Source organism: Chelmon rostratus, chromosome 11, assembly GCF_017976325.1.
Source record: "Chelmon rostratus isolate fCheRos1 chromosome 11, fCheRos1.pri, whole genome shotgun sequence".
NCBI classification, from domain to species: Eukaryota; Metazoa; Chordata; class Actinopteri; order Chaetodontiformes; family Chaetodontidae; genus Chelmon; species Chelmon rostratus.
Window position 1 is genome coordinate 6,064,202 of NC_055668.1, and position 121,896 is coordinate 6,186,097.

The following is a 121,896-nucleotide window of genomic DNA, read 5'->3' on the forward strand; positions in this document are numbered from 1 at the left end:
GGTGAAAGAAGAGGCCACTCCATCAGTTCCTTGCTTTGGGATGAAACGCTTTATTTTTCTAGAAGACGGGATCAAGAGCTGTGACCTCCCACTCTACTGCTCATGGACCTGCTACTGATGATTTAAAATGCAGAGGACACAGATTATCCCGTGAGCAAAGCCAAATGATGGACGGGAGTCAAACGTTGACCTATAAAAGGTGGGTTTTAGGCCCGTGCTGTTCGTCATACTGGAATAGCTGAAGAAGCATCAAGACAGACAACCCTGTCTCTTAGAAATTATGTTTACATATATAATTACATTGTGCTGAGCAGTCATTGCTGCCTGGATTATGTTCAGAGACGACGTTTGTTTGAGTGAATTAAACTACATTTTATGTGCCATGCTGGAGGCCCTGTGAGGTGGTCCGAGTGGATGGTGCAGAGCTACAACACCAAATCCAGATTCCGGAGGACTTGTTGTTTAGTTTGGTGGTTTATCCTCGTACAGTTTGTCACCACCTGCAGAACAGAAAAACAAGAAGTGTCTGGTTTGAAACGATTCACCTTGCGTGTGACAGAAAGTGTTTCCAAGCTGTCATTTCCTCTCTGTGTCCAGTGCTGGGGCTGAATCCGAGGATCGACCGAGCTAATTTGGAGCAGGTGATGTGGGAAAGTTATAATTGTGCTTTTGTTCACACATTCACAGCTGACAATGCGCCACCTGCCACCGTGTGAAGCGTGTGCAGATAATATGCCGCCTGTAAGTGCCATGTGGTTTTCACCCAGAGCGTGTGTTACACATTACATCCTCTTCCATTATAATTCAGAGATGCTTTGCAAATAAGCTCATTAGAGATTTGGAACAGAAGCTTCTCTAATGTGCCATATTCAAAGTCACATTTAGGAATTGTTTCACATTTAAATACAGTGATGCATTACCATACCCTCAATTCAAGCAAATTATTTGACAGCTGAAATTGGAGGCTTTACTGTGAAGTAAAGTATAACGTGAAATGTGCTCTCCTCTCGGCCTATTACCGATTAGCGAGCAAACCTCTGAGCAGGTTTCAGACCCCACTCAGATGAGCATGAACTTCCCTCCTAAAGGCTGTCTGCGCAATCAGATGACCTCACATCTCTAAGTTTAACCAGCTCATTCTCACTCGCCTACGATGCCTCTCCACACGATCTCAGCGCGTGATAGGGGGGTATTTTTAGACATGCTGTTTGAAAGGGCTGAGATGCATGGCTTCCCTGTTGAACTTTTTTTTTTCAATGATAGACCTGATTGAGAGCGATTTAAGCCTGCTACATGACACAGGTCCCTGAACTTAGCACCTTGACAATAGCAATTTTGCCAAAAAGCATTTTGCTTCTCTTCTGAGAAATTCCTACACCTTTAAGAATGTTCGGTTTCTGCATTTCTAGGCTTCCAAAAAGAAAAGAGTAGAAGGCAGCTACAGCGTGACACAACTTTATCTCCCCATCCAGCTTCACCACCCAGAAAAAAAAGCTACTTCATCAACAATAAAGAGGCTGACAGGAGTGTGATATAAGCCCACGGTGAGCAAATCCGACAGGGCTACACCAAACAGCTCCTTGCTGACTTATTAGCATCCTGAAAAGTAGGTCAATCAAAGGAGGAGGGGTGAAGCGTGTTTAAAAAATGCATTTTAGTGTTGGGAATAGTACAACCAAAATAATACAGAGCTTACAAATACATATAATTGTTTTGTAGCAGTACTTCACAGATGATCCAGCTGATTTGATAGAAATAAAGTATGTGACTTAACATTAACCAGGCCTTATTGCTCAGATCTTTTTCACTACATGATGACATTTAAAGGGTTTTCATTGCAATCAGGAAAAAAAAAGCTCATGTGATATATTTACAGTGAAAGACAAGCACCAGGAATCCAATACGATTTTTCAAAGGGAAGATCATTAAAGAGAGCTAATACTGTGCATTGTCACATTGTGATAACGATGACAGTAGTGTAGCTTTTGTTTGATTTGAAGCTGGTTTGAAGTTGGAGTCTGTCGGAGGCCCGTGTAACCTTGCTGTATTAATAATGACGACGACGATGATGATGATGATATCAACTTCAACAGATAACAAATGGCACAGATGAAGAGGAAGTAGGCCGGCAGGTGGACACCAAGCCTATATATTCATGAAAAAAAGAGATGTGATTTCATGTCATGCATGGAGTGGGACTGACTTTGGTTGTACAAATACTCGTAGCAGAATGTACATGTGTGTGTGTGCATGTCCATTGTTTACATGCTCTGTAACCATTTCATTCAGAGCATCTAAATATTTCATGGCATGTAAAGGCTTCTCTCTGGATATGCTGTGTTTGCATATTTATATGCTTTTAAGGCGCCACAAACAACTGTGTTGATGGCTCACAGTGGATTCAATAAAGTCGTGATTATGGGGAAGTATGGGATTTTTGCAAATGGACTTCTTGTACATTTATCACTCATTTCACCGGGCCTATAATTCACTCCCTAGCCCATAATTTTAAAACACAAAGTACAGCACATAATGCAAATGCAAACATACAGCGGAAGTCTTTGATGGATTTGTTTTGTAATATACATGCAACATCATAATTATTCTGGCTCCTGGAAGGCCTGGATTTCCAGGGAAATGCACAGTGGCTTCATGTTGATAGCACAGCATGCAGATTGCCCCAGGTAAACTTTATTTTTTGTCTTTTGCGTCAGGTTGAAAGCTGTCTGGACTGACTTTGATCACTTCTATAATCATGACCGTGGAGGAATCACCAAACACGGTAGCTTTGTCCTGCATTCAGCGCTGCCCTCATCCCTGGAAATGAAAGCAGCAGAGTTAGGGTTGTACTTTTAGGGGGAAATGTGGGGTTTTTTTTCTACAGTTTTTGCTTTTTCTCTGACAGATCTTTGAAGTTATCTGTATCCTCAGGCAAAGCAGAAGTACTGAGTGTGATAGCTTTTTATTTGCTGTAAGATTTGGTTTTTGTTTTGCTTCTTTTCTCGACTTTTTTTTTTTTATGCAGCGTAGCATATTTTAGACACACTGATGAAGACTGAGCCTAAGGGTGTTACAGCTTGTCTGTGTACAGAGTGCACTTGTTAGGATCTCTGGGTTCCAGTGGTGGAGATCAAAAATAACGCTGTATGAACAGAGAGACACTGAAAAGCAAATGACACTCAAGTTTAAAAGCAGTTGAGGTTTAAAAATGAGACTGCAGTCATGGTATCGTGCAACTGTACTGTACAGAAATGCTTTGAGCTCACTTCAGCCCTTGAGCTTTGCCCACTTAGTTACTGTTGCTAGGTCGGACAACCTTGACAAAAAGACGGCAACATCGGTTCAGTTTTGCCCGGTGCCACAATGTGTATTAGATTAGTTCCTGAGCGTCAGGCAAAAATACGGTGGCCAAGGGCAAATGCGCTGCAGCGACCAAAAAATCTTTCCCGTTAGGAGAAACGTGCTGCAGCTTCAGAAACTGTTGCAATTCAAAATCACATCTGAAAAATCCTGCAAAAAAAAAAAAAAAAGTGCTCCAATTGAGAAAACAGGCTGCAAATTGCCAAAAAAAATAAAAATAAAAATAAAAAATACATTAACAGCAAACACGCTACAGATACAGAAACAGAAAATTGAGCCGCCCCCCCTGCAGGCCTGGAGGATTTTAGACCTTAAACCTTGTGGGTTTTGGATGTTGTATTGTTTCTGTATTTGCAGCGCGTTTGCTTTTAACGTGTGTGTTTTGGATTGTGTATGTATTTAAATTGGCATCATTTGTGAAGCTGCACGTGTCTCCTGATGGAGATATTTTGGGGATCTGCAGAGCCTTTGCCTTCATCTGCATCTATACAATAAACGACAGTATGCAATGGAAGGATATATTCACAATGTCAAGGCAAAACACAATGAACTGAGGCTGAGCCATCTCCTCATCTCATCTCATCTCCCACTAGGCATCTTCTCCCGTTGGGATGCAAGACTTCATGTATATCAAAATAAATATCTGTTCCAAATCTCTTTAAAGTTACTACAGAAATAGGGAGGAAGCAAACCTGACTGACATTGGCGATTTGACATGAACAATGAACTCCTCTTGCTGTAGCTATGCATTAGCAAGCTTGTTAGTATGTAATGTGTCCGTGAAGATTGTGACACCAGTGTGTTGAGACTTTACATTGTAGCGTAACAGGACAGGATAAGTTGACCAAGCTTACGAAATCCACTTCCCAGCGCTAAGCATGATGGATGATCTGCACTCTACGTTAAAACTGACCTCATCCTGTGCTGATGCCAGTTAAGACAGCAAGCCATTCCAGAGTGCCTGCACATCCTCGCAATCTAGATCCTTTCCAGCGGTTTGATCAGCCATTTTCTCAACCCTATAAAAACATGGCACCACACAGCTTTCTTGAAAGAGCACTTAGACTAGATGCTTTCATTCATCTCTGTGGGTTATTTGCTGCTCTGACTTCAATGCCATTTTCTCACCCATTCAGTGGACGAGTTTGCATAAAAAATTCTAAATGTACTCAGTGTGAATGCTCTCTTAATCAAGGGTAAGTGCAGGGCTGATCAGCACTCAGTGTGGGTATAGTGGGAGTGATTCTTGAATGACCTCTAGAGGTGCTATGTAATTCACTGAAACACATGTGTTACAAATGTCTGCTGGTGACCCCAGATATATGCAGAGTCTCCCAGTCCCTCTTATAACAACAAAGCATGAATGGATTACTGAAAGGACCTGCAGGGCACAGACTGAGGGCCCCAGGGGTGAAGAGGGGCCTCTGTTTGAAGTGACTGTTAATATATGTTGAAGGAAAGTCTTTAATACTGAGAATCTGCCAACCAAATACATTTTGTTTATTTCATCATATCATAGCTGCGCAGCATACTTAGGCTACAATAATGTTTAATTAGAATCTAGTCATATGAGTAAAGCAGGACACCAGAATACCTCTGCTTTAACAATATCGAACTTACATGACAGGAAGCTCCGGACAGGAGGGAGACAGCTTCTGTTCATCTCCAGTGTAAACAAAACGCTTAAGTTCAGGTGCAGCACCTGAGAATATGCTTCATCTGCAAACTATTACTGAAAGAGAAGCAAAAACACAGCAAAGAGACAACAAAACAGCTACAAAATGACACAAAATAACTACTAAGTGACCCAAGACAGCCACAAAACGACCACAGCTGGAGAGATAGGCAAAGGAACCAAAAAGAGTTGAAAAACAACTACAAAGAAAGGCAAACCAGCTGCACACAGAGCTACAAAGAGATGCAAATTGCTACTAACAGATGGGAGGAGGTGACAAAGATACACAAAACAGCTTCAGAGAGATGCAAAGTGACCAAAAAGAGATGCAAAATAACAAGAAAGAGATGCAAAGTGACCAAAAAGAGATGAAAAATAACAAGAAAGAGATGCAAAGTGACCAAAAAGAGATGCAAAATAACAAAAAAGAGATGCAAACTAACAAGAAAGAGATGCAAAATAACCAGAAAGAGATGCAAAGTTACCAAAAAGAGATGCAAAACAACTACAAAGAGACACAACCGACTGCTGAGAGTCACAAACAGCAACAAAGAAATACAAAATGACTACAAAGAAACGCATAAAGGTTAGAAAAAGATGCCAAACGACTACAAAAGCATGAAAAGCAACTGCAAAGACGCACAAACTGGCTGCAAGGAGACACTAACAACTCCAAAGAGACACAAAACTACAACTAAGACATGACAACAAACCGTGCAGACATGTCGTGTAGTCATTTTCATTAAGTAGGCCAGGGTCTGAATCACAGAGTCTGTACATTTGCACAACTTCATGAAAGCTGTCTGGAACTGTATGGCTTTTTTCTTAACACATGTCAGCTGGAAGTCTCAAGGAGTCTTATAGCTTCACGAGTTGTTTACCCACAGTTATAGTTATACAATTGTCCACAGCACATCTGTAGGGCTAAATGTCAGGGCCACAGATGTGTCACTGTTAATATTGAAGACTGCTGGCTTGATTTTACAGAGGAAAACATGCACAGAGCATATTCTGCAGGTCAAATTGTGAAAATAGTCATTCATTCTGATTTTATCTGCTTGTTGAGAAATGCAGATCTGTGCTTTGGTAAATCATATTTTAGGAGTTGATTTGTGCCCGCTGAGAATGTGGATCTCATTTCCCATGAAACTAACTCCCACAGATTACAATCTACTTGATTAGAGAGCGATTGTTCCCTCAACTACAAAACAAATCAAACCAATCTGAAGTGTGACTAAAAGTGCTGTTGACTCAGCTAAATCAACCATGTGCTTGTTACTAAAAGTAGATCAGGAAAGCTTCATCAGTCAGCTGTTGCTGTTGCTGTTGCTTCTTTACTCTTTCTCCTTGTGATCACACAGTTCTTCACTCGTATAGAAAACATAGCGTGCAGCATTAAGCATTTCGCTTAAATCCAAAAAACATCCGTACCAGTCCATACTGGACTGTAGGGGGGCAGCGGTATGTCAGTCCAGAAGGATCGAAGAGTGGCAGGTTCAAGTCCAGCATGGGCCAGTTGATACCGATACTCTTAGGCACTGCCGAGATCACTTTGACATCTCACCACAACAAATTAACTGTGTGTGTGTGAGTGTACATAATGAAGCACAAATCAGAGTGTAAAGATGAATTTCCCTCAAGGGGTATTAGTAAAGGAGTTCTTCTTCTTCTTACTCCACTTGGCTGAGTCACTGAGTTCCATAAAAATCTTGATGAAACTTAAAAATATATTTTCAGTATAACTTCCCTGAGCTTATCAGCTCATTAATTGATGGGGAACTTGTCAAAGAACAGCAGTAATAAAGTTACAGAAAATAATTAGTGCCTGCTTAAGCCTTCATTCATTTGTAGCTATTAGGATTCTTTGATTAACATGCTGTGTGGGTTGTCGTTCATCGAGCAAATGTGAAACGCAGTAAAACACGGCCAGGTGAAACCACATGAAGACAACTGACAGTCCCTTTCTTCTGCCAGTCACTGTTATTATTATTGCTAACATGCAGCCACATAAAAGCACACAGAGCAAAAAACTAATCAAAGAGGTTGTAGCAATACATGCATATTGGATGGCAGCACGTTTCAAGCTCAGTGCTCTTCTTCAGGCACCAGAGGCAATGAAAAAAGAACAACATGAAAAAAAGAGGGGAAAGTGATGTAAGTTGACTTGGGGCAGATCACATGAAAATGTAATTTATGTTAAATAATGTAAAATATAGGATCCTATTATTGCCATTATTTAGAATAGAGTAAATTAATATCTCGGATGAGGACAAACTGCCTGTGAAAGCAAAAAGTAGAGCAAAAAATAAGACAGATCAAGTTCCAATCTGGAGTCTGCCTGAAGCAAGACCTGCTTGTAGCCTCTGCTCCTAGTGGGGCTTCCATGAACGTATGGAGCACAGCCATGTTCAAGGAAGTGATTCTCAAAGGTGGGAAAAGAGTCAATGCTTGAGCAGGGCATTTTGTCAGGGTCCGCTTAGTTTCACCCTCTTTTTAGATTGCCGGGACGGGGACTGAGTCCAGTGGCATGAAAAACCCTTCTTTCCCCATGCGCACCATGGTGGATATAGAGGAAACGATCTGATTTCATGCTGCACACAGCGTGAGTAGTTTTCCACACAACAGTAGGCACAAAGTTTGGTGGTATTTTAATACAGCTTTGGGAGAGAGGACAGTAAACAGCGAGGCTGATATGGATGAGACAGAACAGTAGTAATGCTGAATTGCATGTATGCTTCGTTGCCTGTGAATTCCTCATGCTTGCGGAGGCAGTTTGAAAATTCTGCCAAAATTGGGGTTTGATTTCATGAAAATCTTTATATTTTGCTTGACAGTGTAAAATGTCCCTTTCAAAAATGCTGCTACTACTCATGTCTGAACGAATAGGAAAAGGAAGCAAATACTGCTGAACACTGCATATTTTCCAAGGTGCTCTGAAACAAAATGCTAATCCAAACAATGAGAACTCACACTGACCACAAACAAATTGATGCTACTCATGCAAACACCCACAGTCACATTCAAATGAACAGGTGCCAATAGTTCCTCGGGCTGTCTGTGGGGGTTTCAGAGTCCACCTGTGTAGAGCAGCTAGGTTGTGAACTCTCCGTGACACCAATGTGTGAATGCACCACGGCATCCATCCCTGAATAATTTGTGTGCTGCCAGCTGAACCGGGCTAAATGGTCTCCTAGCCCTTCAGAGATGCACTCCGCTCTGCAATCTCCGCCGGTCCACATTTCATGCATGTGGGGCTGCTATTGTGAAAGAAAGGCAAGGTCACAAAGTGCTGGTTGCATAAGAGATTTCTCAAACAGGTATGTGCTTAGTGACTTATATACTGTCTATGGATGTTTTCCTAGCCATTCCGCTGACTGACAGAGTGACACACGCTCCACGCATTTAAATAGTAACTCTTGTGAATATTGCAGGTATCATGGACACCTGCCAACAGACATATAATTTCCTCATGCAGCTGTGAAAAGGAGGACATATGGAGTTTACTATAAATTGTATGCATTTTAAACTCTAACAATAAACCCTTGGAACATCCTTTTGTTGCTCTTACCTGCATTGAGAATTATATTAGTGAAGAAGTTACCGATTTGTCTGTGCACAGTGCCTTCAGATGTACACTAATGCACAGTGCATGAAAAGTGAGAGACTCACATTAGAAATTTTTAAAGAAACATGCAGTGGTTTGACATAGAAATCAAAGCAAAATGTTGGCAAGCACTTTTGTTGAAGTGAGGATGGTGGATGGGTGTATTTACTGGATTGCTAGTTCAAAGCGAACAAGCTCAGTGTAGATTTTAAATTGTATTTATTCAACTGGCTTTCCCCTGTCTGAGTCAGTCAGTTGTCGTGGCTAACATGTGAGCAAGCATCTGGCTATTTCCACAACCAGAAGACTCAGAGCACGCTTAGCATTCATTTGGAGTTGTGTCTCTGGCCACAATGCGTGCCCACATATTGTAATCTGCATTTAAGACTTTGTGTTCAGCACCATTGCCACCAAGACAAATTTCAGTACATGTTTACGTTACTGCAATGGTCCCTTGAGGCACTAGCACAGCAATAATGGCATTTAGTGGCCAAGAAAAAAGAAAGAAATCAAAGGAGAAATTACTGAGGCATAAAATGAACGGTTATCAAAAGGTTTAGGTGCCAAATGAGTTATAACTCCACAGTAGACTGTAATCAGTCACTTTCATCTCCACTGAGTGTACATACCAAAGTGCTGGTCGTTTAATGCTTTGTGAATTACAACACGTTCATTCCGAGGGCTTTCTCCGCTGAGATTACTGATGCATGCTTGACCAAGTAGGAACAATGGGGATATCAATTAGAGGCTCACGCACCTCCCGAGCGGGGAAGTCTGATCGGCCTGGGCCATCTGCAGGCTAAAGCAGCCTCGCACATAGATCTTCCAATGAGCCAGAGCTAAGGTGAAAATGTTGGATTCACACCCCATTTAGCCCAATATTAACATAAATCATGTTGGTATAAACACTTGTGCTAGCACTGGAGTTCAGCAGTGTATGGTTTCCCACTTTACGACTTCCAAACGGTTTATCCATTTTTCTTTTTTAATGATGCTTTTTTTGAATTACGAGGAAACTTTTTGCTTCACGAGTAACAAGGGATCTCAAAGCTAAGCGCTTAGTTTTTCCACAAGGTTTAAGTAGAGTGCGGTATCCAGTCGAATCCCTTTTTCACTATTTTCAGGAGTGAAATACTTATTAATAAGCTAAAGCGGCTCTTAGTTCCGATCTGGTGTCGTTTAAGGTAAATTAAAATATTCCAGCTCTTCCCCCTTGGCATGTATACACAGTTGTAACTGAAGCTTGAACAGCAGTTTAATTGCCCTGAACATTGCAATCAACACGCGATGAATGCATTTGGCAAAAGTGAAAAGAGATGCTGCTCATCTTTTATTTAGCAAACAGGCATCTCATGCTGACTGTACCAGAGGCCCCAATTTACCAAACCTAACACTGTGCATGACCTCCAGGAATGTTACAGATAAACAAGTCCAGACCCACAGCGTATATGATGCATGTACTTCAGACTGTGTGATGTTACATATGGACCACAGTATAGGCCATCATACTCTGCAGACTCTACTTATACATTTACTTACCATATTTAGTGCGAGCTCATATATTCTTTTAATTTATAGATCTAATACCTATGCCTGTGAATATGTGCGTATGCTATGTTATGAAAATTTTGTCCAAGATGACTTTGTGAGTCTACCATATACTGTAGTCCCACAGTATCCTTCTCATTTTGTGAAATGCAGATATTTTATCATGTTTTTTGCAATGACAGGTACAGGAAATTATTTATTTTTTTGAAATCAGAGTGAATCCCTGAATTATTCATGTCTAGGAAGGTCTAAATGACAACGCACTCTCTAAAAGCATGTATGCATGTATTGTTTTTCCACGGAAGCAAGAATAGCCAAGGACAAATCACGTCAGGCTGAGTCGAGGGTGTGACAGTTAGAATGACACAGGGGCGGCTGCGTGACTCGTCTGCAATCACAAACTTGATTTGTATTTGAATTGTTGTGTTTGTTATAAGGTGGGAGCTGGTCTGTTTCAAAGACTGCCAGAGGAACATGTTGTTTGCAAGAAGCGGAAATAAACGTGGCTGTACAGTTTAACCTATAGGGGCTATTGAAGGCTATTGGTGGTGCCAGGACATCTTTATGTTACTCTGATTATGAGCGTTCTGCCTGAGTTGGTGGTTCAAGTGTTGCTATTTCTTCCAGCATATCGCAGAATACATAACATTTCTGGGTTATCTGTTAAATATATGTCAGTCATGTATAGACATGACAGGAGAGCAACAGTGAGAGAGAGAGAACACTGACTCAAAAATGTTACGATAAGGATGAAGAAGAAGTTTTCTCCTCTGTCTCGTGCTGCATCGCTGATGGATTTCAAAATTTATTTTGTTGACACATCCAGAATTAATGACCATCTTGAGCTCATGGGACGCTTCTCGCACTAATCCACTCAAACATTTTAGAGCCAGTTTCATGATTTAAGATGGAAAGCAAACTCTGCTGCCTGTTTCATGAAGTTTGATATGCACGAGCAGTGACTGACAGGACATTAAGTTGGAAGTCTCCTATAATTCTTTTTTTTTTTGCTCACATGCTTTATGTAAAGTGTTTTACTTGTATATTCATTTATTCATCAGTTGGCATAAATGCAGTTGGCATGAATGAGAATGAGCGCTGAGACTGAGAGTGCCGGTCAGATTGTATGAGGTTTTTTTTTAACTACCTTTGTGCCGGTTGCCCCACGATGGGAAAAATATTCTTTTCTGATCTCATCTACTTTGTGAATGGGCTCTTTTGAAGTGTTTCCTATTAGACTGATTTTATTTTCTCTTTGCATAAGGGACTGTGAATTCATTTCAGTGTCTTTATTGTTTTGGGGCATTTTTGCCTTTATTTGATAGTCGCAGTAGAGATATAGACAAGAACTAGATGCCTATATGGCTCATTAAAGCAAAGCCTACTACCACTATGCAGTAGAAATAACCTTCATCATATTATCATCAATACAAGTGACGTGGATTTATTGTTATAAAGCCGAATGACATCAAAGCTCCATTGTAAAACGACACATTTGGAGAAGACACAAGCTTCCTAATGTGAGTCAGTGTTATCATCAATCGGCAAGATGTCTGCACCCTCACTGAAACACACAAGTTGTCGAGTTCCCTGAGCTTTTCAATCTTGTGGGTCAAACACCGTGATTGTACAACATAATGGAGCTCGTCCGGCTCATCACAGGCATATTTCCTCATATCTTTTAGACCCAGCACCTGGCTCTCCACAGCTCTGTGCATCCACCTATCCTGCTCTAATAAACAAAAAGGTTGCTATGCATTTAGCTCTGCAAAAACACTTTACTTATCGCTCCGCCCCGAGAAAATCAAATCCTGCAGCTAATTTATTCACATCTTCCTATTTCTCTGTGGCCTGGCATGGAAAACAGAGGAGAGGGAGGACAGAAGAGCTTTTTTTCTCCCCTTTTGAAGGTCTTCCATTAAAAATGGATGGTCCTCTGATTCGGTGAAAAGAAGGCTGGGATTGGGATCATCTCCCAGACGGAGACAGGCAGAGAGAAGCCTTAACGGGTCCAAGTTAAATATCTACTCCTCTCCCTTTCTTTCTATTTTAGGCGTTTCTGGAAAAGAGCATATGCGCTCGGCAAGCCCTCGCTGGTTAAAGGTTTAAAAAATGTAGTTGCTTAGTGACGACTCTGGCTGAGATGTAACAGAGAAGACTACAGCAGCTTGCTTTGTGCCTCCTCTAACTTCTAATGGTAGAAATGTGCCAACAGCCAAGTCAACTTAATGCCGGTCAGATTAAAATCTCCAGTTGTGCATTTCTGTATTGTCAGTGACAAGCCAGTAGATCAGAGTCTGAGAATTGTCACAGCATTGTGCTTGATGAATTGGGCTTTGTTCTAAGAGACAAATAAAACAGTTTATACTCCTCCCAAACAGAGTTTTATCTCTGGTGCAGGGGGAAAAATGCTGAATACAGTCAAAAGAATAATCACACAGTAAAACCTCACTCTACTAGGCTTTATTTGTTCAACGGTTCAGCTTGGCGGCAGAACTTTGGTGATGTGTCACCTGGAGAAGATCAACACCGGGTAGAAATAGTGCGATATTAAAGTCTTCTGGGAGCAGGGGGGAATGGAAATAACAGCTAACTCGCTTCAAGCAGATTTTAATCAGCAAGTTTCTTTCCCACTGCTTTGGCCTTTGTCGAGTGCAGCATGAAGGAAGACCTACATTAGCTTGAAATATAGCACAAATAAAGGGCACTGGGTGAAAGATTCAGTGCGCCTGTATTTTCTTAACAACTCCTCCAAGTTAAACGGCAAAGTACGTCTTTAAACTGACAGCTTTGTTAAGGGGAGTTAAGAAAGTCAGGTAGCTTCAGAGACCACCTCCCACGCCCCACCATTTGTGTAACTTTCTGAAACCAGCAATCTGACATTCACACCCATCTGATTGGCTAGCTGTGTGGAAGTGAAAAGGCGGTCAGGGTTTGAAGTTTTCTCTCCAGCTCTCTTTTTTTTTCATTTGTTACACCAATAGTTATGTCACTTGTCATGTGACCAACAGAGTGAAACGCTGTCCATATTTACGCAATATCCCATCTTCTTGCAACACCTTTGATTTCTGATGTGGTAGCATTTCGTACAAACTAGTTCTGATCTTCTAGTCTTCATGGATGTAATAATAACCACTTGGTTGAGGTTTGGGAATGACTGTGGACGTGGTGAAAAGAAAACACCATTAACAGTTGGGTGAAAGTGGAAAACGCTTGTTTGGTTACTCTACGTTACAATTCCATTTATACGCTTTACTCAGTTTACTACATCCCCAGACATCTTTGTTTGTCTGTTGTTGTTTTTTCGGGGTCACAGCTCAGTAACACCTGCATTTTCAGTCATTCATGGCATTCTGGATAAATTACTGGTGACACTCTCTTTATTGACCTCTCAAAAGCATTTGACACAGTTGATCATAAAATCCTACCAGAAAATCTACAATGTTTAGGTCAAGATGATGACTCACTCACTTGGTTGCATGCCTACCATACAGGAAGGACTCAGACTGTTGTGGCAGATGGGTGCTGAATCAAGCTCCCTTGCCATCACACATATCTATTCTTGGTCCATTTATAGTTATAGTTATAGTTAAATCGGTCATAAATAACATTATTTTCCCTAATCAGTATTTCAGTGCTCATTTCTATGCAGATGATGCAGTTTTTATTATGCTTAAAAGAAACGAACAAAGGCTGTTTGTATTATGTCAGTCAGACACTTTGCATGTCCAAACATCCACACTGTCCTTCTTTTATGATATTATAACAACATCAGGCTTTTTCCACCTTACCGTCATTATTTGCAAGACCACAAGACTTGTCAGAAAAATGTTATGAGGTCATATTAAAAGCCCTGAAAACCTTTTTTATGTATCATCATCTTAATAGCAGTGGGATTCAACATGTGCACAAAAGTTTTTGTCATATTACACTTGAGATTTCTGTATTTGTGTTTTTCTCTTTGCTCTTTTCAGGAGTTTGAAATTGGGTGGGCTTGGTTGGAAAAACATTATGTCATATACCCGACGCCAGATTTACCAACATTTCCGTCCAAATCTGAGGATGCGAGGCAACTGTGAACCAGATGTGATCAAACTACACAAACACACTCCTGATGAATACCTGAGATTTTTAACATTAACATCTTAATGAATAAAAGAAAACTTGAACCTTGATTGCTGAATATTTACTGTTTTCCAGTGTTTATCTGGTGTAGACAGTCTGGTCTCCAGCACATCTATTCAGGTTTATGGTTTCTATGATAGAGCGTAAAAAGAAGAACACTATACATACATCCTCCTATTATTCCCCTCTGAAGCAGCCTCTATCTTTGTGAATGCATACAGTCTATATATACCATGAACATGTGTTGTCACAAATGCAGACACACACATAGATACACCTATAACGACAATGGCATGCTGCTAAGGCATATTTGTAGCTGTGAATAATTCATATATTTTGAAGATTTGTGTGCATCATAATGGATGGAGTATTCCTGGCCAGTCAAGGTCCCAAAGCCCTGGCTGCATCAGGACTGCAGCAGAATGCCTAATACAAGACTGGCGGGTTGAGGAAATCAGTGTTTTGATGAATGTGTAAGCTTGTGCATGTGTGTGTGTGAGTGCTGAGCTAAGGAGTGGTCCTAAGATCACAGGGTGAAGGCTGCAAGCAAAATGCATCTTTAATTCCAAAGTTGTTTATCTTTCCTCCTGTTAGAAGTGCAAAAGTCTGTATAATATAGAGAACCTCAGCAATAATTGCACTCAATTTCAGTTGGTGCACAAAGGAAATGGCTCTCGGTAAATCCCGAAAACAATCTTTTAACACCCTCAGAGAAGAGTGTTTATATCGAGCGGCATCAATAATTCCACGCTGAGACTAATTTCCTACAGGTTAAACTTCTGTTTGTCCCTAACAAGCTTGGTAAAGACTGGAGAAGGGAAAATCATGCAGAGAAGTATAAACTGTGCCGAAGAACTTGAGATATCAGGTCATTTTCCTCACTTATTTATTTACAGCTCTCATCCGGGGGAATTTAAACTCTGCAACAGCAGACTATGTTTTGAATGCTTGTTCATTGTCTCTACAGGCAGCAGAAAGTAGGGAGAGCAAGAGCTGAAGCTACTGTGCCAACAACTGGATTTACACTGCATCTGCATGAGCCTTTTCCACACTACATTAGGCAGAAAGTGGAGATAGACCTAATAACGTGAGCCCCTTCTTTTTACTGCAGTGATGAGCTAATTTCAGCCATTACCCTTGAGAAATCTTCTTTGTTACCTTTAGGGAGGGTTTGCTGAGCAGGCACGCTCTTTTTCACTGATGTCCTGCCACAGGATTCAAACACTGTGACTCTTGGCGGCTAAGCAGTGACAGCGCAGTGGCACAGGTTACTTCCATTGGGGAGGGTTAAATGTTTTCCTGTGATTTAAATATTGCTGTGACTTTTTCATCACTTTCTGTCTCTTTTCTTACTGTTTTTGCTTTCTCGCCACAAACTATGCTTGATTGTAAACACAGAACCGCAAATACTTTATTATGAAGATGATGTTCATGCTCATTTTCATGCTATTTCAATACTTTTGATTTAAGAGAGCAACAGTTCATCCTAAAGAGACTAAAAGCCAGGATATCTCGCCTCTGCTAGATTGATTTTGACCACTTTTTTTTAGTCTGTTTCCCATTTAACCCTCAACTCTATAGGAGCACAATAAGTTGCAATTGAACTCTACTTTGTTCATGTTTACTCTAAAAATATTTTGCCACCCATTAAGCTGCCACTTACGCATGAAAAGTAAAAAAAAAAAATAGTAGTAATAAGTGCATTTCAATAGTCCTTCATATTTGAACAAAATGCCAACACACAGGTGCACACGCACACAAAAGCACACACGCTAAACAACAAGGACCTGAAGGCATGTGGGAGATGGGAGATGGTTTTGGCAAGAATCTACAATAAATGCTGGGAACTCAATGCCTGCTATTCAACCCTGGCACAGAGGCTTCTAACACAGGTAAGGACGGACAGACGGATGCTTTTGTGTCAGAAGCTCGCGCTTTGAACCTAACTGGCTCTAAAAATCCAAGAAAGATGATCGACAGCCGCTGTACACACATGCCCCAGGACAAGTCTTTGGCAGAAAGCAGCCTAGAAATGAACCTTATTCATCACAGAGGTAGATAAGTAATCATGCGGCGGCAGTGAGTGACAGTATTTTTTACCAGGCCTCTATGTGGATCTGCAGTAGTTGTGTTTGTACACTCGTATCCCATTTTTTTCTGCACATATGATTTATGTTTCTACTGGTCACACCTGTTCTGTCTTCATCCGACGGACAGTCAACATGGAAATGAGGCTAATGTTAACGGAACCAAAATGATTAATTAATTGATTAATGAATCATTCCCTTAACAGACTTTGCTCATCATGAAATCGACAGACTAACCTAATCTAAGCCTTTGATTGAATATGTTGGAAACTAATAGGATGCAGAGATGTACTCTTCTTTATTCACTCTATACAATCTGAAGTTACTGTTTAATAATTGCATCATGACATGCCATCTGTCATTGCTAATGGCAACCAAGGGGGTTTAAATGCTTATTTGAAATCATTCACACTGTAACTACCCACTGTAACACACTATAACCTTGTAATTCCCCAGAAGCCTTCACTTGATACAGCTCTTTTCAGACAGGATTAGTCTAGCAGGTAGAGAAAGGGTGATGTAATCATTACCAGAGCGTGTCTGCAAATTTCAGTCCCATCTGAATCTGCCATGGCAGATGGGCTGCTCATGCCCGCACCAGTTAAATTTCTGTCCCCTTTTACCATCTTTATGATGTCCAGTGAAAATAACCTGAGGAAATACGAGTCCAGCTCAAACTGACATCTCTGAGGTTGTTGCCAAATATTGGGTCATTTCCTTTGGGAAAGCACTCCTTCTGTATGGTAGTGAGCCATCTGCTCAAATTGCAATTGGCAGCAGGGTTCAGCCCAAAGAGAGAGCTGACCCAGAGTCTCAGCTCTGGTCTGGCTGTGGCTTTTTCTGTGCTTGTCATCCTCTGCAAATTGGACATTTGATGTCCTGGGTTAGCAGCTATTGTCCTGCAAACTCCAAACAGGGTTTAAGTCTGTAATACCTTTAAACAGCTGCCATACTGCAGTTGCATGTGTACATCTGAGCCCATGTGATAAAGCACATAAAAGTGGAATCTTATATTTGTTTGGCCTATTATTTTTATTTTATTTTTTTCAATTTGTGCTTTTAATGGAGCCATTTACACTCGGAAGCCGACTCTCAGAAGAAATGAAATTACTTTAGGGATTTTAATGACTCTAGACAGAAATTTGATCAAGATAAATTCAAAGCAAGCACAGGACTTCTAAGAGGTTTTAAGCTATTTAATCTCACAATGCTTGCTGCGCGACGTGCCGAATGTTCAGTTATCAGAAATACCATTACGTGCCATCTTCTCGCCTTAATTTGAGCCGTCATCCCCAGGAGAGGTCTAACAAATGGCTGCAAACTGCTTAATGCCTGTCAGATTGAGAGCCGAAGATGTAATTATTTCACTTACATAGCATACTGCTGTTGTCATAATTAAAGTCGTAATAGACAATGACTGGTGGAGAGGCCTTCCTGTCACGCATTAAAATCAGGTAAATACAGGGAGAGACAGGGCTGAAGAGGCTGGTGCTGTTTATCACTACCTCCTGCAGCAGTGATCATATATATAGCTCACATTAATGAGGTTTATCAGAAGTGCATGTTGATAAGGTATACGGTTTAGATGTCTGTTGGTTGCTGTCGTCTTTGTAGAATGTATTTATTTTATTTTTGTTGTTGTTTATGAGCTTGTTTGGTGTTATGTGTGTCTCTATTATACACTCATCTGCCAAGCATTCACTGGCAATATGCATTTGAATGTAGTTTGTAGGACACAGGCTTGATTGATGATGGATAAATCACAATAATAATGAAAAGCCCATAATCCAGTGTGGCCACGCCAACCTTCATCTGACCTTCTCTTCCACACATTATTACATCTACTAAACTTAACAGCGAAACAAGAAGCAGGAAACGACCGCTTGCTCTCCGTTCTTTGTTCGTTGTTGTTTTGTCTAGAGTTTCTTGGAGTGGCAGGTGGTGAAAATGGTGTTTGGAAAAAACTTTGTCACTGTTCATTGTCCTCCAGGAAGACAATAACGAAGTCAAATCTCAGGGAGAGTGCCAGCATCCTCTGTGGGAGAGGAAGCAATGGCGTTTTTGTCAAGGCAATGTGAAAAATAACTGGAAAGAACTCATGTAAGCATTGGTCTTGTGGCAGGTGTTTAATATGAATGTCTCATATTTTATGTCCATAAAGGACTACTGTGAGACTCCTGTCCTGTTCTCTCCTGTGTGTTCTGACTTATAAGGTGGCTATTATCATACGGTGCCATATCAGTTAATGTACTCTGGACTGGGAAACTTTATTTTACAACTCATTATTTGTGCAACATAATTTGCATAATTGGTAAAATAGCAGTTTTCATTTTCTATGTTTATTAATGTAATCTAGTCTATAACCTTGGTATCTTAATGTTTACCTTTTCAACAGAAAATCAGAATCCAAATGTTACTGCCAGTCCGATGTGTTCAGAAAATATCCATCCAATTATACAATCAACTTTCCCACCAGGATTTATGTCGTTTCGTCTTTAAATCATGTGCCAAAGTCAACACAGCGCTAATGTCAGTGTCCTGCTGTGCATTGTCCCTGTGTTTGAATGTCGCAGCATGATGCCGATTTTATACATACTGAGATGAGCATCTGATGCTTTTAGCAACTGAAAATCTGCTTATTGAAACAGAGTAATTTTGTGCTGTTTCTTGGGTAATCGTTGAACACTATAGCAGAAAAGCAGGTCACACAGCAAGCTGTACAGCCTGAAAATGAGGGGCTTGCACGGGGCCAAGGAATGGGTCAGGGCACACGACACAGGGGGAGATGGGAACAGAACACAGTAGCCACGTAATTGCTTCTCATGCAAGACGAGACAAAACATGATCAGAACAGGCGTGGAACAAAGTTGCAGTCCAATCCCACCGAGCTGCTCAACTCTAAACTACACGACTGTCGTAGTTATTTTGAGCTGCCGGGGTGGTCGGATAGGTGCTTCCACAGTGTTATTCCACCTTGTGTTTTAGGGGTGGTAGATTATTATTTGATCCAGTTATGAACTGACCTTCATGTTATTAAACTTTATCGACAGTTCTCCCCGGTAATATATTTATCCACAGCAGTGTGCACACAGGGAGGAGCGGAGGCGTGGGGGTATCAGGGATAAATATTTGACTTTCTGAGTTTACACTGTTTGTTGAGGATTATGAGTTTGAGAGACCAAACACTCCGTGTGCAAGGTCTTCCTCCACCCTCCTGATCTGCCTATCCCTATTCCACCCTGCCAATCCATCACCCTGCCTCTCAGTGGGATCTCCTCTGTCATAAACACGGCCCTGTAAACACACCTCTGCATTCCTGAGTTGTCATATTCACTCTGTAAGACTGTGTGTGTGTGTGTGTTCAGGGGTGTCCATGTTTGTGGGTAAGACAGTAATGTGGGAGTGGTTTGATTAACACGTGAGCAGCAGAACTTTGTCACTCATTAGCACAGACACTGCAGCAGCATTCAGTCCCAGAGAAACTGCATATAATTTGTTTTTCACAGTGTTGAAAATAAATCTTAATAAATCTCATCTGTGTCACTTGTCTTCCCACTAAATTACTGACGTGATTATCACCACTGCTCATATCGCTAATGCTATCTGTCAGAGATCTCTCACGCCCTAACTGACAGTCAGGTCATGATGTGATGAAGTGCAAACCTGTTACAGACTGATTTACAGCGTATTCCCCTATTTTCGCCTATGAAACAATATATTTATGAATCAATATGACTTATTTAGCATCATTTTTATTTGTGTATTTGCAAAAAAGAAAAACATAATCTTCTCTGCTAAGATTTGTTTGTGCTTAGAGTAAACCACATAAATGGACAATCACTGCATTCAAGCAGTATTTCCACTAACTCCGTATTCACAGCCACAATGCAATGTAAATCTCTATTAGTAACAAGCTGCCACAATTTACCTAAGTGGCCCAAAGAGGTCAGGAGTTGCATTCATGCGTGAATATTTGACAACTCAATTAAAAAAAGAAAAAAAGAAAAATATTTCTCCTAATTACTGAGGTATTTCTTGCCTCGTTTTAATTTTATGGCCATGTTGTGAACTTGCCCTCACTGCCCATTAATTTCTGACCCGAGACATAGGTCATCAAACATCATTTATTTCATAAGAATTAAAAGCCCAGCCACTGAGCAGAATGACCTTTCCAAGGGTCAGCTCGCCATATCCAAAAACGTAGGATTAGGAAAGATAAATGAGTAAAACAAGATAATTGCAGTGGAGGGAGGACGTTCAAAAGCGCCCAAAGGATCGGCCGAAAACGTTAAAGCTGGACTCATCAATATCTATATGTTGACAGTTGGTCCTGCAACTGTGTGTAATGTAGTAAAACATACATATAAAAGCACCAGCCCCTCAAAACTCTATTTCAGTGCATGGCTTGAGTAAATGTAGCGTGTTACTCTCCACCTCTGATCAAATGTTCCCAGAACTGTGGACATCTGATAAAGGGGCAAACTAGAGCTGCAGCTCTCACAGAGTGCACAGATTACAAAGAAAGAGTGCTTTTCTCTGCAGGATGCAGTCATAAAAAAAGACCATTTTTCATTGGCTGTGGGTATTGACTGTGTAGACCTGTCTTCACACATGATCAATAGCAATGTATAATGTCTGCTCTCCTCCGCCGTTAGTAATGAGCCCCAAACACAGCCACATTCTCATTTCGTTTGGCTTCCAAAGAATAACAAGGTTGTTAACTACAAAGGTTACATTGATTAATTTTCCTTCGTGCCCATCAATGGATGAGTAATTCTTGGTAATGGAACATGCTTTGCTCAAGGAATCGATTGGGGGTTCATGGAAGTGATGAAAAATATCTGGATGATATCAGAGAAATGAATTAGAGGACAATCACAAGGGGGCAATGAGCTCCTGCCTCTTCAAGGCGTCTTAACTTGATGATGAGTAAAAACAGAGATAACAGGACAGAAAAATCACGCTTTTACAGTTGCTATTTTCTGCCAAAACTGCAGTAAATCTACACAACTAAACCCTCCGTAGAGCTTGATGTATGAAAATCTACTGTATGTGGGCAGCTTCCCACATCCTGCTTGTGGACAGATTCATAATGACTCATTTGATTTGTAGCCAGGAGTGATTATACATATGGCAGATAATGCATGCTGCACCTTCAGATAAACCAGACGTTAAATTCAGTGTGAGGCATATTTTGCCGCATTCAAACGAGAAATCACACTTTTGTGTTATTTTTAAGCGGGTAAAACCCCCCAAAAAAACCTTCTTTTTTTGGCTTCCATGGCATCCCTCTTGGAGGTGAGGGGGAGATGCCATTCTGATCATCTAATCCCCACCTCCTCCCCCTCTGCACGCCGCTCCTGCCTATCTCTGTAACTGAGGCAGACACCGGTGGAGGGCCAGATGGTGTGTGTTACACTTGTTTTGCTGTCGTGCGACTGTTATTTATACGCCACAGAGGCAGCAGCAGTAGCAGCGGCGGCAGCAGCAGCGGGCCCCCTAGACGAAAGCTTTTGTTTCGAAGCTTGAAGAGGAGAGAGGAGGCGAGGAGCGAGGAATGAGCAGGAGACAAAAACAAATGTCCCTATTAGATTATCACCTCAGCCCCTGTGGAAGAGCTCTCTCCTCCTGTATTGTGTGTGTAAGCTCTGCTGCCGTGGGTGTGTGCCCCCCTATGCCAGGAACAGAAAACAGCGGTCTGATATCTCAATATCACTGGTATTAGCCCGGGAAAGAGGCCATGGATCATTTTAATGCCACCTCGTGTACAGGAAGCCCCGAGTGGTGGATCGATGATACATGTCCCCCGGCCACCCATGACACCTACGAGCCTCACACACACATCCCTCAGCCCTGCCCTGCGTTCCTGCCTTTTTACTCTGTCACACACATACACACACACACACCCCTCCCCTACCCACTCAATAAACTGTGAGAAAAAGCAATATCTCTGTTGAAGGCAGAGGAATATGATTAAAGCTTTCGTGCTGCCGTTATCATCCCATGAGCCGTTAACAGCGAGCAAAATGAAGCAAAGTGAATTACCTCCAGCTGTCACAGTGTAGCCTGCAGACCCAGAGTCAAGGGCCTTAATGTTCAAAGCATCGTTGAAGCTTATAATGACAGATAGAAGTAAAAAAAAAACAGCAACAACACCCACACACACATTGCAAACCGTGTTATTGGTGTGAAAAGTTTCTGCTACTGTTTTCATTTTTTTCACTGAGAAAATACTATAAAAGCTGTTATTGTTACAGTACAGAGCAGGGGAGGGGGCCATCTGGCCTTCGGGGTGTGCGCGGCCAGACAGTTTGATCTGGCCAACGAGGCAATTCATAAATACTAAAAGATCCTCTCGATAGCAATTACCTTTTTTCTGTGATAAAATAAAATAAAATAGTGGACTAACACATCCTTGCGGGTGGACTCTTCCAGCTGTTTGCCTGTCTGGGACGTGATGAGGGTGAATGCCACATGCATATCTTTGACATGCATGATGGCGACCGTCAAGAAAAGTTAGGAATGTTGTGCTTCTCAAGAGAAAATGACAAATAATTATGTGCCAAAGTTAGTTCACAGTGATGACAAATCCAATCTGAAGAGTCATCGAGACTGGAAGAGCTGCAAGGACAAATGTGCTTGGATAAAGTTGTCACTCTTCGGAGGAGTTTAGGTGCCTAAAAAGCAGCTTTCAGTCCACATTCTGACAGAGACAGTGGCTGGTTGCTGCTGTGGAGCTGCCGGCACTTTACAAAGTAAAACTGTTCTGAAGTGTCAGTTTGACTCAAGGAGCCTTTGCTGAACAGATTAATGATATGGCACAAGATACTGAAAAAATACTGAGGGACAAAAAATTTCCAGTGTTGCTCTCTGGCCTGCGATGAAACAACAGACATTACAAACATCACCAACTAGCCTTTTCTGTGTACGTGACAACTGCCGAGTTTAATATGAGGGAAGAGTTGCTGTCTTTGAAAGCCATGCATGGCTCCGCCAAAGGTGAGCATTTTTTTGAGCGTGTGCAAAACTCCTTCAGGCATTTTTGTGAGACGTTTTAAGACATGAAAAGCATACAAAAGGAATTGAGCATATTTGCTACGTCGTTTAATGTGGAACCAGCTGATGTGCCTGACAACCTACAACACAAAATCGAGCTGCAAAGCCACGATGAGCTCAAAGCCACTGCTAGAGTTATATAAACTGTGTGAACGTCCGGAGGGCTTTTTGCCTTTCTGAGGGGACATGCACTGAAGGTTGATCTCTGAATGTTCCTGCTGTGAGCAAAGATTCAGTTCCCCTCAAGACTGAAAGCTAGCTGCATCATGATCACAAACTCCTGACATCAGACCCCTCGCCAGTGCGCCAGTGAGTCCCTCACCATAGCCTTCCCGAACTCTTCCCACACCCTGGTCGGAAGCCACAGCCCTTCTGGCCTCCCGCTTCCTGCCAGCTGCTTCAGGAGACCCCCGAGCCAACCAAGCCTGCAAGGCCTCCCTTTTCAGACTCTGATTCTCACCTTCTTATATTCCAGTGAATTTACCTGTAGTGTTCTATACAAATCAAATTGCCTTGTCTTACCATTGCTAGTAGGGTTAAAGGGGCGGTTCACACAAATGATTAAACACCTTACTCCTTTACTGCTAATGGTATCTTGCTGTGCTGTGATAGTTTTGATTTTATTGTCCAGGTCATGAAACATACTTTCTGTGATTTCTGCCGCCATCCCAATGCATTGAAAACACACCAACAATATGAACAGCAGCACAGTTTTTTTTTGCTGGAAACAGTGTCCCAACGGCTGCACTTGAACAGATGAATATCTCAAAATATTTGAGTGCTGTTGGGACAGGACGGGTATGATAACACGTTGATTTTTATTCCCTTTGCTTTGACTGGTTGTCATCATCCTGGGTATAGTTTTAACAATAAGACTGTAAGATCAGGGTGTAAAGGAAAGTGTCAATTATTATTCCTGTCATCACACAGAGATGTCTGTGTCTCATGCCTCCCGTGGTGTGCTGACTTGTTCAACTCCATATGGATAAAACGCGACAGCAGCGCAAGCATGGAGAGATATTTAGCCATTTCCAACCATTTACTCAGTCAATCCCATCTCTTATCAATTTCCTCACTATTTCCAGAGTGCACTTTATGTGGTGGGGCGGAAACATTGCAGAGACACACTGCTTATGGACCGTCATTAGAAAATGTTCACTTTGTCCTCTTGAAAAGCCAGGGATTTTGCAGTCCTTGGCTTCCAAGATAACATTACAGCTCACCATCAAGTGAAATATCATCAGCTCTGGCTGCTTCGCTAATCGGCGGACGCGATGAGATGAGAGGGGAGTCGTGCAAGAAGAGAGAAAATGAGATAGAAGGAATGAGAGGAGTAAAGTGTGAGCAGGAGACTGATTGCGGCTGGCCGCCTGATTCCTGTCACTCTCCCTGTTTGATTGCAGCCTTGTCAGCGCGCCTTAGACCTGCTTTTCTGAAGTCGGTGGACAATGCAGCGGTTTGCTCTGTGATCAGTGCCGAAATGTAGCAGGTAGAGACGCCTTGTCAAACCTCAGGAAGCATTAGCATTAAAAGAAGCGTGTAGGCAGAACCCAACACAACGGCCGTGGCGGCAGTGAGCTCTCGTGTGAATGGAGAAGCAGCGTGTTGATAAATTAAGTCGAATAAATTAGGACAGGGACTCATTTTGTGCCAGACTGACTGTTACAGATGCCTTGGGATTCACCCAGTGATAACATCCATCTCCTCTTTTACATCCATTAAACAGGAGCAATCATCCAGATTGACACAATGAGTGCTTATGAAAAAAAAAACCCAGATCACTTGACAGTTGTTTGTACTTTTATCTTTGTAACTTTAAGAGAGGTCTGATTTTTTTTATGAATCTTTTGTTTCTGGCGTGGTGTTGGCCCTTTGGCATTGATGAGTTTCTGAATTTGTCATGTCTGTTACACTTGAAGGATGTTTGTAGTTGTGCTGTCTGTAGTTTTATCTTCGTAACTTTAAGACAGTAAGAGAGGGCCATGTTTCTCACATGGTGTGACTGTGGCAACTCCCACCCTTGGATTCATCATCCAATACATTTGAAACCCTGTTTAACCAATTATCCAATGACAGTTGTATACCTGGTCTAGGTGGACAACGTGTGATGTTAGCCTCATGCCTTTGTCCATTTGACACTGATGTAGGCTCCATAGTGTCGAAACATTAGTCTGAGTGTATAAGGCGGTTAATTATTAAATTGATCAGTCCCTTTTATATGCTGACAGATAACTTGGTATTATCACTTGACTTTTCAGGAGTAATAATACCATTTCAATCTGGGAATTTATTATGCTATTAAGGGGGCACAGTAAGATCATCACTGAGCAATAAAGCTAGAAGTTTGGAGGAAGATGGGATAATGAGTTCTGTGGCATTTTCTAAATCTGCTGTGATTTCTTTCAAAATGATCATACTACGTACCTACACTGGAGCTGTGCAGATGATTAGAAGATTAAAAGGCTGACTGCATAGTTTCTAAATAACCATGCGCTGCATTTGGTCCCAGGAAATGAGTTGTGAGGAACATACTGCAGGCTTATAGCCAAAGGTTACTGTGTAAGGTAGTTCTACTTACAGTATAACACTGTACTTACAGAGGACTTCAGAAGACTCAGGTGGACCAGGTTTATGTGTATTGACCCTGTTCTCACACAGACTGCTGTCCATTGTTGTTATGGAGTACAGGAAGCAGAAAAGTTCCCACATTGTCACCCTCTTATTTCACAACTTCACATCTTGCTCCCATACCTAGATGTATGTATCAGTACATTCTGCACTGGTACACCGTACAAATAATTAGACTGAGAACAGGAAGAATCATGCTGTACGTTGCCGGCCATAATCTGAAGTTCTACCAAATATTATTTTACACAAAACAAATTGCAAAGTCTACTTAACAAAAGGGGATTAGCAGTCGTAAAAACATTTAAACAGAATTTCTAGAAGAATTGTCTTAATTCAGATTCGATATTCATGCCAAAGGGTGTTGGAGTGTGCAGGCAGTGACTCCAGTTTGGGTCTTTTCTTAGCAACAGATTGTCCATAACTGCTGTCTCCTGCCATGAGGCCTTTCCAACAATTCTTCCAATTTCAACTACAAAACACATTTTCATTGCCTTACAAAACAACATTTTTGAGAGTCTGATCTGGGGCCCCTGTCAACAGGAACATTTTGTTTCTCAATTTTTTTCAAAATGCACAGAATTAGTCATATGATTTGTCAGCTCTTTCACATCCATGTTAAGATTGTTCTAAAGATCTAAACTAAGACTGCTTGATTAAAGTCACAGTTGCTGACATTCATATACTAACATGGGAGTAAATGACACTGGTTGTTTTGGCAGTTTAGCCAGAGCTACCAAGAGAGTGAATATCGCACTTACATTCTTAGATTCATCAAACGGGTAATGTTGCTATCGTATCTGCTTGGTGCATAAATAGATGGTGGCTTTTCATTTGAATCAAAATGTCGACTGTTTGCCAACAAGTTCTCTATAAAAACTTTATGAAAAGGTAATATGTCAATATATACTAAAATTATACTGTTTACGCATTTAACGCATTATCGTATTTAAAATAAATAAATGCTAACTGTTGCTAGGAGACAGCTTCAAACAGAGGTGTCCTGTGTCAAAGATGGATACTTTTACATCAAACCATTCCAATACAGTCTGAGATTCAGTGGCAATATACAGTGCCTATCATAAGTATTCACCCCCTTTGATGTTTTACCCTTTTATTGCTTTCATAAATCAATCATGGTCAATAAAATTTAGCTTTTTCAACACAAAAATTTATTGGAAAAAGATTTCTATAAAGTAATGTTAATAAAAGAAAATTATATAAATGAAAATAATAGTTTGCATAATTATTCACCCCCCTTAAGTCAGTATTTAGTAGATGCACCTTTGGCTGCAATCACAGCAGTGAGTCTGTGTGGATAGGTTTCAATCAATCTTGCACATCTGCCCACTGCAATTTTGCTCCATTCTTCTTTGCAAAACTGCTCAAGCTCTGTCAGGTTGCGTGGGTATCTGGCATGAACAGCCATTTTCAAGTCCAGCCACAAATTCTCTATAGGATTGAGGTCTGGGCTTTGACTCGGCCACTCCAGAACATTTACCTGGTTCTTTTTTAACCATTCCTGTGTAGCTTTTGCAGTATGTTTTGGATCATTGTCTTGCTGGAAAATAAATCTTCTCCCAAGTCGTAGTTCTCTTGCAGACTGAAAAAGATTGTCCCCCAGGATTTCAGTGTATTTTGCAGCATTCATTCTGCCCTCTATCTTTACAAGCCTTCCAGGTCCAGTTGCTGAGAAATATCCCCACAGCATAATGCTGCCACCACCATGCTTCACAGTGGGGATGGTGTGTTTTTGGTGATGTGCAGTGTTTGGTTTCCGCCAAATATGACGTCTTGTCTGATGGCCAAAAAGCTCAATTTTGGTCTTATCAGACCAAAGAATCTTCTTCCACTTGACCATGGAGTCCTGCACTTGCTTTTTGGCAAACTCTAGTCGAGATCTAATATGACTTTTCTTCAACAGTGGCTTTCTCATTGCCACTTTCCCATAAAGCTTTGACCGGTGAAGACCCGGGCAGCGGTTGCTACATGCACAGTCTCTCCCATCTCAGCAGCTGAAGCTTGTAACTCCTTCAGAGTAGTTGTAGGGGTCTTGGTGGCTTCTCTCACTAGTCTCCTACTTGCACGGTCACTCAGTTTACGAGGGCGGCCTGATCCAGGCAGATTCACACAAGTGCCATATTCCTTCCATTTCTTGATAATTGACTTCACTGAACTCCGGGGGATGTTCAGTGCCTTGGAAATTTTTTTGTAACCATCCCCTGAATTGTACTTCTCAATAACCCTTTCCCTGAGTTGCTTAGAGTGTTCTTCTGTCTTCATGGTGTAATGTTAGCCAGGAATACTGATCAACCACTCTCTGGACCCTTCAGACACAGGTGTTTTACAACTCAATCACTTGAAACACACCCACACCACTCAGGTGATCTTCATTTCACTAATTGTGAGATTATTGGCAACAATTTGATAGACCTCTATTGAATTAGACCATTAAATAAAAAAGGGGGTGAATAATTATGCAAACAGTTATTTTTATTTATATATTTTTATTTCATTAACATTACTTTATAGAAATCTGTTTTCACTTTGACATTAAAGAGTTTTTTCCAATAAATTTTTGTGTTAAGAGAGCCAAATTTTATTGACCATGATTGATTTATGAAAGCAATAAAAGGGTAAAACATCAAAGGGGGTGAATACTTATGATAGGCACTGTATGTATCAACATGCAATGATACACTACAAAGAACAAGAATATACCAAGTTTTGCTTTTTATGTGCTTTTTTTCTGGTAAGGACACTCTGAGTCTTACCATTTGTTATGAAGAGTATGATCAATATGCAATTTTGAGCTCATGTAAAGTAGAAATGATGCAATTATAACAGTGGAAATGAAACCGAGTTTTACATGAATTGGAAAATCAAAGCTGTTGCCATTTTAGGCGGTGGAGTAATCCATCAGATTTCACACCTACTCTCACTCCGTGGAGCAAAATGTAAAATTAACTGCAGAGAGCCGCCAATCATCATGACAATGAGATCAGTTTGCAGTGATTGCCATGAAAATGATGATAAAGCTCCGCTTCTCACAAACGAGAAACGTGCGATGTAATACAAAGAAAAGTGTGAAATAACACTCCAGACGTGGCACTGCTTCTTTTTTGAGAAAGGTGTGTGCTTATCCAAAACAGCTGAAGTTAATACTTTACTGGACTGTTCTCAGCCTGCACTGTAGACCGTTTGTTGCTGAGCGCTTCATGTGTTCTTTTTTGCTGCGTCCATTGGTATGGCACGTGGCTCGGCCCTCAAGGATGGCCAAACGTAGATGTTTATTCAGCATGAAATGAGGTGAAGCCTAAAAATACATGGGGGTAGAGGGGGTGCTGGGCAGGGTTAAATGGTTGGCCCTCCATTCAAAGAGCCGCAGAATGAGCAGCGTCGCCTCATTAGCAGCCTGATATGGAAGCAGGTCCATCTGGAATAGCAGGCAGAAGAACTGGAGAGACCAAGACTCAGCACAGAGAGAGAGAGAGAGACAGAGAGAGAGGTCAGAAATAGCTAAGAGATGAACAGACTGACCACAGGACGCACACACACACACACACACTCACACAAAAAAAACAGAGGCAAGCAGACGAAGACAGAGATATGTAGAAGCACACACAGACGATATCTGAAACCGTTAAAGTCAATGTCAAACACACACAACTAGATACATACAATACAGCACAGACAAGCAAACAAACATTAATACATGTACGTTACAACATGATATAAAAATGCAGTGTACACACGTTTGCGCAATTCAGTACTGCTCTTCAGTCATTTGGGAGACTCTGGATACTACATTTCCCATAATGCATATGTGACATATTAGTATCTTACTAACTGATAAGTGTCCATATCTTTCAAACTCCATGCCCCCGGTCTGTAACACAAGGTTTCTGTGATGCACTTCTGGTTTCCCAGCACAAGCTGAGACAAGCTGATGTACGGTGACGAGACGTCCAGGATTGTCCTGGTTTCGAGCTTGGCCTCCGAAGTCCAAAGAAATATCTGTAAAACACTAAAATGTCTCGGTTTTCAATATTCTACAAAATTTTCCCTGTTTTCACCACAATTAAGATGATAATTGTAATATTTTATTTGTTTTTGGCGCTTACGTAGACATTTATCATGTTCTGTCTTTCTCATTATTACCTAACGCAATGTAGAAACATAAACAATGCACCACGCATCTGAATTTAACACTGATTTATTCGTATGTGTGTCAGTCAATCATAGGATCATTGTCAAATCTGTTGCTATCCAGTGAATGTGAATGTCGTGAATGACAACCGGGCATCTACACCTGTGTAGTGTGACATCCTAAACTGGTTGTACCTGTCCTGATTGTTATCCACATTCTACCCAGTAGATGGATACATAATGACTGAATGGGTTTACACCGCCTCTTGCATTTGCAGTTGTAGCACATCCACAGCCATTTTTTTTTTTTTGTCATTTTTTTTTCGATAAACAAGACCACCAGCATCACATGACTTCTGAACTAGCGTGTGATCGTCAAGTAAGACGTGCTGTGATTGGTCGGGCTCATACGTGTAGCATGACACAGCAAGGGTTTATAGCGCTGTGATCGTTAGACTCAACACGGTGACCAACGTCTAAGACAAAACAATCGTGTAGTCTGATCCCGGCACAAGAGAGAGTCAGTCTGGAGGCTTACAGTGCCAAAATAATTGTCCCCCATCCTGATGGAAATGCTTGTGGTGCGTGCATAAATGTGTGGTACACTTTAGGTTCCCGGTTCGGTGGTTTGAGAATATGGTCAGCTTACCGTGATGATTATTATCATTGGGGTTATTTTTGTGAATTCCTTTTTATAAAGTGTTTCTGCCCAAATGGACATAGAAATGGAAATTTTGAGGCAATAGCAGCCATGTGAGAGTTATTCACAGATAGTCTGACTATCAGACAGCCTCTGTACTGGCCACACTGACTGACCGCATCGATGCCCTCTGTGGACCGAGATGCAAGAATGGGGAAAAACTCATGTCATTGCAGTTGTACCATTTAATGTACACCATATCTACATATTCTGCTCTTGTTTGTATTTTTTATATATATTTTTCGAAGATGTATGTATAAAATAGAGGTAGACAACAGAAAATAGTTCATGTATTCAAGTCACAAGAACCTTTTGCAGGTAAAAGACTGCTGCCTAACTGCTTTATTGCTTGCGTGTGGAGAGGTCATGCAATAGAAAGGGGTCAAGTGTGAACAGAGAGAGACAACAAAAGTCAAGTGAAAGTGTATAAAAGGTAGTTCAGGCAGGATAGCTGACACGCCAAGAGGAAGCTTGAACGTGTATGTTTGTTTGGGGAAATATAACAGGAATTATTCATTCTTTTCATCAAAAAATGTGACGCTCTCCATGGTTACAGTCAGTGATGTAGGTGCAAACTTGCAGATCTCTACAGCACATTCACAAACAAAGGCTGCACATATAAAGAGATAACTGACACTTGCATGTGCACATGGACGCACCACGCAACCATGCACACACATTAACACACACTTAGAATCACATAGACGTGCTGCGAAGAAAGCTGTGCATACTCACTCCCATACGAAGACAAACAGATCAAACTCCGTCCCCCTGCCTGCCTGCCACAAAGCAGGGAGCGGAGGGAGTAGTCGAGTGTGGTGACATGTTGCAGCAGATGGCTCATCTCCTCCTCCTCATCCTCCCTGTCTCTTCCTCTCATTCCTCTGCCACCTGTGGAGGAGGACACACGCTCCCCGAAACCGGCCGCCCTCCCCGAAATCAAGGATGCAGGTCATTTATCATGAAGGGAGCAGGTCACCTCAAATTAAAGTTTGTTGTGAGAGTGCCTGGTTTTCTTATGCACATGCGGGACTCCACACTGAATGAGTGTGAAAGTCACGGTGACTCTGATAGGACGGATCCCTAAAGATCTTTTTTAATCATCTCTACTGATCACACAACCCTTCAGTTTTCTTGATTTCTTTTTTCTGTCTGTTCTGTTTGGCAGAATCTCTCAGTGGAAATTCAAACCATCTTTTTTAAAATTTTGCCTTGATATTTATTCAGTATGGAAATATTTATGTACTTTGTGTATACGATATGTGAGTAATTCTCTTGAAACAGACCGAATGCAATTTGAACAAAAGAAGATCTGTGCAGAACTCGTAGGTGGCGACAGGGTCAAGATGAGAACTTAAAAAAAAAAATCCTTCAAACGTCTGTTTCTATTTGATGCAGACGTCTCACAGCACACAGTCTTCTCTCCGCTCCGCGTTCTTTTGTTTCAGTCGGCCAAAGCAATGCATCGGCTTCACTTCTCTCCGGCTGAGTTGACGTTGTGACAGGCCTTGAGAGGCGAGGATACACAGTGTCCTTATTCTGTCACCTTCCCCCATTGGCTTTGACTGGCCCCAACACATGCATTCAAACCCCTACAGCACAGCCAATAAATCACTGTCTTCTGATACAATACATGAGAAAGTTTGCTCAAGGAGCTCGGCTCAGACATTATCAGTGTTTGGTCCCGATCTATTTTGGTCTCCTCTTTTTCAGTCACTGGGTGTCTGACATGAAAGGATAGATATGCCATTGACTCAAACGGAGACGAGAACTGCGATGTTCTTCACTGCATTAACGGTTTGGATTATAATCAAACTGATCTGGATTTGTGTGTCAGACGCTCGCTCTCACCTCTGAGGAATGTGTCCACGCAATTACTCACATTACACACTTGCGCGCTCGTTGTTCGTCATGACCTTTTGTCACGTAACTAATGTGAGGAAAGGGACACTTCATATTCTATCTCCAGCCCATCTCTGGAGAGGCATTATGGCTGATGCATGTTCCCCCGGGTGCATGTGTCCTCCTCAAAGAGCCACCCATTAATCTTTGAGCACCTCCTATCAATGCAAACCGTCCCCATATTCAGCTCTCTCAATCAACCTTATAATATCTGCAGTGACAAATTGACAGAGCTGCAGCACGTCCTTACATCATTTTGCATTGCATCCATGTATCCATGGTTAATTGTGGGCCCAAATAGTCTCTTTGTGGTGGTTTTGCATCTCTTTTTGGACATTTTTTTAGTCTCTGTGGGGTTATTTTCCATCTCTTTGTGGTCATTTTGCATCTATTTGTGGTTATTTTGCGTCTCGCTGTGGTAATTTTACATGTCTTTGCGGTCGTTTTGCGTCTCTGTGGTAATTTTGCTTCTCTTTGCTGTCATTTCATCCTTTTGTGGCACTTTTGCTTCTCTGTTGTAATTTTGCAACCCTTTGTTGTTGTTTTGCATCTGTTTGTTGTCATACTGTGTTTATTTGTGCTCATTTTGCATCTGTTTGCAGTCATTTTTCGTTTCTTTGTTGCCATTTGGCACCTCTCTGTAGACATTTTGCATCTCTTTGCAGTCATTTTTTTTTTTTTTTTTGTTCCTTAGTGGTAATTTCTTGTCTTTGTGGTTATTTGGTGGCTCTTTGTAGTCTTTTTGTTGACTTTCCAGCAAAATGTTAACTGTCAATTTAAACAGAGGTTCCCTACAGGGCACAAGCGCAGGGGCCCAGGTAGATCAATGTAGTAATCCATCCATGACTGTATCACAGTGCACATGCTTGTTAACAGGTCAGGAGTGGTGCTATGAGCTTGCAAGACACAGAATGAGTGTGACCTGGCTGGCACATAACATCAAGCTGTCAATATAAAGCTCCTGTGCCATGATGAATCTGACTGAGTTAAAAGAGTGGTTGTCAGGCTGCAATGATTGAAGGCTTTTGGCACTGGAATGTCACAGAGGGAAAACTGGGGATTGGAAATGATTGCATAGGTAGAAATGAAAACTGATTGGATGGCAAAATACATTTTTGTCAGCAAATCAAGCACTTTTATGCAAATTCTTGCAAGCAATTTTTCATATATTCACACATCTGTCATCTCAGTCAAACCTCAGACATCGAGCATGCAAAAATAGGGAGTGTTTGCCAGACTGCGAGGAGCCAAAGGCGGTGATTTGCATAGAAAATGGCCATATGTGATTGGCTGAAAGTGATGAATAAACAAATAAGTTGGATCTGAAGCTTTAGACTTGGACCTCAGCAAAAACAATTTCTCTGAGCGAGATTGAAATCTGGACAGTAATGTGTTAATGAAATTTGTCATGTCATTCCTCCACCAGATATTTAGTCTGTGTAGAGCAGCAGCAAGTGCTGCAGTGTCTGTTAACACAGTGCAAGAATTTCCTGAAGCTAACATTTAATAGTCTGATCTATTATAGTTATAGTTATGCTTCAACCTTTCTTTTAACCATCTTAAAACTTCCACTTGTTCGTATGTAACATGCTTCTGAGTCATTTTCACGGTGACACTGGAGCTCAGCTGACAGTCTTCAGCTCACCTGTCTGTGCGTCTCATGGCGGTCAGGCTGCTCCTGCCAGGTCCTTCCTGATATAATGATGAGTGTCATTCACAAGCAAACTAATCAGTTGGAAAGGCTGTGGCTAACTCACCCAATAAATCCATTCCATACCATAATAAGTCAACTCATAATTCACTTGTGACAAATAAGGGGAGGGGATAAGGACGGCGTTAGTTTAAAAACATAATGTTATATATGTTCCTGATTTCATGGATGATGTTTGCACAGAACGTTCTTAAACTGTTACTGAAGCTGTGGTAAAAAAGGAACTGATGTCCTCCAGCTTTTGCTTTTTGAAGAGTATTTTATTCATGTACATACAGTATATATGAATACGAATGGGAGTCATTTTCCTACTTCATGAGTACTTTTGAATACCACATTGAATACTTTGAGTCAATTTTGCTGATAATACTGTTGATAAAGTTGATAATACCTGTACTTGTACTTTATATACGTACATGTACTTTACTAACATTATATAGCTGTACTTTTATTTGTAATGGAGTATTTTTACATTGTCATATTGGTGCTTTTCAGTTCTTCCACAACTTGAGGGTTGCCAGGTCACCAGGTCACGCACCCCTCATGTCACTCATTCAATCTCCATCAAAACAGCCCCTTTTTGCAGAAAACACACCAACCTGGCACCTCTGAATAGAGATTAGATTAGATTATTAAAATGATTGTTGAGATTGATCGGGAATACAACAACAACGAAATCTACACCTGTGGTTTGTTAATTCATCCCAAACACTGAAAGGCTGCCATAAGACTAAAAATGTCTGTCACGTCATGTGCTTTCCAAATGAATTTCCTCCATTACACTTAGTAATTACCCGAGTTCACCAAGGTTAAGTGTTGCAATACTCCAGTATAATCAGCTGTATTGTTAGCTATTCACAGCTCTCTCTCTCTACATTATGGTCAGATTAAATAACTAAGAGAAAAGATGGTCTCATTTAATAATCTGTGATAACACACAAATGTATTGCCCCATAAGAATTAAATGGAGGACTATGGAGGAGAGAGCGTAACCATACCACACCTAATTCTTTGTTTTTCAGTTTTACAAACAGTTTAAGACTCACTGAGACCGCAACAACAATGTGTGAACTCTTAAATTGAGAGCTACAGCCTTTTAATCGCTTTACGCTGATGAATATTTAATGTGAAAGCAGAGAGAGAGATCCCATTCCCACTTGAAAAACAATTAGGAAAAACAGAGCAGGACAAATGTAAATTCATTGAGGTCAGCTTGGTTTTCTTCCCTCTGGAGAGAGCTCCTATTTTTTGGTAAGAATTCATGCCTGCTTTAAAGTGAAAACATGAGATAACCCAGGAGACCGGGGTGCCTCGGCTTGCTCCATCTGGTTAACACTGCAACTCAGAGGCTTTAAAGTTTGTTTTGTGTCAGCGAGGTTGAGAGAGCAACGCAGCGGGAGAGGAAGAAAGATAGAGACCAAGAGGGAGAAAGAAGAAAGGGTGGTGGGAGGAGGCCTGGGTCGGGTACTCAAAGTGCAGGACTGTTCTACTTAAAGGTCTTTAAATAGGGTGATTCACCAGAATGCCTTGAACTCATCTGTCTCTGCTCTCGTCGAGGCACCATGGGATAAACCGGGGGCTGAGCATCATGGGAAAGTGGGTTGGGGTGTGGACAGCAGGGCAGGTCATGTCATCACTGGAGTAACAAGTCAGATCTCCCCAGATTTCCCACAGGGATCAATAAAGTTTCTTCATTAGTGGACCGTTGTCCTGCAGACCACCGTACATTTGGAAAATAAGGACACAAATCTTGATAATCGACAATCATACATAATACATAAGCCAAAGTCCAGCCAGTAAGATAATGGATGTTTTATGAGTTGCTTTGAATGCCAAGATCCATCCATGTGGTTAGTGGACTCATTTACCTTCCGTCTGAATTCTTCCTGATTTCCCGGCGCAGCTGATTGCCTCTAATTTCAGCCGAGCATCTGGGGAAGGGGAGTCATTGTGGAACAAGAGCCGAGACTATGGGTCTTTGGATAGCGGCATGCCAGCTAAATGATCTCCAGTGGACGAAGGCTTAAATGGAGGCTAAATGGCGACGCTGAACGCTCCTCTATCTGAAGCTCATTACCCGCCTCTCAATTCCCCAGAGACCTGGCTCTGCTTCACGCTGAACACCCTCTTGCCAGGAGGAGGGTGATTACAACATTTTGCCTGACAAAAGCTCCCTTCCCCTTGCCTTTCTCATCATTTCCTGTCTCCTCTCTGTGGTCACCCCCTTCCCCCTGTGTTTCTTTCAGACTCCCCCTCTCCCGCACCTCGCTGGCTCCCCAGGCGATCCGTAGTATGACTGATTTGTCTTTGTGACCCGCCTGTGATTACAACACTTAAGAGACAGGCGAGCCATGAATGGTATGGGAGGGTGTTTACTCACTGAGAGACAATAAGCAGAATTATGAATCATACACAAGCGTGGAATGCAGACAACAACAATAACAGCAGCAACAACACAAAACTGTATGGAAATGAAAAGCTGTTTGAAAGTGAATCACAGTAGAGCCGCAGAATGGCAAGCAGATGGGACGAACACTGATGTACGCACAGGATATCATCCAGTCAGGGAGGAGCGCAGGCCTACGCATTTCTCTGCCAAGGCTCGATGTACTCGAGACCCAGATGGGCAAAGATCTCCCTTTCAGTCGTAGCTGCCAGGAACTCTTTCTAGAGAGAGGACAAACAAACAGAAAGTAGGTGACTTTTGCAGGAATTTGTCTCGGTGACGCCAGTCCAAATCCGTAAATTCTCAATTTTAAGCTTTACTACTCCTAGAAATGTTCATGTCCTGTACTCACAGCCTTAAATGTGCTTGCATTTGGACTCCTCTCTCCACTGCAAGCTGTCAATATCAATTTAGGATTGTATTCACCCAGTCTGTGCCAAGGCTCAACCATGCTGAGACTGTGGAGATTTACATTGGACCGTCTACCTCCCTTCCAACCCATAAACACCCTAACCTTGCTCTAAGTGATTGCACTCTTCAGCAGATGAGTATTTTCCCTGACAAATCACGACAGGGCTATTAACTGCTGGCCATCTACCAACGCCACGCGATGGGCTATGTCTCTATAAGAGCGGTGACGAGGCCTGACTCACCTTGGGAGCGAGACGGCCCGGAGAGAGAGAGGGCTGATTCTGACACATCCTGCCTTCAAGTGCTAAACTGGACCTGTGACGTTGCGAAGAGATGGCTGAAAAACCAAGAGTATGTCAACTCCCACTGCCAGCCAAAGGCAGAGATAACTGAGAGCAACTAGTAGGCAGCCAGGAGAGGGGAAAACACTACAAGGCACGTCTGCCAGCATACTGGCTTGTTATTTATAATGCGAATGACAGGTTAGCTGGTGGGAAGGGTTTGGGTACACACTGCATTAAGCTCTGTTCATATGACTCCTCTTTAATTCTCTTTCAAGCCTGATTTGGAGTATTTACTATAGTTATTTGTTTATTGTCCTTCAGTTCTATTGGCAAGAAACAAGCCATCATTTTAGACGGATCATTGTAACCTCTTTACCTCTTTAAAAAGAGTGCTCCAAAGGTCTTTAAAGGTCCTCCCTCATTGCACCAGAGAGCAGTGTGCACTATGGGAGTGTAGTAAGTCAGTGTTGAAACTGAAAGTTGGTCTTTTAACTGTGACGGTTTGCAGTACTGTTTTCAAACTAAGCCTGGCCACACAGGGGGTTTGCTTAACTCTGTGATAGGCTGTTTTTGCTTAGTTTTCCCTCCCGTTTCCATTTACTGGCATAGTTATTGTCAAGATAACTTTCATGCATTATTTTTTTTTTAATTGACACATTTTAAAGTTATTTGGATTTTGGACTTGTCTGTATGTCCACAGGTTTCAACACACCACAAATATCTGCATATGTTGGATAGAGGATGGTTTTAGCGTTCCAAGGATGTAAGAACCACAATGATGAAACATTCGTCTTAGTACTGTCAAACATGCATTGAAGGATTTTGTTATTGTTGTTTTTAATTTTATTTCTTCTAGAATTAATATATTTTTAATAGGGATTCCCATATGCTTTGATGTTGCTGTGTGATACAAACAGGAAGTATAAGGTTGCCATGAGGACATTAGTTAGCCCTATATTTTTGTTTTACATTCCTGTTAACACTCTGCTTCATGCAATTAAGTTACCGGGTTACAGCCGTCTTTTCCCAGAATGATCTTTTAAATGTCATGGAAATGGGAACGCTGGTTTCTGTAATCTGGGTATGGCATTAAAGAACCTGCTTTCCCAGGCACGTTTCTCCTAGCGATTGGCATATTTAAAAGAACTCCATTCAAAGTCAGAAAATGACATTAATGCAAGTACATCTAGAAGCTAGAGTGAGTCAGTTTGCCCCGCTGAACATTTGTCTATTTGTTAAATGCACATGTATTTGCACTGTGAGGTAAACGGACCTGTCCTCCCCAAAACACGTGCCAGCACCTTATAACGACCTATTTTTCTTTAATGTTAGGCGGCGACCTCTGGTGGCCGTAGCAATTATAACTTCATTTACGTAGCTGTTGTACTTATTTGAACCTAAATCGTGATCTTTTTCTAAACCTAGCCACAATTAACAGTAATCATTTTACTTCAGTGTATCTACACACATTCTCTGATAACCTGCGTAACCTGGTTTCTCTGAGTAAACTACACTAACTGCAGCCCTTAAGAAAATATGGTGATTATTAGACGATCTAAAGTTACAAGCGGTGATTCGTAGGTGGGTTTATGGCCTTTTGGTGTGGTGAACCTCAGGATACTGTAATCTTTCCGTGTTTTTCAATTTGACTGGGTTATGACTCTGTAGAGACGGGGTACTCGTTTTGATGCAAATTGTGCGAATCAGGCTCAGAGGGTTAAACTTAATTGACAGTCTGGCTACAAAAATAAGACTATATCCTTCAAAGTGCACATATGTGGACTGAGATGAGAATGAATATCTGAGGTCAGTCCTGTTTCTATCTCTCATTTTCTGTTTCGCATAAAAACATTTAATCAGCTGTCCAGAGAGATATTATCGCTCTTTTTCACACAGAAGAGTGTGTTGTTAGTGGAGCAGTATTCTGTTTAACTGAGACTATCCGGAGGCCCATTAAGTGGTCCACCACTGCCTGTGTTTTTCACTGTGCTCATAACCCTGAGCACATTTACTGCTCTAACCCCAAAACACATGAAAAGCACACACACACATTGCTGCAATTTATGATGCGGCAAGCTATACTGTATTAAACATACAGGTGATAAAAAAGTGGAGGCAGGGGTGGAGGAGGAAGGAAAGAAAACAAAGAAAAGAGCCTGCTGGACAAGGCTGATGTGATTTGGAGTAAATCCACATTTCCAACTATGCGTGGCAGGGCTTATTCAAAGGAAACCGAGGACAACTCCGGAGATCCAACTAAAGGAGAAAACACAGGGTTCAGATGAGATTCTCAACATTACCAATTTAACCATTGTCCTGGATCAGAGGTAAAGCCCTCTCCACGCTGCACTGTCCACTTTCCTCAATTCCTACAATCCTTACATGCCCTCAGGGAGAAGCTGCTTTATTTACTTTGCACAACACAGTGTGGGCTCTCTGAGAGATAAATCCACAAAACTTATGTGCCTCTGAGTTCTCCCCTGTAGGCATACACAGGGAAACTGTACTTGAAATGGCAAAAAGCAGCGCAGATTGCAGAGCTTTTTTGGGTAGTTCAAAAGGAGCTTAGAGTTAAAGAACAGAGCAGCGGTTAATTAGAAGGAGAGGTTATCTGTCTGAGACACTCAGGTTCTCAGTGACTGGCAAGCCATCAACACCACAAGCCAGAATGGAAGCCGCGTACGTTACTGCGAGCCAGTGTCCTTGACTTAATAAGCCGCTAATCAGCTGCATGTTTCTCTGTCCGCCGCATAATGACATCCCTCGTGGACATGAACACATATCAGTTCCTCCAAAACATCTGCCCCTTCTCTGCTGCCCGTCATCCTCTCTCCGCCACCCGGCCCACTGCTTGATGGATGGAGCTGATGGACATGGCTGCCTGCCCGGCTCCGGCCCGGCTCAACTGACACATCAAAGAGAGAGAGGGAGACGGAGAGACAAAGAGACAGAGGGAAAACCTGGATGGCTGTTCAGCGCTACCCTGCCAGCAAACATGTGAAGGACAGAACCACGGAGGAAGCTCCATATCAAGCCAAATGAGCATAGCCACTGAAAAACAAACAACAAAAACATATTGGCCCCATGTCAGAATATACACATTACAAAGGAAGAAAATGAAATCAACTCATCTTTTATTACGAATTTGATTTTTATTTCAAGTTTCAGATGTGACACTCATGGCTAAGTATAGAGACATGAATGTCCTGCTGATTGTTCACAGAACTATACTGAGGAAACATGCTGACGATATCCCAGCCTGTTCTCACTCCCAGCATGTCAAACATGGCAGCTTGGTCAGTGGCCCTGCGCTCGTACAAACTATGATGGTGCAGGCACCCCTCCGCCATAATGTTTTGATGTGCCGTTGAAGGTGATGCAGTTTAAAGAAAAAGCCACATATGGAAGAGGCATGGGTCAAACACACAGGAGACCAGGAATCCTGTGCCGAACATAGACTTATTTCTAAGTTAAGCTACATAACTGAAGCTGTGTAACTTAATGTAGATAACTGACATATGTAACCGATATGATGATTTTAACTGAAATTCTGATCTTCTCCTAAAAACTAACTAAGTTTTGGTGCCTATAACTTAATCAACCGTTTCACAGTGTTTATTTTGAAACTCTACCCAGATGTTGCCAACTGGACGGTTTATTATTGCTAGCTTGACCACAGAGCCCTGCACTTGCAAAACTGATGCTGGAGGAGTACGTAGAGCTTCATAATTTAAAGTGTCCCACTGACCCAACTGCCGTATATGACGAGTCGGGAGTGATAACATGTTGTATATTTCCATGTATATACGTTCACATCCTTCTCAGAGTCTTCTGAGTCCAACTAAAGTCACAAAGGAAACTCGCTTTATGCATGTGGAGACATAGTTTTCTCTGATCAGAATGCAAACTATGCTAAACATAATGAAGGGTCACATTAACATTGACTACGCTCCACATCATTGTACGGAAACCAAGAACGGCCACTCTTGCAATTATTTCTTTTAATGGCGTTATCTGGAGATCGCCGGTTAACTACGTTGTTACTTCGAGAGAAAGATCTGCGTTATCTCCAGATACGAGATAGTCAGTCTGTTATCATGAGAAAACAGTTGTTTCTTGTTATTATTACACAGGCAGAAATTGCATCGCATTCAGATCAATTCTTGTCATTTCAGGAGAAGACTGGCCAGGCTGAGTGATCAAATGAACCAAACAGTTATTTTCGAGTTCTTCGTAATTGTCCTGTGATCTCGAGAAAACAAAAGTCGTTTTCTTGTGAAGAATTATTCCGTCCAGAGAAAACTGCCTCTTGTGTTCTCGAGATAATGACAGAAATGAACCTGTTACCATAAGAAAACGAGATAACGAAATAATGAAGTCTTGATCTCGAGATAAAAAAAACAAAAATTGCACGCATGGGCATTCACGGCATGTTGCTCTATACCTGCTGGGTGTATAAAGGGGCAACTGTTTGCTAAATTGTTTGCATAATGCTGTTATAACATGATAACATGTCAATGTTTCACAGCTTATTACGCTGCCCCCAAGTGGTTTCAAAATGTTTCCCAGTGTAGGTCACGATTGACAAACCCAGAGGCTATCAATAATCACAGATGGCAGTTAAACTTAGACAGATTTGTGGCAGCTTGCTGTCTCCACATATATTTAATGTCAGAATGTTGGCTTGGCAATGTTCATTGTTAGTGTGTGCACAATTAAAATACTAAACAAGTGACAAAGAAATACTATTTGTTGGATCGTCTTATACAAACACAAAAAAAGTATTTGACAGAGAGAAGGATCTTTGGGAACACAGTGAGACAACAGAAACCAGGAGTCTGCTCAGAGAACCGGGCTAAAGGTCATGAGGAGAAGTATGCAAAACACAACTTGAAATACATGCAAATTCACTTACACAGAGCCCTCTGGTAGGAAAATGTACCTGAACAAAAGCTGGCATTACACTGCTGTCATCTCACTTTCAGCTCCGGCTTCTGCTTGGCCACAGGAGCACTGACTGTGTGTCAAGCGCTCGAGTATTGAGGTCAGGCTGAATGGCAGATGCACATAAAGCCTTCACAAGCTTCAATATGTTGTATTTTCACAGGTCTAACGGCGCAAGGAACATATTCAGGGTATTTTATGTTTGAGGACACCCGCCTTTATATAAAGAGTCTGAGGTACACTTCCATCAGAGAAGGCACACTCCAAGGCAGAAAGAAATGTGACAGTTTTTTTTCCCACTTAAATGTCAGGCTATCAGATCAGCTAATGTTGTCAGTCTCCGTTTTTCATTTGGACTTTATTCTTCTCACTGACGGTTAGAAATAGATTTCTTTATTGCCAGGAGATCAAGAAAAAATCCTTTGATTGCCTTTAAGTTAATTTGTCTTTATTGCAGCACACAGGAAAGGGCTGACAGGGGCAGAAAAAGTGGGAAGTCGATTATGCCCCCGTGTCTTCCTCCTGCAACGATCTGCCGCACGCCCACACTTCCCCTGTGCTCAGGTCTGCAAGAACTCAGTTCACAGGACAGCCGGAGCAACCAGATAGGGCACAGACACCTCACTAATCACACCAGCAATTAGTGCAAGCATCATAAAGCACCGCTGCCTATAAAACAGCTATTGAGTTTAGTGTTATCGTCATTACCTATCCTTCTCCAGCCTGCTAATCAGCCCGTGCACTGGGCAGAGAGGCAGACGGGTAGCAAATAATAAATTCCTAATCAGAAACAATGGGATCCTCACTCAGCGTCCCTGGTGTTATGGCTCTTTGCTCCTGTGGAGGAGTAAACATTTGCAAATCAAAGTTATTTAGTTGATTAGGCTGCCCGAAGGTAGAGAACAGATATAGCAAAGAGTCTGAGAGAAGTGTCGTAAAAGCTCCATGTTTTTCCACTGTCCTTACATCGTTGCCAAAGTTGCCAAACTTGAAACAGAAATCTATTTGCAGATAATTGAACAACAGAGTTTGAATGGAGCAATGACAATTTCTGACATATTTTCTTCAGTATGTGACAAGCTTTGGCTTCTTGCTCACTGTGAACACAGAGAACACCGTTAGTCGTTAGCACAAACTTCACACAACTCATTCTAGTTCATCTGTCACTTAAATATGAGCCTTCAACTGTTCTCTAGTGTCTGTCTCACTCAGCTCCATATAGGTAACACTGATATATGCACTATATACAATACATGGTATGAAGTCATGTCACACAAGTTGAGTTAATTAAGATGAAGAGACTAAGTAGCTACTTATTGCACCGTTAGGTTAATAAAACCAAGCTCCACGATACAGATATATTATATGGATAATAAAAATAAAAATACTTCACTTCTAATTAAAGCAAGAAAATGTATCTTGAAATAAGAAATAGCTGAAGCAACAGAACACACTGTTCTTCTTTTCTATGCATTTTGCAGCAACAGCCTCACTTGGTCTGGTATGACCAGTAAATTATGTGGCTAATGTTAGCTAATGTTTACAAACTTGCAAACCAATGCTTCTGTCGCACAACATTTTAGCATTTGCAACATTTTAGCATTGATCCCATTCATTAAACATTTCATAGTCTTGGGAATATTTCCAGCTTCAACACCTGTAGTTACAGGTGGTAAGAGACAATGTGGGTTAATACTACAGGTTGCATGATTCTGAGGCAGCAGACCAAACTATTGTCAAATTAGTAAAGAGGTCAGGCAATAATCACCCTTTTTCCATCATTCTGTGAGCAATCCTGACGCATGACTAATGCTGCACTTGACATGAGTCTGCAGACAGCAGGGCACAGTGAAACTGAAAGGAGTTTGTGGCCCCACTGAGAAGTTGGAGGTGCGCAGCCTTCATCTAACAGCTCACTGTGGCTGCTCCTTCTTGTTCCATTACTCCCTGCAAGATTTCAAACCCATCTGCTGTCAAAAATGCAGAAAATGACCATTGTCTTGTTCTGCAGACACATCTTTGATAAACGATAGCATGTGCAAAACTCACTATTATTCCCCCGACATGCAACATATCAACTTGCACGTTGTCCTTGCATTTCTTTGCCGTCTTCTTCCTGAAGTAAATCACTGACGTTTGGAGGCATCTTTGGAACTGGTGCTGTGCTACAGTCGTACAACGTTCTCTCTAATCTGTGGAGCCTGTAATTGTAGCCCGGGTCTTCCTCATATGGACCCAAACAGAGCACTCTTATAATGATAACAATAAATTAACTTTCTCTGCTCCACTGAAGCCCATAAATAATTAATTGGTTTGTTGAAGAGGTTCTGGTTTTGCATGACCAATTTGCTTCCTGCTCCAGACAGTGCGATCGGATACTGCTGCCTCAGCACTCCTTTCATTCTGCTCAATTAAAATGGCACATTGGCAAAATATGAGCTTTGTTTGGTTCTTTTAATGACACATTTTTGTACTGATACGAGCCTGGATCTTCTGAGTCATTTGAGCGGTCTCGCCACTGGAGAAGCAGCAAATCATGGCATTGGACATGAATATGAAGATTAAACATGCAGGCTGTGACCAGAAAAACATTTAAAAACATACAAGTAATGTACTGAGTTTAAGTAAGTTGTTTTTCCCAGTTTTGAATACACATTTGATCATAAGTAAGCTGTCAATACTTATATTTATACTCTCATACGGCCATGACTGTGGTGGCACCTCACTTTTAAACTTGGACAACACTGTAATGTGTGGAAGAATTTTAATTGCTTTTGCCTATAAATATGACCAATAGATCGTGTGGAACCTGTGTTATGTTGAATATAGTAGTAGTAGTGTAGGTGTAGTGTAGTATAGTCATCGAAATGCCATTGAAATGATGCCTACAATGCAAAACACTAAATGACTAAAAATTTCTTGCCACCTTTAGCCAGTGTGCAGCTGATCCCTTCCCAGCTGGGGCAGAGTACACTGAGCATACTTCCCGGCCAAAATTCCACTTTTACAATTTCAGATTCCTGTTCCAGGATTTTTATGACCTCCATCAGTGAGGTTTGTTTGTCTGTTTGTCAGCAGGATTACAGAACAACTACTGGAATGATTTTCATGAAACTTGGTGGAAGGGTGTAGCATGGGCCAAGGGAGAACCCATTACATTTTGGAGCACATCCGAATCACTTGGCAGATACACACATTATTTCCCACTTTTGTTAACATTGCAGATAGGCCATTTGTCCTTGGTGGAATAAATGACATGCATCTTAAAATCCAGCTAATGGTTGTAAAATTCAATACTGACAAAACATAGCCAATTGTAGAAATACAGTAAATCCATATCACAATCCACATTTGTGGGTACCAGTTATCCTCAGGGGTAGCCTACACATGTAGTTACTCAACTACAACTTCATACAGAGAGCAGTTGTTATGGAGCACTCAGAGACACTTTTTTCTCAAATTAAGGTGTGGGTATGAAAACATAAATACACACACATCACGCAACTAACTCTACTCTTAGTCACATCCAAATGTGAATTGTCTGCAATAAACCCCACCAGAGATATTAAGGGAAAATGCTTGAACTTGAACTTTAAGACAATAAGCAATAATATAGACTGTGAAGTCATTTCCTCGTTCCTCCTCCTTGTGAACATGTATGTTCAGGATGTTATTTCAGGCTAAGCTTTTGATATTTGTACATATGTGCATGATAATAAAGTGTTTTCCTGTTTTATGCTAAATATGCTAAGTATGTGAAATAGTTCCAATTTAAAAGTACATAATAAATCAACAGATGATGTTGAGGCTTCAGCTTGGCACAACCATATTCTGACATAATTCTAATAGTTTGGGAAATATATGCATATATAGTGGTTGTGCTTGCAGATTTGCATATCATAAAAGAGTGGACTATTGGTCATGGCAGAGGTCCGCATCCTCCGAGTGCCCTTCCAGTTAAATAATGTATTCTTTCTGGTTACAGTGCAAGAAATCATGGACTGCAAGTGATTTATAATCATAAGCTAGTTGGAAGTAATTCCGGCTAAACAAAACTTTCACATCCAGCCTCTGGAGGTCAGACAACAACGTGAATGTTTTTTTTTCCTCCAGAAGCTGTCAAAACCAATTTCAAACTCGTGTTTGAAACTGAGAAACTTCTAGATTTACATGGGCGAATGTCATCTCTTGGAGGGGGCGATCGCTGACTGCGATCAACCCAAATATCCATGCTTCCACTGTCAGTGAATGCATTCAGTTTGATGGTGAGAACACAGCACATAAATCAGCCAGTGGATTCGCCTGCAAGGGCTCAAAGGTTCTATTTCAGTGACAGAGCATTGGTGGGCTTTGTGCTGCCATTGTTACCACATGCACAAAGACTTATTTTCTTCATGGCAGTCATTTTGTGTTTTGGTAACTCACAGTGATGGTGAATGTCACATTGGTCACAAAAGGTGCAATAAAGTGTGTGTCAGTAATAATCAAGCAGTGCTACTGGAGGCAATTTTGGTGTCAGGCTCCTGGTACATGTGCTCACTGGGACAGAGAGGGGAGGCAGTCATTTTCTGTTATTTTCATGGCAGCCAAGCAGTCCCCATATCAAGGGATCCCAAAACCACACATTTTCATTCTAACTGCTTTATCCTAGCCTGTCGTACTTTTAATGATTATCATCCAACACAGAACTCCCAACATGTGCCATGTTGCACAGAGTTAAAAGGCAGGCAAACACCATCCTACTTCTTCTACATCACTGAACAGTTTCCTACTTTGGAAAATGGTTCTCTTGGGATCCAGGAACATGTAGCCACGGCAATTTAATTTAAGGTACCATATATTTACTTCAGAGTCCCATTGGGAGAGGCTTTTGTGGCAGAGAATCTTTTGAGGTGGATTTTTGCTCAGAACTGTTCTCTCCATCACTAAATTGTCAGAGTGCGGTCGCTCAGAGCAGACTGCTTTTAAAAGCAAAAAAAAAGAAGTGATCTGATTTGTCATGACTCATGTCAGAGCCTGCACTGGCTGATTAATGCATTCCTCCTAATCGCACCTTGTATCCAACACAGTGTCACATTGGCCAAAAGGTGACAAAAAATCTGTTGCCGCATCCTGCTCGCCTGCACAGTCACAGGAATACAGCCCTGGATGGAACGCAGCCTCTTATCTTTGCTTTGCCCTCTCACATTTCGCCCAAACGAGCCGCAGTTGTTGGTTCTGCAAACAGGAGATGCATCGCCTCTGTGCAGGAGGGCTCCGATCAACAAACAGCGTCCAGAATAGCTCATGTACAACCTTTCATGAACTGGGTACAGGCTGAATCATGTTCATATGTCATCAACTGACAACAGTGTTGCTAAACAGTCATTTTTAGAAAAAAAAATGCTGTCAGCCTGCTCTGCTGAATCCTGGTCCAGCCCTTCATGTGCTCTTGGTTATCAGTTATAGTTAAATAACTGAATAAAGTGCAGGTTGTATATGTCAGAGACACACTCAAACAGAACGTGATTACTACTAGGAGTGGAAATTACATATCATTTTGCTGATTTGAATATTTTCTTCAGTGCCGGTCAACGATTTGGACTCTCTGACAGTGTGGTTTGATTGCTTTTATTTCTCACTGCGTGGGAGACAGTCCCGGATGCCTCCCACAGGAAAGCTAAAGGAGGTGCATTGTGATGATTCAGTGTAGTCACTTTAAAGAGCCTGTGTTAAAGATTTCAAGTTTGTACTAAACACCTCTCGCAACATGACTATCTCACTGTTCTGATATCCCACAGTGAAACCAGCCATGCCTTTCAGAGGGCACGGCTGCTCAAAGACCACAAGATAAGCCTGCCCCCCCCCCCAACAATTGTTCAGTCGACTGTTCCTGTAAATAAATCATGGTGCAATCTGAAACGGGAGCCCTGGACGGATGGGCTCCTGTGCCACCGCAAGGGTTGTGTCAATTAATGTTACATGACAAGCAGACACGGCCCAACACTGGCCCTTCCTGAAACCTTCTGCCATTCACTTTCATCAATAATGGAGCAGGATCCGTCTCCTGGGTGAGCCGACACCCTGGTTCAGCCCGATCCATAGCCCCCACCTCCGACAGTCCCGTATCCCTCATTATGTTCCCTTCTTTGTCCTCTCTGTCCATCTCGCAGGTTCACAGAGTGAGCCCACTCCTTTTCTGCTAATTCCAGATACTCCCAAAAAATACACTGCAGGTTGGATTCGGCGGGATGATAGCCTGCAGTTGAATTTTATTTTTTTTAGTCATGCAAAACACAATAGAATCTATAAATACTTTCTATCCTTTTTTTCCACCCATTAAGCGCTGGTAACAGGCACTGTGTGGGTGGATGGGAGGCTGGAGAAGTGGAGGCAGAGGTACAGTGGGTGAGGTGACGATGGTGAAACATGTGACAGGGGGAAAGAGGGGGTGGTGGAATTCAAGTACAGTAAGTGAACAGATAATATCCCTGTAATTATCCTGTGCTTCTCTCTTCTTTTAGAAAATGTCTTTCCCTTAAATGTGTCCATCACTCTTCTTTCCCCCCTTAATTCCCTTTAATTTCAGTCCATTTTTCAACAGTTCCACATTCCCTCCTCTATCATTACCCCCCTTCTGTCAGGCAATAGCTGTCAATATGATTTATCATTGATGTTAACTGATGTAGTTGTCCCACTGTGAAGGCTGATTAGATGACCATCCTGCTGATAAAGTCCCGCCAGGGATAACAGCCTGTGGGAGTGGCGGCAAAACCTTCCTGTCTCTTTCTTCCTCTTCACTTGTCACTCTATCTATCTTTCTCTATCCATCTCCTCTTTTATTGTCATGACTGTTTGCCTTCCCTTAGCACATTCCCACACACACCAGCCTCTCAAAGCTGCACAAGGCAACATTTTTATGGAAACGAATACTTGTCCTGTCGACATAAATCACAGATTGCAACTAAAAAAATGTCCCCCGTGATGTTGTAGATTTGCCCTATTTGCCCCAGAGAAAATGTGGTGTCAGGCGTGGGCTGAATCTTCTCGGCCCGCAGAAAGTGATGAATCGAAACATAAGACTGAGGAATCTGCCAAACAGCAGCGAGAAGCACTCTTTCCACAGAAAGTGGAAGTCAGCATCGTTTTTTGCCTGTTTCATCCCTTTGCTGTTATTTGCTATGAAGCATCACATGCTGCCAGTTTATTGACGACATTTTTCACAAATCTCATGCAAAAAGCTGCAAAAATGCACCTTTACGATTATTAATTTTCTGTTTTCTTTAATTATTTTGTTCACCATTAACCTTTTTACAACATCCATTGGCCCGGTCAGGTGGTTTGTTCTCACCAGCTGTAGGGACGGCAGTGTCAGCTGGTCAGTCCACCACTTTCATCTAGATGGAAGTCTGTGTTGTACAGACATTCATGGTCCCCAGGGGACGACCTGTGACTCTTCTTCTGGAGGCGCATCTCAACGTTTGGATGGTTTGCCATGAAATTTGGTTCTCATGCTCAGAGGTTCCAGTGAAATATCTTAGCATCTTTTAGCTGGATTGGTACATGGTACTCTGGGAACCGCGAATGCCTGAACCGCCCCTGACTTGTTCCCCAAGAGCAACTAAGAGGTTGATATTTGTCATTTTGAATGAAATGTCACAACACCCATTTGATGGATTGTTAGAACATTTGGCTGTTCCCCTCAGGAGTTTTATTTTTAACTTTGGGTCTTTGGGTCATCAGATTTTCATTAGTCCCAGTACTCTGATTTATAATCACATCCCCATCAGCTTCAGTGATACTTTGTGTCGAGTACTATTTAGCAAATGTTACACTAACATGTTTAAGTACGCAGGTAAGCATGGTCAACATCATACCTGCTAAACATCAGAATGCTAGCATGCTGATGTTAGCATTTAGCTTAAGGCATCGCTATGCCTAAGAAGCCTGACAGAGATACTAGCATGGCGTGTTGTGCATGTTGTGCTTGTTTCTTTACTGCAGTGTCTGCTCTCTGCATGTTGTGTCTTATGTGTTTTGTGTACTGTTTCGAATGAATGTGTAAATATATCACAATACATAAACTAAAAGTGAAAAAATAATGGACAGTCACCATGCCAGATGCTTGTGTGTCATTTTTGAACCGGCTCTGTAGGCTTTACTCCATCACTATGCGCCATTATTGTGGCAGCCCTCCCACTTGACACTCCCCGATAATTCCCATCAATGTCCCTTAATTGTTTCTCTGACCTCCGTGTGAAACGACCCAATCACATGGCGACTGTATCCTGAAATGAATTGTCCGTGTTTGCATTGTTCACCTGTCACGAGGGCGTCATTACATGGGTGGCTGGAGTGAACGCACTCCCTGTTCAAAGGGAAGAAGGACAAGAAAAGGGTTCTCACACATTTGTGCTCATGAAAATTCTTGATTTTTCAAGAACAGGGACAAGTGAATTTACATTTCCAGCTCCTCCGGTGGCCAACTACAGCTATTGCTTGAGATTTGCTAAATTAGGATACAGCATTTAACAATTTTTTTCACTATTTTACTACTTTACAGCTTTCATCTATGCTTTGGCAACTGTTACTAAAAAATTACATAAGATTCTGTTGTTTTCCATAACACAAGCTGGCAAAGGATAAATTGCCAGCATCATGCAGTGAGTTTTGATTGGCATTTATTGTCAAAACAACAAGAAAGCACAAATGATGAGATTGGTCAGAAAATCTCAGGAGTGGAATTAGATGTCACTGCAGCAAACACATTCACATTACACTCAATGAACGCTGTCACTGTATAATCCATCATATATCCGTGCTGATTTACCTGTCTGCAATCATTCCCCTCGGCTTCCGTCTTACAGTCAGAGCCTTTCAAGACCAACTCAGGGACACAGCAGAGAAAACGTCCAAGCCAGTGTGATCAAAGCAAATCCCTGAAGTGAAAAATTCCTTGAACCCCTTTTGACTGGCAGGGGAAAAAAAGAAAAAAAAAAAGGGGAAATATGTGCCGGCTTTTACGGCAAACCGGCAAACTCCTGTCTTTGTAATGCTGAGTGGCAGCTCCTTCATAGAAGACCAGGGTTTTAATCAGAATAAATGCAAGGAGACACTCCGACCTGTTGCGCGGCTACGGCATTAACATGGACAGAGGATCGACAGAGACGTTCCAGGCATGCAGAGGAGGTCCTGATTACAGCACCTGCACAGACTCACAGATCAGTCAAAATAACAAGCAAGACAAAGTGCAGCAATAATTGCTCAAACCATGAGGCTTCCGATGTGTTTAAGGATTGCACGGATGTGAATGAAAGCAAAAGACTTGTCCTCCCCTCTCTTTTAGCAGCTACTGCCGAAGTGCAGCACTGATATTGTTCCAATGGAACTGCTATCTTGGCAAGTATACAAAGACCTCATTTAAACCTTGTAATACAACCTGGATTTAGATATGCTACCCAGATAATTACCAATCTGATGCCATTTGCTTTTGTCTGTATTCTGTCTGAAGATCCTATTATGGATGAGCACTGTGCAAGCAGGTGAAAGGAGGAGGAGGTGACAACAGAGACATACAAAAGATACAACGTACTCAACACAATGTTGTTCTTTGCCATGGGGGGATTAGTTTATTAACCAAGATTTTGCCATTTTGCCAACTGATCCATAATACGTGGACTACTTGGATGGAAATCATCTTCATGGGACTTTGACATTTGATTATGCCACGGCCACTACAGATAACAAGTAAAGAGGCCAGTCCATTCTCCAATCCATTAGTTCACATGTGTGGAATGTCCAGATCAGGATGTGTGATTAGCATTTACTGACCAGGTCGAGCAATATGTGCTCAGTACCACTTCTGATCACCTAAACACTCACCTGCAGTGTCCCATTGTTTAAACCGATCACGCAGACCTCAGAGTTCATTGGGTTGGATGCTACTTCCTACATTCAAGTTCATCCCGAGGGGCTTGTAGCAGCCAGGTCACATTGCTCGTTACATCCTACAGCTGTATTGTGATGTTATCATAGATGTTGTGACCTGAGCCGTCTTTCATGTTCATCCTCCACAGGGCACCCACCCACATAATAACTCGACAGTACTCAGACTCGCCATGCTGACACACACAATCAGCCCCTTTATCTGTGAGATCAGACTTTAAACCCAGTCGCAGTAATCCTTTCATGGGTAGTGTGTGGGAATGACACATTTTGTTGCATGCATCCGTAGCATCGCATTTGCAAATGGTAAAGAATTTTTTTGTGTTTGTCTTGTGGGGGGATGTGTGGGGGGTACTTAGTACTTGGGTATAGCGGTGCTTTGAGGTTAAATCTTAGCAGCATGCTAACACGCTCACAGTGACAATGCTAACATGCTGATATGTAGCAGATGTAACTGGTACATGTTCACCGTCATAGTTTACCATGCTAACATTTGCTAACTAGTACACAATAACTAAATTATAGGATTATAGGATAATTATTCTTAATTCCAGGGCTATTAATCTAACTGCGTGTTAGGACATTTCACTCAGAGCCACAAACGTCAGCTCATGGTGGAGCTAGAGGACATAACTTGGTTTCAAGCATACCTCTCAAGCATAGCCTCAAGCCTTGTAAAAGTATTGTGCAAAGAAATGTCAGAGCAACAAAGGTGAACACAGCTTTAGAAGAAAGGCTTAATACTAAGAAGGCTTCCAGCTCTAGCTGCAAAACCAAGAGCTCCCAGTTTCCACACTTGTACAGGCACTCTGTCATCCGCATGAGTTTCTCACTTCATTTTCTGCAGAGATTTTACTGCTGGCCTGGCTCCATGCTTGTTTTGAGTTTGTCACCACACATTGTGAGAATGCACATGTTTGCAGTATTCAAGATGGTCCAATTTTCCAAATCCTATTTCCAAATCCGAATGAATCTTGTAATCTGTAATTTTCTGTCCTTATCTCACAGTTAGGTGGGAGCTTCTCTTGGAACACGCGACAAGGTTTTATGAGAGAAATCTGGAGCGGACGGCCTGTAAATATGAGATATGTTGAGATTATTTAAATCCCGGAGTCTGATCCCTGCTTAAGAAGCAACTCCTCATCCAGCTCTGCTCCGCGCCAAGATGTCTTCATGCAGTATATTGGTCTATTTTTATAACTGCCCAATTTTTCCTGGACAGCGCTGTCACATTGCTGTCAATTGTTCTTTCGTTTCTTGTTGGCTCCAAGGATGATAATCGCCCATTCCATGATATATGACCAGACGTGGGGGACATAGTGAGTATGTTATTACCTTAGATGAAGTTTCTACCTGTTGTGATGACATTGGTACCCGTGGTGATGACATTTCTATCTGCAGTGATAATGTTTGCACCCACAGTGATAACTACTCTACCCACGGAGAGGATGATTCCAGCCATGATGATGACATTTCTACATTACATTCCCATGTCAATGAAGTTTTTTGCAAAGATGATGACATCGATAACAGTGATGACGATTAAACTTGCAGTATTACGTTTCTCCTGTGAGCAGTGATGGATGCTTACTGACTGACTATGAATTGCTTTTTGATATGCCTACTCCAATATTGTCATGCGCATTAGGTTTGATCAAATTTTTTGAGATGTGATGGCTTCAGAAAATACTATTTTTATATTCCTTTCTCTGCTTTTTCCCTATATGTTTTCTCCGTATTTTCTCAGTATATCTGGTAAACAGAAACCCTCCTCTATGCTCAGGCTATTGGATTTCTTCCCCCTAGACCTCATGTACTGTGCTACCACACAGTCAGTGTACAGCTCGCAGTCAGGGATGTCAGCGTCGGTCTGTTGGTCCAACACTTTGGTTCCAACTGAAGTATCACCATGAAATTAATGACAGATATTCATGTTCCCCAGAGGATGAATCCTAATAACTTTGGCGACCCCCTGACTTTCCCTCTAGTCCCACTAGCAGGTCAGATTTTTATTTCATCCTGTAAAATATTTCAATATCTGCCAGATTGATTGCTATGAAATCTTGGTACAGACATTTATGTCCCCCACAGGATGAACTGTAATATCTGGTAGCTTTTCATCAAATCCAAATTTATTTATTTATTTATTTTTTGATGCAGTACTTGGAAATATTAAGATATTGCCATCATCTTCAGCTCTACTATGTATTTGGTGCTAATTAGCAAATATTAGCACTCTGATGTGCTAAACTAAGATGGTGAACATTAAACCTGATTTGCGTCATCATGTTAAAATTGTCATTATGATCAGTCTCCAGTTATGATGCACGTCTATTTATTTTTTTCTCTCTCTTGCCGTCATCAACCCACAGCTTCAAACATGTCCTCATACTTAAACCACCACAATAGGTTGATTGCCAGTGACTCCCAAAATTCCATACATGACACCATTACAGAATACCAGAGACGAGATGAGATGAGGCGTATCGAACCTTCGTCGCCACATGGTGAATGCTATGAACTGTTTGCTCAAGTTTAGGTGCTAAAACTTCTTGGCTAAGTTCAGAAAAAGATAATGGTTGGGCTTAAAATAAGTACATTACTGTCCCATCGTAATAATCTGCTTGCACGGACGATCATTACAGCCATTTTTCTGGTGAGGACGGGCTGACTACAGCACAAAAATACTTCCTAAAAAGACAGAGATGGACAGAAGGAGCTACATGTTGAGAAACTTTTTCAGTGACTTTCTCAGAATAAACCTCTGCAGTCTGTCAGATCAATACCAGGTGTTTTATCTTGTATAAGTTCTTTGACAATCGTCTGGATGAGGTGAAATCTGGTTGATTGACACACTGATCTCCGCTAAGGCCTGAACACATTTCAGTCACAATGTTTTCTGTGCACATTTACGCCTTTAACATACATTTTCTTGTCCAGGTACAGACTGAATTTTCTTACGTAAGCTCAGACGTAATGAGCTTGAGACTCAAGCTGCACCACCCACATGCATTTGCTCTTTGTATCTAATCTTTGTACTCCACACTGCAAGTTCTTCACCAATTTATGTAGCTACACAAGGGTTAAGGGCAAGAGAGAGCACAATCCAATACTGAGAGCAAAATCAACCACTAACAAACAGCATGCCGCCTTTAATAAAATAGACTATCTGCAACTAGAGGAAGCCAAGAGGAAGGAAGGAAAGAAAAAAAAACTTTAAATCAATTTCTGTTGCTGAAAATAGAAAACCCAGCGTAGCAATTACCAGTGTAATGTTCCTGGAATACCCTGACTTCCACAACAATAATAAACAGTGACGATGCTTCAACTTGTAATCCACTTAGTGTGCTTAATGAAATGCTACATATTGTTTGTAGCCATGTAAGACAAAGGAGAAAATAAACTATCCCTCTGGCTCATGCTTCCCTACCTTCAATCAGCCCTCGTCAGTTAAATCTTCTATGAATATTATGAGGACACACAGCAGAAATGGGTGCGTGTCTTATTTTAGCAGTTTGATTCTTGCACTCCGTGCTATTGGTTGCTTAAAATGTGGGCAATGAACAGGAATTCTTTTCTCACTGCTTATTTCTGAGCAAAATTGGATTCAAGCTGTCAGCTGACGGTTTATAACAGGAACAGGACTGAGAATAAAGTAGCATGAAATTGCTGCATGCTTTTGATTGGTATGGATCATATTTGTTCCTCTATGATCACAGGATGCTACATACCTCCAGTGGGAATCTGTAATTCTCATTTATCCTGGAGAATAGCTATGTTACAGCCTGAGAAAGATAACTGTAGCTGTTCAAATGAGTGTGTGTGGGTTAGAGGCCCTGTGTGTACGGTGCACTATATCTGTGTGTGTGCATAGGGGGAAGTGAAGCCCACAAAAACCATGAAGCCCGTCTTCACATTGCTGATAAAAAGATACTGTCTCCATTGCACCAGACACACGTTGATTAACTTGTGTTGGAAGCTAACAGCCACACTGAGAACTGAATGGACAGGACCAACTTCTGACCTTGAAAAAGAAAAACCATTACAATGCAACCCTCCTCTTTCAAACGCAGCTCCACCAGGTCTATTCATCTGCCTCTGTTAATTAAAATTCATAAGAACAGACGTGCCATCAAGGTCGAGAAGAAACATTTGCAAATGTGAATGGTAAGTGAACAGCCCCCCCCACCCACTCCCCACATATCGCTCCATTTAGAAGCAGCACATTTCCCAGCTCTCCCAGCCTGCCACCAGGATGTTTAGAGGACAGAGACCCCACCCTCCTTGCCTCACTTGTCTGTCACAACTTACGCTCAGGTACATGCGTGTCTTACGGTATGTGACGCCCTGAGGGTCCCTGTGCCACCATCCGCTAAATTAAACTCCCCCCACCCACTTCCGCCGCTCGCCGAGAGGGGCCTCGTTCCGGGCGGTTCCCATCCTCACTGCAAACACCGCCTGTGTGAGCGGCGGCCTGCTGGGGGAGCGTTCGAAACCACCGCTCCCCAAAGCCCAGTGCAATTGCCCTGTTATTGTCCACTCATCCACTGCTCAGAGGGTGGAGGAGGGTGGGGGGTCGAAAGAGCTGTGAGCACTCTACATCCCAGATACCGTAATTTGACAGTGAGCTTTGTATTAAATTCTGCTGGTACCCCGGCGGACAGACAGAGAGAGGGCGCAGTGGTGGAGCACATGCTGAAAATGGAGAACTGTCTTCACTTTGTGATCGCGTTTAAATTAAACATGCTGTCTTTGTCGAGGAAGACTGGGGGGGCAGTCTGCCGCATGATGTTCATTTAGTGATGTATTTTTCCTGTGGACCCTCGTGCTGCTGTTACTGCTTACATTTGTGCAAAAAAGCTCCAACAGTTTGACCCTTTTTTACACACAAAGACGGTCCTGCAGGAGTCGAATATTGGTACGACCAAAGATCTTTTTCCTGACTTTAAAGCCACCGTCTGCAGATTGTATATCTGATTACAGAACCTTGAACATTTTTCTGATGGTATTCCTTTTAGTAGTAAAAAAATGTTAAATCTTTTGATACATGCAGAGGCTTATGATGGAAAAAACATGGAATCTCACATTCGAGGTTGTGAGTTTATTGATTCATTTTCATTTGAATATTTTCAGGTTGTTAGATGTGAAAAATATTTTTAAAAATCTGGTACATTCAAATAAACACTGCATTAAATCTGTTTTGGTCTGGGCCTGTAGTTCTGGAACTGTTAAGAGTGACACCGTGCGGAGGTTCAGAGTAGATCCAGCACAGAAACAGAGGTGAGAAGACACCTTCAGAAACATGTTGCAGAGTGATTGTACTAAATATCACAGGTCATGATGAATGTACAGTATCTCAGCTGGAGCATTATGTATTCAACCTATTATTTGTGTTTGATTTAAACATTTGATGTGATCTTTTTTGTGACTAAAACTGGCTTTGATTTGATTTCTTAGATTTGGTTTTCTGTTCATTTAATTTCCTATTTTCATATCATCCATATCGGTAAGAACACTGTTTTAACCATTTTTTTCTACACCCTTTGATGTGAATTTGGTTTCCAGTCCAGAAAAGTGATCCAGATCATTATCAAACCACAACGGTGCAAATGGGTTCTACATATTTTGGGAAGCTGTTTCTTTTGGGGCCTGTGCAGTGCAGTGGTTAGACTGAATAGGTTAAACCTGTGATTTGACAGTCCATGCTATGCTCAGCCAATATGTCATCCAGTTTCAATGCAGCTAACCTGACTAACCTTCTGTGTCTATTGTGAAGTTTTAAGCATAGACTGGCTAAAGAAGCACACCTGTTGGTACCTCGACACTGAAATATGAACTGGTTCCAATTCACGCCTGCACAGATTTTGATGCTAAGCTTCCGCTTTCTTTTGCCAATGACTGGTGGTTTCTTATATCCTTATTGTAACTGTTGCTCAGAGGTGTCTTTGTCTCTTCCTGCCCTTTCAGCTGTCAGAGTGGTTGAATCATTGCACAGTGTTTTGTTCTCCAAGTACAAAACATTACTTTTTTGTTCTCTTTTTTTTTTTTTTTTTTTTTTTTTACAAACCCCTTCGTACAAAATAAAATATACTTGTAAAGAGGACTTTCCACAACGTGAAAGCGTGAAAAATATTGAGCGGTTCTTTCAGCCAACTGTACAAAATCAAGCTATGTGTTATACAACTGATGTTTAAGTGTAATAAAAGAAGGTGAGAAAATGAAACAGTTCCAGTTTCATCTAAGTCTACTGTTGAGTTTATCATTTTTAGATGTCAAAATTCCTCCAGTGAGAGTTTCCTATTGTCTATAACTGATATAAGAAGGTAAAATGCTGTATTGTGGATAACACTGGGTTGCATGTGGTGCAGAGCTGGAGGGGTGTCAGTTGGAGAGAACGTGAATGGTCCTCTCATATCAGGAACTGGCTTTAGGGACCAAAGCCAGGACATCTATGCTCACAGCCTTTTGACCAGAAGCTCATTAATCACACTCCTACACATGACATAGAGTAATTACCCTCTGAGAAAGACACATACTGAAACACACACACACACACACACACACACACACACTCCCACTCACAGTATATAACACACTTTATGCTCAGGGCATGTGAAAGTATGCATAAACAGGCAGAACGAACCTCAGTGAAATGCATTTACATGAACACATTTTCACCAGGTGCACTTCGGTTTTGCAGCTTGGGAACACCTGAGCCGCACTGCTGAGCATTCACTCACACACACACACACGCAGAGTTTCAAGGGTAGATCCTGCCACACATAGAGGGGTGTGTTTTTTTGGAGGTGTTGGGCAGGTCATGGATCCCTCCTACCCGGGGAGGGAGTCAGTCTGTCTAGGCATGATGAAATCCTCCACCTGTCCTCATTCATCAAGCACACTACACATATTAATTATCACAAACCTTCAGACATACAGCAAAGGACACACACACACACACATACACTTCCCTCAGCCCTCTCCCCCAGCAGACACCACTCCCTCAGACCAGCTCTCCAGTTAAAATTCAGCTGTGGTGGCTAGATACAGATGCTGGTTGTAAGTGCCTGTGGCACTACAAGTCAGCAGAGTATTTTCAGAGGACGCCTAGATGTCAGCTATTGCTAGCAGGGTGTCCTAACCCAAACCTGACAGTCGAGGTGCAGTCATATTGATCACACCGTGGTGCGATTCAGTTAACGGTGACCAATTACCAATTACAAGTAAACCCGACTGACTCAGTGTCTTCTTTATTAAAAAAAATGTCATTTTCAGGGCAGAATGTTTTCCAGGGAATACACAGGAACCAAGCACTGAATTTGGGTCCCAGCCATTAAAAGTCCTGAGCTGGTGCTTCCTGATGAACCAGGAACTATGATAGTGGTGGTCTTTTTCACATGAAATGCACAGGTGTGATGAATAAAATGAATGATGGCTGAATTCCATTTAGTTGCTTCAGCCTCAGGATCGTGGTATTGTGCAGTCTGGTTCACTTACACACTGTCGTGGCTCACTGCGATACTTGAATTGCTCAGAGCCGTCAGTAATGTTACGTGAAAAGAACACGTGTGTAATGAAGGTGAAGCGCCAGCAGGGGGTGATAATGACGGGAGCAAAGGACTCCAGCATTTTTTATTTATTCTCAGCAAGCTTTACTTTGACAGTCTAACCAGACATTGTGTAGCTATTATTACTCACTTAACCACAGAATGAGAACGTGTTCTTCTCTCACCTGTTCAAGGCAAACTGACATTGTGGACCGCTGTGTGTATAACACGCTTTGGCATGATACCAGACTTTTTTTTTTAATTGCAAAAAAAAATCATTGCATGTGTGATAACGACAACGATGTGAAAATAACGTGAGAGGCGAAGTGTCAGTTAAAGTGATGAACCTACAGATAATCATCACCTGACCCTTCAGCTCCCCGTGGCTTTACAGAGCGCTATAGTGACTGCATCGTTTGCAGCTATAGCAGGCAGCTGGTTTCAGCGTACGCTACCTGCTCAGCACCACACAGCAGACAGATGCAGTTACTGACTAGCTGGTGAACCTAGAGGAGCATTTAGGAGCTAAAGAGCCAATTATTACCCTCAGGAGTTGGTGGAGACAAAAACAGAGCTAAAAGAAGATTTATATTCATCATTTGCCCAGAAATATGCTGACTCCAGATCAGTGGTAATTGCTGGATGAGTAAATAAGCGACGACTTAAAGGGTGATGATGTGTCAGTACTGTTTTCACAACTTGTTTCTGCTGAGCCCAAGTGGCAAAAAGTCAGTGATGCCAGGTTTAAATTGTGCGTTCATCTGAAGATTGTTTGTTCAGATTAACTGATTAATTGTTCAGCCTTTAAAATGTCAGAAAAATGTGAAAAACTCTTTCAAAGCATAAGAGGACATCTCCAAATTGCTTGTTTTGTCTGACCAACCATCCAAACCCAAAGACTTCACATCTCAGAGGCTGGAACCAGAGAATGTTTGGCCTTTTTGCTTGAGAAATTTGACAAAATTGCTACAGATTCATTTTTTGTGGACTAATAAAACAAGTGTTTGAGCCATTCAAGCAGAAGTAATAAAGCGAGCCTAACACACTGGATTGTTGGCACACTGGGGACCAGCAGTCTGGTGTTTTCAGTCTCCGTCCTCCTCTGGATGTGACTTTCAAATACTGCTTAACTACAAAGAACAAAATAACATCTCTGTTGTTGCCAATGTGTGTGAAAACTGCCCCTCTGACAAATAGCCTAATCTTAATTGTTCTTCTGATAAAGTGAAAATGCAAAAGTGACTTTCAGCTTGTGATTGGCCTCCTTCTCGGGGCTCCTGGTTTCCTTGGACTGTGGGGGAAATGGTGGATGTGAAGCAAACGTAGCTTAGCATCTCAATATAACTGTGACATGTTCCTTTCAAGGAGCCCGTATTCTCAACACAGGTTATAGCCTGTTCATTTTGTTATGCGAGGCTTTACGAGCACGCAGAACTCCAGCTGTCAACACACGTCTCCCGATACCCATAAAGCCTTGTGTTGTGGGGTCATTCCCCGTAATTGGTTTGGATAATGTTCCCACTATGGACCACAACCTGCACTTTCAGCCATTTCACTGCTGCTCCTTCGGTGTCACCTGTATTCAAATGACATCATTTTCACCTGTGCAAGCAAAACCGAATCACTGTAAATGCTCCAGAGTGGAAACATGTTTGCTGTGCATGAACCCCAAGTCATTGTGCCCCAGTGTGACAGCTGACAAGTCCCCTCCCACAGCGATTCCCCATGAGCCTGTCCTTAATTGGGAGGAGATCATTAGCTTCAGTATAGCCCTATAATCTTTTTTTGAGCATTTTATAATAAGACAGAGACCAGCTTGTATCCTTTGAGAGCCTCTCTGAAGCCCACAAGATTAAAGTCCTCTAAATGACCGCCTTTGGTCCTTAGCTGGGATGATACCCCTTTAATCAGACATCAGTCCTCACCGCTCCCCTGTTTCTTTGACACAAGTCACATGAGAAGCTCTCCAAAACCACTGGCCAATTAGAGGAGACACAAAAAAGATGAAAGCGCCATTATCGCGTCGTCCTCAGCCATACGTCGAACCAATTAACGGCGGTGAGCGCGGGCAAAAAGGGGGCGAACAGAGGGAACAGCCAGCGGTGTGTGCAGGCAGTGACAGGACAGACGCCGGGACACTTAATTGATCTTCATTACGTTAATTACGGCTGTGATGTGGAGCGGAGAATGAAAAACGGGTCACACCGTTGTGCGATTCTGTCTGAATGTGCCCCGTTAAGCTTTCTGCTGACCTTGAAGCTAGCCTTGGAAGTGATGGCGCTGCTTAAATGAGCGAGTGTGCGTGCATAAATAGTTTGGCCTCTCGCTGCACTTTCAAATCTCCAACGGGCTGATGGTTGTCTGCTGTTAATCTCCTGTTGTGGTCTCATTTCCTTCCCTTCCCTTCCCTTCTCACTTTATAGAATCTGCTTTTCTTCAAAGTGCTTGACGTACCTTCTTGCTCCATCAGACTCAAGCAAACACGTGCAAGGTTTCTGCAGGAATCAGTGTGTGTGTGTGTGTGTGTGTGTGTGTGTGAGAGATTTCCCCCTGTCCACTCCAATGCACGGATGGCTGCACTGTCAGCAAGCCTGGTTCTGCCCTTGCATTTGAATAAACACCATCTGAGATGGCTGGTTGTGTATAATATCTGTCAGGAAGCTGCCACCCAGTGATCCCGCCGACTCTGACCTCTGTCCCCCGGGAGCAGCTGACGGGACATCGCGGTGACAGGGTGTCTCCCCTGTCGATCTGGGCGCTGATACGCCTTACACCCTTGTCCCGCTCCTCTCACAACTCAAACGCTCTGCCTTATGCATTGGAAATGAGCCGGGGCCGCTTTACAGGATGCAATGAAAAGTCGCAAGGATAGGATAAACACGAGCCTCGGAGATGCCTGTCACAAAGATGGATGGTTCCCTGGAATTTTTCCTGTCATCTTGTCAGTACTATAAACTTTTCCCTGCTGAATAATTGAGTCCTTCAGCTGAAGAGTCCTGTCAATCTTTTTTAAGTTTACACTGGCGCACTTGTGCTTTCAGGGGTGTATTTCACTGTCTGATAGCTGTAAATCAGAGAGTCGTGTGGATGAAAGAAAGCGGAGGTTGTGCAATGCCAGCTGACGCACGACTCGCAAATGATTGAATACAAAGACTGCAGGTGGCCTCAGTGATTAACACATTTCAAGCAAACTCGCATTTGTTAGCTTTCAGTTTGCTAAATCAGAAGTATATGACACCATGTTCACAACCCTTCACTTGTTGCTCGCTGTGGAAAATGGAAACATGTCTGCCACCTGTCACCCCTGCCTCCCAGCTCTTCACACGTCAGACGTCAAAACTGATTTCACACGTGGAAAACAACTTCTCTGCATGGCTAAAAATATCAATGAATCACCCAGTCTACAACGCGCCGGAAAACTTACTTACTTTGTCTGACCAACAGCCCAAAACCCAAAGAGATCTGAATTTAAAGTGACGTAAAACAGCAAAGCTTCTCATGCATTTGAGAAGCAAGCGTGAGATGAATGAATCTTTGCTCTATAATGAGACGTCCCACTCTGTTTCATGTCATTCATTCTTTGCTTCCTGTTTTATTCTGAAATCCTCACCTTTCAGGTATTTCACTTTGTGATTGTTTCTCCAGTCATTGCATTGAAATTACTTAAATGATTGATAATGATGTTCTGCCACTATCCTATTTGACTCGCTGGCTCTGGACTATAAGCAGAAATAAATAACCACGGTGCCTCTGATTGATCAGCACATTTCAAACAAACTCGCATTCTTTTGGTCTTCTGCCCTCTGTATGAATCATCTTTATCCTGATTATAACTCCTGATAATCTTACTCCCTGACGTGTTGCTCTCTGCATGGAAAATGTAAAAATCACTGCCACCTGTCACCCCCGCCTGTCACAACTGTCGTCAAAACTGTCACATGTGGAAACCGACTTCCCTGCTTGGCAAAACATATCTCGTGTGCCACAACTGAAGGCCTGACTTCTTCACAAGTTACGCGTTATGACAGCCCATCTCAGCACAGTAACACCACTGCATGAGGCTTTGAGCTGCTGGATGAAAACACACCTACCCACTGTTTTATCCCTCCTGAAGCCAATTAAGTACCTAGTTCCAACAAAGACAAGATGTACTAACAAAACCTAATTAGCTCTTGCATTGCAGGCAAACAAAGAGTTAATTGGTGATTAAATTGCACGAGTTGTGCTGTAAATAGATTTCATTCCTTTTCTGCGTGCCTTTTTTACCGCTGTGTACGGTGAGATTGTGTTTATTTAATTTGGAAATGTCTAAATGAACCTTGAACTCCCCAGTGTAATTACATTTACATTAACAAGCTTGTGCTTTCATATATTGAAAAATTAAGATGTGTTTTGTTCACTCAACTTGCTGTGATGAAGTCATATATGCGGGCCTTTCATTAGTGAGTGTGTGTGATGGAGCGCTGCACTGCATCCCCCCGCCCCCGCCAAACCCTGCCCACCTCCCATTAAGCACTGTGCTATAATTAAAAATGTTGTTTTCGCTCCAGAATCACCTCTCTGCTCGCTCAGAGTGGGAGCACATATTGCTCCAAATAATTTGCCATCATTTGTCAAAGTTTCGTGGCATTTCAACACGTCGGCCCTAAATCTTTTCAAAAAAAGGACCAAGAGGACCTAAACCTTGCTCAGTAATCCACGATCCAGATTGATGCGCACGCACTCGGGCTACGTTCACACTGCAAGCCTTCGCCCATTTTTCTTTTGTTTCGCTGTTCACATTATTCTTCGGATGTGGCCTACATCAGATTCCAGCTTGAACTGCTCATGTTTTCCTCAGTTAAAGGAACAATTTACCAGTCAGAGCTCAGGAGCAGGCTCTCCGCTTTTCTCTACAGATCATTTTCCATCATTTTCATTTTCAGTGATTATCTAGTTAACAGACAAGTGTTGCACCATACACTAATATGTATACTGTTCGATGTTTTACCTTTAGATGTAGTAGCTCAGTGTTGCTGCCTTGCTTAAATACAATAGCCACAGAAAAATGCAGATAAGCTTGGCTGAGATCGCCCCAGCTGTACAAGCTGTAAATTGACTAAACTCATAAATCTGCACATCTGTCACAGTCTGTCTCCTTGTTCCTCCTCTCTGGGCACATCTCAGTCCCTTCACTGCTTTTCTCAATTATCCACCCAATGCCCTCAGACCTGTTCTCCTTTCTCCATCACCCGACTGCCCCACCCACCCTCACACCTGTCCTCACTTTGGATGTGTCACTGGTCACTAACACCACGTCCAGCGAAGAGAATGGTGTCAAATGAAATCAGGTCATTTAGATGTCAAAGCTACCCTCGCAATACATTAGGACTTATACTGTGTATGCTTTGCATGTGTGTGTTTGGTTGCCTATGATCACAAAGCTGCATAACAGCACAATGTGGCCAAGACAGTGGAATACCACACCGTTTTGTTCAGCCCACCCCTTTAAGAAAGCTGTAAAATATGTACAAAATAACAAAATACACATGCCTATATTTGGAAATAAACTAAACAAAAGAAAATGCCGTCCAACTGAAAAGCCTCTGGTTCGCCTTAATTGTAGTGAATACACACAGACAGAAAAGCTTCTCACGCTGAAATTAAGAGGCCAATTAAAGCTCAAGAGAAATACAAACTGCAATAGCTCTCCAAAAACACATGCCTCTCTCATCCCGTGTGAATAAATGTGTTATTTGGCGAATGCTTCGTGCTTGCATTGGTAGCCATCGTAAGCTCCGGTTTAGTATAAACACCCTTTTAAGTGATGCTTATCTCAGAATCCCACGTATCCCGAGCAGGAGACTTTTAATGAACGCTCTCCATTTGCAGCTTGTACCGTGGCCTGTTTACGTTTTGTTTTGCAGATTTTGGCCCTTTTTTTGCTGAAAATATCAGAGTTTGAAACATCTTGAGCAAATGGACGGAAAGCAGAGACGTGGACTGCGCTGACTCTGTGGATGTTTTCATACTTTCTCTCTGCTGGGAAAGCTTGTTAAGACTCGAGTATATTGCAACAAAAACTTGACCACAAGTTGACCACGGGCGCTGAATCACAGTCCATCAGTCTGTGTTGAGATGTTTAACTCTGGAGCAAAGAGTTTGAGCAGTTTTGATGCACAATATTATGACTCTTGTTTCAGCCACACTGCAAATATACATCTAATATCATAAAACATAATAAATCTAAACTGCCTGTCTGCAGGTTACTAGCTGACTAAGAAATGAGTCCTGTTGTGTATCGCATGCGGCACTGTGTACCTTGGTTTTGTCGTACAGGCAGTGGTTGTCCAGAAGCATCTGCCGCTCCACTCGAGCGAACCTCCTCAGGTCTCTCTCAAACTGCTGTGGAAGAAAAGAATCAATAGTCTGAAAGCAGATATCTGTTTTCCTCGTCTGTTTTATGGCATTGAATGGAAACAGTGATACCTCAATGCATTCCTTTCTTTCTGAAGGACTTAATACCTATTTATCCCTTAAGAAAGAAGGGATTTTGTCATATATATTTTTATATATTACTTGCATGCATTCATTTTAATATCTTTCAGGTTTCTTTTAAAGGTGTTTAAATGTGTGCATCCTTAGAACTAAATTTAAGAAGTTAATTAAAGCCCTGTTTATCAAAATACAGACAACCTTGATGTTGTTCTTACGTCAAAACATTTCATGATATCGTCTTGGCACACACATGAACTGATGCATCATGAAATGCAGTATCTGCTGCTTTTCTCTTTTTTTAAAGCCGTGGATTTGACCTCCAGCTACTGCTCACTGCCATTCACTCGGTATAATCCTTCATACCCTGGAGCCCGACCAGCCCAGGAGAGCAAAGGCGTAACGATCCATAGGTGGCGACACCAAGTCCACCCGCACTGCCCTCCAGCCCCTGCTGTCCCCCTCAGCACTGTGGAGACCCCCCTCCACTTGGCTGCCCTCCAGCCGTAGAATCAGGAAGCACTTTGCGAAGTGGTCCATGGCCTCAAACCTGCAGCTGGGAAGCTTTGACATATCAAAGGTGGAGGCCTGGTACTCACTGAACAGCAGAATACCCTGGGGAAGAGAAAAATAAAGTATTGTAGCATGGACACTGGTAGAAATGAATGATCTTTACTGGGCTTACTGGATGTTATAAATGTAAATCTTTTTTTAAGATAGAAAAGATAATAACTTTGTTTTTGCAACACTTTGAACTTAAATAGTATCATTAAATAAGTAATGCAGCTGAAATTCAGAAAAAGCCTTTTTGCACGGGTCTTAGCAAGTGACTTTAAGGAGGACAGCGAGTCCAATCTTTCTCAGGCGGGCACCCAGGGGCCCTGTCAGCAATAAGCCGGTCACCTTTCATCTTTAGCCCAGACTTCAGAGCAGCCAAAAGGAGCCCGATCTGAGGATCAGAGCCTTCACACTGGCACAAAGACGGTTAAAGATACTGGAGAGTAATCTGTAAGCAAGGTACTGATCAGCCTTAAATGGATCAAAAAACTCATCAACTCCAAAAGTGACACCAAAGTAAGGACTCTGTATTTAAAGTAATGTGGTCTGAGTCCTGGTCCAAAGCACCGAGGCTTTTTGCCAGGCTTGAGTCAGGCCTTGTTTGCATTACGGTGATTAAGATGAAAGGATGTCAAAGGCCTGTGTGGTTATCTCTGTGTCACTGACTGGCAGGAATCATTTTTTAAATTTGACTTTTAAAAGACTTGGTTACTGGAAACCAACTGCTCAAGGTTTAAACTTGGATCAATTACAGTAAATTGCTTCAATTCATGGCCTGATGTTATTTGTTTGGAGACCATTAGAGTCACTTTTGTCCAGGCAATCAAAACATCTTCTCTATTGCCACAGATAAGCTGCAGGTTTGATGACATTCAGTCCAGTACATTTGCCACAGAGTGGTGTTATTTTCATTAGTTTACTTAAGGAAAAGGTTTTACTGGAAGAATTGGCTGAATATTGCCAGTCTGGCAGACGAGGAAGACTATTGCTCCAACCGTCTACCAAAGTCCCTTTTACTTTTATTTTACAGGTGGGGTGAGAGCAAAGCCACTGAAACACCAGCCCCTTATGTGAAACTTTTGGATCAGCTGTAATTTAATGCAGCAGCCCGACCACAGAGCACTGCCCGGTTTCTGGGTTCATCATAAGCACGTTTAAAATCTCAACACGCGGTGTCAGCGCTGTGGTTCTGACGCAAACCAGTTCTTAGAAAATGTTCAGGATTTCTATGAGGACCAGATTTTTCATACTGTTGGAGATAAAAGGATGCAGGCCTGAAGCTATTGAACGTGGCTGAGTCAAGGTTATGTTTCTTTAAATGAAACATTAGCCATCTTTAAATAGTGAGCAGGATTTTGAATGAGAGGAATTTGATGTATAATTTGTGGAACGTTTATGACTTTGTCTTCTTTAGTAAATGGCCAGTAGTGAAGCGAGGATGAAGTGCCGTTATAATTGGTACAGACATTCAGTTTCAGTTCTCCACAGAATAAATTAGATTTCTGACATTTCCACTGGCTCCACCTGTACTTTGTGTTAGTTCTACTTGGAGTAGGTGAACATGGTAAACATTACACTTTGTTAACATTGTCATTGTGAGCATGTTAGCAAGCTGACATTAGCATGTAGCTTCAAATACTACAGATTTACTAGCATGGCTGTAGACCAGATCTGGCCCTCCAATAAAAATATTTGCCCCCGCAGCATTAGCACCTCCATTGAGTTTTCCCGTTTATATTTTGTATCAAACCTTTAGCCTGTTTTTTCATACATTTCTTGCGGTTAACAATGCAAATATAAGCCTTATGTAAATCCTAGTGAACACTGCACTGTAACATCTAATAACAATAATTTGCAACTCCAACACAAAAAGGTGTCAATCTAACAGAAATCAACAACAACAGAACTTTCATTCAACCACAAATGAAACAGGTGGCTGTTAAGTGATTACAGAACCTACCTGGAAACAAAAAAGAAAAACACATTGTCAACATACAGAGCTGCATCTCCACTGAGCCTGTAAAACTTTGTGGCCCACAGTTGAACCTTTGCTGACTCCTGCTGTGGACTCTTGTTTGTCCACTTTTGTCATGGCTGAGACCACAGGGAGCCGTAAGGCCTGTGGGTGCCAGTAACAGGACATGGACCACTATGCGAACGGCTGCTCAAACTTGTCATCAGTCCGATTTGAGCCCGGAGCGGTGAGAAAAGGGGGCGGCTGAGTGCAAGATCCAATAGAGAGACGAGCCTCCAGTCAGCCATGCTAGGTGGCTGAAGCCCATTCCCTGCTAAATGGTTCCACTCCTTAGACAATGGAAATCTCTGCCAAGTGAGATATCAGTGTGCTGAAGAGAGAGAAGGAGAGGGGGCCGCGGATGAGAAACAAAGCCACAAGTGTAGAGTGAAATGGAGTGAGTGTGAGAGAGTGAGAGAAGCGTTCAACCTGTGAGAAACAGTAAGAAATAGGTGGACGAGGAGATAGAGAGAAAGACAGAAAGGAGAGAGAGGAAGGAGACAGGGAGTCTTTGAATTGATTTCCTCCGGGCCTCGGCCTGGCTGATTATGCCTCTCCCTGGATGCAGGAGTGTTAAGGCGATTAAGATTACAAATTGTCAATTTAATTCTAGCGCCTGGCGTAATTGTTGGGATACTACTCTCCTCTCACTGGCCATAAATCTGCTGCACTCTCCTTAAAGAGCAATAATTGGGGAAGCCAGTGCAGCGAGCAGCCACTCTGCCTGTCCGGCCAATGACTGAGGTTAATCACAAAACATTAAACACCCTGTCAGCAGAGCCCGAATAAAAAGTCCTGCCCGGCTGTCCAGCTGCACAATCGGACGAGGACAGCGCTTCCCAGAAGGCACTGCGAGCGCTACAGTGAGAAAACCGAGGCGCTGAACGTGAAAACCTTAAGGGACACGCAGGGAGCAGATCTCCAAGAAATCACCGGCCCCCTCCTCACTTTTCCTCCTCTAATTATCTTCAAGGGTCGGCTCGTTTGTCGTGCAATTGCGGGCAAAGATTCTTGCTGTCGCCCTCTGCTGCACCCCTGGAATGCTCTCCCTCTGCAATTACAGGTAACCATTCACCTTCCAGTAATGGGCAGGGAGAGGGATTCTTAAAGTTCCCTTTACATTCAGTCACAGCTTAGCTGAAGGCACTGACAGTCCCCACTTAGATAATGAGGCCAGAATGACAGCATAAAAAGCACTTAAACACTGACTAATCTGAAATTAAAATCCCCGCGAGCCACACTTGAGACAAGTTGCGCGAGAAGGTCTGCAACCCCAGGCCGCAAATGTAGGTCACTCCTTATTCTGGCGGATATTTGAGTCCCTCCTGGCAGTGCTTTCCTCTCAGCCCTGAATCATTTTGATGCCTTCAGAGAGAAGTATCAATGAGTTATGATGACAGCCGCACAGACCATTAAGTACCTGGATGTGGACGCCCTTCGTTCGATGAGGTTCGTGGCCCTCCTACCCACACACGCCGCCCTGCTTCCTCTCAGTCCCTCTCTTTCCGCCTGACACACATACACTCACAAATCCACCATAAAAACAGGATGTCATGAAGTTCCCCATCTCAGCATGGCCGGGGGCTGTTTAGCCCAATAGTGCTCTGTAATCATCTCCTACGCAGCAGGTAATGTCAGCGAGCATCTGAGAGTAAGCTTATTCCACCAGAACTGTTTACAGAGGGAATTACAGAGGAGGACAGCAGGAAGATAATCTTTCCCCCAAAGCTTCGCCCCTGAGCGCTGGGGGGGAAAAAAAAGTCAAGAGAACACGACTTCTGAAATTGTGATCTAAAAGCTTTTATTCTTTCGATTTGACTATTTACTCTGGGTCTTTTCTTGAGAGAGCGAGACGAGCGATCGCAGCGGCCCGGCGTGGCCACCTGCATCCAGAGGACGAGCGTGACGTCGTCAGGGACGCGAGGCGCTCTCATCTCATCTCGCATTCTCTCTGACTCCCAGAAAGAGACTTCAAAAGTCGCCTTCAAGTCGCAGATTAGCGTGAGTTAACCAGGACCGTTTCAACTGCGCTTTGACTTTGATACGGAGCTCCACCGAAATGAAAGAGACTGATTGCTGAAATTAAAGCGCGGCGGTTCGTGTGTCGGCATGCGTGTCCTCTCAGTGTCAGTCAAAATAGCCTTTACTGCTGCCATTTTATTTACATCTCAAAGTGACTTTCTCTCTGTGACTGCAAGGCAGCCTCGGCTGCATGGGCAGCTCTGCCTGATTCACTTATCCTACCAAAGGGAAAACTCTTAGCCACATTGACTCAGACCAAACACAGAACAATAAAGCCTGAGCTGAACGGCATTACAAAGGCGCCAACGCACATAGAGCTCGGCCTTCAGGAAGCAGCATTCGTACAGTATTTAGAGACAGAGGTGATAGATGGATGCAGGATGAAACATGGCCCTCTCCATCTCTCTGTTGCTATTACCAGGGCCAAGCTGAATCTCATCTGTCTGCCACAGAAGCTGGTGGCTGACCTTGCCTCTGCCCCCAAGTTATGCTTTCAGAATATCAGCGGGGGCGGCGGGAGGAGGGGGATGGAAAAAATGATGAACCCGTTTTTACAAGGACGTTTCCAGATAGATGTATTTTTAACTCCCTGCAGGCTGAGGAGGGGTGCTGAAGGGATGCGAGGGGGGTGCAAGGACTGCCCATGATATTAGGTCTGAGTGAAGACACGTGGGCCCCCAGGGGCTTGATACCAGATGACAAGGTTACACGACTTAGAGTCAACCTCTGCTACCCCCACTTAATCATTGTCTCTTGTGTCCTCGTCCCTGCAGACCAGTCCCCTCTGCATCCCTCTTCCATCCAGCCGGCTTAGAAGAAAGCTTCCGGTTTCACGCTGTCCCCTCTTAGGCTCCTAAAGCCTGTTTAACACCTGCCCTACCCGCCTAATTCACTGTCACACATCCATTCTAGCCCCTCATCCCCGCATTCACACATACTTTTACACCTTCACCTCATTCCCTCTACCTATAGCGAGCATAAGTGGCTGCAAGTGGCGAGAGCTCCCCGCGATAACATACAGTAAGTAGGAGGTAATTACCGTCAGGACGGGCCGCTGAAGGAGTGGAGGCATGTGGAGGTGTGGATGGAAGTGGGGACGGAGGGATTTATTTTTAAAACCCGCTGATGACAAAAAGAAGCCGACAGCCAGACGAGGCAGCGCGGTCCTGCTCTTCATCAAACACTTGTCTCCTCTCATGACCCTCTCCAACTACGCATTATTCAGGCGGAGGAAACTGTGTTGACAAAGAAAAGTCCTTCCACTTCCTCTTCTTTACTTTTTTTTTTTTTTTGACAGAATGTCATGTCATTTTTTGTAAGCGATATTCTCCATGAAGTGTTTGCGTTGGCCTTTGGAGATCCAGTTCTGCTCTGACATCATGTTCAGTTTGCCTGCATGACATTAATTATACAGGACTTTACATATACAGACATTTTACTGAGGCGAAGCTGCTCTGAAGGCGGACTTAATCTCATTGGAGTGACTGGTGTGTCGTCAGAAGAAGAACAGAAGAGCCATCGCACTCATTGATTGGTTTCAGATTTCACATATTTAAGATAGAAGTACTGTATATGTTAACACAATATAAACATGCCATATCTAGACTGAAGAAGTTGTTGGTTACTGTAATCACTCCTGCTGCCCGAAGAGGACACGCAGTGATCTCTGTGTTGCATGACTGCGCTGCAAGAAATGTGCAAAATGCTTTTTAAAGTACAACGCAGGAGGTGTTTCAGTATTTTACAGCCCAGCTTCTGCTTTAACCCCTTAACGCCGACAAATTCGCATCATACCTACTTATACTTTAATCCACATTGCAGCCGAATCATGCATGCATTCCTCTAATGCCGGTTTGTGCATATTCAACACACACCTAGGAACCTTTGGCAAGCACTGGTTTCTCGTCGGACCGGTCAAAGTGAAAACTACATCTGTCGTGTTGTTGTTACAATGTAATGGTTGTAAGCCAATTTTGTGGCTGTTTTGATGAAATAAATGAATTTTGAATGACTTTTATGATGCACATTTATGAATCTTGAAAAAAAAATGTATTGCATTTAAGCATTAACGCCTGTTGTCGCTAATTTGCATCATACCTAAATGTATATCTATTGTATGTGCTACAGAAAAATTGACAAACTCCTCTTGATTAAGGATCAATTTGAAAGCAAAAACACACAAAAAAAAACTTTTTATTTTATAATTCTAAATAAATTCAGGCTTCACGGGGTTAATCAGTGCAGCGTCCATTCAAGCCGCCTCTCACGACTGAATGTACGGAGCTGTGTTAGAAATTCCAGTTAGAGTAACAGAGAAGTGAGACTGAAGGCTTTTTAGAAGCCAACACACTTCACAGCAGTTTACAATACTAGGAGACAAGATATTACAACTCTGGAAAGCTACCATGGTGAGAATTATTATCTTTTGTTGCAATTTTGCTGCAACGCTACTCGGTGAGCAGGAGAGATAAGGAGTTCACATTACAAAGTAATCTTCCAGATCCTGGTCCGATTGGCCAACACTGGATGGCATCACGCTGCAGTACGTTGAAACTCAGGCGAGCCGGCTTCAACTTTCTTGCCAAAAGACCGCGTGTTTGTTGCAGGAGCCCTGTGCGCTGGGACACGTGCCTCTTTTATTTCATTGCAGTGATTAACTCAGACTGCTGGAGTCTCATAATACCTTTGGCAAAAGCAAAACAATCGTAGATTCAGGCTCCCATCTTGTGTACTGTGTAAATCTTGCTCATGCATCATGGCCAGTAGAGAGAGGAGGAATGATTACTGCCATTTTCACTTATGCATCTCTCAAATTTTTCATTAACTAAGAAAAATAGCCCTCAGCTTTGAGTCAGTGTGTTTTAAGATACATACATGATACAGAGTGCAGTTCAAGTACAGTTGAAGAGACCTTCTTCAGAGCAGACTTTGGACCTGTCAAACACAGGTCTAACTATTCACAGTATTACCCGCTGAAGTGCAATAATTCATAGCGAAAACGGTTTTGTAGTTAGTTCCACCTGTGCATTTCCTGCTGTGGCTATTCCAAATATCTGCTGTGAAAAACTGATCTGATCAGGCATTTAACAGGAAACAAAAGAAAAACTGGTGATGAACATCAAGCACCACCAAAGCCTATGCTGCTCTCCAGGTTACTCTCAATTAGCTCTTTGTCAGTTTAAATTTAACATTTACACAGCAGAAACGAACAAGAAGCATGTGGAAAAATAAAGTTCACGTTGTCCTTAATGAAAATGAGTTTTAATGAAATTCTGCTTGCCTCTTTTAGTTACTAGTTTCCTCAGAGCTGTTAGGGGTTAATCAAACGCGCTAAACGTGCAGTGAATGGTAGTGTGAAGTTCTTTCAGCTTCAAAGCGGGCAGGAGAGACGAAGTTTAGGAAGTACTGCTTTAAAGTCTGCTGATCTTCAGGAATCTCAAACGGCGAAGTCATTATTCATGGATGAAAAACAACCATTTCCATTTCTATTTTTATATTAAAAATAATTCACTCCTGACTCATGTTTGCCACTTATCCAACTGCAAATCTAATCAATGTGTGTGTAAGTGAACTAGCAGACATTAAAGCGACTTGGCAGCGCTCCCTCCCAGGGGCTGTGTCTATGCATGCTCACAACAAATCGTTTCATACCAGCTCAGATTTTTCAGTTTCGTTTAATGCAAAAGGCTCTCACATCATCTCGTGAAGCCAGAAAGCCGGTTGAGGTAAAAGCAGTAGGTGTAAATATGAGCATGCTGGACTGCTGTTTGTTGTGATTAATACCTCAGTTTAATGTAATTAGATAAATGTGTTTACAAGCACTGAGTTTTAATTGGACACTTCTGGAGAGCATTGATATTTGTCACATTACTGTGATATTAGCAGCAAATAATTGTCCCCATTTGAGTGCAGCCAATAATTAAACCATTATGTGTATGTAAACATAGCCCGCCATTAACATTGTCTGTTGCCCTGTTTTATCCCTCACCCCCACATTTTCTCTTTTCTCACTTTCTACTCACTTTCTCTCTGCTTTAATCAGTCGCTATCTGTCTGTCTCATCTGTCGTCCACACTCATCTTCTCCTTTTTCTCTCCTCTAACCCACCTCTTTTTCGTCTCTTTTTTTGCCCATTTTCCATTAAAGGATCCAGTTTCCATTAAGGAGACTCCTGTGCTGCTGATGGTCCTTGAAAGCCCAGCTAAGCTAAGTTCTAAAAGTAACCTACTAAATTGTACTATTTCTCTTTTATTATTATTATTCACCTTTTCTCAATCTCTCTCTCTAAGTTTTATTTTTTTAAAGGCCGCTGTAAGTTTCCAAGGACATAGCTGTCAACAATGGAAAACTCAATGTTATGTCTTTTTATTGAACAAATCAGTTAGAGATATGTCCTTAAATTCTTCTTATTTTCACCTAGAAAATCTTCTAAATCTATGAGGTTTTTATCATTTATCTAAATGGTGTTATCAATACAAGATCAGTCAATATACCACCTCTTTGTTTGGGTCAAATTATCTGCAAAGACATAAATCAACCTCCTGTTTCTGGACTGGTGGAGTACAGTATTTGTATCACTGTAGAGTATGGAGAACATAGCATGCTTCTGATATACTATAAGTATATACTATACAGTAATGGCGATTGTTGGGCAGCTCTGTAGGTCGGATGAAGAAATCCACCATTGAGTTAACAAACACTGTAAGAATAAGACACTAATGTAAAGTCACCACAATAACTTGCACCAGCTATCCATTTATGCTATGCTAATCGATGCTTTCTTTGTCATTTGGTGGTATGTTATTAGCATGTCATAATTTTAGGCATATTGTCTTATTTTTGTGAAATGTGCTTCAAAAACTTCCCGGTTCACATCACTATTAAACATGCTGACCATACTCTATAATACCTGTTTGACTCGCAGGTCACTTTGTCAGTTAGTTTAGTATAACCTAACTACTCAGCAGTTATTGACAGCGTATGGATGTAAATATTCACTAACTAATCAAACTAATCTCTACATAAACACTAGTTTCTGTAGTGCAACCTATTTTAATCCAGTGATGGCTGAATCTCCATTTAAACAGGTATGTTATAACTCGGCCAAGTCTGAATTTATGAGGAGCTGATATCGATGGCACTGAGCTTGCATGAGCCTTAAGAAACCTGAGATCAAAAATATTCCTAAATATGTATATTGTATTATATATTACTACACAATCTTACTTGGCTTTACCTAGCTTTGTCTTGACTTTCTGTTGATGCATTGTCTTATATTGATGAGTTTCATATTCTGTTTACTGATTCGGAGGGCACAGTGATTACTATTTGTCGCCGTCCATTGACGGGGGTTCTGGATTAATGTTGCCGTGGCATATTGTGAAGGGAGGTGCGCACTTGGCACTTGTGGAAAGCTAGTCAATTATAAGCACTTGACAGCCTAGTTACATAAGAGACAGAGCTTTTTGATTTTAGAAACAACTTCACGGAAGAAAGCCTTCAAGAGGATACGGACGAAGCCTGTGTCTGCATTATGTGGGATGAGCTGTCATGCATCTTGTTGATTATCCAGTCAAAGTCTTTAGTTTTTATTTTTATGACCTGATTATTTCTGCCATTGCTGTTGTTATGGGAGGTGGCCTCCAAAATGTCTGGAGCCCCAAGATCTAAAGTAATGTTAAGGCATCTACAGCTGACACAAACGACTCCTGTGTAATATAATGCAATCAGATAACATAGCCTTGCAATAAATATTACAGTGTGAGGTTTTGAATTCTTAGATTTGAATCACATCAAGAGGTGTCAATTCATCTCTTTGGTAATTCTCGAGGCTGTAGTTTGAGGCTATGTTGTGCAGGACTGCGCTATTTTGTAGACTGATGATTGATGTATTCTTGTGTCCAACGACAGTACACTGCATGCTCTACCTTCTTATCTCTCTTTAAAGGAGAACATATGTTAGCTTTAATTAAAAAGTGTTTGATTATGCATATGGGAACACAGATGGCCAAACGGATCTCTAAGTTTTAGTTTCTTGAAACTCTAAAGCAGTTTCAGTAATTTACCTTAATGTGTTCAAACAGTGCCACTCCTACTTACTGTGATGTAACACAGGAGCAAAAATACAGGTTTTCAAGTGCAGTGCTGCAGTGCTTATGATCATTTTGTTCACAACATTGTGCCTTCATGTTTCCCTTTAATCAATTTTCCTTTTTCCAAAATGCATTTAAATCAAGCAATGTGTATTTAAACCAGTACTAATTATACAAATTATAGGAAAAGGACAAATTCTATTTAAAGTTGATTTTGAGCCACACAATCCTAATTTCTGAGTACAACATACTTACTTGCTTTTTCAGTCTATTAATAATGCTGGGAATCAGACTCTCTTCCTTCCCCAGCTCAGGCGTAGTCACGATAAGGTCTACGTCATGACCAAACTCCTTCCCCCTGGAGATAAAGACATAGGACTGTTACCCACTCACTGTGTCAAGGAAATAATGAAAGGAATTATCTTTATTCACAGCCCTTAACTGATGAAGACGGAGGGTGGCAGGTGGAGCTATTAAAAGCACAGGCCATACTAATGGCACTGACTTTTTTTCATTATTCAAACAAGTAATTTGTCTAAGTTGTTAAGTGTAAAAGCTCTCTTTTTGTTGCCTCAGCTGTCAGAGCTTTAACTTTTATGAGAATCATCATTTTCCACTTGGATCAGTGTCATAAAGCCGACCCATATGGAGCCTGACTGCGCTCACACAATGCATTTTCTCTGTCAGCACAACTGCAGGCAAGGGATGTTTCAGTCCTGGAAATGATTATCAAGTGATTATCAGGCAAGAACATATACAAGGAACAGCTCAGCAGAGGAGCCCACACATGAATGATGTCTCACTATGTGTTTTATAGCCCTTACACACACAGTGGTAAGAGACGTGACTCGGTTAAAGCTGGTTTGTGGTTTCAGGGTTTAGATTTGTTTTGTTACAGTGAGTCGGCCTGTTCTCTTGTTGGACTGTGTCTTCACTGAAAGGCGTGTTGAGGACAAACAGAGTGTCCTCATGAGGCAGAGGGAAATCTTAACATATAAGTGCATTCAGCCTTGTGTGCATTTGCCAAACCCGATCATATTATTGCAAGCTGAGAGTTTGTACACAGTCATGGGACTCGATGGCACACAGACGCCTCTTGAATAAACCATGGCACTCATTGTCCCATTAATAACTAGCTTTAGCAACAGTTAGCAAGATAGCTAGCCAGCTATTGAGACTGACTACTACAAATATGTTCCTGCTTGCTGTCTAAGGTGACAGCAAGCAGCACTGACAGCCCTGGGCGTTCAGGACTACAGTCAACCTTATAAAAACCTTCTTTAAAAAAAAAAAAAAAAAAAAGCACTGCGCTGATTATTGCAATCGGGGGATGCTGAGGTCTGCAGCAGCAGAGGCGGACAGGTAGCAGGTGATAAGTGATGGAAAAGTGGTGAGTAGAGTATCAATCCCTTTTACAAGCATGTGAAAATTAACTACACTTGGGAACTATACTGTAGGCATAATTTGCTTTGCATGATGGCTGTCTACCAACAGCTGGTTAGCATAGCCATTATAAAAACAAAGATATTCTGTGTGAGATAAACAGGTCAAGATGCAGTGAGAAACTATGTAAGATCATTTCATGGTGGTAGTAGTGTGACACTATCTGAGAATGATGCGCATGGATGCATGTATTTAAATAATCTGTCATAGTGACAGCTCATGAACTTGGTTGTTGATGATAACACTCATGTTCTGTGTCCAAATACAGATGAGCCAGGAAGCAGCGAGGAAGGGGAGATGAGAGATGAGAGAGCTGCTAGAGGAAACTGAAGCGAGAGAGGAAAGAGACAGGATAGATGAGGGAGAGAAGAGCCAGGGGGGCCTCTGGTACAGATACACATGTATCCAAAGCACTTGACTTAGGGACTCCACAAACACGACCGACGCAAGTGAAGAATTACAGTCACCCACACACTCAGTTTGCCCTACAAAAACAAGTGCTCCAACAGAGCTGGTTTGAAACGTTTTAGAGGCTGGAATACTCTGTGCAGAAAAATGCAGTATTCTGCTTGGTGTGCAGGCTCTATGCAAAACCAAAACAACTAAGAGAGCAAAAAGAGCCCCTCATGAATATGGTGTATACCAACTGGAAAAGAGGCCTCGATCCCTTCAGGGAGTATGACAGTTCCACTATATGTAAGGCCTCAGTGATGCCCTGGAAGAGTCCGTGGAAATCTAACAGAGGAGCTACAAGCAGCAAATATCAGTTGGGAATTTCTTTAACGCATTGTGGCAGTCCTGTCTGGGGACACGGGACTATTTTGCGGGTTCACAATGAGGAGCAATTCAAACCATTTTATAAACATACAGACCTCCCTCAGATACTACCCACATCTCACCATCACCCCAAAACAGTGTGATCCAAAGCTGCTCTGCCAGCAGAAAAGTATTTGATCAGCAAGGGACCTGCATTAAGAGCTCCTTGCTCTGTGTGTTCACTATGTGACTTGACAAGACACGATAACGAAGCGATTTCTTAGATTTCGCAAGCTTGATGGATTTGATGCAAGCGTCATCACTGCCATCATAGAGGTGCAGCTCGTCAAACGTGGATTGGAACGCGTCGGGTGTGTTGCGCGAACATTCGGTGGCGCCTCTGTTATGAGTCGGGCAGTAAGAGGTGTTAGAGCTCACTTTTGACAAAAACATCCTGAAGCAATTTATGTCCATTGCTCAGCCAATGAACTCAATCTGGTCCTTTGCCACACTTGCAAAACTGTCCCTGAAGCATGTGACTTTGATCTGCTGCAGAGTGTCTACTCTTTCTTCAACTCATCACTAGTCCATCATGACAAATTGAAAGCTTTGAAGGAACAACTTGGCACCGGGGAAGGAGAACTTGTCCAGTTGTCCGAGGCTCACAGCGCATGCCGGGTTGAGTCTATCAAAGCCATCCTGGAAAAGCTCCCTGCTGTGATCTAGACCCTTCAGAACATCTCAACACCACTGGGACCGCAGGCTAGGCTTTGCAGATTTGCCACCATCTACATGCTAGTGATGTTCCAAAACTGCTTCCAGTGCATGACACACTCAAATATCACCACGCCTCAGAGATGGCTGCGGACATGGACGACGGGACAAAGGCATGTGATGGCCCTGACACTGAGGAGCGAACTAGTCTACAGAGGAAGCAGAAACGTCTGGATGCAGTATTGTGCTTGGTGTGCAGGCTCTATGCAAAACCAAAACAACTAAGAGAGCAAAAAGATCCCCTCATGAATATGGTGTATACTAACTGGAAAAGAGGCCTCGATCCCTTCAGGGAGTATGACAGTTCCACTATATGTAAGGCCTCAGTGATGCCCTGGAAGAGTCCGTGGAAAGTATGCAGTCGACTCATCTCGTGACACGAGCTCAGACTTCAGCTCAGGAGATCATCTCATGCAGAGATTGCTTTTTCCACTCCTCGATGGAGTCCTCCAAGAGTTTGAGAGCAGGTTCTCAGGAGTCGGAGCACAACTTATGACAGGTGAACAGGCATGTCGTCTACCTCAGAACAGTTCTCGAAGAGATGCTGAAACACCCTGCCACGCATTCCAACATTCACCTGCTGCCAGAGGAGATCATGGTCGACAAACACACAAATCCCTATTATCCAAAGCGTCTACCCCATTTCTAGACGGTGATATGTTCTCCACTCTCAGGGTCGTCTCTCAGGTGGCTCGTGTCTGCAGCTCTGAAAGATCTTTCAGTGCCTTCTGCCGACTGCATACTTGGCTCATGAGCACAATGGGTCAGGAACAGCTCAGTCACTCTGCTGTAATGTCCACTGAGAAGTTACCGGCTGGTCAGGACCATGGAGGGGTCATTGATAGATTTGCTCGACTTGAACCGAGACGCTACAGTCTGATGCTTCCCCCTTTTAGTCCAGAGACAAATGAGTGGAAGAGAAAGAGGAGAGACATGGCAGTGACAAGGAAGGATAGCACATACCTATACTTGGAGCAAAACCTGAAACTTAAAGAAAGAGTTGAGGTCATTTTTAATTGTGCCCCCCCTTCAAGGAACTGAGACAGACAGGTTGAACAGAAAGAAGAGAGACTTGACAGTGACAAGGAAGGATAACATATCTGCTCGGAGCAAAACCTGAGGAGAAAAGGAAACAGGGTGAGAAATACTGACAATGCACACAAGCTTCGAGAGCATTAATCATCCATCAGAGAAGAGACAATAGAGAGGACAGGAGAGGAGAGGAGGTGAGGCGAGGACAGAAGCCGAGAGATAGACAATTTACTAACACACTGTGTGATGAGATTATGGCACAAGAGTAATTTAGTCCTCATGTTTGGGCGCAGCAGGATTAATGGTATTTTCTGTTCTTTTCTAAACTCAGCCTGAGAGAAGAGTCAAGAAGAGGCGACTATCTTGGTCCTCATGTTTTAGCTCGCAGTATTAATGGTATTTTCTGTTGTTTTAAAAATTTAACCTAAGTAAGCAACATGTGACTGGTATGTTGGGATCAGTTAGCAGACAGAGTGAAGTTAGGGATCGTATCATTAAGGAGAGAAAACCGCTGTGTGACTTCCAGTGTCTTCTCACTTAGACAACAGCATAGACAACAAGGACGTTGTCTTTGGCTGGTAATATCACTTTACCCCTCTCATACTCTTATAAGAATATCATCTTTCACCATCAAACAGAAGATTTACCTTTTAAGTTGCTTTAGTGACAAATTGAGCATAGTGGAGGTTCAATCAGGAAGACTCTGTCTTTTCCCTTTCCTGCTTCCAGCTCAGTCAGCTGACTGAGGGCATTCATTCTTTCACTTCAGCCTTCAGATTTTGTGTGAGCTCACATCATCCTCCACTGAGCTCACCAGAAGTCCCTCTCCACATCACCTCCATCTTCAGCTATTGCTCTTCACCCCTTCACCTCCACCACCGGTGTCTAAACCCCATTAACATAATAACAGGGTCAAATCACCGAAGACTCCTCTCATATTTCTTCAACTTCTGATTGTGCACTGTGTCAAAAAGTGAATTTTATTACTCTTTAAGTTTGTCTTTAATTGAGTCTCTCCTGATTAAGCTACATGCAATCCATAAGGCAGAAACTCTTTAAAAAATGAATGCTCAGTCGCTAAAACATCCTTACTTGTAGCCTCTAAAAGCACATGGCGGCAGGAAGTTGGATGTTTCCTGAAACACGACTTCAGTAAACACTGTGCGCACACGCGGCATCACCTGTCCTTGGCAGAATATTTATGTTTGTGTGTTTGTGCTTTGAGGGTGATGAGAGGAGCTGATTTGAGCAGCTATTACTGAAGCCTGCTCCAGCTCCACCTGCTGATAATGTATTCCTCCCACCAGCAAAATATTCATCCTGCTCCAGCCAGTTCTCCAGATTGGACCATGCTGTGCCAGGGCTGCATACAGTATGCATCTCCAGTCAACACAATTACAAAGCCAGTTGGCTGCACCCACATGTGTCTACACTGTGTGCTCTTGTGTGCGTTTCTGCTCACGCCCAGATTCACGTGAATATAGCAAAGCTTGCTGACTTCTGTATTTCCAGTTTCCCGACAAAGTCAATTCAAGTGATCAAAGAAACATGTGTATTTGTAGTTACAAGGATTCACTGGCTCCATTTGTAGGTTGGTCTGCTCGCTGGCGTTCGAGCAAGACAACAAGAAAACGGCGGCCTAAAATAACAGCGCAGATTTCAGATGAATTGGAAGCTGCTCCAAAGTGTAAATAATGAGAGTGAGCATGTTTGGACTGACCACCTGTCTAAGGTGTTTCCCTGCCTTTCACTCAGCAGTCAGATGGAATGATGAAAAGGAACAGTGGGTTCCTGTGATTCGAGCAACCTGCTTGCACAACCCCATACGGCAGCCGTTTCAGCAGTCTTGAAAGCGAGGACAACGCAGACACCAACACGCGGCAAACACCTTCCACGATTACCGCTGCCCCTCAAATGACTGCAGCTTCCCCCTGCCAGGCTCTGATCTGCTCGAGTTGGCTGCCGCCTCAGCTTCGGCCCACGCCGGCGCTACCTGCCAGAGGGCCAGGCATCATTTCAAGCTGATCGTTACCAGACACACGCTCACGCAGGCACCCACACACCTTTTGTTAAACAATAGGTGTAATCATACGGACGTGCGCCGGTGTCACAGCTAACAACAAAGTGAAACGTTGCGGGCAACGCGGCTCCAAAGAAACCTCGGCTGCCACGAGGCTCCGCGTTTGATCTCGCCTCGCCACTTCTAGCACCTGAGCGACGGCAGCGAGGGAGAGGAACATTAAAGGGATGGAGAGAGGCCGTGAATGGCCTGTGGGAAAGCTTCAAAGGTCACCGTGGCTAATTCAGGGAGCAAGGAAGTATTAGAAAACAGCTATTAGAGCTCCACAAGGCATGATAATGTTAATGGTTAGCGGTAGTGGCAGAGAGCATGTACCCCTGTGGCATTAACAGAATGAGTGGCTGGCTTACAGGTTCACGCCGCTGCTTTAGTCAAAGCCACTTGATTTGCACTGTGACTGTATATAATTCATTCTCACTCTAAAATAATAAAGGAAGTGGGAGTACTCACATTTTTACGCCTGTGTTCATACTACTCAGTGGTATTTATGTAGGCCTTTATGCGAAAAGTTGACACTGCTTTAATGAGTCGACTGGTCGGACACAGCTATTTGAGACTGCATCACAGATCTCCATCTGCTGAACGAGCAACTTTCCCCCGAAACCTTCCAACAACCTTAATTGGCGACGCTGAGATTCCACAACACTTCCAGCCTGTGCAGTTGTTAAGTGAATCTCACTGCTAGCCTCTGCTGCGCTGGCAAAACTCACTCGAGTGCACTGCATAAATGTGCGCCATGAACAGCAGAAAGCCGGCGAGGGGAGAGAGACGGAGAGATCATCAGCATAAATTCAGTTTACCTCCAATCAGGGCTTAAAAACAACCTGGCTTTATCGAAGTGTGGTAGTGTGTATGTGTGTGTGTGTGGGAGTGAGGGGCTAACATGGGAATTGGTGGTTATTTGGAGAGAAGACAGCGAGGTATTACGCTTTCCAGATCCTTCCTGATTGCACCGGTGCATTAGTATGTGTCGGGTCTGTGTGCACACCTCCTCTAGTTCAAACCCAGCCAGTCAGTAAAGCAAGTCAGGCATGCACATTCTCCCCAGGAAAGAGGCTTTTTTCTTCTTCTTCATCATCTTCTTCTTCTTCTTCTTCTTCTTCGCCTCTAATGGTGCACCTTCAGAACACCCTTTTTTTATTCAGCATTAGGCAGCCACTCCTACTCAGCGGGGGACATAGCTGGGAAGATTCTGCTGAAAACGTTAGCTTTGATGGACTGTTAACACACTGTGCACAATAACACCGCCAGTGTTTCTTTCAATTTAGTGCAACACGCAGCAAAGCAGTTGAATTTAGCCAGGCTACTATTTTATTGCGTGAGGGAAAATGCTGAATTATTAATTCTTTCTGCACAAAGCCTATAAAATATACATGGTTATTTACAAATTTGTGTGGACGACAGGGTGACATGTATAAATAATACAGATGTGGGAAGTGTTGCTGCTGCTGGAAATTTTTACAGAATGCATTCATCTGCAGGAAGGAGAGAGCCGAGTTGAAAGAAGCTGGGCAGGGAAAAGAAACAGGTTGGCGCATACTGATGCATGATTTCACCTTGTATCTCACTAAGTTCGTTGCTAACACAGAAAAAAACAAGGTGATAATCAGGAGATATTCATAAAGAAAAAGGGCCAAGCATTCGTGGGCTATACCTCGTGATCAGACAGCTTGTTTTGCTCTTCCCCCTGTTGATAATAGAGTTGGTTTTAAAACTCATGACACCCTGAGCTAAACTGATAAGGATTACTTATCTCTGTTGTTGTTGTTCAAGGGAAACAATGCAGCGGGACTGTTTGAGGATTTGAGCGCAGGCAGCATTAGCCCCCTCATCAGTGTCACTTTGAGTCATATTCCAGACAATCTGATGTTAAATAAGATCCACAGCGGGGACTTCCTGGCTTCACACCGAAATAAATACAGCGCTCGGCTGACACCGCATGAGCCTTTCACACACAGTGGCGGCAGAAGCTGTATTTTCATGCCTAATCTATTTTTAATCCTCAGCCCAACAAAACCGCTTTAAGACTTGTCACCCGCCTTCCACAGCTGTCCTTTCAATAAGGCTAATGTCAGTGGCATCAACAAATCCTCGCCATGCTGTTTCCCTCTGAAGTGGGTGACAGCTTGGGTTTCCTGGAGCACGGTGCTTTTTTTCCTGAAATTTCTGGGAGCCGAGTTGTTTCTTTGTGTATGTTACCCCGAGATGAAAGATTCGCCAGAGATGAAAGATGTTCCAGAGCTGAGTATACAGTATTTATTCAGAGAGCTATATGGTAGCTGTGCATTTCTATTTGTGACTTGGGCTATCGGCTGGAAAGCTGATAAGAGACTCTACATCACGCCGGAAATTATAGGTAATTAAATCGAGCTTTGACAGGACTTTAGACGGGAGCATTTTCAAATATGTCACACTGAAGAGAATCAGTGTATTAGTGAATAAGTGCAGCAGTGGTGCTGATGGCATCTTAGAGAGCATATGAACTCTTTGGGCGTAATAGGCCTTATGACGCCTCACGCTGCGTTTCAACCATGTCTTGAGAATCTCCTTTTCAACAAGATAAAGGTAAATTACTTACTTACTGACTGATAATGTACAAGTCATCATTCTTCAATTATAGCTCTGCATGATTCCAATTAGGTCTCACATAATACTCCCCAAGCCTGCACCAAATATGAGATGAAGTAAATGTGTGCTTCATCTCCCTGAGTTTGAAGCCATAAAAGGTCTCTCACAGGCCCCTTTACACTTTGCAGCCAACTCCTGGCCCATAATTCTTGCACTGTTCCTCCCCTTCATTCTTGATGTTAACTATCCATGATGCTCTAATCACTTTCCTCATCTCCTTTACCACATTTTCCCCTTGAGGAGCAGTTATTTACATAATCAGATATCATCCCAGCTGTCATTTATCCTTCTGAAGATTAGAGATTCTTTCCTGGTGCTGTTTGATACCATCTTAACGTAGGGAAGTAGTGGACCTGTGACTACAGCAGCAAATTAAACACACGCCACACGCCGGACATTAAAGACACACAACGTAACTTTTCAAAGAAGAAATAGCACAATCTTCCTATTTCAAATGAAAAGATGAATTCATAAGCACTTAAATGCACCTTTGCTCAAGTCAATACAGTCAGAGATTTTACTGCTACAGCCTAACTCGGTCTGGTATGACCAGTACCTTAAAGTGGCTATAACATTAGCTAATGTTAGCAAACATTAGGTGAATATTGCTGTATAAAGTACTGAGTTTGGATATTGTGCAAAACATGCTTAAAAGAGAATGTGCATCAGAATGTCCAAAGACAATATATTCAATGTTTTATCTCATCCTTGACTTGTGTAAATATCTGCTTATTCTGATGCAGCAACATGTTTCAACCCAGCTGGGACAGCAGCAACAGAACACTGGGAAAGTTGTTGAATGCTACACCACTTTGTGAACACATGATTGTATGAAGGCTGTTACTGCATGGACTCAGGAACACCACTTAAAACTGTTGTTTCATTTCAGCGTTGCATGTTTGTTTGTTTTTTGGAATCAGGGTTGTATACTAACTGCCAAAAAGTACACGAGGAAGGTTATGACATAGTATGCAGTTCTCGTGCAATACTATTCCACTGTAAAATAGCATGTAGAATAGAATGGGACACAGCTTATGACCACCTGTGCTATGTTTACAGAAGCTTAGTTTTTTACCTTTTGCTAAATCATTACTACTTGGCACTTCCTGTTGAGGCCATTGTTGAGCAATAGTTACCTTATCTCACTTTAAAAGTCAGTCTACGATCATTTTGTACCAAACTTTGACAAAGTGGAATACATTTGAATACAACAAATAGAGTAAAGGGAAACTTGACAAGATTTCTGGCGAAAAAAGAGAAGTCTCCCTGGCAACATGTAATGTTTGTGCCCAGGCGCTATTAAAGACCATCAGCTAAGCTGTGGCAGCTCTGTCACCCCTGTTGAGAGGCAAGCGCCTGTCCTTACTGCCAGACTGCTTTTGAATTATTTACTGCACACGCCACTGGTTATGGCTGGATTTTTACAACGCCGCAGAGCGGAGTGCTGCACGCTTACCCGGGCACAAAGCACCGCACATAAAAAAAGAGCAGCACAAAGAGGTGCCGACGGAGGGAGGCGCCGGCTGTGAGCAAATAGTTGCACTCAGTAGGTAGCTTTACAAAAGCACTCACCGTGCACTCTGAGATTGACAATGTAAAGCCTTTCAACATCTTAATGTAAATGCAATACTATGCACTCAAGATTCAGTGTTTTATGATGAAGAACAAAGAGATCGTGAGCTGTCGTAAGCAGCGTTGTCAAATCAGCATATTAATTCCTATCAACTGCAGGATGCATTTAAACACCAGGGGCTCTAATGCTTCTACCCACACACACTGTGACTTGTGCGTGACAGCAGTTAGTAATGAGGAAGAGGATTGAAGCAGACCTCCAGAGACTCTTCTAATATCTTTGCATTCCCCTGTGTCAATAAAATGAGTTTAACAATAGTTGAAAAAAGAAAAGAGGAAATGCCGGATAGGCACGGCTGTTCTATTTCCACTACCATCTCAACACTGAAAGGAGGAGACAAGTCTTGTACCTGCGAAAGCCACCTGTCAGTGCGAGCACGGGGTCCGGTGTGATCGCATGGACAGCTTCGTCAATAATGTTCCTCAGGGCTCGGGCCTCTGCTTTACTGACAGCCCTGGAGATGTCTCCATAATGCAGAAAACCTACAGGGAAAAGACCACGTGGTTATTAGTCTGGGAGCCTGCCATCAATCATAGCCATTTGCTCTGGGGAAGTGGGGAGTCAGGGTGAATTAAAAGTGAGGTAAAATGTGATGTGTTCTGCTGGCTGATAGGAGGCGACGAGCGGTGCACGCCTGCTGCAGAGACGAGGGGATTACAGCCACTGTGGATACCGAGCGAAATTATGATTGATGGATTGACGGGTTTCCTGCCGATTTCATGCATCTCACTTTGTGTTTTCCCATTTTTCTGTGCGACGTAATGAGCATTAATTCTGTCGTCCTTCCCTGAGAACAGACGAAGCTACACCTCCAATTAATTACAAACCCTTTAATGATATTTCTGTCTGCACTGCAATAAAATGAACGGGATAAGTCGTGTGTCTGTTCTTTCAACATTTACAGAACACAGTGGAGAGATCAGGGTTCAAACACATTTTCCACGTCAAAAACTCGCATTGCTTCTCTGCATGGAGCAGAGACTGCAGTGTTCCGAATGATGGATTATGACTAGTTTGATGAAGATGTCTGTCAGCATAATACATTATCAGATGGAGTTTCAAACTGAATGGGAACCTGCGAGCAGTGTAATACAATGTTTTGAATTACCACCTCATGCAGTGCTACAGTACACGCACCCAGCAACATCCTGAGCAGCAGAAGAAGCAGAGAAATGACGCCGGCTAATGAAAAGCTGCATATCACTGTTTCCCTTTGAGACATTTAACCGAGTACATTAAATACTCTGTGGGATTTCTATCACCGGCAACAATCGAGGCTGATGCTATCTGTTTGTTTGGATGCTCCTTCATTGCAGCATTCCTGTTCACTCAGCTATTTCTTTCACATTTGAGCGTTGCGTAACCTCAGAGAATAATCGCTGGAGATATGCTCTGAGCTATAACTTCTTGTGCTGCACTTCCTGCAGCTTGAAGCGTGAAAAACACAAATTCAGTCTCATAGTGGCACTGGAGGAAAGTTCAGGGGATCATTGAAGTCATTAGAAGACGGCATCTGGGCACAATGTAGTAGTAGTTGTTGTAGTAGGACCAGACCAAAGTGGTGGACCAGCCGACAGACCAACATTGTCAACCCCAGAGCCGCCAACACGGCTGAAAATATAGACTGTACTGACTCTTACATCCCTCTAGCTCATTTTTTACATGTTTGCTCATCCGGCTCCAGAAATGATATCATAAAATCTCACAAGTGACTCAACAAATGGCCTTCCTGCTCACACCATCCTCACATGAACCACGTAACACTGCCACACACATCTCTGAAATCTTTTACGTTCACAACATAATAAACCCTTCTGACAATGGCTGCCAAAGGCCGTTATCCTGACACCATCCTCCGGTGTCTGCTTATTTTCAGTTTTTATACATGATTTACCACATGTTATTAAAAAAGCTGACGTAGTCACGTCTGTGAATGACTCAATTTTTTCTGTGCATCACCAGAGCTGAGGGAGAATCTCGATGTGGAGTTGCAGAACATTATTAAATGGGTGATAATGAAGAAATTGCCAGAACTTAATGCATTGTAATTGGTAGTAGGAAAGTTCTTGCTAACGCCACTGTGCTCAACTTATCTATAGATGAGATATCGGTTGAGCCGGTCCCTAAAACCAAAGACTGATTACATTGTCTCTGATCGGAAAGGACGTCACTATGTCAAAGAAATGTCCTGCATGTGTTCCACCCTGTGTTATGATTGATGTTGTTAGGTCTCTTGTTCTGTCCCACTTGGTCTACTGCCTGGTCATCTGATCAAGCGCTGCTGAAAAACATTAAAAAGAAACTGCAAATTGTACAGAACAGAGCCGCCAGATCAGCTCTGCGTTGTTCTTTCCGTGCTCATGTATGTGATACGCACCGAAGACTTTCTTGGCGAACTGTTGGGACTAAATTGAAATCAAGTCTTCTGTCATTCATGCAGACTGTCATGTGGAATGGCACTCCACACGCCATGCATTTGCTGGTTTTAGTCATGGGTATGTGACATGTCTACTGAGTACTGGACTGCACTGAGAGTCTTTGTCGATAATTCTTCTGCCTGGAATATGTTCCCAGCCAACGTCAGACAGATTAAAAAGAGATCCTTGTTTGAAAAGAGGCTGAAGCAGGAATGGTTGAGTCTCACCTAGATATTATTTTTATGTTTTTGTGTGTTTTTTGGTGCCACAGATGTGTTTCCACTGTAGGATGCTACTGATCTTTGTATTTGGCTTCTATCATGCTTTTTTTCTTGACACTGTGTGACTTTGATTGTTGTCTTTTGGTGTTATTGTTTAGTGTGGAAGCCAGGCAGATTAGCAACCACTTTGTTGGCGCTACTGGGGATCTGAATAAAGAATGGTTGTTGATTCTTTAATTAATTTACTACTGCTCTGGAAACTGTCCAAAAACCTTCCTCCAAAATCCGTCTGTAATTAAACTAAACAAGAATATTACAAAAGCAATGAAGGACAATTCCCCACTGAACTACAGTATAAACCAAAATATTCCTTTACAAATACCACTAATGTGAGCTAAATCATAACTCTGCTACTGGAAGTCAGCAAACTCTCGTTGTCTTTGCTTTGATGGCCTCTCTGCCCTGCTGATTGATGAGAGCTCATGGGAATTCCACACAGCGAGCGTTCCCTTTCACAGTCACTATTCATTGATTTTTATTAAAAATACCCCTGCTGCCTTTTCCATTGTGTTTCCACTGTACACTCCCTGCTGCTCTCACTTTAGGGAAAACACATTACAGCCTCACATAAGGAGCCTCCTATGGGACCAAAAAAGACAAAAAAAAAATCCCAAATGACATGCAGCCCCCTGGAGAAATGCAACTCTTCAGTCTCTGAGTCTTTCTTGGAAGCAAACTTGCGTTGAAATTTGCAGCCTATAATTTGTGGAGTGGCAGAGTGGAGATTGCGAGATGTTGATGTACCACTGTGCTGCATCCGGTTTAGCTGAATGCTGCGGTCTGCCAGAATGCCGCTGAATGAGCGCAGCCCTCTGCGGTACCACTTCTCAGCCGTCTTAGGTCCAACCCCAAACACACTCGTGAACAGCTGGCAGGAAACGAGGTGAGAACGTAATCAAGAAGACCCGCTCTGAAATGACAGGCCTCTTCTCAGAAGGGGTTAGCATTCAAAGTTCTGAAGAGCTCTGTGCCCTTAAGAGATTGCAAATGCGAATCGCTTTCAGGGCAATTTTCAAAGCAGAAAAAATGGAGACCGCAAACGAACGAGTCGTTTTTCATCTACTGACCTTTAGTGTTTGATACCTTTCATCAGACAGTATTTTCTCGACATCAAACGAACGGCCGTATTGAAGGATCTCCTGGAAAACATAAAAGTGGATGATATTATTAAGAAAAACACTGTCGGAGGCAGCATCGGCATGTTTTCCCCTGGTTTCTGTTCCATCAGCAATTAACAAATGGCCCCAAATTGCTGCTCATTTGAAAACAGTTTCCACTTAAATCAGGTGCTCCTCGTGTCCTCATTTCCATTTCTTTTCAAGAAATAACGACTCTGTTGTTGTGAAACCTGGGATTAATACAGTGTTCGTGGCATTCATAAAAAGCCCGAGGTAATGTTTTCTCCAGCTTCTGCTGTTTGCTCTGGAACAACTTTGTTCCCTGTTTAATTGTCTGCCGCTCTCAGCAGAGCACCGCTAATTTGCTGGTCACATAAGCTGCTTTAACTGTCTTCATTATGTGGAGGCATAAAGTCAGGCAGCAGCTATCTGGTTAATATCGGCAACCCTCCATTGGGAAATTGTAGAAGTTGTTCGTGTCGAAAATGAGCCTGTATGTTTGCGTTTTACAATACGTACGTGTGCATTTTCAGCTTGTGCATGAAGGGGTGACATCCAGTGTCAATGAAACAGTGAACCCGAGCTCCAGACTGTGAGTACAGTGCAGTTTAAAGCAGCCGTCACTGCTCAACGATGCGTCCACCTCTGCTTTTCAAGCCTCCAGCTAAGGCCAACCTCAAACACAAGGATAATGCTTCAACACACTCGCCGCTCCGGGGAGGACACACATCTTCACATGCCCAGCGTCTCTCTCACACACACGCAGAAAAGACACACACTGACTATCCCTCCTCGACTCTGCCTCAGCGCTCCTAGATTTTCATGTCAGTAGGTTTATATCTTTTCCCCACTTTGGATGTTCAGTCAGCAGCGAGCGGCTCAGTCGCTGCTGACAGAGTGTCACTCCGATGTTCACAGGCACATCAAGCATTTTGTTTTTACTCTGTTTGGTTTCACTTTGTTTTTCGTGTCATGTCGTTTTCTTGTTTTGAGCCGCGATCTGTTTTTAAAGAGACAACCTTGCGGGTAAAAAAAAAAAACCCCTCACCGCTGGGTGTACGTCTGAATCATGCAAGAACAACAGCAGGGAGAGGTCATTCGCTGGCACTCTAATTTGGTCTCCTGGGACATTTATGCTATTTTGTTTAATGAATCTGCCTCGGCGCTGACAGATTTGACAGATTTTGAAACTTGCTCAGAGACCCGCCGCGTGTACGTTGGGTTCAGCGTGTTAGGGAGTCGGGCTGCAGAGCTCACCTTGTTCTCCGACAGGCACTCGCCGTTCTCCCCAAGCAAACACTTCTCGACACTTTCCCTGACAACTCGCCATGATTTCTGCCCTGAGCGCGACTGTAGGTGAGGGGATGATTGCCGAGTGACCCAATAAGACTATTTTTTCCCAGACGAGATTCGTGTGATGTCTGTCAGTGTGCGGGCTCGCGTGTGAGGCCAGTTTTGTTACCGTGTCTGTCAAGGACTTGAAATTTCAAAACTATTTTTGATATCTTGTTGAAAGACTGCACTTTTTTTTAACCTTCAATAACTTATTGCAGCAAATGTGTTGTGCAAGATGAAATTCCACTTTGGTGTCACCTCCAGAGAGCATATTTGCGCAGATTGGTATTGTTAGAGGAAGACAGATGCAGCAATATTCTTCTTGACAGCTAAAACTAAAACAATCTGCAAACAGTTTGATGGGATACTCCACCAGAAAGTGTACACACACTCCACGCAGTGAAGACAAGTGTGTATCTTGCTCCCTCGCAGAGGACAGCAGCTTATTTTCTTTCATCTCTCATAACATCAAAAGGTTAAATGCTCACGATATGTCAGCTGATGATTGCTGTTAGAAATCTGGTGGGTGATGATGGTGCTTGTCAGTCTGTTCCAAACACCCATAGTTTCTCCCCAGCACGGCTTAATGTGCTGTCTCTCCTCCTTATACAGTAGTGTTGAGAGAAGAGGCCTGTGTTTTGTATATTTTTGTATATTTTTCATTGAAAAGACCTTAATCATAATACTTTCTGACTTCTCTATGTGGACTGTGGCACTCGGCCCTGCTCCCATAGGGTCTGAATGAGGACATAAATCTTTCAAAACAAGTCAGAAATACATTTCTTTGTTTTTGTTCAATAATTCCCCCGACAGCTGGGCACTGTGGTTTTTAACAAACCATCTTCAAACAGGACTGAGCAGTGCATTTGTTAGGGACTATTTTCAGCAGCGAATTAATCCACATTTGCATTAGTAAGCATTTACATCAGCAGTGCCAGGTATGTGGGATTGACCCTAAAATAAACTACAGTGCCCATGCTCATGGTAATGAAGGAACATGTCACCCAGTGCAACAGCATGGCTCATTGATGTGTTTTCAAAAGTTTACGGACAATAATGGAGCTCTGTGCCACAGAGGAATAAATAAATCAGGCAGAATCAATTAATTCTTACTTTTAGCCTTTTTCGTGGGATTTGTTGATATAAAAAAGTACAGAATATCAACAGACTTACTGTTTAGTAATTTACTGATGAAGTGGTGATCGTTCCAAGCCCCTGGGACACAGACCAGCCATGGAACATTTGCTTCCAGGCCACCAAGAAACAGTATAATTCGCCAAACACTGAATAATAATTATCCATCTTTATATCAACTCCCAACCTTCTCTGTCAGCCAGCCTGCAAGAGTATTGTCAATTTAAAAAAAGGCTGGAAATTGCTGGTGTACAACATAATGAACACGTTTTGACGAGAGGAGAAGTGGAATATGTTTCTATGGACATTTTCATATGTTTTGACACATTTCACTGTGACGCTTGTATTTGTTGTGCATCACTGCCTACCTTGGTGAAAGAGCAAGAAACCGAATATCAAAATGCCAAATAACGCGTCATATCTTGAGGTGACATAAACTAATTTGTGACACCCACCAACATCAAAACCTGTCTGCAAAATCTGACATAAACATGCATACCAATGGTTCTTACTGTGCCATAAACTGCCACTGCCACGCGGTCCATGTTACCACTTAATACTGGAGGTAGCTATGTTGCACTTAATAAAGATCAGTGATGCTCATGCTTTGCTACTTTAAACAACCATCCTGTTAGGTTTGACTGTTCTTTCATCACGTCACATGTGCTCTGTATCACAGCTGATCATTTTCCAATCCGTTCTCCAAACTGTTTAGATTGACTTTCTCCCGTCAAGGCAGCCACTGATTTTTGGATCATTTTGCAACAGTATGAAAATCAAGTTCCAGAGACCTGAAAGTTTTGTGGCGAGAGAGGTAATCCATCACAGTAAACATTGCATTATTTATTATTTGCACACACAGACTGATTGGAAAACTCTCTTAGTTTGAACATCTGAGAGTCACATCCTCAAAACTTTGTGTTCACAAGCTGTGTTGTCAGGAAATCGAATCCGGAGGATGAAAATTGAGCATAATGTTTGCTGTCCTACCCATTTTACTGTGGCTGCCCAAATTAAACGCTGTTGTTTCATGACAACATTGTCAGCACATAACACAGATGGATTGGCTGTCAGCTGAGTAGACTCTGTGTGCAGACTCTGGGCCTTACGTCTATGACCGCCTTAGTGTGCTCCCCCAGGCAGGGCAGGTCGTGAATGGCGTCCAGGCACCTCACCGGCCAGGGCAGACTCTTCAGGACAGATGCAGCTCTCCTGAAGGCCAGGCACGGACCCTCGATCTCGTTGAATTCATAGCTCTCCGCCAGCACTTCAAAAGCATCCTAGAGGGAGAGGCGGGCAAGAAAAGGTTAAAGGAGAAAGAAGAATAACGGAGGAGCAAAGATGGAAAAGATAGTAATTTCCACCAGTAAGACACTGTATAATAAGCAATATCAAGTTGGCCTTTTGCACAGAATCACTTCTTCTTCAAGCCGTTAAAGGGAAAACTCAGGAAAGAAAGTGAGACCAAGCAAAGATGTATCAGGTGTTCATTCACATGTGAGATGCACTGACCCATGCACGAAACCAGCACTCCCTCCAGTCCCTTCCTTCTTCCTGTATCACTCTCTGTCCCTGTCCCTGTCCCTGTCACTGTACAGAAAGACATGCTGCATGTTGCTTTTCTTCTGGCTGACTGCACAGAGACATTAGAGGCTGGTGAACACCAGACAGGAACCTGTCATTTTCCACTTGTTCACAACGGGCTCCCCTGGGCAGCAGCCATGGCTTTCTCTCTCCAAATCTCTCATCTCTCCATTCAGATGCAAGTCTGAATCATGGAATCAGTGATACTATACCACTTTTTTTTTTTTTTTTTTTTTTACAATTTTTATTTATTTGTTTTTGTTAACAATACATTGTAATACAATCTCCTCTAGATAATGGAGAATGAAAAAATCAAATAACAAACAACAACAACAAAATCAACCAAACAAACAGAAAATACAATCATTAAGAGCAGAGCCTGTATACAGTTATGTAAGATCTAGTCTCTCCTTATATAATAACCATTTCCTCCATCTTTTAACAAACAAGTGTTCTTTCACTTTCAACTTGTATGTGAAATGTTCCATCACCAATATGTCGTCTATGATTGACATCCATTGTTTGTTACCAGGGGGTTCAGTCTTGAGCCAGTTTTTAGTAATGGCCTTCTTCCCAGCCACCAAGAGAATCTTAATCAGATATTGGTCTCCTATATGCACTGATCCATCCAAATGTCCAAAGTACAAAACAAGGCAAGATTTAGGAATCATATATCCCAGCACATTGCAGAGAACTGAGTGAACATTCCCCCAGAAGGGCTGAATATTTGTGCAATTCCAAAAAATGTGTGTGTGATCTGAATCTATGTCATTACACAGTCTCCAGCATGGCTGGTGAGTATTCAACTGTTTGCTTTTGATTCTAGGTGTAACAAAATATCGAATTAAATTTTTCCAATTAAATTCTCTCCATCTCAGTGACTGAGTCGTAGTTTGATGTGCTTTCCATAGATCGCACCATGTCCCTTCTGGAATCTCCTCACCCAGCTCCTGTTCCCACTTAGTTTTAACATATAATGTCGACTCCATTTTAGATTCCATTAAGCAGCCATATAAAACAGACACTGCTTTTGGGATAGGATGACTATATGCCTTAACCAGTAATTTAACGATAGGATGAATTTTATCCTCATTTATTTTGATATGTTTTATATAATAATCCCTTAATTGCAGGTATCTAAATAAATCCTGATTAGTTAGATTGTGTTCATTTTTTAGGTCTTGAAAACTTTTCATTTCATTTTTTTTTAAAGTTGTGCATATAGCTGTAATTCTCTTTTTTGCCCATTGTTTAAATGTCTCATCAAATTTACTCGGTGCAAATTTGTCATCATAAGCAACCCATTTTAATAATCCGATTTCTTTACCTATTTTTAATTGTTTCACTGTGGAATACCATATATCTAAAGTAAAAGATATCACTGGGTTTAAGCTATGTTCCCCTCTTATGTAAGTAGAAGATTCAGTTTCCCCTATAGTTGTTTGAATTGGTTTTTTATGAATAGAAATTTCAATATCTTTCCATCTAGCTACATATCCTTCATCACACCAGCAAATTAATTTACGTAGTTGCGCAGCATGAAAATACTCTTTTAAATTTGGGAGTGCCATTCCCCCTTTATCTTTAGGTAATTGCAGGGTGGTATAACGTATTCTGGGTCGTTTACCTCCCCACACAAATCTTGATATGCATTTATCCCATTTGTGAAACTGTTCTTTTGGTACATGTGCTGGTAAAGACAAGAACACATACAGTAAACGTGGCAAGATGTTCATTTTTACCACATTGATCCTATCGATTAATCCCATTGGGTATGTAATCCATCTGTCAATATCTTCCCTTATGTTTTTAGCAATGTGTTCATAGTTGCTTCTATATAATTTGGAAAGGTCTTTAGTTATGTTTATGCCCAAATATTTGATTGATTTGGCAGCCCAATTTATTTGCCACTCTTTGAGTTGTTGGTTTGGTGAACAATTGAACATGAGGACTTGAGTTTTAAGTATATTCACTTTGTATCCTGAATATAAACCAAAAGTTTCTAGAGCTTGTGTAAGCTGCTGAAATGAATTAAGTGGGTTTTTTAAATAAATTATAATATCGTCCGCAAACAGCCCTATTACATGTTTTTGTTGATTTATATCTATGCCAGTTATTGAGGGGTCTTGTCTCACCATCTGGGCCAACGGCTCAATGTATAAGGCAAACAGTGTTGGACTAAGGCAACAGCCCTGCCTAGTTCCTCTCTCCAAACTAAATCTACCTGACAGAGAGCAATTGACTTTAATCCTAGCTGTGGGCCTGCTATAGATAGACCTGATGCATTGAATTGACTTACTATTGAATCCAAATTTTTCCAAAGTTAGATATAAAAATTCCCAATTGACTCTATCAAAAGCTTTTTCTGCATCTAAACTAATCAAAGCAGCTGGTATATTATCTTTGTGTATTTTATGTATAATATGTAATGTTCTTCTAATATTGTCTTGTGTTTGTCTATCCCTAACAAACCCACATTGATCTTCGTCTATCAGGTCTGGTACAAAATTTTGGAGTCTATTTGATATAATTGAAGTGTACATTTTGTAATCAACATTCAATACTGATATCGGTCTATAATTTTGGCAATAGTTCTTGTCTTTTAGGGGTTTAGGGAGGATTGTAATAATTGCTTCAGTCCAGGAGGGAGGGATCCTGCCCTCACTCATAACCCAGTTGAAAGTCCTATGGAGTAGTGGTGTTAGTTCTTCACTAAACTTTTTGTACCACTCTGAAGTGAATCCGTCACTACCAGGTGCCTTATTTGATTTTAATTTGCCAATAGCTTTCCGGATTTCATTAATTGTTATCTTTGCTGTTATCTGTTCATTTTGTTTTGTGCCTATTGAAGGTAGGTCCAGGGAGTCAAGGAAAGTTATAATTTCTTTCTGATTCGAAGCTGGTGACTCAGAATAGAGTTCTTTGTAATATTCTCTAAAAATATTTTCAATTTCTTTTGGCTTATATTTGGGTTTATTCGTTTTTGGGTCAAAGATTTTATTGACTGTGGTTTCTGCTTGTTGTTTCCGTAAGCGTCGTGCTAACAATTTCATTGCTTTGGGACCTGATTCATAATAATTTTGTTTTAAGTATCTTGCTTTTATTTCTACTTCATGTTGGAGTAGATTGTTAATTTCCTTTCTCACCTCATTCAGTCGTTTGTTAACTTGTGGGTCAATTTTTCTCTTATGCTTCTGTTCCAAATCTCTCAATTCCTCTATATAATTTTTATATTGTTTTATTCTTTCTCTTTTGTGATTACTAGTAATTGCAATCAGTTTTCCCCTTATCACCGCTTTTAAAGCATCCCATAGTATAGCAGGATCTGTTTCCCCATTATCGTTTTCCTCCAAGTAGGTCCGTATGTCGGCCCTGATTTGTTCAACCACCGATTTATTGTTTAATATCCCCACATTCAACCTCCATATTGTATCCTTCTGTCTACTGTTCAAGTGTATCTTCAAATATATGGCACTATGGTCGGACACATCTGCCACACCAATCCAACAATCTTGTATTATGTGTCTATTTACTGTCTGCATAAAGAAATAATCAATCCTGGAGTAAACCGAATGTGATAGTGAGTAATGACTAAAATCCCTCCGCATTGGATGAAGATCTCTCCATACGTCAAAAAACCCCATCTCCCCCCATGTATTCCTGACCAGTTTTGTAATAGATTTTTTACTTATCTTAAGACTAGTTGTGTCCAAACCGTGGTCCATTAACACATTAAGATCTCCCCCACATATACATATGCCCTCCGCCTCTAGTGCAATGATGTCGAATAGAGACTTAAAAAAACTTTATTACTCTCAGGTGGGGCATATATATTTACCATTGTTATCATTATTTGGTCTATTTTCCCTTTTACAATAATATAGGTTCCTTCTTTGTCTTTTATTTCCTTAATGCACTCAAATTTAATTGTGTTAGACATGAGTATTGCTACTCCTCTTTTCCTAGCATTCGAATGTGAGCTGTAATAGGTGTTCTTGAAACCAAATTTCTTTAATTTCTCATGTTCTGCTTTCGTAAGATGAGTTTCCTGAAGAAAGTTTATTTGCGTCTTTTCTTTTTTGAGCTTGGTCATTATTTTAGCTCTTTTGACTGGGTTTCCCAGGCCATTAACATTCAAAGAGAGAATCTTAATTGCTTCTTTGGTTTCCATAAATCACTTTTGTTGTATTAACCTCGTGAAAATGCATCAACAAGCTCTCAGTTAAACATTCATGAACTCTCAATACTTTCAGTAACTGTTTGTAACTTATTTGAACTATGTACAAAAGAAAATGTGACCTCCATAAAGAGATGTCAACAACCCTCCTCTTCTGTTGACTCTCTTTTAGGTTTGAGGGGGTAAACCTTCCATCAAAAAAGGGCCCCCATCCAGTAATGAGATTTAACCCAAATAGGATTAATTTTCCCATACCAGTCCTTGCAGCTGTTACAGTCTCCCTTAAACTCCCTTAAGCCAACAGTCTATTTCACTATAACCAGCCAAATCAACAACAACTATAAACTCAGCTATAGTAGTAAGTAATATAATTCTCATGTCCGTCTTGACTCATACATACTGCTGTATGTATTTATCTTGTGTTACTGCCCCTCAGTTGAAATTCTTCCAGCCGTCCTCGCGCGCGCTTACTGGCCTCCGCGGTGCGCCCACTCCCGGTTTGTTTCCATGTCGCGATCCCGGTAGACTGGAGCCTCTCAACGAGCGTCGCACCCCCGCTGCCGGACCCCGTATTATCCACGTCGTATCCTCTTCCCCGCAAGTCGTTGGCTGCCTCTGCCGCACTGCTATAAGTTTTCACCCCGCTGACCCAGTGGATTCGCATCTTGTTGAGGGGAGTCTGGAATCGGATGCTCTCTCTCTTCAAAATCTTTTTAATGCTAGAATACGCTTTGCGTTGTTGTAGCATCCTCTCTGAATAGTCATGATCAAAATATATCCTGTTTGCTCCGAGGGTAATTGTTTTTTTCTCCCACGCTTTTTTCAAGATCATCTCCTTTACAATAAACTGTTGGAAAGTGATGACAATCGATCTGGGAGGCTGACCAGGTTTCGGTTTTGGAGCCAGGGCTCGGTGGGCACGCTGAATCTGTAGGTCTGAGTTTATAGAGAATTCTTCACGGAGCCAGTTATCCATGAACTGCGCGACGGAGTCACTCTTAGACTCTGCCTCCTCTTGAATGCCATAAACACGCAAGTTGTTTCTTCTGGACCTCGATTCTAAATTGTCAAGTTTGTCCACCAGGATTTTCTGCTCTTGAAATATTACCTGCATTGCACTGTTTGCTTCGTGACTCCATGACTCTATCTCCTCCGTGCGTGTCAGAGCAGCATTTATCTTTTCATCCTGTTCTCCAATTTCCGTGGTTATTTTGGCAAACTTCTGATCAATGTCTGCTTTAAGTTCTGTTAGTTCGTCTTTCATTTGCGCCGTAATTTCGTCTTTGAATGTTTTTAGGTCCGTCTTCAATTCGTTTTGCAGGGTTTGAATCTGTTTGCTAATGCCGTCTAAGCTGCTTTGAAAGGAAGCCATGCTAACTTGCGGTGTTGTCGGCTTGACAGCTTGCGGTGTTGTTGCGTTATCAGCTTGCGGCGTCGTTAGCTTGCTAACTTGCGGCGTTGTTGGCTTGCTAGCTTGTGGTGCTGGCTTGCTCTCATTAATCTCTCGATTTCTCTCTTTAACTTGGATGGCCGGGTTGTTTTTATTCTTAGCTCTTGTTGACGCTCCACTCATACTCTCAGTTTTTAATTTCCTCGGCGTCTAGGTCTCGAATTCTTGTGGAGTTATAGTGTTAGCGTACGGGAGCTCCTAACTTATGCGTCCATGCTGCTCGCCTGTCCCACCGGAAGTCCGATACTATACCACTTTTACACACAATGGTTCATTTAAGCTTATTTAAAGCAGCTATAATCAATATATTAAGGTAATATAATGCATTGAATGACTACATAGAGGTGAAAGGCTATATGCTTGTAGCTACGAAACAACATTCCCTACAGTCCCCCACAGCTGTATGGAGCATTTTACTGTCTTTCAGCTCATTGTTTTGGTTTTACATAACTTGGGTGTAATTTTGCAGTTTTGATTCACCCTCACTGTTTCCAGGCACGGCTTTTTATTATACACAAAGGTTTTGTAACCAGTTAATAAGGTGATATTTCAATGTCACATAGCTTGTTTCCACTGTTCCAAGGTGGCCAAAAGTTAATATCACTATTACAATTTTACAATTGCTCTGAGAGGATATTTTAAGTCCTCTAAATTTAACTGTAATTTCACAATGCATTCACTAATCATGACATGATGATAGAAATTTATACCAAAATAAGCTAATGCTCACAACGACAATGCTAACATATTGTTTTCAAATTGAAAACAAATTCAAAATTTTGGAAAATCTGTGGAAGTAGAAAGAATTCTGAACGATATGTTAAGATGTGTGTGTGTTTGAACAAAGATTCCAGGAAAAAGTGCTTTGTAATTGGCCACATGGTGGCGCTATCTTCACCAAACCCTACTCAGTCATTCCTTGGTCCAAAGCCTTACTGTCCACTTCACTGAAGTCTCCTGCCACTCTGCCATTTTCTAGATATCTGACTAACTGATGTTTATTAGAGGAACATAAAAATGATTGTAATTGCACTTCAAGAGAATGAAGTGAGAAAAAGCACTTCAGGAAACTTCACTGTCACACTCTCTAATACTGGCGTGCAGCTGAACATTTGGCACCACGTTCATTTGGACCGCTTCACGGTTTGTGCTGCTGCTGAAGTGATGAGCTACTGTTGCAGAACCGAGTGGAGGAAAACATGTCACCACAGGAGAGCTGGATCATCAGTGTAGCCATTCATTAGCTAAACAGGTAATGTTTTCATGTGGGCTGTGACAAAACATTTCAAATAGGATTCCTGTCTGAGTGTGTCTGAGATGGAGCCGCACGGTGCAGCGAGGAATAAAGAGCTGCAGGTGGGTTTTGTGCAGAATAATATGAGAACTCCCATCCCACAGCACGTTCCTGAAGAATGGTGCTAGTTTTTATTGAAGCAAGTGGAGCAAATTCTCTGAAATAAAGTGCCAGGTGTAAGGTTGTTCCCCTTCTCCCCATCCAGCCATCAGCTTCGAAACAAAAAAAGACATTAATGTTCAGAAAAACAATATTTGAAAGAAAAAAACACATGACTTTATATAATTATCACACTTCACTTACTTATAGACACACATAACATAACAGGCATGCATGGAAATCCTCAGAGTGCTCTTCTTGCCTAAAACCCCCACGCATTTTGTGTTTTATGTGTTTCTTTAAATGAGCAAAACGAGATGATTGCATTGTCTTTTTTCCAATTGTTGATGTGCTGTTGCACCGCAGTTTTAATTTGGTGTGTTATTACTCTGTACGCCTCCTCCAAAATTGTTTTCGAACCCACAGATTTTATTATCAGTTTCAAAGAAGAAGCTGCTGTCTTGTCATTTGTCTTGTATTACGGCGAACCAAATCCTTCTACTGTTTTCTGCTGTCTTTATTCAAGCTTTGTGTTTCGATGGGGAATATTATATCTGTTATTCTGTCATCTGTCTATTTCTATGCAACAACAGCACTGACAAATAATGACTAAACACATGTGAATGTGATGTTTTTTCGTGCAGCACATAATGCATGTCTAAATACTCAGAGGGTCAAACAAAATGAGCTGAATGAAATGACACCAATCAACACAGATGATCAGTTCAATTTGAACCATCGTGCTTTTGCCATTTTAGAAAATCTGAGGTGATCCTAGTAAGAGGTGGGACAACACTGCACACTTTGAGTCGCTCCTGGAAGGCATTCATCGTGTTGCCCTCATTCATACACATAAAAAAAGACAGAGAAGAATGAAAAAAAGAGAGTTTTCTCAGCTGCAGGCATAAGCAAAATTGACGTATTCAACCCATGATTAAAGTCCAACGCTGGTGTGGGGGGACAGGGTTTCAGAGCTGTTCGCCATCAGAGAAGAGTGTCTGTTGGAGTATATCTGTGCAATGTCTTCTCTAAAACCTTAGGTAGCACAAGGAGCTCAGAAATTAAGCGGTAATACCTCATGACATTTGGGTCAGCATTTCGTATTATGCTAACTCTTGCATGCTTCCGCTCTGCCCTTTCTGTAATGCATGAATCAGTTATGTCGAAGAAGACAATAATAGAAATCCATATCAGTGAAATGTCATGCAGCTGATAAAAACAGTCTGCCAGTGCACAGTGCCTGAAGGACAGATACTCAAAGTCCCCACAGGGACTCAAGCTGAAGAATTCTAAATCCAGAACCCGGACTTGACGCAGCCCAGCGTGACCAGAGCTCAGGACAGACTCGGCCATACCCGTGCTTCCCCCCTCCTCTCCTCTAGCCAAGCCGCGATCTGAGGTCACTGCACCACCCGCGGTCCTGTGCAGACATGCAGCCTCAGGTCAGTGAGCAGCAGACTTTAGTTCAGCTCACCCAGGAGACGCACTGACCCGTTTACCACAGCACATGGAAAGGGAGCAACTCTTTATATCCCAGCAAACACACAAGCACACACACGCACACGCGCAGCTGGGCTCCCTTCACAGCATGCGACAAATAGGAGAAGCAAGCTTGTAATTGGATAGGTGATAGGGCACACTTGTGTTGTGCAAGTGTTTAGTGTGCAGAGTGTGTGACAAGTAGTTTGTATCGATGTGTTTTGGCTATACTTGTTTCAGGAACCTCACTAATATTAAGCACAAGGTAAAGGTCCACAGTGCAGCATGTAGCAGTATGAGAATGTCTTGTTCTGCAGCTCAACACATTTCTTATGGGGACAATGAGCTCCGTGAAATCAAAATAAGCTGCATATTCGGTATTTTGCAGGCTAGGTTTCACTGTTTTCAAAGCGGTTCTGTTTTTGGTTGAAAAGTTGCATGAGGAGAAATGCTGAGCTTCCAGAGAAAACACAGGTTTGCAGTAGACATTTTTCAGAGCACTGTTCTTAAACTTTTATACACAAACAGATGGGTTTTGTCAGAAAACTTATACTGAAGCCCGACGCATCCATTTAAGCCGGGGACACAGCGAGTAAGAGCCAACGTGTTGGTTAGTTGATTTTTCTCTGTTTTATCCACTGACTGTGTCCAATATATCTGCAGTGTGCAAGATAATGCTTCATGATGATGCATGGGAAATGCTGACAGGACATTTTATATTGCTTGGTGCTGTTGATGAAGAGAGTTACCAGTCCAGTCTCATGTCAAAGCATGTAACAGACCCACTGATCCACTGGAGGATAGCAGGTCAGTGTGATCATTTGCCTTGCCTACCCCTGAAAAGTGTACACATGTACGTAGGTGCAGTGCCAGCTGTGGCGATGGTGATGGTGATGGTAGCGAAGAACAAGTGTAATTTAAAAGGCAAAAAAATGTCCCTTTAAGGGCGGACGGCGGAGGGCAGCGGGCGGGGTAGTGGTGGAGCACACACATGACCCTCACACATAAGACCGGGGTTCAATTCCAATGTCAAACCAATGATGGGTTTAGAATCGGTTCCCAGTTTGAACATGTACATACGGCTGAATTACTCCTACAATACCACTTGCTAACCTGTGAACAGCAGCTAGCAAAACAGGAAACAAGCAGAGGTTTGTGTGTTTGGTGAACTAATATGCTGGAGCTTAGCTTCAATGCTTCCATTCGGATGGTGCAGCCTTTTCAGGCTAACGTGACGGAATGTGAGCCCTCTATCCAGCACCACCTTCTCAGGCTACGTTCAGCACCTCTGGCTGGGGCACGATAAGAGTCAAATATTCCCAGCATTATACAGCTCTTTGGGAAAAGACCACGCTTCTTCTTCTGCTTTCCCAACAACATATCCCACTGAGCAGAGATTCAGCCAGGTCGTCCACATGCAGTCCATGTACCGCAAACGCTTGGACTTGATGTATCAGTTACACTATGGCTGAAACTAACTTCTCTGCAGTGAAGAAACTGACAGAGAACCACAAGTGCAGGCCACACACTAATTTTCCAAGCAATTTAGCTTATGTCCTTCAAAAATTAAAGCTAAACAAGACTATATTCAGGGGTGCACATAACTGGTATGTGTAAAATCCAGTTATTGCAAAACACACTTTTGCATATCAGCAACTGTCAATCAAAATAACAGCATTGTGTGTGATGCTGCTTGTGTAGCGAGAAAGAAATAAAAGATCGGCTGTGGATGGGCTATAACATTGATCCCCAACCCGTGGGCTGCGGCCCACTAGTGGGCGGTGGGTCATTTGGTACTGGGCCGCACAGAAAGAAAAAATAATTTCCATTATTTTGTTTTTTCACATAATTTGAAAAACAGGTTAAAAAGTGGATTTACGTTCATTATTATTGTTATTATTATTATTAAAGAGAAAATACCACAGTTTTTAATGCCGATCTTATCATTTTATTTTGTTTTTATCTGCTAAACCTTTAGACTGGGCCATGAAAATATTGTCAGACATTAAACTGGGCCATGGTACAGAAAAGGTTCGGGACCACTGCGCTATAACATTAAAAGCAAACACAAGAGGTGGTGTAAACCCATTCGGTCATTATTTGTACATCTACTGTGGAGCATTTAGCCGCTTAAAAGTCAGATGAGCCTTAGGAGTTGGTGGAAACCAAAGCAGAACTACAAAGAGAGTGAACCCTGGACTTAGTAAGTTACACCAAATGAATGTTAAGTCGCTCTGCTGTCTGCTGGATGTGTAAATTGTTAATGTCAGCCAGGTCAGTATCATGCTTACAGCTTCTTGTGCTGCCCCCAACTGGCTAGTAATTGTTACTGCAGGTGTAACTCCTGCGAGCAAAACGATGATGTAAGTTCGATGGTATTTTCTTGATATTAGCGGGCGGTATAATTGCATTACTGCTTGTTGTTGCAAAATCACACTCAAGCAGAACACCCAATTAAAATTATCTCACCTGTAGGAAAGCTGGTTTTTAAGACGTGACACACAGACACACACACTTTCTCCAGCCAGTCTGTCAACTGTCATGTTGTCTTAGCAGCTGCATGGAGTCAGCGCGGCAGGCTCAGAGGCCCACCCCGCACCGTATATGCGTTCATCTAATTAATGAGGAGTTCGGGCTGGTAGGGGGACTTAGTGCGCAGGGACGTTGATATAGCGCGCCGATTTACCCCCCACCACTGGATATCACGGACATGCCTGCGAGTCATGTTCGCACAGCAGCACGCCTCTCTGCATGCACAAAAAGAAACCATGAAAGGAGGTCAGAGAACCCACTGAGAAGAGTTTTAACACCATTAACAGCTAGGAGATGGATTTTATCTGTCCTATATCTAATGAATGAAGTAGTAGACATAATTCTGGATTGATTTTTTTCCTTCATGTAATTTAAAGGTTGACCTCAGATGAGGAAAAGGAGTTTAACTTTTGTTCCTACAAATGCCTTCAGTGGGAAGTTGACGGCATTTTAATGTGAAATCGAATTAGATAATGTAATGGAAGCAATAAAAACCTTAATCCAAACAAGAACTGAACAAGCACTGTTTGACCCATTTCTAATCCATATAGCTTTTTGTTTGTTGGCGCTTTAAGTTGTGAATGTTACTCCAGTGAGGGATGGAGGAAATCAATCTGATGCATTCATGGTTCAGTGCTCTCATACCCCCTCCACCCATCTCCTCATCCGTGGTGTTGCTCCTATCAATACATTGGAGGCCTTGTGCTGAAGGGAAGCAAATTCAGGATGTTCAGCCTTTTCTCTCTGCGCCTTTTTCTCTTTTCTTTCACTCTCCTCATTAGACTGGCAAACCGTGCGTGCGCATGTATACGCTGGTTTGTGTGTGCATACATGTGTGTGTACGTGCGCTGCCATCAAAGAAGAGGCACCCGATGCTGCACGTCAATCAGCCAAGACACAAATCAATTTTTGTGTCGGCGTACGTCTGGCTTATGGTGAAATTATGACAGCAGAAGACTCGTGGCTAAGCAGATAAAAAGGGAGAGCGTGTAGGCTTGACTCGTGTGTGTGTGTGCGCACAGAGACGGTGTGGATTTCCCAGTCACAGCAAGAGCAAGACAGCAAGAGACAACAAGAGTGAAAGAGAGCGCAGGAAGAATGGGCAAACGGGGGAGGGGGGCATAACAAAAGGGCAGGGAGAAGTGCTACAGGAGTGAACGAGTGTGAGGAAGCAGGGATGAATAAATCAATAGTGCATGGCTGTGGAATGAAGGGCCGCTTGCTGCCAGCGCGTGATTGACACCTCACTGGGGTGCTGTTGCTGAGATGATGCTCATCCTCTCTTCCTGATCCTTACGCTGCTCTGCACCACCTACTTCCTCCTCCTTCACCAGCACACCCTGCTGGCCCCGGATGCTCCTCTCCTCCCCTCCTTCCTGGTGTCTTTCGCAGGTTGTTTCCTCCGACACTTCCTCTGTCTGTCTAATGGATGCCTCTACGCATACCCGCTGAGGTGTGCTCAGAACCACGGCCGTGCACATGCAACCACGTCCACGTGCATGCACGTCATTTTAAAGGCTCTGAGTGTCTGCATCGCCGCACTGCATCATTGTCAAACACATCGGGTTAGTTGGTCAAACACACCTTTTCTTGACAAACAGAAGACCAGCTGGGTGCAGTGACCCTAACAAACAAGATACTGTACAAGTTACTTAGTGAGCATTAGAATGAAGCAAATCACCTCCTCAGTGGTATCAATCTTGCCATCTAGTCTAGTCTAGTTTTTTTTCCCACATGTTGCAGCTGTCTTCTTTTAAAGTTACTACAGAGACAGACTCCCAATGCCACTTCCTGTCTAGCTGTTGTAGTAGTAGTATCTACTAAAGCATGTTTAGATCGTTCAGCCACCTCCATTCTGCTATTATTGCAGCCATGTCTGAAGAAGCCATGGACACTCAGCCATGGATGTGTTATAAGAAGTGGCACCCATTCACTTGACTGGGAATTAGTCACTGAGCAGGTTTGCCTTTGCTTTGTGCAGCCTCTTGCACATGCACATTAGCGTTTCTCCATCTGGCTCCACCTGCACGCTCGTAGTCCTTAAGGTGAGACAACATCACACGTTTTACTCACTAACTTTTCTGGGAAAGTTTTACAAATATGAAATCTTCATGGTTTTAGAAATTCATAACACAAAGCGTGATAGTTGACTTTGTTTGTGGTTGGAGGTGTCTCTTCAAAGGTTTAGCAGATATGTCTTTTATTATAGTGGTCTATGGGCAAAATGTCTGTTGGACTGCGGGGGATTATTCTGTTTGTAGCACTCTGAGAGACCACTGGGACAAATTGGCAGCAAGGCTCAGTGGCAGTGTCGCATCCACTTCTCTTTATACACCAACTGACTCGCTGACTTGCCTCATTCTGCGCAGCTTGTGATGTTTACCCTGTGGTGGTCTAAGGCTTCTGGGAAACGGTGTTTGTTACAGGCAGCTATGATCGAATTACCATCCTCGAATGAACTGCACTACCTAAGGTTGAGGCTATGTTACTTTTGGCTTTCTGAAACCGCAAAACGGAGCAGCTGCTTTTCAGTGTAAAGCTAGCTGTGTTAGCCAGCATTGTTTTGTTAGCATGCTAGCATGAGCTGTTTCTGCTCCAGATAAATACATTTCTTATCACGGGAAAGATAATAAGACTGATTAAATGACGGTTGTGGACAGTTTAAGGTCTCCTGTTAAAGAAGTTTTGTATCGTATTGATATTTTAGCAGATTTGTATTCATTCTGCCCATTCAGCCTGTCCCAGTTTTTTCTCCTTTTTAAAACTTTTTTTAACAATACAGTAATGTTGCACTACACCACCAGTTTTAGACAGTTTATTGAGGTGCTCCTAAAATATGAGTCACACCTAAATTAATGATAATCATTACTGTTATTTCTGCTTCTTTGTTAAATAACATTGAATTGTGACTGAATTTAGACCAAAAGACACACTGCACACATTCAAGGCAAAATGTATAATTATGTATTCAAAATGTCAAAATGTGCAATTAAAAAAATTGATTTTAGACTAACGTTAGCAGAATTTGTGTTAAATGGTGAAAGAAAAGCTCTTTACTATTGATGAAATCCTTGAATTCATGCTAAAGCCAGCCAGCTACCCCAGTTTATAGCTGCATGGTTCCCAAGGCGATACAAAGGATGTGCTGACATTATTCAGCTAACGTTAGCTTATGACATTAAAGGATAACTTTTGTTTTTTACAACCTGGACCTTATTTCTAGCATTAAATACGACCATTTACTCACCCAGACAACTTTGGTGGCATTTGGAGTCATTTTGAAGAAATTAGCCCCAGAGGAGCGGCGCGTATATCCGTATAATGCGAGTACTCGGGGCATCCATGCGCAGCCTCTATATAACGCATAATCTGCGGCGAAACCCGTTCATATTTCAATATTTTGTTATGATATGCTGGTGCTATTCCCCTCTGAGCCGGCGGTCGGCTAGTTTAGCTGTAGTTTGGCACAGCTGTGGTTCGTCATTGCATATTCTGGCTGCTCGCAGCGCCCAGCGTTCGGTAATGACATCATCCACATCAGAGGTAGTTGCCTAAAGACGCTGGATGTTGACAACATGCCACCACGGGCTCAGAGGGGAATAGCACCAGCAAATAATATAATTATAACCAAGTAACTGATAAAAAAAAAAAACCCTCAAGACGCCACGTGAAGACAAACTCGTGGTTGCTGTTGCTGGGTGACAGCAGCGCGGACTAGCCATGACACACAGCAGGACATGTAGCAGAAAGATGTTGTTTGGCCATATACTGACTATACTATTGTATGTCTGAGATAGATGAGCAGCCTGAAAGGAGTCAGACAATAATGGAGCTGCATGGCAGCTCAACAGTAACTGAGTATGATTCTGTCGGTCAGAGTGGGGGTGTTTAACAATGTGGGTTTGTTGTGAGTTTTTGCTACATATAAACATCCTTCCCGTTATAAAAGGCATTACATTGTTGGGGTGTGTATTGTGTCACAGTGTTTATCGCCAATGCTTTTAGACGTGTTTCTCTTCTGACATCGCTCATCACTGCAGTGTACAGTGCAGTGTTCACAACATATTCATGTCCAACTATTAGCATTACTCTTTCTTACACCTGCACTGTATATTTCCATTTATATCTGCAATTGCCTCCTGTAACTGCTCCACATGCTGTACTTATCTTAGCAATCTCAAATACACCCCTCACTGTTTTTTTATGCATCCCTATGCATATGCCCATTACTCTGCACTTTACTGCTTTTTGCACTTCTGGTCAGATGCTAAACTGCATTTCGTTGTCTCAGTCCATGTTTTATGTGCAATGACTATAAAGTTGAATCCAATCTAATGTGCAGCGCTGTCAACTGGCATCTGATTTGCTGTTGAGTGAGAATGAACTTTTAAAAGCAGATGTTATTGACAGCGCTAACGAAGGAGCGGCAGCAATCCATATTTGGCCTTGTTCCAACACTGCGATTTGACGGCAAGGACACCAAACAACTAATGCCAGTATAACTGCAGTGTATCTACAGCATAAAATCTGAATGACAAACAAATGCTCCACACCCTTAATTACTGAGAACCAGCAAATCTGCAAAAATCAAAAAGTCTTTTTTCCAAAGAATAACTTTTTTGTCCATATCGGTTAAGATTTGCCATTGAAATGGACATTGGACATTATCAGCGCATACCCACAATAATAAATAGAAAGATAAAGACAGACATCACGCACATATACACATTTTAAAATATCTCAGTCATCTCATAGGCTTTGTCAATGAACATGTATTCACAAGGATTACGTCATTAATGTGCCTTGCCATCAAGCAGACAGCAGGCAGATCAAGGATAGCTTTACTGTTGTGGATCAATAGCTTGCCCCTCATTAACACTGCATTGCTCAGTACTGTATATAGTAGATCATATCCTGTGTCTAGCAGTTATGTCTTATGGTCAAAGAGCAAGGCAAGACTTTTTTTTTTTTATTTCTACGTGACTGAAATATTTCAAGTAACTGCATTTTATCTGCCTCTGTGGAGAGTTTCACCTGTGGATTTCAGAAGACCACATCTAGAGCAACCTTTCTCCCTAATCAGGAAGTCTTCTTTGATGTGGCTGTATGTGGGGATAATGAGTTAATCATGGGGATAGGCAAATTGAGTGGGATTACTAATTATGGAGTTAATGCTGTGGAAAGAAACAGGGGATAAGACATTGAACAGCAGCCCTCCCCAGGTGAGAGTGTTGGTGTCTGTACGTGTCTCTCCACGTGGACAACGCATGAACGCGAGCACATGCGGTGAATTTCGGTACACGTGTGTGCATCTATTACGTACATCCAGCGTCACTGGCAGGTAGAAAGTCATTATGAAACAGATGCCTCACAGGCCCTCGGTAAGCTGTGCTTAATAGGTCTTACAGAAACTCATCAGCGGGTCTCCGCACTCCCACACAAACACACACATAGGTTTGCCAGTCATTTCACTGTGATATTGCATATTCCAGACCTCTGATTTCGCGTTCTGTGCAAAATATGGCACCCAGACAGCTCACAAAAAACCAAAAAGAGTACATCAATATGTGTCTTTGCAGATATTCTTTACTTCTTCTTTTAGCAAGATTAGAAATGTTCCATTTGGTCACAGTGGTGCCATTAAACTTACAAGTAATTACTGTTTCCATTATGAATTAATCTGCCAATTATTTTCTGATTCATTATTTTCTAGATTAATTGTTTAGCCTCTATAATGAAAAGTGAAAAATGTTCATCATAATTTCCATTGTTTGAGCCCACAGCGACATTTCCTTCCAGCATTCCAAACTCCAAAGCAATTAGATTTACAAAGATTTTCAATAAGGAGAGAAAGGCAGCAAAGGCTCACATTTGTGAACCTGGAAAAGGCCACAGTTTGGGATTGTTGCTTGCTAAATGATTAATCAGTTATCAAAGACATTGTTTAATTTCTGTAGCTCAACTATTCTTTTCAGCACTATTCACAATGCTTCATTAGGCAGTGGTTCATTGTTTGGGTTGAAGCATCGACTCTATGTTGACCCTGCTTTGTTCCCATGTTTTGACCGGTTGCTCATTGTGCACCTGCAGCGACTCTGCCATTATCGGAATGCATCATTTCCCTTTTTCTCCACGCTGATCGACACCTAAGCCGATCAGCCGATGAACCACTTCCCCATCCTGTGTGGGAACCTCCGCGTCCCTCCCTCAGCCACCGCGCCGCCCCTCCCTCCCACACTGCCCGCCAGATGGCAGAGGGACAGATCCATCATTGCTTGTGAGGAGTGTCACGTCCGCCGCCCATCTTGGCGTAGCGCGCGGCGCCTCAGGGCGTGTCCGTGCCATCCCCCGTGCCAGGGATCGTGGGCATGTCAGCTGTTGCACCTCCAACGTGCCGCAGATGCTACTCATTTGCAGGTTAATGTATTTTGGGGAGAGTTGTGTCAGAGCGCTGGTGAGTGAAGCAAGCCAGCCATCCAATTAGAGCAGAACAGATTATGGGGGGGTTTTTTGCATGGCAAAGTCAGAGTGACAGCCACTGGTGGGTAAATGTGCAGTTGTATCCAGAGTGAGGTTAAATAACAGCTTCTTACTGTGAAAATCTTGTTATTGTTTTCTGTGGTTGTCCGTCTCTGGCAGGCATATTGAGAAACAGTGGCCGCAGCGGTGGGTGTCGCACCTTCTGGCAATGTTGGCTCTGTGTCCTATGTACAAAAATAACCAGGGACCAATGAACACACACATGCATATACAGTACAGTCATATATCATCTTAACTTCTGAATGTGTGCAAGGCTATTCCTGAGTAGCACAGAGGCAGGAGTTCAAATTGAATTACATAAAAATGTAGCCATTTGCCTTGGAGAAGTTATTTTTATGACTGTGTGTCTCCAGGGCAACAGGCTAATGACACTCATCTCACAGTCTGGTGGCATCCAAATCCATTACACTACCTAACCCATGGCATTACAAATCTGCTTGCCATCATCCAATTTGCCTCCTGTAAATTGCCTTTTCATTCTATGAAGAAATGGTTCCCCATTTGTAATATACATGTCAAAAGGATTACCAATGTAATATTAATATTCTTGCAGACAATTAGACATCACAAAAGGGAAGTTGTGTCCATAAAATCACCCATGTATTGGGTGGCAGAATGTTACAGAGAGGGGAGGAAGAGGAGAGGGAGGATGATGGAGAGATTGTTACCACACCGTGTTGACTGGGACTGTTGCTGCAGAAGGAACAGGAGTGTCTCAAAAAGATAATGAAAAGAGCTACTACCTCTCACACTGCTGGGCTGAATCAATCAGTAAGGGATTCAAAAAATGTTCATCATTTATTCTCTGCCAGGAGCCTTTCCTGTTCTCAAAAAAAAAAGAATAACTTTGAATATATTTCATGGCACAATTTTTCTGCCAATCAAAAGTAAAACTGTCTTACAAACTCCCTAAGTGCACTCCCTCTAAATACAACAGGGGGTTCTCCATCACTTTTCCACCTCAGCTGCAGTTTGTTTAATCCAATATGGGATTGTGGGTCCATGGAGACAAACGTCTGTGCATCAGCATGCAGAGGTTGGTTTTCCCCATCTGGGCTCGGTTATTATACAGGCCTATAACTCTGTGGAAGCTAAAGCTCTCAGACTGATCTCGGAGGCAGCGTATCCCCTCCTGGCCTTCTCTCCAGTGTCCTCTCCACCTTTGCTGTGTGGCTTAAATGTAACTAAGCTAACGTGTGCAGTCTCCACACTGCAGCTTTATTCCTCCACACACCATCTGCTGAGATAAAGAGGTACAGTGAGCGTTGCAGGACTTCGCCCACTCATGCACCCTCCTGGAAACCATAGAGACACTCCAGGCCTGTTCCTGCCTCCATGTAAATGCCTGTCATGCAGGCGGAGAAGTGCACTCAGGTGGGTTAGCGAAATGCTCTCAGGCCACTCAGCAGGGCAAAGGTCACAGAGGCTCCACCTCTTAAGGGAGGCCGCACCTACACACTAACCCACAAACATCCTCGCAGGAGAGTGAAGGCAGACACATGTTCATAAGCCAGATACAGACTCTGAATCCCAATCACCTCTGTTTTCCTTCCTTTCAAGCAGCGTATTCCTACATCTTCCCACCTCTCCACTTTAACAGGCTAAACAGCCTCTCTGCGAGCCGTGAAGCAGTGTTACATTATAAATACAAAGATTACATTTCAATGGACTTTGATACTTAAAATTCCTCCCTGACTTGCTGAGGAATATTTTTGATCGTAAAACACATTGCATTTCCATACTATCAAGAAGAGCCGCAGGCAAAAGTGGCCAAGAAGTAGCGTGTTTGGGGAATATTTCATCCCTACATGGTGGCTCCTTAAATGGATTTATGACTCATAAAAACAATCTACTGCAAGCGGCGCTCACATAAATGCCACCGCGCGTTACCTCGTTCGCACCACGAAAAGAGAAGAGGAGTGGGCCTGTGGTTACCTGGGGAGATGGGTCAATAAATGTCAGCATGGCATCATTAGCCTCGTCACTTAATGATGCAGCCAACTTGAAGCTGATGCGCCACACTCACGTGGCCATGTGGAAACAATGCTAGAACAAGGCAAACGCATTTTCTGGGGATGTTTCACAGGAAGGCACAAACACGGCGAATGTCATCGTGACCGTTAACGCCGTCACAGGCTATGAGGAGAAAACCTAGAGGGAGCTTGGCAAACGCGACTTCAGTGTTTGAGTGTTTTTCCCTCCTCTCCACTGTGGGAGGAACAGAAGACAACATATTTCTTTATTTTGGATCCATATGCCGCCAAGCCCTCATTGTGCCATTCACAAGGGGAAATATGTGTGTTTCCGTGTGTGTGTGTGTTTTAGTTCGTGGGCCGCTCTCAGCTGTGATGTCCAGCTGATGGGTTTATTTGACACTCCCACGCAATATGGGGGATGTTTCTGCTGCTATCAGTGAGTTGAAATGTGGTAATATAAGAAAAAACAGAGGGAAGTTAGAGATGTCCTCTTTGTAAGAGCTCCCTCTCAGGGGGTTGACATTATAGATTTGCACTTAGAGAAAGAGGCTCACATACCTAGAAATACCTTCAGAATATGCATTTCCTGCATGGAGGAGTATTAAGTTATACTTCCTCAAATACTGCATTTGCATGTCATTGCTTTTGTGGGGACATACTCAGTGAAAAGCTTCCTGTTTGGTTCGTAGTGCCATCTAGTGCTGACCCTATGTCCTATATCTATCTACATACTGTATTTCAGCCTGATTTGTGACACACACAGACCTGAATGAGGTGCTTGGTCTCCACGGCAACAGGCCTCCCCTCCCTCATGCTGTCGGTGAACCAGCTGACGTCCAGCACATGCATGTCGGGGAGATTGTTCGGGGCTCGCTCCTTTAGCCACTTCCACAGGGCTGAAGCCTGGCTGTCCTCTGACACCACATGAGTGACCTCTTCACTGCAGAGGAGAAGAACAAAAGCTGTCAGAGGGTTCGTAGTGATTCAGTTTCAGGTTTTATTCCGTTCTGTCACAGCTCAGTGACAGCGGCGAGCATTGTTTAGTCCAACAAGCTCAAATTCACGTTCAAGTTTCAAGCATCTGTGTAGAAACCACAGGACTTTACACTTTACCAGGGCACACTCAACTTCAAAACACACACAAAAAAAATATTCATTTCAGCATATGATTAAAATTATAAAACAGTATTTCAACTTCAAACCTGCAACAGCTGATTTTATTGGCCACGTTGGGGCAGCAGAAAAAAGCGGTGAACATAGTACTCATATGGAAAACTTGTGTTCAAACAGATGCTATTTACACATCCAGCAGTTACGGAGCAACATTAGCATCCATGTGGAATCGTGTTTCTGACCACCTCATGAATTAAGTCTGATTATTCATTTTTAGCTCTGCTTTGGTCTCCTGCTTTTGAGGGAAATATCAGGCATTTTAGCTGCTAAATGCTCCACTATAAACTTGGTTTCATGCTTTTTAAGGTTTGTCCACCCAAACGCAGAGAAACACGACACAGAAATCTCTCCTGTGAAAGAAACACAACTGTACAACCAAAATCGCTCATGGTAAGAGGTTGATTTAGGCGATTGAATTTCTCTTAATAATGAAAAAATAAGCAGATGAGAGCCTTGGTGCCGCGTTTATGGAGTCGTTTGGATTGTTTGATTGAAAGACTTTCTTCACTAAAAGAAATAACTTTCCTGTCTTGGTCTCAGCAGCCTTTGGAGAGTGCAGAGGCTCAAGCGAAGCTTTTTAAATGCAGCTCAGATCCCAGCATCATGGTCTTATTCGTGCTGTTTGGGGATCAACACTTGGTGAACAACAATCAGCACAGACCCTCAGCGCCTCCCTCCACTGTTTGATAGCTGAATTCACTCAACCAGTGCCTCCTACAGCTCCGCCGAGACTTTCTCAACAGACTTTTTATCACGGCCCCCTCCTCTCTGCTTCCTGCCACGGACTCTAACTACCATACCCAATCAGGGCGCTCAGCCGTGCATAATTACCCTCAGCACGCTCCTCCTCTTCCTCTCTCCTGGCATGGGTAAATCAGTGAAAAGACTCCTTAAGACATGTCCCAGGCTGAGGCCTAATTGGCCAAATCACTGGCGAAACTAATCCTCTATCTGCTCGGCATACTAGTCCAGCCACCGATGGTGGTCGCATTAAAAAAAAAATCCTTCCCAGCACAGACAGGGACGAAGAGCCTCTCAAACAGACACATCTGAGGCATCTAAGGGACACAGCTATTATCTCCAGAAGCTTAAACTCACTTGCCGTGAACAGTTGTCTAACCACTGTAATAGAGATTTGGCTCTTGGGTTGATTTCCCTCTAAAATCACGAGGGGTTGAGCTGCTATGTCGGAACATGATTGAAGATCATAGAATAAAAAACACTTTCTCCTCGTGCCTTGTTTACCTAGATGTAATCCAGCCCCCGAATTTGGATTCTTATCGTACGCGTCGCTGCACAGAATGTAAAACGGCAGATTGGCATGCAAATGAGCGAGAAGGCAAACCCAGCACCAGATTGCACTCCCCAGAATCAGTGGGACTGAGCCCAGACACAAGGACAGGCTAAAGTCAATGGGCTTTGATATGGAGAACTCTCTCGAGTCATCTCTCTGCCCCCTGTGCATGTCAGCAGCTACCCTCCTATTCCTTCCAGTGAAAACCAACAGGCAGATCAAAGACGGAGTACGTCCATAACAGATTTTTACACCATGGCGAGCTTTCGTCTGTTTGCCTCTTACAGCTGCTCCCATGAGACCTCTTCGCTGACATATACATAATCATTGTGAGTAGCAAATTAATCACAATAAATAAACATCTTAATTAATTCCCGTGAAATTCTTGTTAAACTCACTGGAGAGGCGCTGCTTCCATGCCGAATCAAGCAAGATGTCACGTCACAGGTAAACAACATGAGAAAGTGTCCCCCCCCCCCCCATCCCATGCAAATGTGGCACATCCCTAATTAGTAAAGTAAAAATTTCACCACAAATTACCAACCATATTTAGCAAAACGCAGAGGTCACATGATGATATTCATCCCATGCAAAAAGACCTTTCGTCATTTGGGGTTGTGTTGTCAGACAACTGAACAAGTCTGAAATTTGATCGCGGCTCATAGCATGTCGAGCAGTCGACAGCTGTGCTGTGAGATCGGCCGGATTGACGTTCAAAATGAGCGATGACAGAGAGGGTAGGGAACAACAAGAGGCTGTAAGCCACAAAGCATCTATTACTTGATCCAAATGAGCTGTAATTGTGTATTTATGTGTGTAAAACATGCAGAAAGTGGGCAAAAATTACTCTGCTATATTATTAATGTGGCTGCTGACAGAAAGACACTTTTGAAACATTGATGTTACATAGAGGTTTGACATCATATCTGGCAGATAATGTCAGCAAATTCCAGCAAAATGCAGACTTTGCTGATCCCGTTCAAATGGGCCGCACCAAACACAGATGTGGGGTAATTTCTAAATTACATGAGGCCCCTGGTAATGTTACGGCTTCAGACTAGCTGGCTCTACCCTTCATCCTACATGGATCATCGACTGTGGAGATGCTGACTTTTCTGCCTAGGAGATGCAGCATTAGCCATAGTTTGTTTTTTAGTACAAAATCATGTATGTAGCCATCAAGGGCATATTTAAGACCCCCTGACAGAGTTCAACTGAAAACATTAAAAAGTCAGCTGGAGGCTCACTTTGCTAGCTGGCTCCAGCTGACAAAAGCTGCTAGCAATATCATTTCAGCTGCCAAATCAATGGTTGTGGCCTAGAAATGAAAAGCCTGCTTTTGTCTATCAGTCCAAAATCAAGGATTGTCCAAACATTTTAGAAAAAAAGAAAAAAAACAATAATAATTTAGTGTAAAAAATAAGCAGCACAAAAATCCAATAATACAAGTTGTGTCCTATTTGGCCTGTGTAGTAATCAATCAAAAAAATCAATCAAAAAATCAATCACAAATTAGTAATCATATGTGCAACATGAGACCAATTTAGTATGATTATTTAATCATAGTTGTGACTAATATATATGTGCAAGCCAGCAAGACAGCATAAAAAAAAACAGACATTGTGTCATTTAACAGTAATGTACTGATGGTCCCTGAGGTCAACCCCCAGCCGTTAAGCATGAGGGCTGGGAGATGCTGCCAAGAGCAAGAAGACGCCACCGGTTCCAGAGGGAACGCCAGCTGAATGTCCAACTTCACTTCACCGCGGTCATTCGTGAAAGAGCATTTATTGCAGCTCATCAATCAGCCTGGACAAACATGTCGATATTTGGATCCATGGTCCTGTGCATCAGACTTGAAATTAGGACAAGGGGAGGCTGGTGTCTGTCTGTGTGTGTGTGCGTGTGTGTGTGACGTGCTGATGCACATGTGTGTGTTCGTATGTGTGCATTCCTTTGTGCACAGAGGAATCCACACAGTGTGTCTGACCATATGCTGAAGGCAGAGTGCCTATAACTTGTGGGGGACTAGACGCTGGAGGTGTTGCTATCAAACTGCAGCTGATATCAGTTTTGTCGGCTTGCAGAATTGATGTCAGTTTGAGGCAGGCACGCTCTACTTCCTGTCGTTGGTTTCAAACAATTGTATCAAGCCAAGTGTAACCGTAGGAGCGCTCAAGCTGTGTTTCTGGGAATGCTGCCATGGCCAAGCTGGCGCACGGCTGGCGTGCACACTTAGACGCGCATTTAAACACTAACACACACACACACACAATGGCTAGACTATACCTGCGAGGACACTTTATTGTAGCAGTAAATCACATGCAAACTTCAACCATTTTTTTCAACCTTAAGGGAACTTAAATTTATAAAAACTGCCCTTACTGTGAATGTGATTCTTGCAATGTTAGAGGCAGAGAAACATGCACACACACACACACTTTAGAGGACAGCGTACAGTCTTACATTCATTTCCTGGAGACTTATCATAACCACTACTTGTCTAACCCTTCCCCTAACCCTGATTAATGATTTACATTATGGGGACTTTATTTGGGATTTTTGTCCCCAAAAGGAAGGCGAGTCCCCACGTTGTGACAGTTTAAACAGATTTATGTCCCCACAACGTGAGTAACACACATCTGCACACACCTGCTCACCAGAGGAGCTTAAAGTCTGAGTCTGAGGTGCCCAGCCCCCAAAACAAAGCAAACTTTTAAAAATGGGAAGCTGCATAAACAGTATCACAAACCTCAAAGGAACCTGACTCTGAAGCGTTGCAGGTGTCAAACAGAGGGCCTCTGCTGTGTTCACAGTTTGGGATTTAAAAGTTACTTTCAATTAGGGACAGAAGAAATGAAGGAGGCATGCTGCTTCCATAATTACTGCACAATAGATGATTCATCATTGTAAGGAAGGAGCTCACAAAACATCTCTCCTTAAGTGCGGCTTAACAAAAGAAACTTTGGTCAGACTCATTAAAAAAGTTTCTGTTTGCTCTGTTACCTTTCTTCCAATGCTTTTAGCTTTCTCACTGTCAACAAGATGTAGCTGTGTTAGCTTATTTGTCTCTCTTTCTAAACGTATTTATGTAGGAACTGTGACTTATGGCTCAGGAGGAAAATCCTGCAGGTGTAGCAGAGACAGGATGGATCCTCTAATCCTTCCTAAGTAAGGATTCATGAAAAAAACAGTGGCTATCTAATAAAATGGACCTTAACTTCTTAAAACTGGCATATGTTTTAAGAGTCAACACTGAAATTCTCACTGGAGAGCTGCTCTTTTCAATAATGCACTGAAGAACAGTTAAACAGCCTGATCTGTCTCATCTGGGTTGTAGATTCACAGACTAAATTCTGTACAAACAATGACCACTGTCTTGTACAGATCATTGCATTTACTGTATCATTTTAACTGCTTCTACAGCTATATGAATGAACACGTTTAAGCAATCAAATCCTCGTGTTCTATTTATTAGCCTGGCTGCTAAACAATACAACCGTACTCAAACGGGCCTGTAATTAGCATTATGACCTTCCATTTCACTAGCCTCACAACAAAGACCTTAAGAGCCAACCACAAGGTCAAAGCATTGTGACTGGTACTGTACAGAAAATACTCTTGCGTCCCTCTGCTCTCCATTAGCATGTTCTACTGAGCTTCACTTTCAGAAAAGCTTTTAGGCGCCGAGCCCTGTTCTGTCAGCGAAAAACAAAATGGCAAGCTTTTTCCAACCTGAGGACGTCTTCCACAATAAATCCCTTTGACCTGGCCAGCTGGGTCAGAAAGCTTCTCCTGCTGCGGCCCATTTTCCTCTCCACCAGGTACAGTCTGACATCCTCGAACTTCACCTCCTCACGCCTGGGAGCGTCGCCCTCCGCTGGCCTCGACCTTTTCCTCACACGAGGGGCAATAGGAGTGTGGAACATCGCTTCTGAGGTGAGGTGAGCCGTCCAAAGTATTTCTGCACCTCTAGGAATTTCTGCTTTTTTGAGCTTTTGTTGTTGTTGTTTGCCACTTAACTACCATCCAGGAAAAACACCAACGTTGGTAATGCCACAGTTGTTTATTTCACAGTTGCAGATGCCTTTTTTTTTTTTTTTATTTGCCCAACAGTGGAAGAATGTGTCAGTTAGAGCAGGGTTGGTTAGAGTTGGCTGACAGGAAAAAGGCTCTGGCAACAGGTGTTGAGGATTTGGTGTTTACCAAAAAACACCTGCCAAGATATAATGATTGAGGATAGGAGAAAAAAGATAAAAACACCCTGTTGGCATGGCATTATTCACTTCCAGTAAGAGTTGTTCTGCAAACACGTTTGGAGGAAGTAAACACCGCCAGATCCAGTAGCTTCTTAAAAAGTGGCTCAAAGTTTTCATGCAGTTGTAAGTCCACACTCTTGGCTGGAGTAA

At 42.4% G+C, this 121,896-nt stretch overlaps 1 protein-coding gene across 1 annotated transcript; it reads right to left on the minus strand.

Moving 5' to 3' along the window:
• Positions 1-37,122: 37,122 nt before the first annotated feature.
• dntt (deoxynucleotidyltransferase, terminal) lies at positions 37,123-121,416 on the minus strand. Its single transcript, XM_041947386.1, has 11 exons — positions 121,223-121,416; positions 115,786-115,960; positions 113,098-113,208; positions 94,999-95,169; positions 91,370-91,441; positions 91,047-91,170; positions 87,954-88,086; positions 77,514-77,616; positions 66,939-67,187; positions 66,399-66,482; positions 37,123-37,209 (listed from the first exon to the last, which is right to left on the minus strand). Exons 1-11 carry the CDS (start codon positions 121,414-121,416, stop codon positions 37,123-37,125), a joined length of 1,503 nt encoding a protein of 500 aa, XP_041803320.1.
• Between the last annotated feature and the right edge of the window lie 480 nt (positions 121,417-121,896).

Coding starts and splice junctions, on each gene's coding strand:
- dntt (XM_041947386.1), bottom strand. CDS start 121,416: ATGTTCCACACTCCTATTGCCCCTCGTGTGAGGAAAAGGTCGAGGCCA. Junction 88,087..91,046: donor AAACCGGATGCAGCACAGTG/GTACATCAACAT, acceptor TTTTCCCTGTAG/GTTTTCTGCATTATGGAGAC. Junction 66,483..66,938: donor TGGGCTGGTCGGGCTCCAGG/GTATGAAGGATT, acceptor TTTCTTCCACAG/CAGTTTGAGAGAGACCTGAG.